General features: G+C 41.2%; 18 protein-coding genes across 27 annotated transcripts; 7 read left to right on the forward strand and 11 right to left on the reverse strand.

The window, feature by feature from the left end:
- Positions 1-647: 647 nt before the first annotated feature.
- On the reverse strand, positions 648-4,884 carry LOC102714830 (E3 ubiquitin-protein ligase SIS3). 2 transcript variants are annotated; one of them, XM_040524728.1, is made up of 10 exons: positions 4,483-4,884; positions 4,340-4,378; positions 4,067-4,133; positions 3,919-3,992; positions 3,080-3,218; positions 2,900-2,992; positions 2,251-2,316; positions 1,854-1,970; positions 1,281-1,394; positions 648-1,185 (listed from the first exon to the last, which is right to left on the reverse strand). In XM_040524728.1, exons 1-10 carry the CDS (start codon positions 4,509-4,511, stop codon positions 787-789), a joined length of 1,137 nt encoding a protein of 378 aa, XP_040380662.1. In that variant the 5' UTR covers positions 4,512-4,884; the 3' UTR covers positions 648-786. The 2 variants fall into 2 exon arrangements, with proteins under 2 accessions (XP_040380662.1, XP_040380661.1); XM_040524727.1 differs by lacking the exons at positions 4,340-4,378; positions 4,483-4,884 and having other exon boundaries at positions 4,067-4,330.
- A 2,856-nt stretch (positions 4,885-7,740) lies between these two features.
- On the reverse strand, positions 7,741-10,534 carry LOC121054407. The gene is made up of 2 exons (XM_040523900.1): positions 10,465-10,534; positions 7,741-8,236 (listed from the first exon to the last, which is right to left on the reverse strand). Exons 1-2 carry the CDS (start codon positions 10,532-10,534, stop codon positions 7,788-7,790), a joined length of 519 nt encoding a protein of 172 aa, XP_040379834.1. The 3' UTR covers positions 7,741-7,787.
- Positions 10,535-13,437: 2,903 nt separating this feature from the next.
- LOC102712446 (CRM-domain containing factor CFM9, mitochondrial) lies at positions 13,438-16,625 on the forward strand. 2 transcript variants are annotated; one of them, XM_040524654.1, is made up of 5 exons: positions 13,438-13,505; positions 13,614-13,848; positions 14,383-14,784; positions 15,076-15,499; positions 15,551-16,625. In XM_040524654.1, the coding sequence occupies exons 1-5, from the start codon at positions 13,441-13,443 to the stop codon at positions 16,120-16,122; spliced, it is 1,698 nt and encodes a 565-aa protein (XP_040380588.1). In that variant the 5' UTR covers positions 13,438-13,440; the 3' UTR covers positions 16,123-16,625. The 2 variants fall into 2 exon arrangements, with proteins under 2 accessions (XP_040380588.1, XP_040380587.1); XM_040524653.1 differs by having other exon boundaries at positions 15,076-16,624.
- A 3,154-nt stretch (positions 16,626-19,779) lies between these two features.
- On the reverse strand, positions 19,780-24,142 carry LOC102715111 (VIN3-like protein 1). Of its 2 annotated transcripts, none has more exons than XM_015837840.2 (4): positions 23,877-24,142; positions 22,374-22,994; positions 21,410-21,711; positions 19,780-21,306 (listed from the first exon to the last, which is right to left on the reverse strand). In XM_015837840.2, the coding sequence occupies exons 2-4, from the start codon at positions 22,814-22,816 to the stop codon at positions 20,189-20,191; spliced, it is 1,863 nt and encodes a 620-aa protein (XP_015693326.1). In that variant the 5' UTR covers positions 22,817-22,994; positions 23,877-24,142; the 3' UTR covers positions 19,780-20,188. The 2 variants fall into 2 exon arrangements, with proteins under 2 accessions (XP_015693326.1, XP_006654039.1); XM_006653976.3 differs by having other exon boundaries at positions 23,874-24,142.
- A 2,715-nt stretch (positions 24,143-26,857) lies between these two features.
- On the reverse strand, positions 26,858-32,473 carry LOC102712726 (pentatricopeptide repeat-containing protein At4g35850, mitochondrial). The gene is made up of 13 exons (XM_015837268.2): positions 32,341-32,473; positions 32,110-32,266; positions 31,093-31,255; positions 30,933-30,998; positions 30,747-30,844; positions 29,730-29,847; positions 29,435-29,644; positions 29,166-29,242; positions 28,656-28,746; positions 27,969-28,034; positions 27,812-27,889; positions 27,584-27,685; positions 26,858-27,261 (listed from the first exon to the last, which is right to left on the reverse strand). Exons 1-13 carry the CDS (start codon positions 32,372-32,374, stop codon positions 27,154-27,156), a joined length of 1,368 nt encoding a protein of 455 aa, XP_015692754.1. The 5' UTR covers positions 32,375-32,473; the 3' UTR covers positions 26,858-27,153.
- A 1,834-nt stretch (positions 32,474-34,307) lies between these two features.
- Positions 34,308-40,818, reverse strand: LOC107304164. Its single transcript, XM_040524457.1, has 8 exons — positions 40,603-40,818; positions 39,766-40,512; positions 36,224-38,487; positions 35,853-36,122; positions 35,691-35,771; positions 35,150-35,255; positions 34,986-35,052; positions 34,308-34,742 (listed from the first exon to the last, which is right to left on the reverse strand). Exons 1-8 carry the CDS (start codon positions 40,661-40,663, stop codon positions 34,643-34,645), a joined length of 3,696 nt encoding a protein of 1,231 aa, XP_040380391.1. The 5' UTR covers positions 40,664-40,818; the 3' UTR covers positions 34,308-34,642.
- A 274-nt stretch (positions 40,819-41,092) lies between these two features.
- On the forward strand, positions 41,093-45,456 carry LOC102715389 (nucleolar MIF4G domain-containing protein 1). The gene is made up of 14 exons (XM_006653977.3): positions 41,093-41,180; positions 41,342-41,402; positions 41,523-41,614; positions 41,706-42,309; positions 42,411-42,478; positions 42,605-42,687; positions 42,792-42,891; positions 43,046-43,131; positions 43,204-43,286; positions 43,440-43,582; positions 43,678-43,779; positions 43,891-44,184; positions 44,270-44,392; positions 44,738-45,456. The coding sequence occupies exons 2-14, from the start codon at positions 41,396-41,398 to the stop codon at positions 45,122-45,124; spliced, it is 2,172 nt and encodes a 723-aa protein (XP_006654040.2). The 5' UTR covers positions 41,093-41,180; positions 41,342-41,395; the 3' UTR covers positions 45,125-45,456.
- Positions 45,363-47,662, reverse strand: LOC102715661 (probable calcium-binding protein CML22). 2 transcript variants are annotated; one of them, XM_006653978.3, is made up of 5 exons: positions 47,571-47,662; positions 47,242-47,454; positions 46,329-46,528; positions 45,841-46,015; positions 45,363-45,718 (listed from the first exon to the last, which is right to left on the reverse strand). In XM_006653978.3, exons 2-5 carry the CDS (start codon positions 47,441-47,443, stop codon positions 45,606-45,608), a joined length of 690 nt encoding a protein of 229 aa, XP_006654041.1. In that variant the 5' UTR covers positions 47,444-47,454; positions 47,571-47,662; the 3' UTR covers positions 45,363-45,605. The 2 variants fall into 2 exon arrangements, with proteins under 2 accessions (XP_006654041.1, XP_015693323.1); XM_015837837.2 differs by having other exon boundaries at positions 47,242-47,445; positions 47,571-47,654.
- A 573-nt stretch (positions 47,663-48,235) lies between these two features.
- Positions 48,236-53,077, reverse strand: LOC102715939 (T-complex protein 1 subunit zeta 1). The gene is made up of 15 exons (XM_006653979.3): positions 52,820-53,077; positions 52,344-52,407; positions 52,110-52,245; positions 51,554-51,705; positions 51,406-51,453; positions 51,215-51,307; positions 50,879-50,985; positions 50,455-50,569; positions 50,289-50,375; positions 49,902-50,106; positions 49,726-49,820; positions 49,101-49,169; positions 48,911-49,018; positions 48,708-48,826; positions 48,236-48,641 (listed from the first exon to the last, which is right to left on the reverse strand). Exons 1-15 carry the CDS (start codon positions 52,951-52,953, stop codon positions 48,566-48,568), a joined length of 1,608 nt encoding a protein of 535 aa, XP_006654042.1. The 5' UTR covers positions 52,954-53,077; the 3' UTR covers positions 48,236-48,565.
- Positions 53,078-56,067: 2,990 nt separating this feature from the next.
- Positions 56,068-66,199, forward strand: LOC102716214 (protease Do-like 2, chloroplastic). Its single transcript, XM_040523851.1, has 21 exons — positions 56,068-56,317; positions 56,407-56,523; positions 57,064-57,117; positions 57,329-57,402; positions 57,808-57,871; positions 58,591-58,635; positions 59,168-59,275; positions 59,464-59,541; positions 60,290-60,356; positions 60,543-60,601; positions 61,571-61,670; positions 62,253-62,332; positions 62,453-62,509; positions 63,450-63,553; positions 64,654-64,741; positions 64,827-64,912; positions 65,002-65,026; positions 65,109-65,180; positions 65,270-65,320; positions 65,390-65,450; positions 65,568-66,199. Exons 1-21 carry the CDS (start codon positions 56,177-56,179, stop codon positions 65,810-65,812), a joined length of 1,776 nt encoding a protein of 591 aa, XP_040379785.1. The 5' UTR covers positions 56,068-56,176; the 3' UTR covers positions 65,813-66,199.
- On the forward strand, positions 66,196-71,955 carry LOC102713274 (pentatricopeptide repeat-containing protein At3g05340). Of its 3 annotated transcripts, none has more exons than XM_040523849.1 (2): positions 66,196-68,273; positions 71,791-71,955. In XM_040523849.1, exon 1 carries the CDS (start codon positions 66,424-66,426, stop codon positions 68,263-68,265), a length of 1,842 nt encoding a protein of 613 aa, XP_040379783.1. In that variant the 5' UTR covers positions 66,196-66,423; the 3' UTR covers positions 68,266-68,273; positions 71,791-71,955. The 3 variants fall into 3 exon arrangements, with proteins under 3 accessions (XP_040379783.1, XP_015692479.2, XP_040379784.1); XM_015836993.2 differs by lacking the exon at positions 71,791-71,955 and adding an exon at positions 68,895-68,979; XM_040523850.1 differs by lacking the exon at positions 71,791-71,955 and adding an exon at positions 68,907-68,949.
- On the reverse strand, positions 69,396-71,026 carry LOC121054401. 2 transcript variants are annotated; one of them, XM_040523852.1, is made up of 2 exons: positions 69,745-71,026; positions 69,396-69,569 (listed from the first exon to the last, which is right to left on the reverse strand). In XM_040523852.1, the coding sequence occupies exon 1, from the start codon at positions 70,925-70,927 to the stop codon at positions 69,752-69,754; it is 1,176 nt and encodes a 391-aa protein (XP_040379786.1). In that variant the 5' UTR covers positions 70,928-71,026; the 3' UTR covers positions 69,396-69,569; positions 69,745-69,751. The 2 variants fall into 2 exon arrangements, with proteins under 2 accessions (XP_040379786.1, XP_040379787.1); XM_040523853.1 differs by having other exon boundaries at positions 69,396-69,574.
- Positions 71,956-72,195: 240 nt separating the features above from the next.
- Positions 72,196-74,093, forward strand: LOC102716498. Its single transcript, XM_006653981.3, has 2 exons — positions 72,196-72,498; positions 73,776-74,093. The coding sequence occupies exons 1-2, from the start codon at positions 72,275-72,277 to the stop codon at positions 73,864-73,866; spliced, it is 315 nt and encodes a 104-aa protein (XP_006654044.1). The 5' UTR covers positions 72,196-72,274; the 3' UTR covers positions 73,867-74,093.
- A 2,857-nt stretch (positions 74,094-76,950) lies between these two features.
- Positions 76,951-84,327, reverse strand: LOC102713547 (coiled-coil domain-containing protein SCD2-like). 2 transcript variants are annotated; one of them, XM_015836949.2, is made up of 17 exons: positions 83,809-84,307; positions 83,406-83,575; positions 82,290-82,353; positions 81,991-82,032; positions 81,861-81,914; positions 81,195-81,244; positions 81,077-81,104; positions 80,816-80,893; positions 80,616-80,726; positions 80,468-80,528; positions 79,905-80,018; positions 79,197-79,324; positions 78,618-78,675; positions 77,794-77,835; positions 77,662-77,702; positions 77,410-77,536; positions 76,951-77,215 (listed from the first exon to the last, which is right to left on the reverse strand). In XM_015836949.2, the coding sequence occupies exons 1-17, from the start codon at positions 84,223-84,225 to the stop codon at positions 77,094-77,096; spliced, it is 1,707 nt and encodes a 568-aa protein (XP_015692435.2). In that variant the 5' UTR covers positions 84,226-84,307; the 3' UTR covers positions 76,951-77,093. The 2 variants fall into 2 exon arrangements, 1 of the variants encoding a protein (XP_015692435.2); XR_005811764.1 differs by lacking the exon at positions 76,951-77,215 and having other exon boundaries at positions 77,486-77,536; positions 78,602-78,675; positions 83,809-84,327.
- A 2,187-nt stretch (positions 84,328-86,514) lies between these two features.
- LOC102716780 (sodium/hydrogen exchanger 2-like) lies at positions 86,515-92,821 on the reverse strand. Its single transcript, XM_006653982.3, has 15 exons — positions 92,689-92,821; positions 92,119-92,345; positions 91,902-92,020; positions 90,949-91,046; positions 89,988-90,047; positions 89,814-89,860; positions 89,537-89,731; positions 89,367-89,413; positions 89,207-89,273; positions 88,911-89,011; positions 88,706-88,807; positions 87,876-88,014; positions 87,717-87,779; positions 87,493-87,576; positions 86,515-87,122 (listed from the first exon to the last, which is right to left on the reverse strand). Exons 2-15 carry the CDS (start codon positions 92,290-92,292, stop codon positions 86,781-86,783), a joined length of 1,638 nt encoding a protein of 545 aa, XP_006654045.1. The 5' UTR covers positions 92,293-92,345; positions 92,689-92,821; the 3' UTR covers positions 86,515-86,780.
- A 3,478-nt stretch (positions 92,822-96,299) lies between these two features.
- On the forward strand, positions 96,300-102,008 carry LOC102717064 (senescence-associated protein OSA15, chloroplastic). Of its 2 annotated transcripts, XM_006653983.3 has the most exons (13): positions 96,300-96,473; positions 97,508-97,926; positions 98,641-98,811; positions 98,920-98,993; positions 99,082-99,158; positions 99,271-99,342; positions 99,557-99,625; positions 100,088-100,134; positions 100,275-100,398; positions 100,472-100,540; positions 100,621-100,724; positions 101,219-101,294; positions 101,549-102,008. In XM_006653983.3, the coding sequence occupies exons 2-13, from the start codon at positions 97,610-97,612 to the stop codon at positions 101,720-101,722; spliced, it is 1,374 nt and encodes a 457-aa protein (XP_006654046.1). In that variant the 5' UTR covers positions 96,300-96,473; positions 97,508-97,609; the 3' UTR covers positions 101,723-102,008. The 2 variants fall into 2 exon arrangements, with proteins under 2 accessions (XP_006654046.1, XP_006654047.1); XM_006653984.2 differs by lacking the exon at positions 96,300-96,473 and having other exon boundaries at positions 96,978-97,926; positions 101,549-101,858.
- A 1,077-nt stretch (positions 102,009-103,085) lies between these two features.
- LOC102713824 (pectinesterase inhibitor 8-like) lies at positions 103,086-104,299 on the forward strand. The gene has a single exon (XM_040524529.1). The coding sequence runs from the start codon at positions 103,129-103,131 to the stop codon at positions 103,678-103,680; it is 552 nt and encodes a 183-aa protein (XP_040380463.1). The 5' UTR covers positions 103,086-103,128; the 3' UTR covers positions 103,681-104,299.
- Positions 104,300-110,590: 6,291 nt separating this feature from the next.
- LOC121054453 (protein SRC2-like) lies at positions 110,591-112,172 on the reverse strand. Its single transcript, XM_040524230.1, has one exon. The coding sequence runs from the start codon at positions 112,047-112,049 to the stop codon at positions 111,156-111,158; it is 894 nt and encodes a 297-aa protein (XP_040380164.1). The 5' UTR covers positions 112,050-112,172; the 3' UTR covers positions 110,591-111,155.
- Between the last annotated feature and the right edge of the window lie 218 nt (positions 112,173-112,390).

Genomic DNA, 112,390 nt, shown 5'->3' on the forward strand with positions numbered 1-112,390 from the left:
GGCTCATCACGTTTGCGTGATTGTGGTGTAACGTGCAAGTGTGCAACCCATACAATGTTAGGCCGCACTTGAGAATTGAGATATGGTGTACCTACGGCCCATCTTATTTGGTCTGGAATCGGATAGCAGCTGACTTTTGGGTCTGTTTGGAGAAGTTTTAGATTTTGAAAAACAATTGCTAGATAGCTAGCTTCTAAGAATCTGAAAAAGCTCATAAACCCAGCTTCTCCAGATTCTAAATTCTTAGTTCATTTTAATCTGTAACTACAGATTCTCAGAAGCTGTGAACCGTTTAAGACAGCTTCTGAGAAAAGCAAACTCCCCAAACAGGCCCTTTATGTCCGTTGCTCTGTAGGCTGGACCGCAATTTCCTTTCCTTTTTGTTCTTTTGACCCATACGTATCTTTATATTTTAAACATATACCGCATTAAACTTTTTCTTAAGAAACATGCATGTACATTAAAGTGAGTCGTTAAACCCGACGACATCCACACGCCACTCGTAGAAGGACAGACGGATGGAGTTCTCATCGAAGAACCACACCAGAGAGCACAGCAGGCCAATTTACAGATGAACCACACCAGAGAGCACAGCAGGCCAATTTACAGATGAAGCAGCGAGCAACAAGCCGACAACACAAGAAAAGGAAAACAAAAGCTTATATATTTATATACTCTGCACAGGAGAAAAGATCAATCAGAAAAGAAAAAAACAAGCTCTGCATAGCTTCGATCCACCCTAACCCCCACGTATCAGTCTATCACGCCGGCCGCTGCCACTTCACTTCAGCGATCCGGCAGCTGATGGCCATCGTCAACCACTATGCTAGGCAGCTCGCTCTCCACGCTCGCGCTGGTCGCCGGCGCCGGAGCCACATGAGAAGCGCCGTTCTCGGCGCTCGCCATGTCGTCGCCACCACCGTGCCGAATCACCGGCCGCAGCAACAGGCCCTGCAGCCGCAGCAGGTAGCTCTGCCCCACCGGCTGCGACCGCACGTACCGCGTCGCCGTCACCTCGCTGGCCGACGGCCGGTCAGGCTCGGAGGTCGGCCGGAGGTTGTTGAGAGCGCTCAGGTCGAGGTTTGGGAACACGGAGCACCGGCATCGCGGGCACTTGACGTTCAACCGCAGCCATTGGTCGATGCACTCCACATGGAAATTGTGTGCGCACGGAAGCCCACGGACCTGCATGGGGGATTGGGAAAAAGAAACATCTATATTAGCCCCTTAACGCCGGTGCACAGTTCAATCAAGGTCTCTAATTGGTGCCCATAATTTACCTCGTTGCCGACATGGAATTCCTCAAGGCAGATTGGGCACTCGCTGCAGTCTGTGGGAACGGCTTTCAGTCTGAACTTCGGGAGTTCTTGAATCAGCGCCTCAACTGCCTCTCTCTGCACGAAATGTGCCAATTTAAAAACAATCTGCTCAATGACGCTATGTGGATTCTAGTGTTACGGCACTGCTCAACAATGGTCCCAAATTTATCCATTTGAGCAAAATATTGGAAAGAAAGGAATGTGTATGCCTTTGATAAAGAAACATCAACTCTCAGTCAGATCATCATAAAGATCTGCCAATGCTTGGCAACAAGCTGGGGCAAAAAAATTGCTGTTGCTAATTAGCAGTCTCTGTTTTTCTTTTTTTTTTTCAATTTTAACAGCAGCTTAGGCTGCGTATATTCCTTGTATTTGCAAATAAGTCACTGAAAACTTCTGTATTTGTATTAAGGAGAGAGTATGACTCCTTGAATGTACAGCTAAATGCCTAAATATAAGCAGATAACAGAATCAATCAAGACACTTTAGTGATATGTTGAAAGGCGATTCATCAAATTATGCAAAGCAACTCACTTGAGCAGCTGTTAAATAAAGACCAGGATGATATGCAGTATCTTGGCCCATTCCTCTCATTTCCAAGCCAACAGCTTCGAATGCCCAGTCAGGTACACGAATCATGTCAACCAAAACCTGCAGATTATGACATGAATGCATATTAAGAATATACCCATCTGCTAGAAATAGCTGTAGGGAACTTCGCTCAAACAAAACATGAAGTCCTTCCCTACTTAAACATAGAGCTAGTAGTTGAGAGTTTGAGACAAGTAAAGCTTCAATTATGAATTGTGCCAAATTGAAGGGGGCAAGCATGGCCAAAGATTGTGCAATGATATAGTTTCATATTTTTCAAACTTCTGCTACTGACAGTTCACTGGATAAAATTGGCGATGAAAACAAGCAAAAATCTTACCCCATATTCAGAGACTGGTATTCCCTGTTGTGCCCTCTGCTGGAGAGCATGCCTTCGGTTTAGCCACTGCAACAGAATTAAAACATGGAGACACATCCTCTGTGAATTTAAATATATTTGAAAAACTAGAGGTCTAAAACCAGTACAATCATGAGGATGAGAGGTTCATTACAGTTCTGCAATAGTGCAATCAGTATGACTTCTGCACTAATAGTCTAATATTAAGAAAGGCAAACAAAACCCTTCATGCCTTAGTTAATTGGATATGATTCTAGCTGATGCAAAGATATGAACTTATGAATACACCAACATCAATGCTGAATAACAATTCTCTATGACTAAAACCCTAATATAATCAGTCTAAATGACTTCTAGATATGTTATGTATGACTGATGATATGATGGCCAAGTCAACTGCATTTAGCTAATACTAACACAAGATAGCAAGACTAGATAAAGTAATAGGAAGTGCATATGCTATATTACTAGACTTTGATTGGCTTTCACCTTCATAAAGTGAACTGAAGTTAACATATGTTGAATAAAAGAACAATTTTGCATGGTAATTATTGATGAGCTAATGAATAACATGTGGATCCAAGGCAAATTTGCAGCTTGTACTGAGTAGTGACGAATCTTATAGCAGTACCTTTCCAACAGCCACACATGCAATACAGGCGAGACCACAATAGCTGAAAAGCAGCCATATCAGGAAGCCCCATTTTTGTCCTTCCTCGGGCAACTACAGATAGTGTGAGTGTACAGTAAGTAGAAATTATATATATTCTTAGACACAAAAAATACTTTTGTCCAGAATAAGACAACTTACACAGCCTCTTGCAGTGCTAAACCACAATGTTCCTATTACAGTCCAAACCCAGAGAAAGGGGTAGAGAAGAAGCACAAGAACTGACAGGAGAAAAATTCTCCCACAAAAACGAGCATATCTCTGCTGCCATCCAAGATCCCTATAATTGCCATCCACAAAAAAGACAAAGTCATTGATGTATTTTGCAAAAGTATAGAATGTAAGCACTTAAATAAGAAAGGTGGACATTGGCAAATTAGCAACTCTTTTTTGTGGGTGATAATCTAGAATCTTACAACTGTAAAGGAAATTATAATGTGTTATCATATTACATATTGTTGCTTTAATCATAGAAACACCGATCTTGTTTCTGAATTTCTTGTCTGTGCTCCTTTGAAATAAGGTAGTGTGGTGGCAGCCTAGCAGGGAGTCTGCCACCACTATACTTCTTACTAGTGGTTCCCTTCATTTCTGAATATTACACTGCAGGCCTTTCATGTACTATTTTTTCATACTTGCCTTTCTAACTTTGCAATTTTACATGGAAAGGCTGAAGATGACCAAATTACTGTGTATGTATCTAGCCTATGAGTTGCTTTTTACAAATAGCATGAATGGACAGGCTCAACGCAAAAAGAATCACATTTATATGTTCCAAACAATATTAATTTAATTAATTTTTGTGCTAGCTTTTCTCGATTTTGGGTTAACACCAAAGTGTCATGTATACAAATTTCAGTATGATTGCCCATAATTGACCAGAACTATACCCAGTGGTAGTTCTGAGGTCCATCATAGGTATAGTTTGAATCTGACAGGAAATGGGGTTGAAAATTGAAATAGATGGAGATAGTAGTTACAATCCCATGCCGGCAGCAAGGCCATTATCGACGAACATGAGGAGCCGGAAGATGAAGACGGTGGTGTAGTCGACCTGTGAAAAGGCAAGAGTGTGAGATAGAGGAATAGCGGTTTGATTTGCGATAAATGTTGGACCGAGGAACTGACCACGATCCATATGTGCAGCGGATGGGCGCAGAGGCGATATCTCTTCCAGTTGATAGAGACAATGATTCTGGAGAACAGCCGCGCAGCAGTAGTTGAGGAGGAACAACAGCGATCGAGGTCAGTAAATTGCACTTTGCGACGAAGGGTGCATTGGTTCATGTTCCACCAGGCTTAGTACAAAGTTTCACATTGCAGAGTGAAACATAGCTCAATCTACCTAGTGCAAAATGTAATCTACTCTAACAAAAACTGAAAGAGATGATGGAAGGATACAGGCTGGTTGCGAGCATGGAGAGGAAGAATCCATCGTACCTGAAACCAACCAAGCAAAGCAACAGATGAACAGAATTCCCCAAAAACACACAGCACAGCCATACCATCGGGGGGAGGAAATGGTGGGGAATGGATGTCAGTACCACTTGAAATCCACCCCGCGCATCGCCATGGCCTTCTAGATCTGGCCGGATGACCACTGCACCATCCACGCCCGCACCCCCGACTCCCCAGCTCCACTTCAGCTAGGGTTCTGGAACCAACCCCAACTAGGGTTTCTCCCGCGGCGTCGGTCGGGGCGGGGCGGGGAGGGAGCTGCGGTGCCCCGCCCGGAGACGCGGAGGGGAGGTGGGAGCGGCGGCGGCGCCGGGGGAGGATCGCGAGGGAGGCGGCGGCGAGGCTAGAGGCTTGCGGCGGCGGCGGCGGCGAGTTCGTCAGCGGCGGAGGGGGGAGGAAGGCAAGTGGGTGCGTGGTTTTTCACGCCGTCTTTGATCTGGACGGTTCATCTCTGATCCGACGGCTGATGCGACATAGGGAAGAAGGTGAACTACTGCATCTACCATTTGGAAGACGGCGTTGTACCAGAAAGCAAGCAGATGAAATGAAAGCAACAGAAAAAATAAATTTCTCAAAGCAACTTATTTGTTCAATTGTTTGTCTGTGAAGAATACAAAATCCATGTATATATGTAGGGTATATTATATCTCTTTCATATGTAATGAACTAGAAATAAAATTAAAATCTTTTGTTTTTAGCTCTTTGGCTAAGCTTACCACTGACGGAAAAAATAATAGGTCATCAGTACATAATTAAATAAATATTAATTATTATAAACTTAAAAATAAATAAAATTAATTTTTTAAAAAGTTTCTGTATATAAAGTTTTTTTTAAAAAAAATTACATGGTTTAACGATTAAGAAAACGTGATCGCATTAGTCGAGGGAGTAACTCAGTTTAAGAAATCGAACTATACCTGGAAGTGTAACCTTATACTTTTCACTTCAAGTAACATCGCTTATCTAGTTTATCAGTTAAGATTACACGATGTGAGCGAGTTTTACAACTGTCAATTATTTAAGTATAACCAAAGCATTGGTTAATGGTTATGCAAAATATGGGCTAGGTTTGTTTAATGCGAATTAGGGGTGAAACTTATAGTAGTCTAAAGAGATTTAAATGGGTAACAAACTGGGTGTTGGTAGTGCCAGCGTTACGTTTGCCTTTAGATCAAAATCATCACATTTCTACGCAAACTACAAAAAAGACACATTTTGACATCAATCCAAAACACCTCTTATTTATTTCTATTTTCAAAATGGATTTCAGCAAAATTATTTTGCACGATGCAATGTAGGTATTTATTGCTAATATGGTGTGCTTTGTCAACATGAACCCATAATTAAAAACACCTTGTTTCTGAAAGGTTTTTTTTTTCTACCATCCTAAATGATGGAGAAAAAACAAACCGTAGTGTTGTCCATTAATGTTTCCTCCCATACAGTAGCTGTGGTTTGTGCTACGATCTCTTATGGTTACTTAATTTGTAACAAGTATATAGAGGTGTTTTTTTTAGAATTGGAGATCCATCATTTTTTTTCTTTGTGATAAGAACAGGGAATAATTAGGATTCTTAATTTTCCTATATCGTTCCATTAGTCGCAATTTTGGAGATTTCTCGAGCCAAAATTCTCCTACATTGCTACGAAGCATCCAAACAAATTTCAACATTTCCCACACTTAATAGTTTGCAAGGATTCTGACTGTTTCCTATAAAGTATTCAGACAACGTATTTCGATATTGCTCACGCTTTATAATTTGTTAGGATTAATTATATTCGACTAGACGATACCCATGCTTTGATACGTGGTATATGCATAAATATATATCAAATGGTTATATGTTGAAATTGGTAAAAATAATGTTGTGTGATGATTTAACACGCTTATACATATGTTGAGCTCTACAATTATAAATAATGTTACATGCTTACATGTGCTTAATAATTGCTCATGGCTAGTAGATGATGTCGTGGCATATTTATACGTTAAGCTTTCGAATCATTTAACTGCCGGTGGGCATGACTTGTAGAAAGTACATGTACGTTTTCTCTATAGGTGTCTTTTTTATTTCTGAATTCCAAAGAAGCCAAAAATACATTGTGAAGCTATGCATGAATATATAATTAAATATAGTAAATTTTAGAAAAAAAACTACTGGTACTTCGATCAAATTATCACATAACTACATATTTTAGTTTGTGTATTGCAGACATACAAATTTAACAACAAATTTATAAAAAAAACTACATACTAAGGTCTTATATCATAGAACTACAATTTAGTGCTGAAACTATCAAAGAGCTACAGAACTTAGAGTTCCACTATTATTTTTTTAACTTACAAAAGTTGTAGTTAACGATGAAATTGATATTAAATCTATAGCAAAACCTTAAATCTATAGTTTTGTCATAGTTTAATCAAACTACATGTACAATTTTATCAAGAGTGAAGTGCACCAGCGGTTTCTAAACTTGTGTGCATGTGTCATCTAGGTCTCTTAACTCTCAAAATATATTTTTGGGTCACCGAACTTGTCTGGGGTGTCATATAGTCCAAACGGGCTCTAACCCGCTGCATCCACTGACGGTGGTGTCCACGTGTTGGTGGGACGACGTGAGTCCCACATGTCAGTATCTCTCTCCTTATTCTTGTCTCTCACTTCTCGATTCCTCCACTGACACATGGGACCCACACAGCCCCACCAACACGTAGGCGCCACCGTGGCATATCACGTCAGTGGATGGAGCAGGTCAGAGCCCGTTTGGACCTATATGACACCCAGACAAGTTCGGGGATCCAAAAATACATTTTGAGAGTTATGTGACCTAGATGACACATACACAAGTTTAGGGACCGCTGGTGTACTTTACACTTTTATCAAATTTACTTAATTAAATATAACTTAGAAAATGGTATATAGATACATCTGTTAATATCTAGCATTAGCCTTATCATTCATACATTGCTATAAATTACAAAGGATTTGCTCATATATATGCTGGATTTTAAAGATGATCTTGACCTGTATAGCATATCTTGCATCACTTTGGCCACATTCTGAAATGTAGCTTATTTTTATGTTTTTACTCGTCTTTTGCATGCATGCTTTTCGAACAATTAAACGATGCATTTTTTTAAAAAAATTGATATACATATTCATCATCCCACCATTTAAAAAAGATTTTTAAATTTTATCGTTCATACCATTAAATACTAAAAAAAATTAGATTTTTTATCTCTTATCTGAAAAGAGAGATGAAAAAAAACCCAGACTCATGGTCTTGGTTAACTGGAAAACAAAATCCCAAGCTGCTATTTACATGGACCAATTGTTGGTTCTCATTAACTCAGATGATCAAATCAGCATGCAAAGGTAATAGTAGCTAGTTAGTAGCCATGGGCAATGCAAGCCTCCCAGAAGAGCCTGTTGCTCTCGGCCGTGTGGCCGCCGGCGTCAACCGCCGCCGCCGCCGCCAGCGCCGGCGCACGACGAGCGTCTTCGGCGTCCGTGGCCTCCGCCGCTTTCCCCGCCGCCCAGGACCACCATGGCACCGGCACCATGACGGTCTCCTCCTCGTCGTCGACGGCGCTCTCCACGTCCTCCTCGCCGCCGCCGACGTCTTGGCCATCGTTGCTGTTCTTCCTCCCGTACTCGCCACCATTTCCTACGCCGTCGCCGCCGCCGCCGCCGCCGCTGCAAGACTCCGCGTCGTCGTCGTCTTCGTCGTTCGCCAGCGAGGAGCCGTCGGCGGCGGTGGTGAGCGACGACACGGACTCGGAATCGCCGGTGTCTTCTTCCCCATGATGCGCCGCCGCCAAAGGCGCCGGCGCGGCGTCTTGCGGCGGGGGAACGGGACGGCGCCGGCGTGCACCGCCGCGGGCGCCGTCGCCGTCGTCCATGGAGATGGAGGAGGGACAAGCCGTGAGGCGATCCATTTCGTCGAATCGTCGTCAAGCTCAAACGAAACAATGAGCTGCACGAAAATATTTTCGGCTGCACGTACGCAATATATAAAGGCGACGGCTGTACACTGAGCGATCGTTTGGTGTTTTTAATAAAAAAATTAAACTATATATTTATAAATAAAAAATAGTTTATAAACAAAACATTTATATACGTATTTTGAGCTATTTAATAATCAGATTGAAAAATAAACTTTGATAAAAAAATCCTAAAAATTAACTATGTATTTAATTTTAAAATACAAATTTTAGTTTTGAATAATCAAAATGGACGGCGGTGTCGTAGAGATCGAGACGATGGCATGGACTCTGGTTGGATTAATTAGCCGATCGACATCTCGTCAACGACCTGACGCACTCAACGCCAACGCCATAAAGTACTCACTTTATTAGAATTAGGAAGATATTGACATTAATTATTTCTTTCCACATAAGAGACTAATCATATCTTATAATAAAGTAATTTTATAGTTCTTGAGTAGGTTGAAAGATGTATTCATCTCTCGGCACCTACTACCTATTACCTAGGTATCAAGAGGTGTCAAAATTTTACACTAAAATTTTAATACCTCCTAATATCTTCTCAAAAACCGTAAAATTGCTCTACATAGAAGGACCATCTTTTTTTTAACTAATTAAAGTGCCAAACACATCATTTACTTTTTTAAAAGTACATATTTTCCGAGAGAAAATTCCAACAATCCAGCTAATGACAACACATGCATACGAGCATCTCTCCTTCCTACCCAACCAAGAAATCCAAGACAGCAGTAGAAACAAAATGCGAAACGATAAGCTATGCAGGTAAGGGATGAAGTCATGATGTGACTGTACGTAGTCCGCAGGTTGATGACTCGACATGCACCTATGGCATGCACGCAATCTGTGTGCTTGGTGTGACACACATTGGCATTGGCGGGTAGCCAGCGAGATTAGAAGGGTCTGAATAACTAGATAGAGTTTTAGCCTCTATTTTTTTTGCCATAAAATTTTAGGGGATCTCCGTGAAGATTCCAATAGCTTTAACGGGGATAGCGGGGGCTTGAGCCCCTGCCGCCCCCATGACAAATCTGCCCCTGGTGACACACGTACGTGCACGAGAAAATCGCTATATATTTTGTTATGGTTAAAGCGTGGTTTCGTTGGAATAATACTTCTATTTTTAGCTTCGTTATAAAATAATATTTTCAGTTATTTAATGCAAATGAAAATGTTCTTCCTCTTTATTCTCTGATTAGTATACCAGATTACCCCGAGAGTATAGACAATAAGCTAATTCAGTAGATCAAATAGTGTGACAATTAGAGAAATATTTTTTAAAAAAATAATAAAGTATATAATATCAAATTACATGGTGAGTCAAGTCATATATTATTACAAACCAAAATACATATAAAAGTAAAACAAAATTATATATGCATCAATATAGCACTTAATCATAATTCTAAGGGCTCTAATAATATTTGAGTAGTGAACTTAATTAACATTTTACCCCCATAATCGTAAAGTTTACGTGAGGATTTTGGATTTCCTCCACGCTTAAATTTGCAAGATGAATAAGTCTTTTTTAAGTCAATGAGCTAGGGGCGTAACTATCATTCCACCGTAAAAAACTAGCACGGAATTGATTTTTTGAGGAAAAAATAAGACAAATGATATTTAAGTGTGTTGCATCAGTTTAAGAATAGTATTTTAGTGAAATAAAACTAAGAGTATTATTGTAGCGTGTAGCGGAACCGCTGTTTGAGAACAGTAGAATAACAATTTTCTCTGCACGCACATCCACATGACACGGTGAATTTTCTTTCTTTTTAATAAGAGAATAAAAATCATCTCCTCATCAACATGCACGCATTGCGGGCAATCCTTTTTAGAAAAAAAAGTAAAATCATTAGTAAAAATAATTTTTTTAGATAGGCGTACAGTGATTTAAAAAATAAATACTACAAAATAAATTATTGCAATGAAAAGATCAGAAAACTTATTTTGACTTTGAAATTTGATTTATATAAGCAATCGCAGGAACAAAAATATTGGAGCGACATACAGAGAGCACCACTACCACGCACATATATTGCGGCTTTGGCAACTCGGCACATACCAGCGTAGGCATGCTCCGAGACGAGGCGGCACGGCACGGCACGCAGGGTGTAGAAAGGGAGGAGACGCATGCGGGCGGTGGGGCCCAGGTTCTAGAAGCTTTCTTCTATTATCCGTCAAGCTAGCTAGCTGGAGCAGTATACTGGGCGTTCTAGAAGCTAGGTAGGTTTAGATTGCGGGCGCTTTGCGAGCTGTGTGCGCTCGCGCTCGCGCGCGGTTTCCGGCGATCGACCGAGCTTATCTCGCTCGGCGCGCGTCGACGGGGAATTCGACGGCGCCGCGTTCGCGTACGTGCGTCAGCTCTTGCGTTGCGGACGTGTGCCTAGCAGGGTTTCACTTATCGTTCACACCACCCAAAACCATGCGTGCGTGTACATATTTGATCACTTATCTTATTTAAAAATTTAGTACACATATAATAAATAATAAGTTATGTTTAAAGTTCTAGTATAAATATATTAAATTTTTAAATAAGACAAATGATCAAATGTTGCGACCAATAAAGTTAAATATATTACATTATTAAACGGAGGAGGGAGTATCATATAATAATATATCATGTTTTCCCTATGTATTCATGCTCTTCAACTACTCACATGCTAGATATTGCTCTAAATGACCCGAGTAGTTAAGGCTGACATATGATTTTTACAGTGCTAAGTATATATTGAGCTACCGGATACTGCTCAAAGGCTTAAATAATGCCTGACAAGATTATTCGAGTATTTTAGAAAGAATAAGTAAAATAAGTAATTTCCCAGCTGAGATTTCGTACATACATTTGGACAGATAAAGTTCTGAGCTCTGATCAAATTTCATAACCAGTTATATGAACAGTTGCTCACATAGAAGAATCAATGAAATTGGACATGAAGTATCGGTATAGCATCCACTGCATTTATTTTCTATGATAAGTCGATCACTGGGACAATTTGATTAGCTAATGTATTCGTTTAAGTAAATTATAGATATATAATACCTCATGTGTATGTATATACTTGGTGGCGTGCCACGTACCACATTCTATATATAAATAAAACCCTATGTGAATGTATAGTGTCTCGAGTAGATAAATAGATGTCCCAAGAAGAAAAGAGATATAAAATCCTACAAAGGCCCAACTAGAAATACTCATTTTGTATCCATACATACCTCCCTAGTGCTACTTGGATAAGGGGCATCCTAAGGTATAAATACAAGACCCAAGAAAGAAAGAAGACAAGCATATACAAGCCACATATCTAATCTAATTGAGCTGATATGGGAGGAGCCCAATAACGACTAGCCATCATCGATCACAATGCTTGGCTTTGCACTAATGTTATGGCAAACTAGACTAAGATTTATTCCCCATGCTTTGTACTCATGAGATTGATACAGTAAAAAAACACCGACCACCCGACTAAACTAAAATAGGGTTATTAACCACTCTGTGGTGTCTTAACCAGTATAAATATGAGTCACAAGTTCTTTCTAGTTGCATCTTTATGACTACCCTATGTACCAGACGATCATATGCACCGTGAATGTCGTAGTCGGGATCGTAGTACTCGACAACATCTACTAGTAAACACCAAAATGAAAAGAGCTCCTACTAAACATGTGCACATGGTGAGAGTAAGTCATGAGTAGCGCCTTCCAAATATGTGATTTCGATGTTGTATATCATTTTCTTATATAGATGTCCTTTTCCATTTTGTGTTTCTGAGTCCATGGAGCAAAAGGTCCAACCCATTTGGCGTCTCTTGTCCCATTGAACAAAAAATCTAACCTATCATAAGTGGGTTCACAAAAAATTAAGTTTGAGTTGTTTTCAAATTTGGAGTTGAAATTTTTGAAATATGAGTTAAAAACTTTGAAATTTAAGGTAAAAGTTTCAAATCTAGAGTTGGAAGTTTTAAATTTAAGTTGATTTCTTTAATTTATGTAGAATATTTACTCAAATTTTCTAAATTTGATTTAAAACTTTCCTTTTGAAGAAATTCATGTAAATCAAACCATATAGTTGAAAAATATACTCATGTGACAAGATATATATACACATTATTAAGCGCAAGTGATAGCTATACAATATAAGAATCCGTCAAATCCACGCTGACTCATAAATCAACTATGCATCCACGTCTTCAGCGCACTCAATTAGATAGCGCTATTCATATCTAATATATGAGTTTTTTTGGTTCATCACACTGCTAAATTGTTGGCAATGCCAAAACATATATAAGTTTGGTAGGGACAACTTTGTTGACAACATATGTGTTTATTGGTACATTTTAGTAGTACTAACAAAAGTACTATAATAAGAGCGCCAAAATTTTGTAGCACATATTTTGGCTTCAATCAAAATGGTACTAGGTTTTGTGTTGACATCAACATGACATGAATAGGTAAACTATTTACACCCCTAACGATGTGTCATTGTGGATTTTACTTGAATGCTTGTGCTTTGCTACAAATAAAATACAATATATTATATATTCCTAGAATAAATAAAATATATATTCTATAAAATATGTTATACATCTTGTTTCTACAAGTAATATTCAACTTATTTTGATTTTTTTATATAGGGCCCATTTGGTAAGTCTCGTCCTTCTAATTCTACCTCTAGAAGCGGAATTTAAAATGGTCACTTAGGATTGCTCGGCTGTCATTTTCTTTAGACCTAAAACCATTTGGTTGAGCTCTAGCTCTAGAACCCAAAGTCAGAGTCGTGTCAAACGGTATCCATTCAGATTTAATCGTTTTTTTGATATTAAAAAATTATAGGGGCAATTTGTAAAATTTAAAGTAGTTGGAGTCGGACGGCCCATCTGAAGCGAAGCACAACCAATCCAACGGCCATCGATCACCCTTCCACCACGCTCCAGGGTTTATCCCGCGCCGCCTCCTAAACCCGCCTTCTTCCCACCGCGCCGCCGCCGCCGCCGCCGCCGCCGCCGCTTCTTCCCGAACCTTCGGCGGCGACTGGCCGGGCATGTGGGCTCTGCGTAGCCTCCGACGGAGCCTCCTGCGTGCTGCCTCGTCGCCGCTCCACCTCAGGTGCCTTCTCCTTCCCCCCACCAACACACACTCACTCTCTTCAGCCGCACCACGAGCGGTGAGCCTGTGATCCCCTGACGCGTGCGTGCGTTTCTGCGGTCGATTCAGCTCCGGGAGCTTCGCGGCGGGATGCGGGAGCGAGGCCCCGGCCGCGGTGCTGCCGCCGGGTGGCGGGTTGTGGCGGCGGCTGATGTCGACGACCAAGGGGAGGAGCATGAGGAGCAAGGTGGAGAAGCGGATGGCGAGGGAGACCGGCCGCACGCAGCGGGAGCTGCGCCGCGCCGTCAAGCTCAGGAAGAAGCTCATGACCGACGACGAGAGGCTCATCTACAACCTGCGGAGGGTAAGGCCGCCATTTTTGCTTCCTCTCGCACCGAAGACAAAGTCCTCCTGTTGAAAATTGGTGTATCCTGTGGCAATCTGCTTCCGTTTGTGTTGCTAGATTGCATCGCATTCCACCTGTGTTTTCCCTGCTGATGTGTTGAATTATTCCAGGGCATAATTTCTGTGCATAGTCGACGAGCTAGAGATGTGTTGCCATGGTTAATTGCACAGAAACAAAATTAAGTGTAAAATCATTTATGTTGGTTAACTGATTACCCAACCAAAATATATTGGGTTGTGTTAGATAGATGGTTTTGCTTTGCTGAATGAAAGGAATTGATCATTATTAGTGTCAAATTCAACTTCTATTCCTGCAGATTAGAAGTTATACTTTAAATAATCAAGGTTACGGTCATTAAAAACCTTTCAGCCAACTCTCCCTTGAAAAGTCAAATGTTTGTTTTGCCCCTATCTTTGTTCCTATTTTTATCTATAAATGCATTTGAACATAGTGAACTAATGGATTTACTATACTCTGGTTACTTTTATTCAGGCCAAGAAAAAAGTTGCTTTGCTTCTGCAAAAGCTCAAGAAGTATGAGCTACCAGACTTGCCAGCTCCTCGACATGATCCCGAGCTGTTGACGGCTGAGCAACTACAGGCGTACAAGAAGATTGGATTCAGAAATAGAAACTACGTGCCTGTAGGAGTTCGTGGAGTTTTTGGAGGTGTTGTTCAAAACATGCATATGCATTGGAAATTCCATGAAACTGTGCAAGTTTGCTGTGACAACTTTCCAAAGGAAAAAATCAAGGAAATGGCAGCGATGCTGACAAGATTGAGTGGTGGCATAGTGATTAACATTCATGATACCAAGACGATTATAATGTTTCGAGGAAGAAACTATCGTCAACCAAAGAACCTCATACCTTTTAACACACTAACCAAAAGGAAGGTCAGTCTCTTGCAGTTTAGGTGTTTGTGGTTCTTATCAGTTGGAGTTATCTTGCTACATCCATTCATGTGCCGTTATGCTTTGGATTATGCAATGTGTACAACATTTGCCACCTCCTATTTTACTTGTTTCCATGCTTTTTTCATCTTTGATCCATCTAAACTGAATCATGGTCTTTTAAATGTGTTGTGTTAATGCCTAATTGCATGGACTTTTATCTATTGAATAACTTGATTGCATTATTGACCCTGTGCATAGATAATTGAGCTCGCTAAATTTATCCTTATGCAGGCTTTATTCAAGGCTAGATTTGAACAGGCTCTAGAGTCACAGAAACTAAACATCAAGAAGATAGAAACACAACTCCGTCGTAAGGGTATCAATCCAGAGGATCCAGTTGCCATGGCCAGCATACAACGAGTTGCATCAACATTCTTCCGAGCCATAGATGAGCAGCAAGGTACACCCTACGTCTTCCGTGGTGATACACAACCAGCTGCTGGGATCACTGAAATAAAGGAACCGAATGATCAGCAATCTGAGGATAGCGACCAGGAAGAGCTTGATCGCTTTATAGCAGAAATAGAGAGTGCAGCTGAACAACAATGGGTGGAAGAAGAGGCAGCGGAGAAAGAAGAATCTTCTAGATTGCGATACTGGGACAGAGAAGAGGGGAGTGAGAGGAAGGGTTTCAATAGGAGCTATGACAACCCAGGCAATGACTTTAGAGACCAGGGAAGATACATGAGAGATAACAACAGCCCAGGCAATGACTTTAGAGACCAGGGAAGATACATGAGAGATAACAACAGCCCAGGCAATGACTTTAGAGACCAGGGAAGATGCATGAGAGATAACAACCGAAGGACAGCAGATTCAAGGAGGTGGGATGAAGATAGTGAGATAGATGTGTCAGGCGAGGAATGGGATTCTGATGATGGTAGGGGTAATGCAGTTGGGTCTGACAATGACATGGATGCTCCAGATGAACACCCTCGACGGTTTGAAAGCACGAGGCGCGAGAAGAGCAGGACCAACCGCACTCATAATTATATTTCTAGAGGTTCCAGAAGTTCCAATGAGATTCCAAGGAATACTGCTACTGCTTCTGGTAGGAGTGCGTTCAGGGAAAGTGAGGATGATGAGCTAGACACTGAAGATGATGAGGTGTGGGGATCAAATTTGAAGGAAGATAGAAACTTGAGAGTTCCTATGGTGAATTTCTCTAACTACCATAGCGGCAGCAGCAGCGAGGATGAGGAAATTGACCACAACTGGAAGCAAGATGCCTGTACTGGCAATACGAAGAATACTGATGAGAGCTGGGACAGTGACTAATATATGGAAGATTTCAATACCCAGATATTTCATGGCTGCTACAGCTTGCATTCTCGCCTAAGAATGAACTGGAGGGAAGCTAATACAATCACTTGGTTGTGATGAGGCCAACTGTTCTTCAACATTTCACACTGCAACCTTCAGAGTTCAGACTCTGCTTTGATCCCAACTGACATCACTACATCAGGAATGCGCTTAAATTGCCTGCATTGAATCTTAGATTACAATGGCACTGCTATCACATCCTCAAATCAGAACAGGTTTTCATGTGGGGAGCTTCATACATCAAAGGAGGGGCTGCATGTTTCTAGACATGTGAATTCCTCGAGCTGTTAAACAAAAAGACATGCACATATACAATTCTTAATAGCACCGTCTGCCATTCCCGATCGAAATATACAATGTATTAATTGAATGCTTGATAAGCTTAAGAAAGCTATCTATCTACGGTCACGATATAATTGAGCATCGCCTTCGTTATGTCTGCTCACATTACATAGCGCATCTCTCGTTCATGTCGTCGGTATGCCTAGACTGCACAAACCATGGTCAGAATTTTTTTTTAAAAGATAATAGAAGCTTATTTGATCTCAGTCAATTACATCGAGGATAACATTCGCACGACCAAAACACACACATACAAAAAAATTAAGGACCGGCTATTCGAAGACTAGCACTAGTCTGCCACCCACACGCCTAGGTAAAAAAGTTCATGGTTGCAACATTTTAAGATACATAAAGAAGATACCCTGGAAGACCACTTGAAAATCGAAGTGCCTGGAAGATTTTTTTTTTTTCTGTTGATGGTAAAATTTGGTGTAAAATTGGATTTGCTGAGCTCTAGCGTATGGCCCGTTTGTACCCAAGCCAACATCCTTGTTAATGGTCCTGAACTCACTGTTGTCCCCGATTTGGGCCAACATCTTTGCCAGCCCAGTGGAAAAAGGAAAAGAAGATGGGTGACGTGGCAACATCAAGTTCGTTTGGAAGGAGCGGCCACACAGTGGAGTTGGGGCTAACTAGAGGTGAGTCGAAAAGACCGAACCGAAAACATCAACATCGGACTGAATTTAGTTTGATCAATTCGGTAGTAAGCTCGATTAACCAAAAAGATTGAACTAAAGTTTCATCAATTCAGTCCAATAAAAATAACATTACAAGCTTACTATATGGCAAAACCCTAGAGCGTGTGATGTTACCCCCCACTTGCCACTTCCTATCCACCGCACCAAGCAATGCCCCCTGTCTCACCTCATCATCGCCTCTATCTCTTGATTACTGCCTACGCCACCCCTTCCTCCTCCATTCTCTAGCCGCCACCCACTCCAACGCAACACTGCATCCCCCTTTGCCCTCTGGCCCACCATGTTCGACTCCTCTCGACCCTACTGCATTGATTTCTAGATCCAGCAACAACTAGCTCCTGGCGAGCAATGACCATCAGTCCTAACGTGGCGGTTCCCCTTCGGATGCTCCAATGGTGGAGCCTTGAGTGTTTCCCCTCGGTCTCAAGGCCTCTTTGGATGCTTGCGTGATTTTATGATTTTTGTTATCTCTTTTCATCTATGAAATTTGGATGAATTTTGTGACTTTTTTGTATTTCTATAATTTTGGTCCTGACCGAGACTGAGATTAAAAAGACCGAGATTGAGATTAAAAAGACCGAGACTGAATTAGTCGGACTTTAATTTTGTCCATAACCGATCAGCCTTTCAATTTTTTATGACCAAAATGTCACCAAAGACCGAAGATCGAGACTAAATTTTTCGATGGGACCAAATGCCTTTCTTTAGGCTAATTGTCTCTAAGAGGATCTGTTCCCAAAGAAAATTTAGCACCTTTCCATGCGCATTGAGCCTCTCTTATCTTGTATTTACGGCTTGATAAAATGTATGAATTTTAATGGGTTTTACAAGATTTAGTTTAACTAGTAAATCATCCATACATTATAAAGACCGAGACTGAGATTAAAAAGACCGAGACTAAATTAGTCGGTCTTTAATTTTGTCCATGACCGATCAGCCTTTCATTTTTTTATGACCAAAGTCACGAAAGACCGAAGACCGAGACTGAATTTCTGGATGGGACCAAATGCCTTTCTTTAGGCTAACTATCTCTAAGAGGTTCTGTTCCCAAAGAAAATTTAGCACCTTTCCATGCACAGTGAGCCTCTCTTATCTTGTATTTACGGCTTGATAAAATATATGAATTTTACTGGGTTTTACAAGATTTAGTTTAACTAGTAAATCATCCATACATTATAATAGTAAAATGTCTGTACATGGTAACAGGTGGAGGTAACAGATAGAGGCGATCTTAGGCTGCGTTTATTTTGAGCAGATGAAGATGAAGATTTTCTGATTTTTATGATAGCTATTTAATGGTATAAATAATAAAATAAACTAGTACTATAAAGTTAAAAATCTACTTAAAAAAATAAGATAATGAATTTTTATATAGAAACCTTTTTTCTAAGAAAGTACACCATTTAGCAGATTAAAAAATATACATGCAAAAGCTTAAAAAAAAGGCTAAGAAAAATCTAAAGGAACAAGGCGGTCCATGGTTACAGATAGATATGCAACCTGCTATCCTTATTCCATGGTTTCATCCTCTAGTACGAAGCTTGCAATCTGCTAATACCTTTTAGCTTTGCTTGCGAGGTGGAAATCGCCGGTAGCTAATGTTACAGAACAACCACACGGCCAGGTGCGAATACGACACATGAAAACTCAAGCGCCATTGGACGTATACTTGTGCAGTGTCTCCATCTCGTTCACCTCAACTGCCATGCGATCAACCACAATGCAGAGGCAATTTTTGATTGTCACGTATGAAAGCCGGTGGAACTGTAGAAGCAGGTGACGGTCGAGAAATTCTCACCCATTTCCATTACTATATTTTCTGTTCGGAAACGAAAACGGATTGGCACAGCCAGTAATCGAAATGATATCGTTATTATCGGAATTTCGGAAACAAAGCCACTGAAACGAAAATATATCGATTAATAACATACTAAGTATAGAGAATTAATATAAGGATAAGTGTACGACAATACCGCTTCGTACTCATATCATATCAATTAATACCATACTCGGTAGACAAAAATATATGTTAAAACGCATTACATATATAAACGTACGACAATACCACTTCATACTCATATCATATCAATTAATAACATACTAAATATAGAGAACATGAAAGAAAGAGTTATTTATGGAGTTATTTATGGTTTGTGAGTTAGATGAGTTGCGCCAATGTGACTTGGGCAAGCTAGGGTTTTTGGGACTTCTGGAAATTTTCTTGAACTTTTAAAAAAAATTTGGCCCAATAAAAAATTCCAACAAAACAGTAAAAAAATGCCTTATTGTTTTCGAATAATTTTACTGTTTCCATTTTCATTTCTGGAAATTTCCATTACATGCTAAAACGGTCGGAAGAAAATGAAATTTCCGTTACTGACTAAAACAGTCCGGAGAAAGCGGATATGCGGTACACTCAAGATTTTTCATACCGTTTTCAACCCTAGCTGCATGTCTACAGAACAAATCTCATGTGAGCACTAGGCATAGCACCAGATTCACATCAATTAATTAAGCATGATATATATATAAATTCAGATTGCGACCACTATTAACTCAAATGAGGAAGGAGTGCTCAACGGGAAGCATTTAAAATATTTATACTAATAACCAAATAAGTAACATATACATGAATATAAGCCCTGTCTAGCCAATATCTAATGCCAAAGAAAAAATTATTCGTAAGTTTAATCAGCAGAGGTAGCAAGAGATACAACACCACGAGACTTTCCCAACCAGATTTCGACAGAAACTAGAAACTACAGAACCAATAAAAAATCATTTCCACTAATTCTTGGTGGAAAAAGAATTCAATTCTTTCGGTGCAGCCTATTTGGTGCCTAAAAATTTGTCACCTTCATCAATGTCCTCCCCCCTCTTTTGCTGTTGGATCCTAAATGTAGTGGTCAATCGAAACAGATTTCACTGCGTTTGATCATAATAAGAACTGTAGGGTATCAATGAGTTAGCAAAATCTTGAACTATTGTCCTTTGTCACCATGCCAAAGCTCATTGCAGAAACCATTTCTTTGTCTCTTGCAGTTTATGGCTTCCCCAAAGGAATCAATAAGCTGCTCAGCCAGACCACTTGGTTCATTAACTAGTGTTTTGATGAATGTGGTCACAACTCTACGGTCATTCTCTGTTGACCTTAGACTAAACCAGGTCAAGAACTTCATCCTAAAATCATTCTCTATGTGTCCCTTGCATTCCAGCATTCGTATCATCTGCACACAGAACTCAAAGTCCTCATCCAACTCCATCAGCCTTGCGAGCTCCTTTTCCCGGCAAATGGCGGAAGCACCATCTTGTTCACAGCTTTCAGCACCGTGGAGTCGTTTAGCCCTGCCCTCTGGCCGAGATTCAACAGCAGGTGGTCCAGCTTCAGCACTCCGGCCGACTGCACAGGTCTCTGAGTCACCACTATCATTGGACCTTGCCTGTGCAATCTTTGAATTATAACACTTGTCAGGGGAGATGTCCATGGGGATGGGTGCCTCAACATTTAGGTCAGGGACAGAAAATGTGCTGAACTGAAGTTTGCGGCAAGCACCTGACAACAGTTGGCTCTCTTCCCTGTTCTCTGGCTGCTCCACGTCTGTGACACTTCTATCACATGATACTTCATGCATATCTTCACAAAACCCTTCAAAACAGCCTTCCCCAGTCCAAGCTTGTCGTAATATCTTCCCAACCTCTCGGATCTTGAATCCAGTTGACTTAAAAGTTTGTATCTTCTCTCTTGTATGTGTCCGTGAGTCCCCTTCTGCTACATTCGGTGTGGTACGTTTAAAGGATACCTCATTGCTCCCAGTATAACACTTAGATTCAGAATGACCTAGGATCCCATCACCTGTGAATGATATAATTCTGAAGGAATACTGTGTGCATGGGGCAAGGTTAAAAACAAGTACTTTTCTTTGATCTTTGGACAAAACTACAGGCTCTTCCATGCTTGGTTCCTCTCTGCTCTTCCAGTACCATAGCTTATAACCTCTGATATTGTCAGACGATGGCAACGGCGTTTCTTTTAGAATAATAACAACGGATGAAGATGTTATGTCTACAAATCTGAATTTACAGGCGGCAGGTAAGGAATCTGCATGATAAGAACTGCATTAGCTTCTTTTGCACTATCACCACCACAATTATATTATAGATACCAGTATGGAACAACAAAGGAATGAAGGGAAGATGACTACCTCGAAGATGCAGGTCTGGAGAACTCAATAAATCATCAGCTCTTTGAATTGCTAGAGAGCAAAGTTTCTGCAAATAACTACCAGCAGACAACCTGCTTACAATACCACGTGCCATTTTTGCTGACATTCCATCCAGTGGACCAACTTCACTTTCCAATTTTGCTTTTGCATCTTCAATAATACCATGCAATTCTTTAAAGCAGCTAGTTCCCCCCAGTAAACGGTAACTCAAATAGATACGGTGGCAGAGCATATCTACTCGGCGTGCATCTTTTGCAATAACCAACTGCCTTTTCCAATAACTGCCAGAGATTCATGTGAATCACACAAATTAAGTATATTGGTTAAAAGGTTTCCAAATAACTACCTGTGAATTGAAGCTAGAAATTCAACATGGGACAATGATATCAACAATGCAAAATTAGTAATATTTGAGGTGAGGCTATCTGGCACCATGCACACGTGTGGGTTCAAGGTATGGAAAGTAACACTGAAAGAGTAACAATAAGAAAGAAAATCGAGATAGTTTGTTGTACACACTGTTTCTTGGATTAGTTTACAAAAGAAGAAAAGGTCCAGGTAATTTCTCTAGCATGTGCTTTAGGAAAAATGATGGGATGTTCTAGATTCCTAGTTGAATTGAATGATGACTATGCAGTGTAAATACTGTCTAATTGTGCTTTTACTGATTGCCACTGAGATGCGACCTATCAACCAAAAAGGAAATATGTGACCTATCAACCAAAAAGGAAATTTTGAAAAGCTGGATTTGGAGTTAATGTGTATTAATGTTATTGCAGCGGCAAAACACTAACTGTGGCATTGTTTTCTATTAGAGAATTAGAACTACATTGTGCCATATTTTGACAATTTAATGAAAGCGATAATATAACAGTGACTAGTGACATATCAAAAGAATAAAGAAAAGAATAAGATTTACATAGTTACTACAATGTGCGCTTACCCTAGTATTCCAGAAACCTTTCCACATGAAGCGCAAGAATAACTCCCATCAAGTTGAATAAGTTTCCCAAGATTAAAGCATCCGACCCTCTTGTGTTGGAGTGCACACTCAATATGGCAAGAAGATCCACAGCAGTTCTTGTCATCGTTTTCAGATGCACAAACCAACCATAGACTAGGATCCTTATTGTCATCAAACTGATGGCAAATACAACATGAGCATCTCTTGCAGAAGGAATCTTCAGATGTTACAACAGCTTTACAGGCCAAATTTTTACAGATCCAAGTGCTAATGCATTTCACATCACGGACAGGTTCAACAGGACACTCACCATTGACCACTTCCTTCTTAAAAACATGGCCATTTGTTACTATTAAGTTAGTTGGAGACTGTTTCTGAAATTCAACGTTCTTGTTTGCTTTAATAGGAGTAGCTTTGGTCATTTCTTCACTTTGGTTAAGCAAACTACCTCCCCTTTTTTCTTTTCCGTTCACGTACTAGCATGGGTAATAATCTTCTAGGGCCTCCACACCCTCTTTGCACATCTTGCAGAACCTTCCAAAACACTGACCCACTTTATTGCAAGGCCATCATCCACCAAAGATAATTAATGTCCAATAACTGAAATACAATACCATATCTTTGATAAGCAAGAATGGTTATTCTTGAGTTCTAAATTGATCAGTATATGGTATCTAATCAACACAAGGGAGGTCCACACCGCAAAAAATCATAAAAAATGTAAAAGAAAAACAACACCGTAATACTCCAGTTAACTGCTGACATCATGAGACAATATTTAGAATGAATAACACTATCTGACTTTTCTTTCATTTATTAATGTAATGAATAACACTATCTGACTTTTCTTTCATTTATTAATGTAGCATCTTGTTTCAATGCATGCCTGAAACAAACTGATATGTATAACAGAACCCATGAATAAGCGCATTAATCATGTTACGGTAATTTAATAACTGTAATAACTTCCAAAACTACCGAGATATATTTATTGAAGTAACATATGCTCTGTTCTAGTCTCATCATTAGAGCAATCAAAGCACGGAATTTTTTTAAAACGGGGCCTTTTGTGCTAGAGTTTTCTCATCAGTATAAACGCTGCAGGGAGAGACAAGAAGGAACAGGTTACTATTTAACCTATCGTTGATTAATCGAGAAGCTATTTGGTCACTTCTGCTAATCCATCAAAGATATTACACAAAAAGGAATGATAGCCCAAAGAAGTAGAACAGAACAACTCCAAGGCGTCGAATTTCAATCTGAATGAACCTAAAACCATCGTCAACTTTGAGCTGTTCACACAATCAACCAGCGAATCAACCAATCTCCCGCCCAATCGAATCATCAGCGTACAAACAAACGAAACGCCCTACAGCGAAACACGCAACACCACAGCAGCTAACACACGCCACCGAACACGTAACTCGCGAGCTGAAATCAACGAGGGCACGCACGAGGACGTGGGGGAGGGGAGCATACCACCTTCCGCACCGCCGCTCGATCCCCCACCCCCGTACCACTCCTACCTCCGCCTCCCCCCACCACCACGCCGACGGCGGCTAGGGTTTGTGGCAGCGGCTAAGGTCAATCGGGTGCACGAGGGGAGGGGGGGCACGGGCGCGAGGAGGGAGATCCCCAATGTGCGACGCGGCGCCCGCGTGGAGGAGGGCTCCGCGCGCGAGTGCTACCACCACGAGGAGGAGGAGGCGGCGGGACTCCGGTGAGATCCCCTCCTCCTCGTCGTCGTCGTCGCCGCCGTCGTCGCGCGGGTCAAGGGGAGGAGGAGGCGGCGGCGGGTGGGAGAGGAGCGAAACAACGGTGGGAATTGAAGGCAAGAGGAGGCAAGTCAAGTCGGCGACGTTGGAACGGAACGGAACGGAACGGAACGGCGCGGTAACGGCGCGGCGTCGTGCTCCGTGACTCCGTCTGTGAGCTGGTGGTACCTGGGCTGGGCTTGGCTGGACGCTTCTAGGGTGGTAGCGGGCTGGTGGGCCGGATTGATTCGGCGTTCTGGCCCGTTGACATGTCTGGGCCAGAGAGTTTCTGGGTCGAATAAGTCCACTTGAGGTCCTTAAGTCTGTTTTTCGTCCTTGACCGCAAAACCTGATATAATTAGTCCTGAACTATCAAAACCGGCACAAAAGATGTCCCTCGGCGGCTTTGGCTGACTTGGCACCTACATGGCTTGTTCAACTGTCAGCTGCACACAAAAAATGATGTAAAAATAGCAAGCCCAGGTGGACCCACTGTTTTTCTTATATATAATTGTCATGTAAGCGTCATATCAATGCCACATGCGACGAAGATCTAGTTAAACTAGCCATGTAGATACCAAGTCAATCAAAACTGCCTTCAAAACCGCCGAGGGACCTCTTTTGCGTCAGTTTTGATAGTTCAGGGACCGGTTGTATTCGGTTTTACGGTCCAAGGATGAAAAACAGATTAAACGATAAGTTGAGTGATCTCAAGTGGATTTATTCTTTCTGGGTCTTATAAGCTAAAATTTAAATTTTAGTACTTAAATTTAAATTGATTTTGGAGTAAGACAATCTTAGCTTATTTTACTGTCTATGTTTTAAATCGCTAAGAATATGTATAAAATCTAGCGAGCGGTGTGTCGTGCGTGCGTGCCTACACGGTATGCACTAGGCGTGTGTGCAACACATCCTCTCTTAGACACATGCTTCTTCCTCGAAGGTAATTGTGTCTACCCGGCTAGGCTATGGACTCTAGCTGGCTTGGCCCAGTGCTCCCATACAAAAATTGAGACTCGTCACATGCTTGGCTCATGTGTGTTTTTCTTAAACAGAAATGCTAGAATACGATGTTCTTGCTTGTGCTGACAAAACAAATTTTCAGTACCAGCAACCTCTCAATCGGGTTAGATTTTTTTCATTTATTATTTCTATTAAAATTGATATATTTTAAATCATCATTTATATTTTAGAATATCATTATTGGTAAATCATTATACCAATGAGTAATGTTAGCACCATCTTGATATCAACCGATATCATCATAGTATTAATTGATACAAGTGCAATATTAAATTTGATGTCGTTGGATATCATGTTTGGTACTCGTAGGATTCATTTCATTCTTTAATGAGATACCGTACAACAGTAGTCCCATGAAAATTTTATCCATGTTATTTTTTAACCGTTAATAAGTTATTTCGCTTATGGTTCATTTAAAAAAATGATGCTGCAAAATTGCGTGCCGTGCTTGCCAATTTTGTTAATTTATAGTAATGAATAAGGCTTGAATTAAATAGTTAACCTTTAAGAATGATTTAACGTGTTTTTATTTGAATTTTATTCTTAGCAATAGTGAAAAGAGAGTTGGGCAACGGAATTGATGAACAAACCTCTAAAATAAGTCAGTCCGACCGATAATTAGATTCTAAAATTCAATGCCTGTTTGAAGTTATAGGGGGTGAAAGCGGAACTGACATATTTGCAAATAAAAATAACTTGTGAATAAAATTTATATATATATATATATATATATATATATTCTTAGCGATCTAAAACCAAGGATAAAGCCAAGGGTGAGAAATAAAATTCAGTGAAAAAACTCAAAATTAACTCCAAATTAAAGGTCAAAAATTTAAATTTTGGTTTATAAGCATAATAGAAGCGAAAAGATGTGGGTATATAATCCAAAGACTTGCCGAGAATTATAATCAAGAATTGACAACAAGGTACGAAGTGTGGGGCTAGGCTCTACCCATCATTAGAACGATGATATTTTGGCAGTGGTAATTAAAAGAAACGGTGTTTTCATAATTGTCGCATTTTCTTTTCTTCCGTTGTTAGGAAGCAAACCGTTTTCAAGTTATACTGTTCTTTTGAATGGAGTTCTTCCCAATATTCTTACAAGTTCCTCGTTCGGCAAATGTGTCTAACCAGACAAACACAAGATCACTGGGTTAATTGTTTGTTTTTTTAGTAAAAAGTTAAACAACATATTTACCAAACAAAAATTATGAATAAAATTTATATATATATTTATTAGAGATCTAAAAGTAAAGGCATAACATTTAAGGTTAAAAGTTTAAATTTTGACTTATAAACCTAAGCTATAAACATAAGTCGTAGCGAAAAGATAATGATGCACAATAATTATTCGCCAAATGGAGAAACGGCCCTTCGGATGTGCTTTCAGCTCAACAGAGTGCACACTTAGGTAGTGTTTGGGACCAGGGTCCCGTATGTTTGGACATTTATTATAAATAATAAACGTATACTATTAATAAAACCTATCTATAATCTTGGACTAATTCGCAAGACGAATTTATTGAACCTAATTAATCCATAATTAGCCTATGTAGTACTACTGTAAACATTTACTAATTATAAATTAATTAGGCTTAAAAAATTGTCTCATGGATTAACTCTCATTTATTTATTCAAATTAGTGTCCAAACATCCGATGTGACATGGGAAAATAACCCCTTAGTATTGAACGAACAACTCTCTAAATAGCAAAGTTTGATAAATAACATTCCGACGACAGTAAGTTTACAAAGGAATGCAACAAAAATAAAAAAAAATGAGAATCAGATTTTAAGAAATGGCGGATGAAAATCCTCCAGGTTGTGTTCCCTATTCCTTCTCATTCCTCTAGCTCTGATGGTACATTTTTGCTTCGCGCCATCCTAGCATAGTTCGTTGATCCTCTAGAGTTTAAACATGTGATGTATCCAGCAGCCTTATTAACACAAAATCTAACTTGCATTGGATTAGTGACGGCAGCATTATGCCTGTGCGTTAGTATTCCTCCTTGGTCCAAAGCGGATGTTCAGATTGTCCAAAACACGGCTAACATTCAGAAGCCGTGGATCATCAGAAGGAATTTCACGTTCCTGAATTTAAAAAGAAGGGGCCATGAGTTGTAATTATAATTAAAAAAAAGAAGAGAAAACTGGAATAATACTCTCTATAACAGCATACTGTGATGATATAAACCCAAGCCTTGTTTATAGTGACAACAAATTATCCAATGATTAAACAAAAAATCAGAACTGCATGCAACTAATGAATTAACTCAATGTAATATACTCCCTCCATCCCAAAATATAGCTATCTTTCTAGTTCAAATTTGAAGTAGAAATATTTTGACAATATCATGAAGATTCCAGGGTGAATTAAATATACTAACCACAGTATTTCAAAATCAGAGCTTACCTTCAAACCCTTGTAGTATGCTTCCACAGCAGGAAGTGATGGAGCAATTTTGCGGTTTTGCATGAGATCCCAGACATAATTTGCAGTTGTATATCCACCAGTCTGGAAAAAAAAACACAGAATTTCAACCATAAATAATTTAGGAAGCAATTTGCATTCATTTCAAGAATGACATAAATAAAATAATTTGTGTATTCTTCAAATAGATGCATCAGCATTTGTACTTACCTTTTCACCTGAAGCTGCAAGTAGAAGATCAGTTCCCATCCTGGGGTTCAAGAAGAAATTTCTTGAAGTCATCTTCTCCTGAAAAATATGCTAAGATGTAAAATTTTGAATTTCTTAGTTGCACAAACTAGAAAACCAAAACAGAAGGAAAAATTACTATGGTTTCTTGAGCAAGTTGCATTCCTCTTGGAGTATGCCCAATCATAGCTCCTTCAGCAAGTGTCTGCAAATGATTTATGCATAGAATACACACAGAAATATGTGAGGATACAGAGTTCAAAATAAGAGATAGATTGTCAATTAGAAATGGGCTAATTGTATCTACTCAACGAGCTCACCATGGTAAAATTATTTCCTTATTTAGAATAGTTATAGAAGACAGCACTACTGTGACTAATAAGCAGATAATATAAATTCTACGGTGACTTAAAAGTAACAGATGGTAAGAGTATCTTAATTAGCGTTTTAGTACAAAAGTTTAGAAAAGGCACAAAGCCAGAGTAGGTTCATCAGTATTAAATAGTTTGTAAATTATGTAGAGGAATCCAAACCTATGTTGCTTGTGAACAAAAAGAAGTAACAATATGAATTTTGACAAGACACCAACCAAAGTGATTTTTAAATTTTGTGCAGGCAATGGAGACTGATGCAGCAAACACAAGCTAAGCTAATCATGTGACTAGACTGGCTTGCAAGTTCATAGCCAGTAAACATATTTTTTATACTTTCAGAATATAGTGAGCACTTATGGTTAATGAATGTTTCAGTACTAAACATTTTTTCCCACAAAAAGATGATCACTCCCTCAACAAAAAAAGTCTGTTGCTACTAAGGTTTTACTCACCACATACAACTCTGCGGGTGGAGATTTTGAGCTTGCGTACTCTTCAAAAATCTTAACGGCAGAATCAATATCTCCACATCGAAGATAACACCTTTTTCAATTTAAGAGTAACAAAATAGCAACTAGAATAAGAAAGTAGTGGGTAGTATATAAAAAAGGACAAATACAGGGGGTAGCAAAAAAAAGGACAGACATGCCAAGCAGTATACCATTGCTAAAAGAAACCCATTAACAAATAAAAGTAATGATCTGTTGATATGAACAGTTATCAAAAAAATGTTGGCAATAACTTTTGAGCAAATACAGTACTCATTCTAGAGCAAAGCAACATCAGCTAATATTTTAAGATGGCAGTTCTTTCATAGTTTAACAAAAATGAGGCCTCACTGAGACATACTTCTATACTGTACATCTCTGGAGCCACTAATAATGCAATGCAGATCACCACATCATATTGTTCAATGCGCTTAAACTTATATCATTATGGTAAACATGGATAGAACAGATTACCTCATAGCTTGCATCACAATGAAGGCATCATAAGTATAATTATCTTTAGTAAGCATGTCAAGAAGTACTTCAAGTGTCTGCAGGATAGCAAAGTAAATTGAACTTCATAAGAACTAGGTCATATAGCTCGATGTTGAAGACTTTGGGCAACAGTAGGGAGTAGGGACGCAAAACAATACATTTATGGTCATGTCATGTCAACTATAAAGCTAATGAACAGTAATCAAGTATTAGTTAATGCAAAAGGTAAGGCAAAAGCAAAATAGCACCTCTTTGTTCTTCAGGTCTGCACAAGCATGGATAGCAACATGATAAATTGTCATCTGTTTAAAAATAAATGCTCGTCTGTGTACATATTCTGCTGTTGGCAGATTGTAAAGTTCTTCCTCTGACACATTCATCATTATATTTTCAGAGCTATCTTTTGATATCCTTTCAACATTTTTCCAACCTTTTGACTGCTGGACAAACTCGAGAATCTGCTAGGAAAAAAATATAGTTCAAAAAATGTTTGTACATATTAAATATGTCCCTCTAATAGTTGTCCATATCTGCAAAACATACTTTTGTCATAGTGTCCTCACTGGTTGGTTCCTTGTTCTTGAATGCGGTTATTAGTCCAGCATAGCAAAACTTGTTTAATCCAAGTCCAGCAGCAGTCATATCACGAATTATAGCATAACTGTTAAAACAAATATTCATAAGAAGTTTATCACCAAAAGGATAAGTAAGTAAACTGGAAAGTTCAGGACATTAAGTAACATTTTGATTACGTCATGGAAGTAAAAACAAGTTAGAACATGTATTGACCCTCTCCATCAGTTACATTGGTACTAACAATACCCATATTCTTAAATCAAAAACATAAATTATGTGCTTTTACACTTTGTAAGATCTCCCTACACTTTTTCCTCATATGTTCAATTGGGCAGATCCATGCAGGTTCAATACAGTGATTAGCAGTTTCGATGAAGGTTTAAAAAAGAAACAACAAACAGCAAGTAGTAAGTAGTGCTATTTACTGTAGATGGTGGTCAGTACTTCATGAAATCATGTTATGCATAGTCAACCACAATGTGTAGCGTAGACCAAGTGGTTTTGGTTTGATACCAAAATGTGCACTACCATAAAAATTGGTAGCTTGAATAGTAAATATGCATGTTTGGATTAGAGCCCAATCTTTGGCTATGCCCAAGCTCAAGTTGGCAGCAATCACAAACCTTTGTTTATACTCTAATTAGATTTGGAAACTAATCGGTATCTACTCAAATCAATTAAAAACACTACCTTAACAAATAATTGCTAGTGCCAAAACTAACCTAGGTTTTGGCATTACCAAATAATTGGTAGGTAGAGATCCAAAATAAACCTTGATATTTCAGTTCCAGTTGTTGCAGTGCTCTACTATTTGAGCAAAAGAAAAAAAGGGGGTAGCTAGTTTTGGCACTAGCAATTATTTGGTAGGTAGAGATCCAAAATAAACCTTGATATTTCAGTTCCAGTTGTTGCAGTGCTCTACTATTTGAGCAAAAGAAAAAAAAAGGGGGGGGGGGGGGGGGGGGGGGTAGAAGGATCCCTTACACTTGATCTGTACGCCCTGTTGCTGCAAGTGAATTCAAAAGACAAATGTATGTTTCACCTTTCAACTTAATGCCATGTGCCCTCATTTCTTCTAAAAGCTTTTTACAGGTAGCAAGAATGAAAACATTAGCAAGTATATGCAAGAAAACACTTCAAATATGAGAAAAAACTCAGTTATTGTCCAACCATGATCGCTGCATCTGAGTTCTTGCATTTCCCGCAAGCGGAGATCAAGAAGTTGTAAAGGTTAACCTACAATATATTATGCATTTAGTGCAATCCATCTCACAAAACCCTAAACCCTGAAAAATAGATGAAATTAATTCAAAGAAAACAGTGGACAAACATCAGGCTGCAAACCCATTTCTTTCATCTGATCACGGAAGTAGAATGCATCTTGTAACCGGCTGCCTTTCATGGAACCGACTATGAGATTGTGGAATGTGTCCCGCACAGGCTGCACCCCGTCAAGTATCATGTCATCGTAAGCATCACGCAACAGGTAGTGCCTAAAAGCAATGCAAATATTCTGTTCAGACTTGACAATAGAATAGCAGCCTAAGAAAACAGGAGTTACTAGACAAAAACTCACAATGGCACAACCATGCAGACAAAACAAATGAACATAGGGCATACAATGGTTGGTAGTCCCAGCTACATAATAAATGAAATTCTCAATAGTGATTACCAACCAAAAGAGATATTCTAATGTGGCGAAAAAGTGTTTGCAAAATATACCAACTGCACATATGTATTGGTAAATATTGACAGCGACATTTTGCTGAACAGACCTCTCAGAACATCAAGATGAAAGTAAGCATTATGAAGTACAAGTGCATATTTTAATCAAGAAAGTTACAAATTTAACAAACCAAACACGTAGTAACTTCTGAACTTATGTGGTTTACAAGTAATTCAGGTTAAACTGAAGAACTCTACCTGTCCAGGCTCAGTGATAACCAACTCAGGTTAAACTATGGCACAAGAGCTGGCCAGGCCCATTGGCGTATTGTATTGGGATAAGACTGGAGGAACTACAGGTGAGTGAATCAACCTACATTTCGGCACAGAAATGGCCACACCAGAAACGAGCGAATTTCCTGTACAGCACTAAAATAGCTTACGTGCCAAACAGTAAAATGGTCTACAGCTGACACCGTGTACCGTTGTGCAAGGAATTCAACTGGCCGGTCGCATACCAGGTTGCAGAACGGGGACAACAATGTCAGCATTCGCGTGCTCGTGGACACATTAAATCATCGATCCAGCAGACAAGAACTAAATTAAACCATCTTAAACCAAAAATGGCAGCGCCTCGGCATTGCGTCGAACAGTTGGCATGCAAGAAAACCGAGAGACGTGCCTGCGCTGCGCGGTGAGGGCCCCGAAGACGGTGTTGTACTCGGAGATGTTGTTGGCGTAGTTCCGGCGCAAGTACTCGTCCGTCGCAGTCGCCACCCCGCGCCGCCCCACCGCCGCCTCCGCCGCCGCTGCAGCCACCGCCGCGTGGCGCAACCGACCTGCACCGCCAGATCCGTAAGGTTATGGGAGATCCTGGAGCACGGACGGAGAATCGTAGGGGGGTGGGAAGGACCTTGGAGCTGGAGGGAGTTGTTGAGGAGGCCCATGGCGACGGCGGCGAGAGCGCGAGGGGAGGAGGTGGTGGTGGTGGCGCTGCGGGGAGGACGACGACGACGACGCGACGAGAGGGAGAGGGAGAGGGAGAGGGTTTAACGCAACGAACCATTCCGGCGCTCCACCGTCCGATCGAGCAACGGACGGCCGCGATCGATGTGGGCCGAGGCCGCCGATCTCGTTCACATACCACTTGACGGCCCAGTCCAGCCGTGCAAGGATCGGTTTATTTCGGGGGAATTGCAAATTTGCTATCGGTTAAATTACTGTCGCAAAATAACTGATAGAAAGTTTAAAAAATTGAGTTACCTTTATTTTAAAATCATAAGATATTTTGGTTCTTACCAAAGTTATATAGATGCTAATAAATCTGAACACAAATATGAAATATATTTATCGATCTATAAATTATCTCAAAATAAATATGAAACAATAATGTGTAACATGAAAAGTAATAAAATTATTATTCGAATTGTATCCTAGCCAAATAGAAATAATCAATGGTGAAAATCTGACTGCCAATTTTTTGTCTTTTCTATAACGATTTATATTGGTGGTCTAGAGGAAAAACAAGCGCCATATGTTAAGTATGAAGAGGCTTGCTCTTTTGCTTTTTCTGGTAACCTAAAATTTGAATTTTTACCTTTAATTTGGAGTTGATTTTGAAGAGTTTTCATTGTAGATTATTTTCTAACCTTTGTTTCTATATCGCTAAAAATGCATAGGAGATGGTGCTTATGCGCAAATTATTGCACAGATTATTATAGAGTCGGGGACACTAGGAATTGGGTGTGCGTGTCGGCTGAACTGTTTTGTTCAAGGCTTTTATACCACTAATCTTTGTGTATTCGGTGATCTGCACTGCCTTTTTTTTTCTAGGGGCGTTAACAAATCGGATAATATCCGATCCGATCCGATCCGAATCCGCTTAAACTGAAGATGTGGTAGGGGTTTGTAACTATCCGGTGGATAGGAAGCAGGATTCGAATAGTGAGTTGCGGATTCGGATACGGATATAGTATCATTAATATTCAGTGGATGCGGATTATCCGACTTTTTTACCGGATTATCCGATAGTTATTTTAGCGGATAATCCGAGTATGTTAACCTAAAAAGCACTCAATCAAAAGTTCATCAATAGCCTAAGTATTTTTCATCCAATATTAAATGACAATATAGGATAACATGTATATATCACATCCGGTCATAATAATTTGTTTCCGAGCCGACTCCACACCAACTCCGCACCATTTCAGACATCCGCAATAGTCCGCATCCGCATCCGAAAACATCTGTATCCGCTTAAAAATTATGGTTTAGGATATGGTATGGTCATTATCCGTCCAAATCCGCTCCGTTAACCTCCCTACTTTTTTCAAAATTTAAATTTTTAATATTAAATTTAAAATTGATTTTAAGATTTGTTTTTATTATAGTATATTTTTAGTACGTGCTTTTAGATTACCATAAACACATGTATAAAAGCTTTATTCATAAACCCGTAGTTCCTTTTATTAAGACTTCTTTAGCACTAACCTCCTTGCATTATGAGGGTGAAAAAAGAGTTTTTTTAACATTCAAAAGTATCTCAAGATACCATTATTTCGCACTAAAAATTTTTAGTACCTTAAGGTACTTTTCAAGAATGGTAAAAAAAGCCCATGAAAAAAATCAAACAACATATTACAAATAGAAAATAATTTATAAATAAAACTTTTATATACATATTTTTAGTGAACTAAAAGTCAAGGCTAAAAAATAAACTACGGTAAAAGATTCACTAAATTTAAGGTTAAAATTTAAATTTTAGCCCGTAAGTATAAGAATTACCAGAAAAAGTGGAAAGATGGAAAGTATGCAATCGATAGTGAAATCTCCAGCATTTTCACATCTCACAGGCAACCCGCTACAGGGTAAGTGGGTAACCTCATTAAAACGATGATCTAAAATCTTTCTTTTATTTTCATTTTTTGCCTCACGGCAAGTCACATAGACTTGCATAGAAATCTGAGACTACAACCGGCGAAGCATGGGGCCAAACAGAGGATCACAAGGGGGAAACTTAGCATATACTACTCCGTATTAAACACCCCACAAGTTACAAATTTACATGTGAGCTTGGGCTGAACCAAAGGAAAGATAAAAAAGATTCAAATTCATTTACACTGACTGGTCTATGCATGCATGGTTGGAGAGGCAGTGGGAAGAACGAACTGGAGCAGTTTTCAGCAACGGTATCTGCAGCTCTGCACCACAGTTTGCTATGTACACTTGGATACAGGTACAAACCGGCCATGAGCCGTGTCTTTCAGCCACCTCGTCGAGCGGGTCTGCTTAACGCGATCCGAGAAAAGGCGATGCCTGAACACAAAAACCAAAAGGAAAATGCATTGGTCTATATGAAGAATTCTTCTCTTGAATTGTGAACAAGTACTCCCTCCGTTTCATGTTATAAAACTTTCTAAGATTGCCTCGATTCATCCATGTATTAATGTATATGTTTTGTATGTGTCTAGATTCATTAACACACAAATAAATCTAAACAAGACCAAAAAGTCTTATAACGAGGAACGGAGGGAATAGATTCCATGTAGTTACAAGAACCTCTCGTAGTCCAGCTTCTGGATGACTATGCCGTTTAGTAGAAGCTCTGATTCGAAAACACTGGCGCCTGTGTTGAATTCATGATCATTAGCTGGGCTGGCTGGCCAGATTCTTTGATGAAAATAATATGCATACTGAGATGTGAGATTACATCTCATTCTGACCTCTCTTTAGAAGCGGCGAACAGGTTTCATAGTCCTCTTCACATGAGATAACCAGTAGGTCATCCGGTACTTCCTTCGTTATGGACCTTCCTATCCTTTCTAATGGCTGCACAAATTAAACAGAACATTAAATACAAATGGTTTTGTGAAAGAAGTGTGTGGAATACTAACTTGCTAAGTTGTGATGAGTGTAGTAAATCATCAAGCGAAATATGCAGGTCGCTCAAAAGTACATCCAGGCAAGATTTGTACACTATAAGTACAGGATGATTGCATTTCTTCACAAAATAATTGAAAGGGAATTAATGTGTCCACTTCATTCAGGTAACTATTTCCATATTGTTTGACCTTGACTTCTTGTATCATGGAGAATGGTACTTCAACAGTTCAATGCAAAGAAGAGAAAAAAAGTGGGAAGAAAAAGGTAACTGAAGAAGGCTTCTCTACTGTCTAATAAACCTACATACATAAATACATATAAAATAGAATAGAAGTACACACCAGACAAGAAGATATCTAAAATGTTAAACATAGAAATAACCTGCCCAGAAGATGCTAACACCAAGCAAATCACGACATCTCGACTTGGCTTCACATTGGGTGTTACAAACACTCGTTTTCCCTGAGTTTTTAAAATAAATTATAATAAATCTGTCTACGATGGAGTTAGAAAAATAAAATAAAATTTCAGAATTCATTTTACCAGCAGCAGAGGATGCTTGCAAGCTGAGGCAAGTGATTTAGGCATGCTGAAACCTATCTCCCTTTCCTTTTTGGCATCTCTCAGAATATACTTCTTTTCATCAATGAAACAGCCTGCTTGATCACAATTTTCAAGCCACATCGACGTAACTACCAGCTTTCCGAGAGCTATTGCTTCCAGCATATTCTTTGTGCGGAAAAAACTATCTGCCACAAAGTGTGTTGCATCTGGAATGGAAAGTGCTTCACACAATCCTAAGCGTGCCAAGAACTACAGCATAGACAATTACCATGAGTATACCTAGTTTAAAATAACTAATGATTAAAATTTTAATATTTTAAATGTGCCGACAGTAACAGAAATATCATTACCTTCTTCTGACGCTTTATCACATCTCCATGCAAATGGTGGCTGAATAAAATACTAAAACTGGTCGGTTTTTTCTTTCTTCTAGAATCTTTATGCTGACAATTTGATGGATTCTTTTCAGGATCTAACGTCAGCAGTTCTCTGGCAACAGAGAGTTTTGACAAGCTCCTACTTGAAGATTTCACTGGATTTAGAGGACTGAAAGTAGGTGACAATTCATTTGACAATTTTGAAGGTGTTTTCAGGGCACTGCTGTGAAAGTCAGAGTTGCTTCTTGGTGATTTGCTTGCATCCTCTACTTGGGATGGACCATTATGTGTATTTTCAGAGCTATTAAAACCAGAAGTTTTGCTGTCCGCACTTACAGAAGAATACAGTGCAGGAGAAGCAGTTGATGACTTTTTGATAATAGTAGACAGCAGAGAAGTTGATCTTCCATTGGAAGATTCTCTCTTTGCATACTTTAAATAGTCAGAGACACTCCTGATGAAAACCCGCCTTTTCTTAGATGGCCTGGCCTCATCTTGAGGTGTTTCATGATTGATAGCATTTTGGGTAACTGCAGGATCTTTTGGTTTTACAAATTTTGTTGGTGTTCTTCTCTGTTTGGGATGGTGAGATGAGTATTCTATGCATGTGACTTCAATTGTTGGTTTGTTTCTACATGGTTCAAGGCCCTGTGCAGTACTGTCACTAGTGTGCTGTGAGCTTCCATCCCTACGCAGCTGAAGATGCTGAGCATCAGTTGCACTGGTATGCTCTGTGCTTTCTTTTTCAACATAGATTGAAGCAGACTTTGTAGTTCTTTCACTGATCATTGGTTGCTCGAATTCATTTGCAATATGATTATTCTGAACTTCTCCAACCATGGAGATGCCACCAGTCGAATTTATCACTCTCTTCGAGTGCTTATTAGAACATATCTCAGTACGTTCATCAAGGTTGTTTCTACTAAAGTGTCTCGTCCGGTGAGAAACAGGTGCATCACACTTATTTCCATCACTAGATATCTTCAAAACTTTACTCTTAGTTGGCACCAACTTTGCCTGTTTATCTTTTGCCTTTGCTTTAAGATCTCCAGAATTTTTGCGCCTTCTTGACCCTTTATGCATTTCTTTCTCAGGTTCTGGGGTCAGCTCAGTTAGTTTTATTCTTTTAGAACGCGTGGTGACACCTCCCTGGATGCTGCCAGTTCTCTTCTGACAAGGGTCGTTCTTTGATTCACTTTTAGCCTTTTTAGACTTTCGATTGCCCAATGGAGATTCATCTTTAGCTGATAAAATTTTAGCAGGAGAACATTGTGCCAGAGCCTCCATAGCTTCCAGAGCAATTTGAGTGTCTGGGCCAACATCATGCAAAGCTACACTTACTTTTTCCTGAGTTTCTTCCAAATTTTTGCCATTTGATAGATCATCTAAGTCTAAGTCTTTCAAAAGGTTTTTCTTTGTCCTGTTTCCAGAAGCTCGCTTACTCTTCAGATCACTGTTGAAAATTCTTGAATCTGACAAAGGTAAAGCATCAGACTTCCCAGATAGTTTGGAATTTTTCCCTTTTTTACACTCCCCAATTTTGTCTCCACCAGCCTCAACTTTTGTAGAGCACTTCTTTTCTCTGGGAAAATGACTCTTTGATTTCCCTCTACCAGCTGATTTATGCAGTAAAATGTCCTTATTTTTACTGAAAAACTCACCTCCCCCATCATCCTCACGGCTATCCACCCATGCAAATATCTCTGCTTTTCCATTAGAATTTCTATTACAGTCAACCTTCTCAGCCAACATTAAAGTCCCTCTCTTATATGATACATGTGGTGGCTTTGCTGAATCCAATTTCTGTGGCGTTGGTTCTTGAGACGATATGCCAGCATTGATTGATATCAACCTGTCCACAACTTCCAAAGCATTTGCCTGAGACAGATCACCAGGCTCCTGTGATTCAACATAGCTCAATCCATCAAAACATCTGCCATTGTTTTTACCCTCTTCAACCATTGTGTCAGCAAAAAGTTTCTTTGCTGTTGAGCACCTGCTCCTGCTTTTAGTTCCATCTTTATCATGGTTCTGTACATAACCATGGGAGTCACTGTCAATCCCGCAATCTCGGTGATCACCTACAGACCTGCTACACGAGGTAGAATTTTCCACAGTTTTCCTCAGAAGATTTGCTCCTTTTATTGAAGCCTGTTGGTTTCCTTGTTGCAAACTGTTTGCAGTAAACGCTTGACAAGCAGCAGCAAGTTCACGCGTTTGTTCTGATGACACACGAGCTGGAGCAAACAAACATATGTAAACATTATAAAACAAAACAAATAGCCTCAATACAGGCCAAATTTAGGTTGACAGAATAAGGTTATATAAAATAAGCAGAAGATTTTTTTTCTCCATGTTCTAATTCAGGAATATATTTGATAACCAAGGACTGTGCGACAAATATAGCATAACCGCAGAAAAAATGGACAAAATGGTAAGATAGAAAACTGAACCATATGGATGTTCATAAATAAACCTTTCAAGATGTAGAGTACAGTAATCATGATAAAAATACAGCAATTCCTTATCAGTGAAATATTACATGTCAACAAAAAGTTGAAAATATAATGAAGAATGTGGATCCAAAATGTGTGGGGCAAAATATATAGCATGTGTATCACAAAGATATAGTACCTAGCTGAAAAACTTCGATAACGGAGTATTTTATTGAAATGAAGCACAGAAGGAAGCGGGAGGAAAAAATAAAGTAAAATGTCAATACCTCACACACATTTTTCAATATGGCAATTTCCTGATAAAAATCTAGACTCTAAAAGGATATCATACTTAAATAAAACTATGACAAGTCTAATCACCACAAATTTCATGTTCCCCCCAAAGCACAGCCTTGCTAGTGTAGAGTTGGCGAGAATAACTGCCTCTGCTTGAGTTGTCACAATATTAGCTAGAATTATAACATACAAACCCTTCTGTAAGAAATAAGTGCAAGGTTAAGTCACTAGAAGTGTAAAAATTCTAGAACATATGTATAAATTGACAGCATTGTTTTCTCCTATAACCCTTTTTTGTGAGGGGAGTTTTCTTTTACTACATTACTTGGAGTGAAAGAAGAACATGGGCAATAATCACACAAGACCACCAAAACAAAGATGAAGTAAATATTAATCACCTCTTTGCTAGGAAAAAAACAAGAATGAAACAAAAATGGAACAGAAATAAGGTATAATTAAAAGAGTACAATCTCTAATTGTCCAACATGCAACTAAAATGTATTTCTATTTTCTGAAATAATTAAAATATATGAAGCACATAAGTTTATACATCAATAAAAGAAAAGGCGATCTCTATAAATGCAGGATTAGTTGTAATTTGTGTCTCTCTTCATGTAAAACCAATAGAAACTGGCTGTCACATACTGAGTTTGAGACTCAGAGATACCACAGTGTAAACTTTCTAGAATGGTTTTCAGCAAATTTTGACATCTGAAAGAAACACCGTTGTCCTATGGGACTACGAAAACTGGAAAAGACCATACTTAGCAAGCATTAACTAACCTGTGCCACCCTCTTCATCTGTTGAAGCATCTGAATCTACAAAATTGTTGGTATCAACATGACCCTCCAATACACTATTTACCTTGGCATTGCTTCCATTCATGCAAAACTTCACCTCTCCCTCATCATTTGATAGGTCCTCATCATCACTTAACACTTGGGTGCCCACGCTCAACTCATCGTCGCCGTCATCATCTCTCTCTTCATCTGAGTCTTCGACCAACTGGGTCTTCCCCCAATCACCAGCATCCTCATCGCTGCTATCATTAACCATCTCCTCTCCCGGACACTCCTCGACGAATTGGGTCTCCAACCCATCACCACCATCATCATTCCCACCATCCTCTTCTTCCTTGTGTTCCTCAACTAATTGTGTCCCAACCAAATCGCCGGCATTATTGTCACACCCTGCCACCACACGCTTCGCCTGATCACAGGCACCACCACCCTCCTCCTCCTCCTCCTCCTCCTCCTCCTCATCTTCGCTATCGTCCACCAACTGCGTGTCATCCTCATTGTCGACGGCACCGGCACGCTCCTCCTCGCTGTCCTCCACCAACTGCGTCTCTCCCCAATCAACAGCCACCCCTTCCTCCTCCTCCTCCTCCTCCTCCTCCTCCTCCCCCAATCCATCATCAACCATCTGAGTCTCGGCGTCATCCAGCGCCTGCGTCTCGCCGTACAGCACGCCGTCCTCCTCCCCCTCACTCGCCGTCGCGTCGCCATCACCGCCACTAACCGGAGACCCTACAAACCCAAAGAAGAAGAACAAAAAAAAAAGTCGGCACCTTTACACCAAAACCCAAGAACTCAATCACCACACACCAAGAAACTCACCCAACGGAGCCGTTCCTCCCTCCAATGCCTTCCCGTCCCCTTCTCCTCCACCCCCAGCCATCACAACTCAACCTGCAACCAACCTCCCCACACCCAAAAGCACAAATCACAGAACCCACAACCGCCGGAAACCGTGAACTCCGCGAAGATCAAAATGCGAGCTCTTCTCGGGGAGGGATTCGGGGGAGGCGGATTGGGAGGGGAGCGGAGCGGAGGGTTTAGGTTTTCGTTTTGGGAGGGAAAGCGAAGCCGCGGCGGAGATGGCGCCGAAACGGCGAGCACGGGGAGGGAGGAGGAGCGGAAGGGAACCGCTGCGGTCGCGCTGCGCCGTCCGATGGAGAACCGACGGCCCGATCGAGATTAGGGGCGTGGGTGCAATTAGAGAGGGACTTGAGGGGGCTTCCTGTAATTGTGTCACCCTTCCAAACCACCGGAGGGGGAGAAAAACCCTTGCTTTCTTTTCTTTTTGGTTGTTTGTTTCTTCCCTCCGCCGCCGCCGCCGTTGCCCCGGCCGCCGCGGGCTTCGCGGGCACTCTCTTTGCTGAGGATTTCTCCTCCGGCAACTGGAATACGGCGAGGTAATAGCGCATGTCCGCTCTCTCTCTCTCTCTCTCTCTCTCTCTCTCTCTCTCTCTCTCTCTCTCTCTCTCTGAGTGGATGATGTTGCTTTCCTGTATCTAGATGATTAATTCGGTAGGGGATTCTGCTAATAATTATTTTTTTTTGTTAATTTTATCAGCTTTAACTTGTAAATTTCCGGGAGAGGAGGATTGCAACATAGTGTGGAGGAGCCATGGCCGGTAAGGTTCTTCTCTGTCTAAAGATGGCTCTGGCGTGCGAAGCAGTGAGCGTTGTTTCCCCTCTTGTGAATGCTGATACCATTGCAATGCTATTTTTTTTCCTGTTGGTGTTTGTTATAGGGAAAGAGGAGAAGAAGTCGCGCAAGGAGAAGCGAAAAGAAGCGAGATCAGAGAAGCAAAAATTGCGCTTTCTTTCATGGGTTCAGCATCAGGTGAGCACACCAAATCATATGTGCAAACAAAAATGGCATGCTTTGCTAGTCTGGGGGTTCTAATTTAGGTTTACAAAATTGCATGCGTTAGGGTGGCAAAAATAAGAAGCCGGTAGTGACATCTGTAGTATCAAGTCCAACTCCAGTAGAGGAAAAGAAACCAGAGAAAGAACCTAGCATCGTGAAGAAGAGGAGGAGGAGGGATCCAGAGTCTAAGCCCAAATCCAAGTCCAAATTCCAGGAATATCTTGAGATGGAGAGAGGCGGAGCTGTGAGCAGAGAGGAGGATTTGGAGACAGAGAGGAGGCTAGCGAAGAAACTCAAGGTGAAGAAAGGAAAGTTGGGTGGTCCAGATGATGGTATGGACAGCCTTTTTGCAGACCTTGGATTTGAGGGTGACTTTGGTTCAGATGATGAAGCAAAAGAGTTTGAGTGGAATACGGTAGATCATACTAAAGTAGACAAGAAAAAAGAGAAGAAGAAAAAGAAGAAAGTGACGAATGATTCTATTGAGGAACTACATGATGAGGGTGTGGGTGAAGAGAATGATGAAGCAGTTCAGGAATCTGAGAATGAAGAACCTAATGTGGTTGAACTACCTACGGCGTCAAAGGAGAAGTATGTACCTCCAAGTCTGCGTGCTACTTCCAATTTGGAATCAGAAGAGATCTCTCAGATGCGCCGGAGAGTGAGAGGTGTGACTTCAAATTCCATCTTTATTTCTGTGTGACAGGCTTCTTGTCCATTTTGTTTGGTGTGTATTGTTATGTATGACCTATTGCTTTGTATGTGTCAGGATTACTGAACAGACTCTCAGAGTCAAATGTGGAGTCCATTACTCAGGAAATCGCTGCGATATTTCGTGTATGATCCAGTATCATTGTTTTTCTTTTGACTTTGGATATTGTGCTACCAAATTTCTACATATGTTTTATTTTAGATTGATTAATCACAATTTTCCTGGTTTTGTTTCCACTTTTCTGTTCACAGTCAATTCCAAGAAATACTGGGTGCCAAGTAATCGGTGATGAAGTTTTGGCAAGTTGTTCACGAGGACCTCGTGGAAATGAACAGTTAAGGATCTTCCACAATACTCACATATATGAATGTCTATGTTTCCTTATGGATGTTTATTATTAAAAACAAACTAATGAAATTGCTCTTTTGATCTGTGCAGGTATGCTGCTGTATTTGCATCATTTGTTGCAGGTATGGCATGCCTGGTTGGCAATGACTTCAGTGCCAAGATCATTGCCTCTCTTGCAAAGTCATTTGAGGTATGACTATTTATGCTATACAAAGATTAATTGCAATCTTTCCTTTTTTTTCATCTCTTTTGTGTACTTGATTATTCCCTAAGTGACTTTTCCTGTTTTTTTTATTTTTATTTTTACATAAGTTAATATGTTTTCTTGTTTCCAATTGTGACAGGACGAGTACTCAAAAGAAGATGGTCTATCTCTGAGAAATCTTACCTTGCTGCTCTGCTATTTGTGCATATTTGATGTCATTTCAAGGTCTGCATTGGAACATTATACTACCCTTTTTTTTGAACAGATAAATTCTGATAATCCTATCTAATATTGCAGTGATCTTATATATGATCTGCTATCAGTGCTGAGCAAACGCCTGACAGAGCTGGATGTCTCGACTGTATTGACCATTCTACAGTGTATGACATTGATAGTTCTTTTGAATAATAATAATGCACAACTCACGTTCCAGACCATTGTAACCGTTCCATTGATTGGAGATTTAGAATAGTGTAGCATGTTTTATACTTCAGTTCAGCTGAGGATTTTTTTTCCCCCATCTGGATGGACAGGCTGTGGAATGAAGCTCCGGGGAGATGACCCAGGTGCAATGAAAGATTTTGTTCTCAGTATTCAGAACTCTGTAAACCAGTTGAAACAGAAAGCACGCCCAACTGGTCAAGATATTGGACAAGCAGAGATGCATAGCAAAAGAGTAAGCTGCTTGTTTTATGGCTATTTAAGAAACATGACATGTAAGCAATAGTTTTTCAATTTGGTACCTGTTACATCTTACTGGTTACAATGCAGATGGAATTTATGCTTGAGACAATATGTGACATTAAGAACAACAAAAAAAGGCCCAAAGAGGATCCTTCGCACCACACTCGTATAAAAAAGTGGCTTCAAAAGGTTTGCACAAGAACTTATTTCCCAATATCTGGACTTGTTATTGTGAATTCAGAAATGCAGACTTTTCTGTTTATTTAACTAACATGTAGTTTCTTTTCTACATGCCTGCAGATGAAGGCAGAAGATGTCCTCTTGCGTGGGCTTAAGTGGAATAAGCTTTTGGATCCTGATAAGAAAGGGCAGTGGTGGTTGTCTGGGGATGTTTCATCCACTGTAGGCAATATTGAAGAAGTTGCAGCAGCTATAAGCAAGCAGGTTGTTGAAGCACAAAAACTGGTTCAGCTTGCAGCTGCTCAGCGGATGAACACTGACATACGAAGAGCAATTTTCTGCATTATAATGAGTGCTGAGGACTATGTGGATGCTTTTGAGAAGCTCTTGAGGTTAGACCTTTCTGGGAAACAGGTGTGCACTCATCTTCTATAAGTTCTGTTGTGTTGTCTGTCTCTCTCTCAGTATTACTTATGACAATTCTTTTATTGGTATGAAGGATCGAGAAATCATAAGGGTCATTGTTGACTGTTGTCTGCAAGAAAAGGTGTTCAATAAGTATTACACGGTCCTTGCCTCGAAGCTATGCAGCCATGATAAAAATCACAAGTTCAGTTTACAGGTATACATTGTAGTTGTCTTTGTATCTACTCAACATCTGTTCTATCTTACGAATTAGCGGATTGCTGCGCTGACAATGCTGGTGGGTTTATTTTTATCAGTAGACTTATTTGGATAAACTGATGGCCTGCTAGTTTTTGTGCTTTGACTTTGATTAATGTTAACTTGCATTTTTCTACTACGGTATTCTGTTTGTGATACTATTATCTTTAGTGATAATGGTTGTAATATTCTGGCCATTTATGTACTGCTTGTTCATTACTCTCTGCAAATAGGCAATGAAGAAGTTCACATCATTTTTTTTAATTTAACTATGTTTCTCTGGTTTATTCTGCTGTTATTGCAGTACTGCCTCTGGGATCATTTTAAGGAGTTAGATACGATGGAGTTGAATCGATCCATGAATCTTGCAAAACTAGTTGCAGAGATGTTGGCAAATTTTTCACTCTCGCTTGCAACCCTGAAGGTTGTCAAAAACCTGGCGGTGGAGGTGATACCAAAAAGGATCATGCATTTCCGAATGCTGTTTGAGACCTTACTACAAAAGGATGATGCACTGGTGTGGAACGTCTTTACCCGCATCGCTGGAATTCCAGAGCTCGAAATTTTGAGAGACGGCATTGTGCTGTTCATCAAACAGCATGTTATTGCTAAGGACACTGGTAAGGACTTGACTAGCAAATTCAAGATTGCAAAGAAAGCACTTGATAATACTGCTGGAGTTTTGATGTAATTTTTATGTTTTCAAGGTGTTACCTTCCTCTACCCATTTGGCTGGCCCGGTCTGGGCCTTCCCAGCAAAAATTTTTTTTTCTTTGCCCCTCCAGTTATGTGATACAGCTCTAGGTTGTAGGTTCATTAACACTTTGAAAATAAAGGAATATTTTCAGTGTTGTTACCCACATGAGGAATTTGAGAGAATCTTCTCTGTGACACTGATGCTTTCGCAATTAGAAAGCTTGTCCTTCTTAGAGACCTTAATGGGTCTTGAATGTTAAATCACAAGTACTGGGAGAATGAACACATGCAAATTTAAAGTACAATTTCTTAGATAATACCTTTTACATCTTGTTTGTGTACATTAAGTTCCATGCAATCTGAACATTGAGTTTAGTTGCAAATACTTAGCCACAAGAGCAAATACAGAAGTTTATTCTGAACTTGCAATCTGATTATCAGCTGTACATTTGACAAGTTATGAGAATAAAAGAAGACTAGGGAGATGTCTCATTTCTTTCTTCATCTGACTCAACTCCTGCCCATCTGATAATGGAGAAGAGGAATTCTTTAAGGTTCACATTGCCATTCCTGTTCAGGTCCATCTCTTCTGCAAGAAACAATAAATAAATACATAAATAAAAATTGCTCACATCTGGACACTAACAAAGTAACATTGGCATGAACACCAAGTTAATTGTGTGATAGGAAAAGGAGGGGCAGGATGAGTACTGAATAGTTGTGTTGTTATGTGACTGGGGGTCCTCTCCTGATGAGTTGCCTCATTCATCCTCTCGGTGACATCTTTCCTGTTCATCTTGCCATTTCCATCCTTGTCGAAGAACAGGTAAGCATCGATGAGCTCATCGAAAACGTAGTTGAGCCTCGCGGATTCGAACTCTGAAATCTGACTCCAAACATCCAATGATCAAAATTCTTTCATCTTGAAAAAAATTGAAACAAATTCTATGAGCTGGTTTTTGTGGCAGAGCAGATGAACGTTTATCCAAACAAGAGCTCAACTTTTATATATTTTACGACATATATGTAATGAAAAATAATTTATGAATAAAATTTTTGTATATTTTTTAATGATCTAAAAGCCAATGCTAGGAAATAAACTTCGGTAAAAAAATTTCGAAACTAACCCTAAATTTAAAGTTAAAAATTTAAATTTTAGCATATAAACATAAGCGAACAGATGGGGTGAAAATGCTTACACGGCGTGTAACATCTGAACCGAAAAGAAGGTACATGAGGCAGAGGAAGACGGCGAACTCCTGGAACTGAATCCCCTTCCTGTTGTCGATATCGCAGTAGCGATGAATATTGTCGACCTCCTCCTCCGACAACTGGACGTGGAGCTCGTTCAGGCAATTCCTCAGCTCATCATTGTCAATCGTCCCATTTGAGTCCTCGTCTGCAGTTTCAGTCACTGCAAAGGTGAACCCGAAAGCGCAATAGCGAAACAGAACAAACAGTCTTAAGTCCGCAGTGTTCTTTTGTACTTACTCCCTCAAGTTCCATAATTTTATATTTTTATATAAAATCACGATCAAAGATTAATTTAAAAGATCATGTTTTTTATCCGAACAGCAAGAATTATTAAATTGAAGGGAGTCTTTTGTTCAAAACAACAAGAATTATTAAATGGGAGGGAATATTAGAGATAGTTACTTTCTGGTTTACTGTAAACATGTTTTTCAAAATGTTGAATATGATGTTGATTTTTTTGCAAAAAAAACTTTTTTATATAAATTTCTTAAAAAGTCAAGTAGATCTATTTTTTAAATGTACAATAGCTAAGACTTAATTAATCATGTGCCAATGGTGTTTCTTATTTTGCTTGTGCCTTATAAGCTAAGCCCACAAGCCAAAAGGAACACTGCCTAACTGTTGAGCTATCACACAAGTCATCACTTTGCTTGTACTTATTATAACCGAACGGTTTATTAGCAATTAAAAATATTTTTTATATATGTGTACTTGGCGGTCTAAAAGAAAACGTAAAATAAACTATTATGAAAACTAAAATCAACTTCAAATTTTAATTTCAAATTTCAGCTTATGATTATTATAAGCTAAAGGCAAAAACGATGGTGCTCAAGGTCGGTCTTGACCCAAACACGTTACCATACTGGTCGAAGACGTCCCTTATGTTGTTGAGACCTTCCTTGAAGCGAGGGAGGCCCATGGTGATGCTGTTCACTGACCTGAAGGTCTTCTTCTTCGCCTTGGTCCTCTCCTTGAGCGCCTCAGCCACTTTCTTGTCAAGATCCTTCTGAATTCGCCTGTACTTGATGGGAGCAACCAGCTTGGATTCTACACATCCCATCTCTGCAAACTCTGCAAGGTTAGAGTAAACTTGGCTCTTGAAATGGACATGGAAACATAACCCTAAAAGGAAAAGAAAGAACAAAATTGGAGCAATGTTTGCAACACTGCACTACTCTTACTGTTACCTGAAGCTGCTGCTGGTAGATGGGCAGCTTGTGCAGCTCGGAAGGGGAATTAATGTGACGCTTTCTGATGCACTAACAAGTGAGAGGAATCTGTCTGATTTGAGCAATCTCTGTCAGGCTAAGACGATAGGTGAGGAAGAATCCGATGCAAAGGCGCACACAGCCTGGAGCTGCAGCCGATCGGGTAATCTCCTCCTGCGCTTGGATATACTCTTTGCAATTGGCACCCATAAATAATTCAACCGTCTGGTTACAATTAAGCTACTTCGTGATTAACATTAACATGTTATGATAGTGGCTGTGTTCATCAGCCGTTGCATCTCTTTTGCTGCATGCATCATCAAGCACTAAGCAAAGGAAAAAATTGCAAAAATATCATTATAATCTGTGAAATCGTAGATATGACATCCTGGCTCACGTATCATTGACTCATACGAATTCTACATATCATTAAGATACCGGTGACTTATCTCTAACTTTGAAAGATCATAATGGCACGGATACAAATTTCCAAACCTAACTCGCCGAACAAAAATAGGCGCGTTCTGTTTAATTCAACATTTGCAATTTGGTACCCATAAACAATGCAACTGACTGGTTACAATTAAGCTACTTCATGATTAACATTAACATGTTATGATAGTGTCTGTTCATCAGCCATTGCATCTCTTTTGCTGCATGCATCATCAAGCATTAAGCCAAAGGGACAATCAACTCGCCAACAAAAATAGGCGCGTTCTGTTTAATTCAACTTGAAAAAAAATTGACATGACAGCACAGCAAACAGTGATTCCCAAATCATCAGGACGGCATAAATGACGGTGACAGATTACATGTAATCTGTTACAGTCGAAGAGGGACAAACTAACAGAAGCCCCCATACATTTCACCCACCTCGCTACTAAGCACAAACTAATGATAGAAGGGCAAAATAACCAAACAAAATGCGTAACATCTCCCACAAAACAAAGACTCAGCGGCAGGGAGGGAAAGTATTAGGTTGGTTTCCTCATGTTGCGCCCAGCCCTGATCACTTCATCCACAAGTAACAACTGTGACGCGATGATGGGCCTGCACGATTAAAAAGGGAAGAGTTAGTAAGTTGTTGGACAATCAGGAAAGAACTGAATTACGTACCCCGAATTAATGATCTGGCGTTTCACGGAGTAATTGTCGAAGATGCCCTCCATTTGGGGGTCAATTGGTTCACCGGAGTGATGGTTCAATCCCACGACCAATCCACGATCATGCTCGTTCTTCAGAAAGCACAGAAACAGTTTACTTTCCGACCTTCAGTTTCAGGATGAAGTGTGGTGCAATGACAACAGAAAATGTCATACCTGGAGAGAGACAATAACATCTTGGGTATCCAGACCTGAATTTTCTGCTAGTGTTTTGGGTATGACAAGAAGAGCTTCAGCAAATGCTTCCACCCCAAGTTGTGCTCGCTGTTGCCATTATTCGGAAGTTAGCAGCGTATTAATGCTTTGTTACATTGAAGTAAGCATATTGACATTGCAGTACACTTACTCCTTTAACAGTTTTCTTCACGTTGTCAATAAGGTGTTTCTTTGCAGCAACCTCAAATGCTCCTGCTCCCTGCAGTTCACAGATAAGATGGTAAGAACATAGTTAACAAGTATGGTCTGAAGGTAACAAACATGATTCCGTTTCTCCAAAAAACATACTCCCTCCGTCCCACAATAAGTGCAATTTTGGAATTCAAATGCTGTTCCATAAAAAGTGTGTTTCTAGAGTAAACTTTTTTCCCTACAACCATCCCCAATTCAAATTTCTCCCCATCTTACCCCTCAACAACCCTCCCACTCCCCCACCACATCTTATTTAATAAGTAAACTTAGGTCATTTCTCATTCTTATAATCTGTTCTCTCCATCATAGAAATGCACTTATTATGGGACCGAGGTAATAATAAGAACGACTTAAGCAACCATGGAATGCACATACATCTAATAGCAACTAAAGTATACAGTATAAATAAAAGATGTGATATGAATCATAGGCAGTATGGCTGTTTGGCCTATGCATTATAAGCTAGTAAAGTATACTAGAAAAAACAGTCTAAAATAACCCAGAGACGTAACCAAACATAATGCGCACAAGGTGGATCATGAAGCTCTCCATCTCTAGCTTACCAGCACGACTGCTTCATCCTCAACTGTATTCTTAACAGATCTTAGACCATCACGAACAGCATCCTTAATTTGCGCAATGGTGTGGTCATTAGGCCCTGGAGAAGTTGACTTTACATTAAGTTCACCGCCCAACCAGCATATTAGAAAAAGATCATATTATATGGTTCAAGTGTAACCTTTAATCAATATAGTGCAAGAGCGAGGATTTTTCACATTCTCAACAAAGGTGTACTTTTCTTCACCGAGAGTATGCTCATAGACAAGCCCGGCCCAGCCAAGACAATCTTCCGTCAAATCATCAACAGAATTGACAGCTTCACCCCCGCATGCTAGCACAAGCCTCTCCATGTTTCTCCTCTTAGCTCTTCGGAGAGCAATAATCTAGCATTAAGAAAAGACATTTTGAATAACGATCTCCAAATAATAAAAGTTCAATAAAAGAAGACCTTACAACAAAAATTAGCTGCTTATGATGCTTCCATTCAGAAACATTCTAATCTAACGAGGAATCTAAATGGTTGAAGCTAGAAGGTATGTAGTTTAGATCCATCAAAGAACATTACCCCTGCTCTAGCTAGGAGATCCAGGGATGGAGGGTCAATGCCCTTCTGATTGATCACCACGAAATTTTTATCACTTCCAGCACAAACCTGCATTTCATAAAACCATGTGAAGCACTTTCTGACTAGTGTAGAGAACAAGGAACTGAAGGTGAACTAAGTGAACTACCTTATTTTTCAATTCAATAATCCTCTTCACACGCTCATCAACTTGGCGCCTTTCTGCAGCAACCATCTTTTCTCTTTGTTCTGCATTCGAGTAGAAAAAACCTGCATTTATTTCACTGAGAAAAGTATATGTCAGTTAACTATCCCCTCAATGATGCATGGCAAATCCATAAATAATTTAAAGTAAAGGAGCTAAGATAGGTAAGGATTTTAAAAGTGTCTGCAACTGGTCTTAACGGCAAACAAGGTAGCATATATGAAGAGCAAATATATCTTGCTTTAAGTACATTACTTTAACAGTACAGTCCGAAAATAGGTAGGTATATAAAGAACATAGGGGTATCAGCAGATACAATCCATGCAAAAGGGCCAACAACAATTAGTTAACCAACAAGGTAAAGTACATATTTGTAAAAGGTGTGCACCTTTTCTCATATTCCAGTGAGACATTGCAGGTCAAGATATAACAGTTCTCTGCCCTGCGTTTCATATCAGGGTGACGAGAACCATGGTCCAAGACCAGACCCTCCACCTAGAACAATACCAAAGCAGCAGGGTAAGTATTGTCGCATTACACTCCAACACTGATGTTGTATAGCACGTAAATATTTAGTCTGATTAATCCAACACAGAATAGTATTAGCTTAGAGAAAGAATAGGCAAGTTGCTCAGTTCAAAAGCTAAGGTGGGTAAACAACTTATTCTTCTAATGGGAATATGAAATTCAGAATAATGCTATCTTGAGAAATAAAAAAACATACCAGACGTGTGTCGACATCAAATTTGTGGCGCATATGCATTATTTCAACCATAAAAAGATCAATTGGTTCATCAGGCTTGCGGATGCATAGAACCTGCAACAAAGATTGCATGAAAATTCAAATATGTTGATATGTTCAGACAAGGAGTAAGCTTGAACCTAAAAAACAATTTAGCAAAAAGAAGATATTACCGCATTCACAACAATATCAGTCAGCTGATCAGCCAATCCTTCGTACAGCTGCAAAATAGTCAGATCATGTGAAATTGAAAGAATATATAGTCTATATGTTACATGTCTAGTTAAGAAAACGTGAAAGCCCAAAATAAATTGCAACTACCTTTGTCCTTAGAGTAGTTCTCGCTATCATTTTCAAGATCTCTCTGTCAGGTTCATCGCCCATGACAACTGGTGTCTTGAATTTCTCGAGAAATTCAAGAGTTGCTCTCTTTGCAACATCAAAGCCATCAACCAAAAAGCGTGGATGAGTGCCTACAAGAATGACAATCAGTTACTATAAATTTATAGTAAATGGCAAGTTATCATATAACGATAATGTTTTACCGACTAACAATTACAACTTCAAGATAATTTCACGCTGTGACCTTAGCGCAGAAGGTCTGAATGTACTTGTTTTTCAAGATTAAATTTGTGGAGTGAAGATCCAAATTAGCCTAGAAGTGCATGCCAAGATCCGCATTATGCAAGTTTAACAGAAGGGATGGCATAGCACATAATCAAAAAGTCTAGTTTTACTCTTAACTCCACTTTCCTATGTATAAGCACGCTTTTACACTTCTCCTAGATGCGTAAGTGACATTTCAGATATATCGATAAATTTGAAAAAAAAATTGATCTATCAAAAGAACAGAGGGCATGGGTTCCAATAAACAGACCTTCATCAATACACCGCTCAGATTGCTTCATTAGCTCCCCAATAAAAAGCACAGTGGAGGTTGTGCCATCACCGCTTGTATCGTCCTGTGCAACCGCGGTCCTTGCAATCATGATTGCTGTTGGGTTCTGGATTTGCTGCAAATCGTGGTACAGGAAGCCACAAACCACACCATCAGAGCATGTCGAACACACTAAAACGCCATCATAAACACTAATGCCAAGCGTAACTATACCATTTCCTTCAAGAGGGTGTTCCCATCCTTGGTCAGCTTGATGTCACCAGCACCACCGACAAGCCTGTGCAGCACATAACAAAGGCATTCAGATAGGGCAAATATAGCTGGATCATAGCCATTACAGGACACCGCAGCGCTGCCATTGCAAAAGTTAGCACCTCACTGACTACCAAATCCTTCCAAACATCACCATTCCAAATCTACGAGCTAGATCAAACCATGTGCAGCATCTCGTCTGGCAAATCTAGAAATATACATCTACATACTGCAAGCACGGAATCGCACCCACATCCCATCACTAAAAAAATGGATAAAAAAATCGGAAAAGAATGAAACCTACACCCAGCGAATCCACCACAGCTAGGTGCGCGCGCGTGGATCCAGCGGATGCATCAGCATCATCCCACCGCATCGGAGCATCCAATCAGAGTCAAACCTAGCGAGAGCGGAAGGGAGGGGAGGAGGGTTTGTACATCTTGATGGTGCCCTTGGGGCCGAGGTTGGTCTTGAGCACGTCCTGGAGGCCCTTAGCGGCGTTGATGTTCATGTGCAGCGCCGCCGACTTGTTGAGCACCTCCGCGTTCGGGTTCAGCACGCGGAGCGACATGGCTGGCCGGTCACCGGGGCAACGCCCGCGATCCTCGCCGGAAGAGTCACAGGGGAGCGGCGCGGCGGAGCGGCGGCGATGGGAAGCGGGAGGGGAGGGGGGGGGGGGGGAATGGCGGTGGTAGGGTTTTTGTGTTGGTGGTGGTGAAGTGAAGTTCGGGAGAGGTCTCGACGAGAGAGCAGATGGGCTTTTTGGGCGGATTTAGGCCTCGTTTATTTGGGCCTTGGTATGCTGGGCTGGGCCGGGCTGCGTATACCTGGTCAAATGGGCCGTGCTGGAGTGGGTCGGCCCGAGCACGCCCATACGGCACAGCCCAAGCACGAGCACGACCTAGCCAGCCCACCTATTTGTCTCCATATTCTTTATGTTATACATTTTTCAACCATTTTCCCATATATTTACCTGTTTTTTAAAGTTTTCCTTTTGATTTAAACTTTTCTGTTTTATTTTTATTTTTTATGCATATTTTTGAATGTATTGGATATTTATACTGGTTCGTAATTAGCCCGTGGGCCTCTACTATGTCGGGCCACCCCAGCACGACCCATCTCCTCGATGGGTCGCAGCTCTGTCACATCATTTATGTTATTGCAATTAAATTTTTTAATAAATATATTTTAATTATAACTCATTTTAGTGTGTTCGTATAAATTTTATGAATAAGACAAATTGTCGAACATGTGCCAGAAAATCAATAGTGCATCTATACATGCAATTTATACCAGTCTAATCTTTTTCGCTTATGTTTATGCTTATAAGCCAGAAATTAAACTTAAAACTTAAATTTGGAGATAACTTCGATGTTTTTCATCGTTTTTTCTTGTCTTTGCTTTTAGATCATTAAGAACACGTATATAAAAGTTTTACTCAAAGATTATTTTTTTAATCGCCAATAAGTTTTTTCTCTTGTGCTTGATACAAGCCAAAATATGTTGTTGTATGTTAACATTGGTAATAATACTAAAGAAACTTACACCGGCTAGCAGCCAAAATATGTATCCAAAGTGTGGCTAGCAGCCAAACAACACATAACTGATTTTTTTCAGGTCTATGTAATGTAATGCAGCTGATATTTTAGAGCGTTTGTACTGTATGTATGTATATATACATAAAAGTTCAAATACACACAATATTGTCCCCTTCTTCTTCCTTTGCCCTCTTCTATCCGCCTCCCGAGATGGCAGTGCTAGTTGACGGCAGTAAGCGGCCCTCTAGTTTCCACGCCTTCCACCCACTCACGTGACTCTAGCACCGCCATTGTCATTTACTACTACTAAAACCACCGCACATTATTGTAGCGTCACCACTGTCCATGCCCATGATGTAGCTGCGAGTGAGGAAGAGGTAGAGCAAGAGTGGAATAACATACCAAGCGATATTGGGTGAGACGGAGAAGAGCAACGTCCTCCCTCCAATGACCATGTTAGCCATGTTCGCGCGCCTACTCATGCAGCGGCACCCTAGGAGAGGTGGAGAGAATGCCACTAGCCACAAACATATTTAGGTTATTCTCAGCGCAAGATTTTATTATGTGGTTTTCGATAGTGTCATATCATCAAAACATATTTGAGTGGATGAATAAAACATGTGTTTCCAATATAAAGTTTTACTTTATGGTTTCATAGGCTAACACATTACTTAAACGTTATATCCAAGTAACCAATGTAAGTTGATTAGTTGCGTGGAGATGAAACAGATTACTCTGAATGTAGATTTCAATCCAGTTTCATGGTCCAGTTAAACGTGTACACCAAGTATCATCCTCATCAAAATCAAATCATTTATCTCATCATAAATTATATGACACACCACTAATTTTTGCTATATGATATGTCATTTAATAAGATTGAAACCTTTATGAAGTTCCTATTGAGATTGGCTTTAGAGAGATGTGAGGAAGATCAGTGGAGAGATAAGAGGATCGAGGAAGACGAGGGGGTAATTTGGTCCATTTTTTATTTTCAACATATTGAATGGGTAAATAATGACATATTTCAAATATATGTAAAATAGTAATTTCATGACTGTTATTATAAGTGAATGATAATGATATATTTTAAAAATATGAAAAATATAATGGTATGGATCTAAACCATTGAATCTAATTGTCCGGTAGTGATGAAAAAAACAAGATGCACTCAGAAATCACAAGAAGTCACTTATGTATTTTTTTCCAGAAGTTGTTAAGATAATCTATACCCGATAATTATGCTCATTGTATTTTAACTTCATAGATTTAAAATATAATTTATTTTTGCGATTAAAATTAAAAAATTCCAATTAAAGAAGAACACGTGGAGTACTACGATATACTTTAATTTTAAAATTCCATGCAACCACCTACACACCCCAATTATTATAGCTTTTGTTAAATTGAGAGACAATTTTGTTTTTTAAGAAAGAATTTAATTCATTTATTTGTTTCAAAATCCTCCGAACCGAATAACTAAATATTCCTATTATGAAGAGATATTTGAGAAAAAATGGCACTAAAGTGTTTCTAGTGTGCAAACTAAGGACATGCATGATGACGATTATTAGCTGACTCTTTTCATTATCACGTGAGCAAATACGATGACACCGAGGAAAGATAAGCGAGAAAACAAATGGTTGTTATGCATAACAATGACTCATAGTTAGCTCTTAATATTTATTTAAGTAAATTTTGTTGCACGAGTAGATTGGAAGGAAAGAAAAGTAATAAAATATTATTTTATTGTATTAACAAAAAACCACACAGGGCTCTACGTCCGTACGTACGTTTATAAAATGAGTTTGTATTATTGATGTAGATGAGAAAAGAGTTAACCGTTGCTATCCTTTTAAACATTATTCCCTCCGTTTCATAATATAAGTTATTTGATTTTTTTTAATATTTGTAATTCGTCTTATTCAGAAAATTATGAAAATATCATTTATTTTGCTTGTGACTTGCTTTATTATCAAAATAATTTTAAGCATGTATTATTATTTTTTATATTTGTACTAAATTTTTGAATAAGATAAATAGTTAAATATTAAAAAAAGTCAAAAATATATTATGAAACTACCTAATAATGATATTATCACACGCGGCCTGCACGTGCTCGGCTGCTTGCCGTGCTCACTCTCTCCCAAGTCCCCTCTTCTTACCCGCAATCAAGAAGAGGATAAGGAGCTGCGCCGCGGGGGAGGGAAACCCAAATCAAACCCCGCGCGCCGCGAAGCAGCAGCAGCAGCAGCAATGGCGGGCGTCGCCGCCCTCTTCGCCTCCCCGGCCTTCCCCTTCCCGTCCACCTCATGCTCCTGCCGCTTCCGCCCCGCCGTCGCCCGCGCGCCTCGCCACCCGCCGCCCGGCCCCCGCGTGACCCGGCGCTTCGACGAGGTGCGCGCGTGCGTGCGCGTTGTCCCTCTGCAAGCGTGTGTCCGGCAATGGCCCGAGGAGGAGCGGCGCTGACCTGTTGGTTTTTTCAGGTGGAGGGGGTGTCGAAGAAGCGGCGGGGCATTGGCGGCGGCGGCGGAGGGGGCTCGCAGGCGTCGTCGTCGTCGCGTAAGGACAGAGGGCTCGCCGTTGATTTCAAGGAGTCGCAGGTGCGAGGATGCCGAGCTGTTTTGCTCGCGAATTGCGTTGCTCGGCTTTGCAATTTGTGTGCTGCATGTTTAGCCAGTGAGAGTTATAATTAGGACGATGACTATACAAAGTTTGGTGCCCTACATTGTCATTAGGAGTATCCCAAGTAATATGTTCTCGGGGCATATTGCAATTCTCACTCTATGTGTCTCCGTTAGATGTGGTTGCAGACTATATTTACTTTCCGTTCCTATGGAAATTCACCACCTCAGCAATAGTTTATGCTCATACTTCAATCTGAATTTCCCAGTTATCCTTTTACGCTTTTGCAGCTTTGATAAATAATTGCATGTTGACATCTCCATACTCCATAGTGGCGTCTCATCATCTACCACATGTGCATATTTACTGTGATAACTATTCACCATGCTTGTGTCTTCCTAGCCATGTATGTTCTGTTTGTCTGAGAGACAACTGCAATTTATGAACAAATTTGATTCAGTGTTGTGACCAAACCAGAAAAGTCACATGATCTTCATCTAATTATGTTATTGTATCAGGTCGCTGATTTTGAGGACCTTGAAGAGGACAAATTCCTTAATGCTGTTGTTAAGGTGTGTTTGATGGGTACACCTATCTTGTTTTGATTACCGATGCTTATTTTGGCCTAGCATAGTTTATCAAGAAAACTTTCTGTGTGCGCCCTAGATACTGTTTTTGCATTTCAAATCTTTCTTTAGTTCTTGACCTTTTGTTGTGCTGTATTTTTGAAATTAGTCTTGTCCTATTGTCTTCTTTGTGGTTAACTGCCTTCTGTATTATTAGGTCTATTGCACTCATATTGCACCAGATTATGGGCTTCCTTGGCAGAAGCAAAGGCAACATGCAAGCACAGGGAGGCAAGTATTGATCTAATGCGCATATCTGAATAAGTTTTCTATTGGACTCTGTGTTTACTTATGCCATACAGCACTAAGCCAGTGACTTCTGTCTTCCTTTGTGTTTGGTGAGTGAGAAACAGTGGGCATAGAATGGGATAATCATACTTCTGTTAGTAATTTTGTGATGTTGAAAAGGAGTTTACTGACCTTTTTTCTGAAGTTATGTTTTTCACTGATTGAACAACTCAGCTATGCCAAAAATAAACTCGTAAACAAATACTGTGTTTATTCTAAAAGGTTTCTGTATTATTGTGACCTCTAAACTCATCTCTTAGATCGGACTGTTTAACTCAACATAATATGAGCTGCATTTTCTAAATCAGAACCCCTGAGCTTATCTCTTACTTGACATTTATTTTGCAGTGCTTTTATGATTGGTGATGGCAAACTATTAACAAATGCACATTGTGTTGAGCACGACACCCAGGTGCCTACTTATGTCTATCTATTTCAGGTTTCTATTTTGCAATGGTATTTCAGATCCTCATTCTAGATGTGCTTCCATATGAATAAGCATTGTGCTTCCTAATATCAATTTTAGGCGGAACCATCAATTACAGTTAACTTGTAAATTGTCCAGACTCTGGAAACCAGTCTATAGGTTCTTGTATTCTTTGCTGGGAGTAATACTCAGATAATCACCATGGGTGTAAACAGAATCTTTAATACCAACAAGCTTCTAGATTATAGAGGAATTGTACCTTGTTATGCCTTGAAGTTGCACGGTTCTTATTGAATCACCTGTTGGTTTACTCCCACTGTCCCACAAAAAACCCACCCCTAACTTCCCAAGAAAGAATTATTGAGGTGACCAAATGACCAGATACCCATTATTAATAGCAAAATAGTGTTGGTGGGTTACTGGGTGGGTAGGTGAGGGGTATTGAAGGGATAAAATTTCTTGATCTGTGAACCAAGGGTAGGTAACAGTGGAGAAGTTGATTTATTTTGGGACAAAGTTGAAACTCTAGGAGTTGATTTATTTTGGGATGGAAGGAGTTGGTTCAGAGTTTTAAATCATTATTCACTAGTTCTGGATATCAGATGGAGCACCTCAAAATTTCTGGCAATATTGCTGTATCACTGAATTTACGGTAACAGTTTACTTATACCATTGACGCAAACTAAGGATGTTTTGCCACACAGGTTAAAGTAAAAAGAAGGGGAGATGACAAAAAATATATTGCCAAGGTGCCTTTCTCTCTCGCTGTACTGCTTTAAAGTGTTTTTAGAAACATGCATTAATATAACAACCCATGTTTGCCTAGACTCAAATCAGGCAACTATTCATTTTATTCTTCTTCCACAATTACTTGGATTAGCTGAACATGAAGTTGCGATCTGGAATTCTTATATAAGATCCTTCCATTAGCAAACCAATGTACATTTCATATCAATTTAGCTAGCAAATATTACTGATTTGCTGCATTTCACTATATTGATGAGATTAGTGTCTCCACGACGAGAAATTATTCTGTCATTGCTTTATCTAACAATGTTGTGGTAACATTTAATGTGAAAAAAGGCTAACAGAAATAAGATTTTCTGACATATTGTTCAGTGTCCATACCCCTTGATAAGAAATGTTAGTGGTTAGTTAATAGCCTTGGGAAATTAGATTCTGCCTGTTAACTATGACTTTGCTTCACTTATGCAAAATCTGCCTGGGTTGGATTACTTGGATAATGGATACTAGGATGATGTCTGATAAAATGATCCACAGGTTCTAGCTAGGGGCATTGAGTGTGATCTTGCATTGCTCTCTGTTGAGAATGAGGAGTTTTGGCGAGGAACAGAGCCACTTCAACTGGGTCGCTTGCCATGCCTTCAGGTAATTGTCCCCATTTCTTGAATGAGCAAGTAACACGTGCTAACCAGGAACATGCCAATGGCCTAAATGTAAAGAAATCACTCACTTGACTGTCTGTATCTGTGTATGCATACATTCTTGATAGATGTTTGATTGCGTATAATTTTTGTTGTTGTTTGCTTGATATTTGACATGTTCGTTTTTCTCAGGATTCAGTAACTGTTGTGGGATATCCTCTTGGTGGAGACACGATATCTGTAACAAAAGGCGTTGTGTCACGCATTGAGGTTCTATTTCTTCACTCATTCAGTTTCCTATAAATAATTCTTCCTGGATGGGTTTGTTCCCCATAATTAAGAGACAGACGATAGTATTTCATACATTCAATGATTGTCCTTTTTCCTGAAAATAAATGATAGTCTTTGTCAGAATTCATCTTTTATTTTTCTAGAGTCCCATTTTCCCAAGATATTGAAACAAATTAAACTGTTGCTTCCTGTGATAGATCCTGAACAAACATTCAATGCTTGCTGTTGTTACCACCCCTGTTATGTTAAGACATTGCTATCTTCTGATAATGGTTTAGGGTTTAGGTTCTGCGTCCCTTGGTCTGTGTGGTTTGTCCACAGTAGCCATGTCAGGGTTTTTGCCAGTTTTCCTTTAATTAACCATGCCGTTATTAGGTTTGATGTCCAGTCTTCCTTATAAACCAGATCGACTCCATTCGTCTATAGTGAATTGAAGGAACTCCCTGCCCTTTTCTAAATTTCTTTGAAAAAAATATCATCTGTCCTTCATTGATCTTGTTAATGAAAAAATTGTACCACCTTGATGAAATTGAGTGAGTTCAATAAAACTTCCATTATCTAAAAAATGATCTTGTTAATGGAAAAATTATAGTATACTAGTACATTGAGCATTGTTTTTCAGCCATAAATTTATGATGCTCAATTTTGTAAATGTTTATATGCCAGTAAACTCTTATGATTCAATTAGATGATTAAACTTACACTATTTTGCTTTGGAATAGCCCAGGTCACTCCATATGCACATGGAACTTCAGATCTTCTTGGCATTCAAATTGATGCAGCAATAAATCCTGGTTAGTATTTTCCTTGAACTTATGCCTTCTCTTGAGAAAATGACTTCCCTTGCTCCCTCTCCCTCTCTCCCTCTCTCTCTCTCTCTCTCTCCATTATATATAATCATCATCATCATCACATTGAGATAAGTAATCTACTTTTCTCTGGCCATAACTAAGTGGATACATTGTTTCTCTTCCTTTCAGGAAACAGTGGTGGGCCAGCCTTTAACGACCAGGGGGAATGCATTGGTGTGGCATTTCAGGTACTTCTACTCACTTATTTTACTAGTTGGGTACCTCATGTGCATATTTAGATTATGTCTGATCTACCAGAACATATCTAATAGGTTCCATTATTTCCAGTTTCAAAATGCATAGTATATGGTAGTTAGAGATATATTAGGATATGATTGATTTTTATGGACTACTTCCTTATATCTCTATGGTTAATTGTATTCGATTCTATGAAACTCAGGAGGTCGATATATGGAGAGTTACATGGAGAGGAGATAAGGAAGGATCTAGATATAAGGAATGAGTCCATACAATCCTAATAAATCTCTAACTACCATATACTAACACAAAAGAAGGTTCTGCGTTCAGAAACTGCTGTGTGCAAGGATCATATTCTACATGTGCATTACACATTTCATAAGTGCATAAGCCATAATGCCATAATTGCTTTGCATTTTACACTGAGCTTAACAGGTTACCTTTTTGAATCTTGCATTCGAAGTCCTGGTGGAGTATAATTTTAACTTTTGATGTATTTGGTGGCTCCAGTGAACTAATGTATCTCTTGGAATTAAGCCTTATTTTTCAAGGCAGTTGCTTTTAGAGCAGTTTACACGAACTTAATAGCAGCTCACTAGATTTCACAGGACAACAATGTCACAATCACCTTACTACCCATATTAGGATAGAAATAATAAAAAAGAAGAGAGGAGTGGAGGGTGGGTCTATTTGTGAGTTCTAATACAAATTTACACATGTATTATGCTTATTTGGAGGTTGTAATATCAATCCACTGAATTTCCTAGTTGGGTATCCTAATCCAAATAATGAAGTCCAAACTAATGGGAACCGAAAAATCTAGTCTAGTTATGTGTTTGTGTAAATAATAACCATCTAACAATTGATTTTACTGTAGGCAATGACAAAGTGGAATATGTGAATAATTTTTTATCTTGTCATTATAGTGTCTTGTTTTTCTCATTATGCACTTTGTTTAGGTATTCAGGTCAGATGAAGCTGAAAATATTGGATATGTAATTCCAACTACAGTTGTATCCCATTTCTTGAATGACTATCAGAAGAATGGAAAATACACAGGTATTTTTTTTCTTTTTAAAACTAAGTCTTAATACTTTTCGAGGAACAAGCAAATGAAAGCCATCAACCCCATCTTTTCGCTTATACTTATAAGCCAAAATTTGAATTTTTAACTTTAAATTTGGATTAGATTTTGGGTTTTTTTTCATCATAGTTTATTTTCCAGCCTTAGCTTTTGGATCTCTAAGAACACATATATAAAAGTTTTATTTACAAATTATTTTTTATTTGCAAATATGTTGTTTGGCTTATTCCATGAATAAGCCAAATGATCACCCCTTAGGTACTTCACTATTCAGTAATTATTGACCTATTAATTATTACAATGTGTGCACAAATTGGTTTCTAGGGTGAGGTAGACATTTTGACCTCACGTTATCTCTGCACTATTCAAGTTAGTGACTCAATTCCTTAATACCTTTGAATTCCTTAAGTTCGTTTATAGACATTTCACAGTTGTATGGATATCAAGCACACACTAGTTAGTGTAACTACATTTTTAATGTGCATGCTGGTTTCTGTGAAATGGCATAACTGTTGCCTGTTGAAATTATTGTGCTAATAATTTCAAACATCATGTAGGATTCCCTTGCCTGGGTGTTCTACTTCAAAAATTGGAAAACCCAGCATTGCGGGAAAGCTTAAAAGTACCTTCAAGCGAGGTATATTCATCCATACATGATGAACTTCAGCGTTTGAATACTGAAGTTTATTTGAGATTTGATATATTCTGAAATAGTTCTCATATCTGTCCTCCTCATTTTTATCTTCCTTTCTTGAAGGGTGTTCTTGTCCGCCGGGTTGAGCCTACTGCTCCTGCAAGCAAAGTTCTGCGGAAGGTAAATTACACCACTTTGATGCAGTTCATAGGTTGAATGGCTGTTGGTTTTCTCCCTGCAAATGAATCTTTCTAATAGTTGCTCCCTCTTTCCCAAAATATAAGCATTTCTATGATTGAATCTTGTACCACACTATAATCATTTCTAGCATTATTTAGACTACTATTTGTCCCATGAATCACTTCTCATTCAAAATTCTTCCCATTTTATCCCTACCTACCCACCCACTCTCACCCATTCCTCATTTATTGAGGGGCAACATAGTCTTTTCTTCTAAACATTAATCTATGCTAAACAAGCTAGAAATGACTATACTCACTCTGTCCTAAAAAAAACCAATTCTCCGGTTTCCGTGTCCAACGTTTGACTATCCGTCTTATTTGAAAAATTTTCAGGAAATTAGAAAAAAATTAGTCACACGTAAAGTACTATTCATGATTTATCATCCAATAAAAACAAAAATATCAATCGCAGAAAAAATTTAAATAAGACGAAGAGTCAAAAATTGTAGGTAAAAAGTGAAAAATTGGTTTATTTTGGGACGGAGGGAGTATTTTGGAACAGAGCTAGTAGCATATTTGCCTGCACGTTGCAACAGGATTTTAATTAAAGAAAATTATAATTAACCTATTATTACCACCACTTTATGCATATATTATCTCTTAGCTTTTACATATATTTATTACTAACATATGGGCCATTTGGCTCCACACTGTCATTTTTCCTTCCCACAAAACATACAAGTTGGTGGCGCGATGGTTGACATTTTGGTGCCCTTTGACCCCACCCTGACAGTTTTTCCTTCTTGTAAAACGTAGTGAGTTGGTGGTGGTGGTGGTGGCAGATTCACCGCTCACCACCACCATTGGCCTCTTTCAAAGTAGTATAGATTAATGGTTACACAAAACTGCAATTTGTTCCCTGGTCGTCATTTTTCCAGGGAGATGTGATAACAAGTTTTGATGGTGTCAATGTTGGATGTGAGGGAACCGTGCCATTCCGCTCCACAGAGCGAATTGCTTTCCGCTACCTCACAAGTCAAAAGTAAGTCCTTGGAAAATTTATCCTTCGAGTGCCTTTTCCTAAATTTGTTAATTCTTTTCCAGATATTTTCTGTAAGTTTTTTGAAACTTAATTTACAGATATATGTATGGACGTATCCAACAGTAGCATGTTAGTTATGACTTAAGATGGAAACTTTCTCTGGATATGCATAACACATACAACCTTGATTCATCTAAACCTAAGGCGCCCTTCTTTTGTCCTGTTGATATGTATGCATATCTAATAAGCTATGAGCTGCGCCACCTGGTCATCCTCCTGGTGGTATTTTTCTTTAGATAATGGAAGCTTCAGTTACATTACAATTGTTTGAGAACACAAACCCCCAGCCTCTGCACCACAGTGGTGCACACAGCCAAACACACTCACACAAGCACTAAAAATCCAACTAAACAAAACCAAATTGATATCATGGACCAGCTATGTGGGGTCTACAACCCCACCCAAATGCTGGGGTAAAAAACTCCAAGGCCACCTGGTCCAAATGTCGACAAGCCATGGTAATAACATCTGTAGGATGGGTTTCTGGAGTATAACCCAAGACCGGAGCCAGTGTGTAATCAAGAGAATAACCTGCAAAGGTGAGGAAGAAAACTTTCTTTCAAAAAGCACATCATTTCTACAAAGCCAAATAGACCAACAAGTTGTGGCTGCTCCCAACAGGACTAAAGGCCTGAAACATTGGTTTTGTCTTAAAATAATGTCCAAACATGTGTGACACATTCCTTGGTGGACCAATATTAGAGACAAATTGGAATCAAGACCAAACCCATCGAGCAAGACGGCATTCAAAAAACAAATGCTTTATATTCTCTTGCTTATGGCAAAAACAAGTCATCCTCCCTTTCCAATTCCGCTTAGCTAGATTATTGTTTGTCAACACAACACCCTGCCTTAAGTACCAGAGGAAAATCTTCACTTTGAGGGGCAATTTCAATTTCCAAATTCTTTTGTTAAGGTTAGTATTGACCTCTATTATGAACCCTAGGCCAGAACACAATCCTTGAAATCTGAAGAAGCTATTATAGTCCTGCATGACTGAATAAGTTATAATGAACAATTATTTTTTCTTCTTCAATCAGGTATGCAGGTGATGTTGCCCAACTAGGTATCATTCGGGCAGGCAACATCATGAAAGTACAGACTGTTTTGCAGCCAAGAAAACATTTAGTAAGTTACTATAAACTCTTTATCGTAGTCATTTAGAATTTCACCATTTCACACAATTTACAAGGATTTTCTTCCTTAAAACAAGGTGCCATTCCATGTTGAAGGGGGACAGCCTTCTTATCTGATAGTTGCTGGTCTTGTCTTCACACCTTTGACAGAACCCTTTATAGAGTAAGTAACCAATGGCTTTCCCTTTCAAACCATGCTTGGTATTGGGAAGCTTGTAGTTGTTAACGCATATAACTTCTGTTGATTTGCAGGGAGGAGTGTGAAGAAACTCTAGGGGTAAGATCACCATCTTTGCAGCTTATTTTTTTCGAAGCTCTGAATTTTCTTTTCTTTATTGACACCTTATATTCATTTACAGTTGAAATTGCTGGCCAAGGCACGGTACTCTTTAGCAACATTTGAGGGGGAACAAATTGTTATTGTATCGCAGGTATGCCGCATTTTGTGGCTGTATCATTGACTAGTCTTCATGCTTCATTATTGCTATCAAGTCATCTTTAATTCACCAATGATATATAGGTTTTGGCACATGAAGTTAACATCGGCTATGAACACATGGGCAACCAACAGGTAAAACTCTTCTGCCTTTATCTATACCTTTATGAGTGCGTGTTAAATCTTATGCGTTCTAATTATCAGGTCATTAAGCTAAATGGAACTGCGGTAAAGAATATTCACCATCTTGCCCATCTTGTTGACAGTAAGTACTGCCTCATGCTGAATAACGTTTTTTTTTAAAGGATGATGCTAAACACTAACAATTTAACACCTTAAAATTCTGGCTAAACTTACCATGACCAAATTTATGTCTGTGCAGACTGTAAAGACAAGTTTTTGACGTTCGAGTTCGAAGACGACTTCCTGGTTGTTTTGGATCGGGAAGAAGCGACCACTGCATCATCAGATATCCTCAAGGAACATGCAATTCCCGCTATAAGGTCATCCGATCTATCAGAACCGTATGTCGAAGCAGAGCAAGAGATCAAAAAACCAAACGACGATTTCGGTGACAGCCCAGTCACAAATTATGAAATGGGAGTTGACTGTCTCCTCTGGGCATGAACAACCAAACGATGGAATTTGAATTTGAGCTAAAACAGTGACAATGCCGGTATGCACCTGCACGGCGGCAAACAGCATTTCCCAACTATGTGGAAATCCGCTCCATTCCATGTCTCCATAGCGGCGAAGCCGAGTCATGTTGTATGTTAGGGTAGGAAGTTTTAGACTTGTATTTTACCTTAGAAAAAAACCACAGAGATGTTTGATTCATGATCATTTTTTTAGGGGATTGGGAATTTGGGAAGGTCTGGAGTGTAGAATTTGGCAGGGTGTAATCCTGTAAATTTTCGGGCATGCAATAAATCGTCCAGAAATTTTGTTGCTTTGTTTTCTCCTAAATTTGTAAAAGAATAACAAAAAAAAAAATGATATTTCTTGTGTTCATCATGACCGTTGATTTTCTCATCTGACGCTTCATAACTATTCTTGTGCATAATTTTTGCACCAATCTTTGCAGCGCCGCCTTCTCTCTTAACTGCAGGCGACCCCTTTCGCGCGCGACCCATCGCCGCCGCCTCTGCTCCTCCCGACGGCGTCGTTTCCCGCCGGAGCGCTACTCTAGGGGCGCGGCAAGGCTGGTTCTGAGTCCCTTCGTGTAGTTCCGGCAGGGCATGAGAGATGCGTCCTCCCGGCTCCTCAACTACGCGCACCTCAGCGGCCTCCTCTCCCGCTGCGGCCGCGCGGGAGACCTCCGCCTCGGCGCCGCCCTCCACGCCACCGTCGTCAAGAACCCCGCCCACTTTCGCCTCTGCGAGAGCCGCCCGTGGCTCCGCCACGTCCTCGTCGCCTGGAACGCGCTGGTCGCCATGTACGCCAGGTGCGGCCGCCGCGAGGACGCCGCCGGGGTGTTCGACGAAATGCGCGTCCGGGACGCCGTCTCCTGGAACTCGCTCCTCTCCGCCGCCCGCGGCGCCGACGACGCGCTCGCGCAGTTCAGGCGGATGCTGCGCTCGAGCGCGGCGGCGCGCGCCTGCGACCGCGCCACGTTCACGACGGTCCTGTCGGCCTGCGGGCGGGCGGGCGCGGCGTCGCTCCCCGCGTGCGGCATGGTGCACGGGCTGGTGGTCTTGTGCGGGTTCCAGGCGGAGGTGCCCGTTGGGAATGCGCTGGTGACGGCCTACTTCGATTGCGGGTCTCCAGGCTCAGCAGAGAGGGTGTTCCATGGAATGGCAGAGAAGAACGTAGTCACGTGGACGGCGATGATCTCCGGGATGGCCCGTGCAGAGCTGTACAAGGAGAGCTTCACGTTGTTTCAGCAGATGATCCGCACAGTGGATGCCAACAACGCGTCGTACTCATGCGCCCTGCTAGCTTGTGCTGGATCTTTGGCAGCAAGGGAAGGCCAGCAGGTTCATGGGCTAGTTGTGAAAGCTGGACTCGAGACTGACCTTCCTGTTGAAAGCGGGCTCATGGATGTCTATTCCAAGTGCGGGTTGATGGAGGATGCCCTGACCGTCTTTCGCTCTTGTCGAGAACCTGATGAAGTTTTCCTGACAGTGATCCTGGTTGGATTTGCTCAAAATGGGCTGGAGGAGAAGTCATTTGAATTGTTCGCTGAGATGGTGGGTGCTGGAAACGACATCGATGAAAACACAGTTTCTGCAGTTCTGGGGGCATTTGGTGCTTCTGCACCATTTGCTCTTGGGAAGCAAATCCATGCACTGGTCATCAAGAAGTGCTTTGGATGGAATATCTACGTCTGCAATGGTTTGGTCAATATGTATTCAAAATGTGGCGAATTGAGAGAGTCTGTCCAGGTGTTCGATGAAATGCCCAGTAAAAACTCAGTTTCATGGAACTCCATCATTTCGGCCTTCGCCAGACATGGAAATGGTTCCGAAGTCTTTCAGCTTTTTGAATCCATGATAGCTGATGGTGCCAAGCCCACATATGTCACATTCTTGTCACTACTTCATGCTTGTAGCCATATTGGATCACCTAAAAAGGGTTTGGAGATCTTGAATTCTATGTCATCACAATATGGAGTCCTTCCAAGGATGGAGCATTATGCATGTGTGGTTGACATGCTTGGCCGAGCCGGTTTGTTAGATGAAGCAAAATCATTTATTGAAGATGGACCTTTCACGGACAGCGCTCTTCTTTGGCAGGCTTTAATGGGAGCTTGTAGCTTCCATGGGAACTCCGAGGTTGGGAAACATGCAGCAGAGAAGCTGCTCCTACTGGACCCTAATTGCACTGCTGCTTATGTCCTGCTGTCGAACATCTACTCATCCGAGGGAAGATGGGATGATCGAGCCAAGGTAATGAAGAGGATGCGTGAAATGGGTTTGAAGAAGGACACTGGCAAGAGCTGGATTGAACTTGAGAAGGAGGTTCACTCTTTCGTCGTCAGATCAACATCCCATCCTGATTCAGCCGCAGTTGATGATGTGCTACATCATCTGTCTACAGTTGCCAGCGATCAAGACCTGATGGAAAGCACTTCCTTGTGAGATTTCAGGTCTGTATCTTTCGTTGAGCTACAATACTGTACTCTCTGGTAAACATATTCCACTCAAATTTATTTACAAACTAGTTACATATCCTTGCTTTGCGTCAGGATTGAGGTTTTCCCTACTATTCCAATTTTTCACAGTGGATTGGGTTTTTGTGGCTTTTTTAGTGGTTTTTTTTGGTGGAAGGGGATGCAGCAGTTTAAAGTAGTTAAGAAAACAAATTCAATATTCCTTGTGTTGTACTGAAAAAAGTATGCACCCTCAAAGCCGTGATGTATAGTCGGGCCACTCAATTCAAAACCCTGATCCTAGTTCCTTTGACTCGCTTGCCATGGAATACAATATAGTAGAGTTAGATTCTAATTCTTTTGACTCGCTTGACATGTATTCCCTTTATATTTTAATTTAATAGATAATACCATTGATTTTTTTTATACATATTTGATTATTCATCTTATTAAACAAAGTGTAAATATGCAAAAATATAAGTTATAATTAAAATTATTTAGTAATAGTCACAACAAAATTACGTATTTTTTTGTTAAAAAAACGAACGGTCAAATATACGCAAAAAATATCAATAACATTATCTATTAAAATACGGAGACTATTACAATTTGTTGTAGTACAAATGGAAGGACCAGGCGGAGACTGCTCTGCAAATCGCCAAAACGCCTCTCTGTGGTGTCACGGTGAGGAGGAAGATTACGCTCTTTGGCGTCACGGCAAGGAGGGAGATTATGGCTCAACGCGGCGGCCCTATGTCCAGAAACGCAGACGAAGGTTATTTCTGTACCCAACAGCACTTTCATAGACCCGCAGAAGGCTTAATCAAAATACAGCCAGTCCTTCAGCTCGCACATTTATGTAATTGCATCAGAGGAAACTCCAGTCCAGTGAGAATTGTGTCAACAATATATCAATGTACAAGTCTCATTGTGCCAAGAGTGAAGAAAAAGAGACCAGTATTTCAGCACAAATATAATTATTGGAGGAATATGAAGCTCCTTCTGAACATCAAAATATATACATGCTACATTATCCAAATTATGGTTAACCACAAACAGAGAACATATGATCTCGCAAAAAGGATTTACTATCAGACATCACTATTCGCTAATAGGTTCAAACACCAAAGAAAAACTAGCAAGGCAAGCACTTGGATCATTCCTCCAAACCTTCATATGGATTATGGATAACTGAATTTCTTCCTTTTCCATCATAACCTTTGGTACCACTAACATAATTACATAACTGATCCTCATAAGCTCGAGCTTCAGCAGAACGTCCCAGCCACATTCCTGCACTAAACTTGATAAAAATTAGAACATTCTTGTTGGTAATCAGAAAATTTCACCTATGAAAACAACAGTGTCAATGCTGACTAGTATAAATACAGCATTTTCTACTGCAAAACTTGGCAAACATAACTGTGATCAAAGGATTTCCATGAAGAATCCAGAATTGACAGATTACCATTTCATCAAGCACCATGTGCAGTAGGATTCAAGAACGATGGCGGCCAAGGCATCGCGTACGGATAGATCAGCGCCGACGAGCAATCTTCATCGGACAGCCTCCTCAGCTTCATGGTCTCCAGATCAATGGAGAGCAGGCAATTCCACTGACGCAAGAACAGAACGCCGGCAACCACCCCGATGACATCCAATCCATGGTGGTACAGCTCCACCGAGTCATGCATCATCGCCATCGCCTTGTGAAACCTCACCGACTTCTCCACCGGCGTCCACGCCATCGCGCCGGCGCCGTCCTCCGCGCCGGCCCACACCTCGACGCAGAAGCCGCGCATGGTGAGCAGGTAGAGCGGCCCGTTGCCGTCATCCTCCCCCTTCTCGACGACGTCGAAGGGGAGCTGCCTCAATGGACGCGGGAGGTCGAGGACGGAGAACTCCATCGTCGCCGTGCTGAGCGCCACCATGCTCGCGCCGCCCTCGAGTGTCCAGTACAGCGACCCGTTCGCCTGCATCGCCCGGGAGCCGGCGAGATTGGGGCGGCGGGGGAGAACGGCGACGTCGGCCCAGGAAAGTTCGCCGGATGAGATGACCAAGGCTCGCGTCCCGGAGACGCCGCCGCCGGCGTCGCCGTCTTGTGAAATGCAGAACACCCGGAACGAGGATGAGTCGCCGTCGTCGGCGACGAGGCCGTACCCTACGGGGCGCTCGGCGGGGGGCGGGGGGAGGGAGACGCAGCTCCGGGCCAACGGGTCGGCGACGGCGAGCTCCTGCGATCCCCGATTCCTGAGCAGTACGCGGCCGTTGCGGCAGTCCAAGAACTGCCACGCCGCGCCGCCGCCGCCCAACCAACCGCCGTCGGGGAGGAACGAGAGGGAGAAGTCGGCATCTCGGACACCACCAGCCCTGGCACCGGCGGTCGATGAGGAGGAGTAGGGAACCAACAGCGGCGCCGGCTGGTCGGGGTGGCGGGGGTGGTGGACGAGGCAGCCGAGGAGGATCGGGCAGGACGAGGCGCCGTGGAGGCGGCGGAAGCGGCGGAGGAAGGCGGCGTTGCGGACGGCGCGGAGGAAGGGCCTGCAGGCGAGGGAGGCGCGGGCGAGGTCGGCGGGGGTGGGGAGGAGCAGGAAGACCTCCCGGAGGAGGTCGTCGCTCAGCGCCGCGACGGCGACGGCGGCCGGGGCCATGTGGCGATCGCGATGGAATGGCGGTGGTGGTGGCGGAGGTGGACCAAGTCTAACACTCCAACTGCTCTCGGGTGATTCGGGCGAGTGGCCACCTGGCTCGGAACGGAATATGGGCCGCCGATTCGAGCTGGACGGCCCATATAGGCCCAAATTTGGCAGCCTAAGAGCATATCTAAGATCAACTAAAATTGATCCACAAAACTGAATTTTGGGAATTGAGTTAGGAAATATATCTCCAATAGATTACCAAATGCATTTCTAATGTTTACACATACCTAAAATTAGCTCACTTGTATCCTAAATTAGAGGCAAAAATATGGGTTTATAATGCAAGTTTTCTATTTTTATATTTCTGTTGAGAAGTGTGTACTACCTCTGTTCCGTTATTTTTCAGTTTTTAGATATAATGATTTGACTCTTCATCTTATTTAAAATTTTTTGCGATTAATATTTTTATTGTTACTAGATGATAAAATATGAATAGTACTTTATGTGTGACTAATTTTTTAAGTTTTTTTATAAATTTTTCAAATAAGATGAATGGTCAAAACATTGAGCATAGAAATCAAAAAATGACGTTATTATGGGACGGAGGTTGTAATTTTTATGTCCAACATTTTATCTAGATACCCCTGCTGTTCTTTGATTGCAATTATGCCAAATTTATATGGAGATGTGTTTTTATATCTTTGGGGTTGAGACCACCATATAGTTTTGATGATTGAGGAGGGAGTTGGTTGTATGGAAAGAGGGTGCAGGTTAAAAATCTGATATTAATAGGAGCATCTGCAATTTATTGGGCTCTTTGGCTAAGTATGAATGAGGTGGTTTTTAACAAATCTCATCCAAAATCATATTTGTAGGTTCTTTTCAGAGTGACATATTGACCACGGTCTTGAGCGATCCTACAAAAGCGTGATGAGAACAAGGAAACCATCTCTATTGTCTGTCAGAAGCGGGAGATTTGACTATACAAGTGTTTGAGCACTTTGGTTCGAGATTTAGCAATAGAATTGAATAATGTCTGTTGTTTCTCTATGAGTTTTATGGCTTTATGGATATACCAATTTCGTTTGTTCTGTAACTATAAACTTTATAATAAATGGTTGTAGCTTCTTTAAAAGTGAAGACTGGATATTGATCTATTATCTAAAATTTTTTTTAACCAGATGAACCCGATACTAGTTTTTGGAAACAAAAATAGATGCTCTAAAGTTGGCCCAAAATTGGCAGCCCAAATTTGGCCCGTTGCCAATGGTGTCGGTGCAAAATCTGGCCCAAAAGTAGGATTGCTAATCCCCCAAACCCCAGCGATCCGGCGCCAGATCGCGAGCGGCGGCGGCGGCGATGAGCACGGGGGTGGGCGGGTTGCGGCAGCTGCTGGCGGCGGCGGTGACGACGGGGGTGGCCGAGGCGCGGGCGGCGATCTTCGGGCACGCGCTGAACCCGACGGGGAAGCGCGCGGCGACGAAGCTGCTGCGGAAGAAGATGGTCGGCGAGCAGGTCGCGCAGTGGTACCCCTACGACATCAAGCGCGACGACCCGCTCGTCATGGCGCGCGAGGAGAAGGGGTAAGTGTTTTCCCCTTCCTCCCCAAGCCTCATACTGAGCTGTTCTCGCTCTCGCTCGCGCGTGGCTGGTTGTGCTGTGCCCGGCAGGTGTTCGTTGTTATGCCTTGGTGGCCTATGGGTGTAACCAGGATCGCTGCTCTGATAGGGATAGTCTCTGTGTGTTATGTGCTCGCAAACTGTTTGTTGATATGCCTGTGGGAACTCGGTGGCTTTCGTTGGTTTCATGGTTTGTGCCCGGGAGGTGTTTGTCGTTGTGCCTCAGCAACGTGATTGGTATGGATTGGGTTAGTAACGTGGCCTTTACCAATTACCACTAGCTAGTGTAATTTTTTGGTCAGAAGTTGTGGTGGTGGTATGATAAGTAGGTGAGTTTGTGGATCCATTGGGTTTGAAATAAGTAGCATTGTTACCGAATTTTGTTAAGATTAGGGAGTTTCATTCTTATTCTTGAGGGGACAATTTTAAGGCCTGAAGTAGTGAAGTATATTGCAGGACAAAGCAAGATCATTCATCTCTTTATGCTTGCTTCTTCTTACAATGGATTCGTTAGCTACAAAGCATAATGAGTTGAACACTTAAACTTCCACATGCAAAGGTTAAATTCAGCTTGCCCAACTTTGAACTAAAGTTCTCTTAAATAGTGTATCCTTATAAATAACAAGTTAATATAATCTTTATCAGTCAAGTTTTGTTGTAATGCCTGTATATTGGATGTTGTGTCTATGATTTTAAGTTTTCAATGGCTTACATTAGTTGATCATTTTATTTGGCAAACTCTTTTAAACCCTCGAGGGGATATCACCTCATTTCTTGCAGGTCATCTAAATGGTTATGAAAAACATTAACAAGATAAATTGATGTATGATGTATCACTAGACCAACATGCAAGATCAAGTTTGACTTTATAAGTTACAACAAAAGATGAAACAAATATGACTCTAAATATGCATATAGTAATCAAAGTCTTAGTTTGTCTTTTTTTTTTCCCCTACAACTTATAGAGATCGAATTTGGTACATGCATTGTTTGTGGAGTGATTATTTGGATGATATGCAAAACGAGGGAACATCCCTTTGAGGGATTAGAATCCATATCCATTGTATTTACTGTTTTAAATTAGTATAGGACTAAACCATACAAGGGTGTTCTTTCTGTTCATGTCAATTTGATTTTATTGTCATTCCCCCTTTGGTTCCTTAGCCCTTACGCATGTCAGCCACAATTGTGTAGCATGAAATGTTTTAGTTGACTAACAATATCGTATCTCTCTTCTATAGGCGTTTGTCAAAACTGGAAATGCTTAAGCGTCGTGGGAAGGGTCCTCCAAAGAAGGGCCAGGGAAGGCGTGCTGTCAAGAGAAGCAAATAGTTGGTTTAATTCTGCATACATATGTTCCTGGCGTTCATCTTGTTTGGGCGCTAAGATATTTGTCTGTTTCAGCAATGTAACCTTTCTAGTAGGTCAGTCAAGATCCATTTCACTACTGATATGGCAATGAATTTGATTTCCTCTTCATAAAACTGATGAGTACAAGACATTTTGATTTGTCAGCTTTGATGACATCCATCTTTTATCCTTTGCTTATGCTTATAAGCCAAAGTTGGTTTTGGGTTTTTTTTCCTCGTAGTTTATTTTCTAACACAGGTTTTTAAAACACGTATATAAAAGTTTTATTCATAAATTATTTTTTATCTATAAATATGCCGGTTGGCCTTTTCACTTAAAAAGCCAAGCAATCACCCATAATTTAGCTTTGGCTCAAAAGATTGGGATTTTGGTACTGAAATCCTACCGTGCGTGCAAATTTTGTCTTGCATGCAAGGCTCAATTTTGGCAGTACAATGAAAGTACGAACATGAATGATTCATGGAGAAATTTCATAAATCTGCTATTCTGACCTGATCAACAAATTGTTTTTTTTTTGTTGCATTTGCACTCTTGCATCCTAAATTAATCCTATCATCACATTGATGAAAAGACTCACATCCTGAATCAATTTAATCTTATCATTACATTCACAAGAGACGCAAGTTAAGCTCCTCAGCCGCTGGCGGCCTTGTCGGACTGCGGCGACCCGGCCGTCACCGCCGGCGGTGACGGTGGCGGCGGCGCGACGAACGACGGCCTGACCCTCCTCCGCGTGGCGAGCACGGTGGTGCCGCCGTCGAGGCGGACCATGTAGGTGCGGTCGTTGCGGATGGTGACGGTGCCGCCGCCCACCCACGCGCCGTTGCGGAGCACCTCCACCGCCGTCCCCGGCGGCAGCAGCGGCGGGAGCGGCTTCTCCTTCCTCTTCCTCGTCGCCGTCGTCGTCTTCTCCTTCTTCTTCTTCTCCCCCGCTGCTCCGCCGTTCTGCGACCCCGCAGCCTTCGTCTTCCACGGCGGCGGGCTGCTCTTCCTCGCCGCCATTGCCACCGTTCTCGCGTGCGAATGTGCGATCGCTCGCTCTGATCAAATGGAAACCAACCAACGCGGCGTTCTTCGCAGCTGCACGTCGATCCAGGAGAAGAGGGCTCGTCGCCTCGTAGGTTTATAGGCATCCGCGGGATTTTGCTCGCTCTTGCCAACGTCCGACTCGGAATCTCGGGTTGGGCAGCACGTCACGTCACGTAACGCTGCGCGCGACGCCGGTGAGTTATGTAACACCCTCGTCTTCAAGCTTACGTGTATAAATAAAATTTATAACCCATATGGTATGCGGCAAAATTTAAAATAGATCAAATTTAAATAAAATATATATGCTAGTTAATGCATGCATGCACGCCTTATGTTACATGTTACAGAACATAAAAAATATAGTTATATTTTATATTATCGCATTGGGGAGTATTAAATTTGAAGTTTATTTTAGGATTTTTTCATTGTAATTTATCTTTTAGTCTTGACTTTTAGATCGCTAGAAAATTTTTATTTATAAATTGTATTTTGTTTGCAAATAGCACCTCGTCTTTTCGCTTCTGTTTATACGTATAAGCCAAAATTTGAATTTCTCAACCTTAAATTTGGAGTCGTTTTTATGTTTTTTTCACCAACGTTTATTTTCCAATCTTGAATTTTTATATCGTTAAAATATGTATATAAAAATTTTATCTTTTTTTTTTTGCAAATATCCTGACTTTTTATGTGACAAACAATCACCCCCATGTTGTTTGATTTTTTTTTCCCACACGCTTGGACCGCTACCGACTCGATGATGTACGCGACGGGCTAATGGTGTTAGCCGTGCACCGCAAGCCCGCAAGCAAAGCTGCCGTTGCCGTACATCAGTACATGGATGCATGACATTCCATCCATGAACCACAGGACCTTGAACTCCCACGCTCTTGCAAGCTCGAGTTTTGCCACTGCTGTGCTGCCGTGTGTACAACGCACGGAAATTACATTACATCCACCACGGTGGCTCAGAACAGATGCGAGAAGCAAAGAAGAGAAGAGAAGAAAAGGAAAAAATGGGAGAGGATGCCACGAAGTCCTAGCAATTAGGAGGCTAGATCTCGCCGGGCACGGCGTCGACGCACCGGCCGCCGGCGAACGCCGCCGAGGCGCTCCCGTTGCGCGCCACCGAGGCGGCCGGGAAGGTGAGCACGCACGCGAAGTCGCTCTCGGCGCCGTCCTGCACGGTGGCGACGCCCAACCTGACGGCGTACCACCCCTCGGCCCTGTCCCGCGCGAGCGCGGCCGCCACGGCGCGGGCGCGGCGGCCGGCCGGCACGCGCTGCGTCCCCGCCCACGCCGCCGCGCGCGCGTCGCCGGCGCCGGCGCCGCGCCGCGTGATCCCCGGGAGCGCCGCGGCGCCGCCGAGCCGCTGCCCGGCGTACGACGGCGCCGCCCGGAGCGACGTGCACCGCCACGCGTAGAGGCCGCCCGGGGCGCCGTCGAACCGGAGCGTCGCCGAGAGGTTGTACGCCACGGTGGACGCCGCGGCGTCGAAGGCGAGGAGGCGGAGCTCGGCGGAGGCGACGTAGGGGACGACGTGGTGCGGCCGGAGGAGGAGCCGCGGCAGCAGCGACGGCGCGAGGACGAGCACCGCCAGGAGCACGGCCAGCGGCGCGAGGCACGCGGCGACCGCGGCAGCCGCCGCCGCGACGCACTGCCGTGTGCCGGCGCCGCCGCCGCACGGGCTCGCCGGCGGCGGGAGGGGTGGCCCAGTGGACATGGCGTGCAACAAGGCAAGTGTAGTGCAAAACTGCAAAGTTTTTGCAGTTTGTGATGTGCAATGCAGGATCAGAATGGTGACTTTGCTTTGCTCTCTCCTCTGCTCCTTGAAAGAATAGAAGCACCGTTGCAAAAGCAAAAGGATAGGAACCAAGCAGCCAGTGACTGCACACATCTTGTTGCAGCTGAGCAGACCATGCAATCGACAACGCAGCATACAGAGGATTCCATGATTAATCCATCCCTTTTGCTTTAACAGAATAGATTAAACATAACAGAAAATTTTAAAAGGAGGGATTCCAGGAGAGAATTAGTTCGTGTTCCGATCAAAACGTTTGCATGATATATAAACAAATTGCGCAAAAACAGGACACTACTGAGGCTCTAGGACCAGTGACAAAACAAAATTGGCACCAGGCCTCGTTGCATTATTGTGTCGGCTAAATTTCTGATCCGGTTGGGCTCCCGTGATTGCTAAAGTCATCGTCGAGAGATCTCCTGGTCGCTTCCCACAGCTGAGACTCGATTCCCAGCTTCTTCAGCTCATTAAGTCCTCTCTCAACTTGTTTACATAATTTTGCAGACAACAAAAGGTTGGGCCGTTAAAAGACTATTGGCTTTCATGGAATGTTTTTAGAGAAGCATCAGATAAAGAAAATGATATAACAAGTATAGTTAGTACAAGACAGTGCAAAGGATGACAGTAATGCGTGTTTGAAACTAAGGGTCTGATCAACTTTCAGAGAGGGAGGTTACCTTCTATGACATCGATTGTACCAACTGGATGGTTGCCTTGTTCTATCCAAAACTGTAGCCGCTCATCCGCTATATCTTCTTCTATGTCATGGTTTTTGGCTCGCCTCCAGAAGTAGGTTAACCATGCCTGCCATGTATTCGTAAGTTCTTGGAGACTTGGACAGTTCTGCCCGAAGGCTAATTTTGTGCAGCATCACATCGAATGAGAGATTTTGGTTTAAGCAAAATAAGGATGCTAGTTTGTTTTTTTACCTGCTTGAACCGTACATCATCCTGCTCTTCCTCGCTTAACTCTACGACCAGTTACAACACATAATTAGTAAAGTGAACTTATAGTGTTGATCACATGCCATGGATGTAAAAAGGAAAATTAGAGGAACTAACCCAAGGACTCTGTAGGGTTCTGACCTTCAGAAGAAGCTGGGCCTGTAGTGATTGGATGCTTAGTCATAATAAAACTAGACGTCATGCATAGCTGCAAGCCATTGATGTGTGTAATACAGTTGCGATATGTGGACCAGAAGTTGTAGATGTCATTGAGAAGTGCATAATCCAACAAAAAGAAGATACGGTGCACCAAAGCACCATCTAACGATGTGAAAAAAAAGGTGATTATATGGCATCACGTAGTGGCTTCCATATAGCAATAACTACACTAAGTGAGTTCCATCCATATAGCACATAGATAATGTTGGTCAATATAGCACCAAAATTCTTTGGGACTCTAGGTGACTTGTGCAGGGATGATTCTATGAAGCAGTTCTAATCACAATAAACTGCAATTCTTCAGCATATGAACAGAGATCATTGAACTAAACAGCTGAACTTAAAATAAAAATTTATCTAAAATTTTGTTGTGAAGTTATTTCATATGCTACATCTGCATTAAATGAGTTATCTTGTAATCAAGGTTTTTCATGGTGTCACAATCAGTCAGCATGTCACTTCTCATCATAAAGGGATCTGGTACAACCAAGCTTTCAAAATCACAAGTTATGTTATGCATTAAACATCAAGAACTGTTGGCACCCTCACAGTGAGGCTCACATATATTCCCTATGTACTGATTGTTGAGAAAAAGAACATATTTTATGAGTTCATCTTGATAGATATTGAAAAATATTGAGGTCAGAGGCCCGGGAAATGTCATACAACGTAAAGATTACAAGATAAAAGAATAAGAAATGAGTACATTTTGGAGAAGCCACCTGAGAGAGGTTTGATGCGTCGATGTTCTGCTAAAGCAAGCATGATGGCATCCTCTACCTTCAAAGGGGACATTAAACTATTAAGACTGCAACCCAAATGAGAAAGCAAATATAATTCTCTTCCATTTCGTGAGAATATTTAAAAGAAAATCCAGACATATATCGCATCTGATATATACTCCAAATGGCACATAGCTACTCAATCTAATGTTATATTAATACTCCGCACGGAGTAGTATAGTAGCATTTTGAAGTTTTATAAGTCCTTTTGCATTTCACTAATTACAAAAAAAGGGTGACACATTAATAATGAATTGTAGTTTCCGTACCACCTGATGCGACTGAGAAAGCAAACCAATATTTTGCAAAAACTTACTAGACCAACATGAGAATTGATTTTTTTTTTGAGAAAAATGAGAATTGACAGAAGATAACTTTCACATTCTAGAAAATTCTCAATGCAAATTTATGAACAGAAAGGTAATAAAAGATGAGAAAAAAGATCATGTGGTATCACATATCCTCCAAAAGAAAGATATATAGTAGATGGATACCAAAATAATAAATAGCAAGAGAAACCTTGAGTGAAGCTAATTCACGTAGTCCCCTCTCAACTAAAAGCATGTTCTCAATATTTCCATCTCCAGTCATATCATTCAAGTGACTTGCATCAGACATTTTACTTCTGGTCTCCATGTCAGCATTATCTGATAACATACGAACAATTTGTAGAGCAGATATGTTGTGATTAAAATGATGAATTTATGAGCTATGTGCACTTCAAAAGAATGATTCTTCATCTGGTGACGTCATTATGAAAATGAAGGGAATATATAAAATATCAACTCTCTTGATGAGAATTTTAGGGGACAGAAGTCCTTGGAATCATTCAGAAGTTGCATAGTGCAAAATTTAAAGTGGCAATCCTCCTCTGTTGCAACCACAAATTAAATATCAAAGAATAGACAGTCGACTTTGAACAACTCAAGTACATCCTGTAGATTTATTGAAACTATTACCAGCTATTTGACCTACTGAAGTTAAAGCATAGCTTTATTCTATTATAGATTTTGGCACTAAGTCTTGACATTTTATCTGAGAAAATCGTGCATAAGGTTTTTTTTCTCAATCTAAGCTATGAAGTGTCATGAACGGTGATAGTTTGGGCCTTATTTCAACGCCCATAAGATAGCAATTCGTTATAATCAAAGCACTTGCAAAGTAACCGAACATGAGAAACTTGAATCAACATCTTCACAAAAGATAGTCTTTGATAAGGAACCTGACCTGACAATGTTCCATCTCTAGCTTTTTGCCCAATTGACAGGACAACTTCAAGGGAAAGTGGTGCAAATGATGACCAGTAATCTTGTTTTTCTTCAGCAATATCTGAATGTATATCTAACAGAAAAGATAAACTCAGTTTAGCTAGCCAGAGAAAATGTAAACATCAAATTTATTTTGAAACAATTGACTGCCTGAAAAGGAAAACATACTGAAAGACAATAATTTCCAAATATACTTACTAAATTTAGTTATTTGACAAGGTGCATAGAACTAGCAAGCAGAATATTTTTCAAGGCAAACTATCCAAAGAATTATGCAATCTTTTGCATATCAATTTAAAAGAACAGAACAGGCAAGGGCAATAATGCATATATTTGATTCTTTCAGTCTTACAGTTTAACTCTATTTAAAATTTTACAAATTTTCTTACTCCCTTTTTATTTTTGTATTGTACTGATAGAATCTCTACATAGTACAAACATTTCAGAATTAGTTTAAATATACAGCAGAAGAAATACACCAACTTTATAAACAAGTGTTAGCAGCATGAAGTATCTCAATACCTAGTCTAACACATAGTTTCCAGTAGCGAGCGAGCCAACATCTCTTTAGAACCACCTCCTCCTAAAAAGGATTTTCATAAACAGTTTTAATGATATATCCATTGGCTAAGAAATGCCAAAGTATAAATAGGGAGGCAAACATACTCACCATCTCTTCTTGAGACAGGACCATTCTGTTGGTTGCTCCCTGGAGAGATCTTATGTCTGATCCAGTACTCTTTAGGCGCTGCGATGCAGATCTAGCTACAGAATTGGCAGCCTACCCAACAGCATAAATAAAGTTCAGTTTGCAAAATACAACTCTGGGAAGTTCATTCAGCAATAAGTAACCACATGGTGAAACTCCACCTTTGCTTCTGACCGAAGGGTTGTGATTTCATCACAGCTAGCACTGTTAGACCTTCTTGAAGCAATTCTCAATGCAGCCTAAGAGCACAACAGATCTTCGGAAAGAGTTAGTAAACAAAAATTTGCTCATCCGAAAGCACATGAACTCAACACTATTGGTGCAGAACAATTCATAAAAATGAAGCTCTAATAGGAAAAACAACTTTCATTTTAAATTGTTCCCTCAAATTTGAAAAGGTGAATCTTCATGCAAAAACCTACCTTTCTTTGTTCTAGCGCTGCATCCTTTCTGAGTCAAGACAGAAACATAGTTTAAAATGTGAAGCAATCCAAATATAAATATATAACAAGAAGATGTGTGTCTTGTTAAACTATACACCTGCTGATTAGATTGGCCTCTGGTTCTATGGCATCAGCAATAACAGCAGCCTGAAATGTGAACGTCAGAGATTGGTTGAAACAAAGTATGGACATCAAACAATGCAAGTGACATAAAAATGCAAGAAGATACTTCGATGCAAAAGGGCATATAAAACAGGAATTAGTCAATAAATTTTGCAGATTTAGACTAGAACTAATCTTCTGCTGCTGTACAGCTATCAGCTTGATAGGTCTGCTGAATGGCAACTGTTCCTCCCAGACAGTTGAAGCACCCAAGCTGCTGGTTGTTCTGGCCTCCTTCTGGGTCTTTTACTGTCAAGCCATTGATCGGAGTGCTAGAAGGGACATACAGAATGATTCTCTTGTTGAAGACAATAAATTAAGGTCAAATATGCAAACTTTGGATGTCCTTGCCCTCTTTGCTATTACAGTGTTGTTTCCCCAAAACCAATATTAGTAAACTTAAAAAGGAGTCAAAATTCCAATGCTGAAAATACGGAACAGATTAAGAGGGGCTAGCCAAAAAAATCACATAATCCAAATGGATTATGCTGCCACAGCTCTCGAAAGTTAAAAGCTAACAGAAAAATACGGTGATCAAATCAAGTTACTTCAGAAGGTATGTTAAATTTAGAATTTTATCACAAAAATAAGCATGTCTTACCATGTGCATGGACTTAACATCTCCATCCTCACTCCTTTCTTCTGCAAGGTTAAACTGAAAGATGCATGTTTGAGTGTTTCTAACAAATTAAAGTACAGAAATTAAATCCAAAATTGTGATTTCATCTCACTTTTTCATACATGCTGTCATTTTCCACTTGGAGGGTGTTAATCTGCAAAGGAAGCATAAAAATAATAACAGGAGCGTTTTATATAAGAAAGGTCGATCTTAAAGTAGAGGAAGACAGCTGTTTTGAGATTTTTGGCAGCTGTAGAATGAAGTCCATACAGCAGTCATATTACATTTGGGCATAAGGACTGAAGTGTAGAAGAGATCGAATTCATATTACAGGACAATCTCAAGTAGTATATAGGATGTTCTGCACTTTCTAGCATTAATATTCAAAATTTTGTTCATGGCAGAAATCACCTCATCATGAAGAGAAGAAGAGGTCCGCCGTGCTCTCAGAGAGCTTCCTAGATCAACTGATCTCCTAAGGATGATGTAGCCTATATTACTTATTAGTGATGCAAAAATAATATTCAAAAGGAAACAAATACTCAGGTACTTGCTGTTAATTAACAACACAAACGACTTCCGAAAGTTGAGGGAAAAAACACATTAATTGTTAGTAGCTGAACTACTTGGAGTAGCACATGCATGTATTTTGTAACAAGTTTCTGTTTCTACATTTCTACATTTGCCATTTAACTTGATACTATTCCAGCCTTGTTATATTTTATTTACTCCAAAGCAACAACTTGGATACACATCTATGAAGAAATTTACTCTTAAATTTATATAGATGACGATAGGTAGCAGCATTTAGGGTAACTTCCCAATGCAAAACATATTAATCAACATTTACAGATGTTATATCCATTCAAAAGATCATGATAATATAGCACTTACAACATAAAATTAGCAAAAGAACAAATTCATCAAATTTCCATTGAACAACAAAATGACAATACAATCTATTGCTTTGCTCTGCAGTTCAATTTCTGTGCTGATTAAATGAAGACATCTCACAAATATGTGGTATATAAGCTATAGTCTCAAACAAAAGGAGCAGGCAGTAGCACAGTACCATACATGGCATACGAATTTATTACATAGGACATGTTATTAGCATCCTTTTGAATGCATAGCCATACTCATTTGGAAGGAACTTAATACAAGAGTGTTTGATCAGAAAACAAGCACAGCAGTCCACCTGTTCGCGGATATCAAGGATGAAATTTCCATTTGGAAAGAAGCTGGGATGTTCAAAAACCTTATTGAGTAGTACCCTGTTCTAAGTCAGGAGCTTGCTCCTAGGCTCTCTCAGGTTTCGACAGCGTCCTGTCGATGCAATTTGTATCTTGTAACCCATTTTCCCCAATATAAATAGAATTGGTCGGCCCAGCCAAAAAAGAAAAAAAAAAGGAATGCATAGCCATACTGAACTGAGTAAAGGGAAGCTATATATCAAGCAATTCAAACAATGCAGTATGAAATTTGCCATGCGCAACACCTGAAACATGAGAGCACGGAAATCCTTACCTCTGCTCCCGCCGGTTTACCACGGGGGACTCCAACCCTGCACCGCTCGTCGCTGGCCGGGTCTGCTGCTTGATTGATGGTATCATTGGAACCGACTTCCCAGCCGTGTATCGGTTCGTCAGCGACGGCGGTCGGTTCACTTGTGTCTGATCCGCAAGGTAACGACCTATCTAAAATGCACACAATTACATGCCACCGCTTAGCACGCATAGCACCATTCCCCATTGGTAATCACAAGTAACAAACGACACCAAATCATCATCGGAAACACACGAATGCGTGGTGTAAAATCACAAATTAGCAGGCTGATTTGAATTATTAGGGGAAAAAAATTAGGTATGCAGGATTGGCGATTGAATGCCGCTGGGTGATGGAGTGAAATGGGGGAATGGGTTGCGGTTACCGAGGGGGAAGGGGAGCGGGTGGCGGTGCGCCGGGGGGTGGAGGAGAGCTCGATGGGCGGGCCCGAGAGCTCGTACTCGTCGTCGTCGCTGCCGCTGCCGCCGTCTCCCCCTCCGCCCCCGCCGCCTCCACCCCCCGCGCCGTCGGTGGACGCCATGACCCGCGCGAGCCTCTGCGCCGCGGCCCGCGCGGCGGTGTTGTGCGCGCGCGACCCCCTCCGCCCGACGGTCGACGCGGCCCCGGCGCCCCCGAGCGACCCCGCCCGCGCGTGGCGGTGGACGGGCGACGCCGTCGGCGACCCCCCGCCAGGCGGCGACGTCTGCGCCGAGCCGCCGCCGCCGTGGTGGTGCGCGTACGCCCCGCCGCCCCTCCTCGCGTACCCGCCCGCCGGGCTTGCCGGCCGCGACAGCCGATCCATCGCCGCGTGCGATCGGGAAGGCAGCCTCTCCCTGCCTGCGTCGCGATCCCCTCCTCCGATTCGTCGCGGGCGAGAGAGAGAGGGGGGAGAGGGAGAGGAAGTGGAGGTGGAGGAATGGGAGGTGGTGGTTTCCGTTGGAGGCGGAGGCGGGGAACGTAACGGTCTCGAGTTTCGAGGGGAGGAGGACACGGGAGCGGGACCGGGATCTTCTGTGGCCAAGAATCTGCGAGCTCGGATCTGCTTTCACTTTGGAAAAATTGCGAAAACCCCGTCCAAATCTTCACTTAAAAACATCACTCATTCAGTATCATGAGGTCATTAACTTTTTGTCACCATTCGTATTATTTAAAAAATTTACACAAATATATAAAATTTAAGTTATAAGCAAAATGTATTAGTAATAGGGCTATATCCGTTTCATATTGAAAGACTTTTTAGCCTTATTTAAATTCATCAATTGATGAATATATATAATTTATATATATGTTTATATTTATTGGCATCCATATGAATCATAGTCAAGATTAGAAAGTCTTGTATTGTGAAATAAAGGGAGTACTATTTTAGTGTTACGTGGAAATCTTTGCGAGTCCATAATTATCTACCTGCTCATATGTTGATCATTTGTGTTCTCAGTAAGAACTTTCTCCATAATATTTTCTAGCTGATTCTCACCACCATTATGTTCATCGGCAACATTAAGTGTTTGATTATTGGAAGGACCTTGTGATTCTTTTTCTTTATTTTTATGTTTTTCACAGCCAGATTTATATTTTATAGCATAAATTGTACTTTGGACCACCTTTTATTATTCAAGTTTTACTTTGAAGTGCCTTTAAACATATTCTTTTATTTTGAACCAGATAAATTTACCATTGTTGTAAAGTAGACCACTATCATATCTAACCTTCTTTCAGCAAATATTTGAATTGCACGAGTGTATCGAAGCCAATGTGTTTAAGGTAGTTGATATGTACTCCCTCCATGTTTAAATATTTGAACTAACCAACGTCATATAAAAAAATAAGAGGGAGTACTCAATAAAAAGTTTGGGGTGTTCCAAACAGTAATAATGATAAATTTACCCTATTCAAAACAAAAAAGATGATAAGTTTATGGGTGATCTTAAGTGAAACTTAGGCAACAAAATATATGAACCATAATTTACTCTGTTTTATGTAATCGAATTGCAGAAGACATGGCTTAGAAGTTAAAATATTATATAATCTAAACACATATAGATACAAAATAAAAAGAACAAAAATTAATGTTGCACTATTGCTACTTAAGCCTACTATTGTGTGTGCACGTAACATTTCGAGTTGGGGCATGTGCTGTCACATAGTCAATACTCTCTTAGGGCATTTATAATGCAGGTATCCCTATCGAATAGTCTCAATATGCTATGGAGTAACGTAGGCTTAAACCATTCATATAAAAATTAGATATCTTACAGTGCAATTATCTCAACTAGTACCTTCAAGTTTATATGTTAGTCCTTATCATTTTTCTATTTTAGTCATGATACTTCTGTCAGTTTATATAAAGGTCCAAAATTTTACACTAAATGACTCAAAATCCACAAACTAATATAAAACCACTCCTCTCCACCATACTTGTTCACCTGGACTATCCTCCCCTTTCCTCCGTTACTTCTCTTCAGCGATGAGTGGGTCTAGAATAACACCGAGTTCAACATCAGCCTGTCAAATTTAGGCTCAAGCTAACTAGATCTGGCCTATGCGAACAAGCTCGATGGCGTAGAGCCACATAGCGGGGAAATCCAATGAGCTCGTTAGATCCAGGGATGACAGCGAGGTCCACGGTGTAAATCTAGCGGAATAGCTCGGGTTAGATCCTAGTCGACAATGACCACCGCGCAGAGCAGCCTCGGCACGTGGTAGGGTGACGCATCCGCCCAATGCGTATCCCCGCCATGCCCCTACCCCCTGCCCTGCTCTAGACAACCGTGTCCTGCAAAAAATGTGTGTCCTAGTGAAGCTACTCATCCCACCCTTTCTCACCTCCACGGTGAACGCAACGTGGTGACTCACTACATCCCTGCACTCACTACGTCCCTACACTGTGAATGCTTTTAGAGACGAGCCTATGGACCAACATGTGTATCATTGTCAGCTTGCTCCACCGTGAACCTCTCACACTCAAGACTGATGTGTTATAAGTGACTACTCATTGCTACTCATGCAAGCAGATAGAAAAATTGGAAGTGCATCAAAGATTTAAACTCCAAGAACAAACTTGACCGTTCCTTAGAACTATGGCAACTTCATTTCGTAAAGAGGAAGTACTTTCTACAAATCCAATATAACCAATACAAAGCATGTGTTTATTCTCTATGGACAACATTTAAATTTACAGATGAATTATACACTTGGAACAATGGCTTCCAAAAAGAACCTATAACAGCTTAAATACGTCGTTCTACACAAACTATCTGCACCAGATATGACAGCAATACACAAATGGTATCCAGGAACAAAATTGAGTGGTCTGTGAAAATTTACAGAAATGTTTACACCTTCAGAACCTTAAGCTCAACTATGTTCAGCCTCAGTCACAGTACCCAGTTGAGATCCATGGGTGCTCCTCTCCACCGGTGAACCAGGAACAAATGGAACAAAGCCTCGGCCCCCGAACACCGGGCGCATAAATCTGTCATCAAACTTGCGCCACACGCGATGAACGGAGCGAGTTGGAATGGTGAGAAGAAGCTGAAGGTTGTTCTGAGGGGAGGCCTGACCTACATCAAAGTCAGCAGACCCCAGCAAGCTTCCAAGAAGTGGGTCTATGATTGACTGGCTTGAGAGATCAGCTGCCATGTCAGGCCTTGGTGGGATGAGGAGATTGAGCAGAGGCTTGGTAAGAAAACCAAAAACCTGAACCAAGTATTGATGATGTATACATTAGCAAAGTGATTAATTTGATTATTTTCTTTGTTCACGATGGAAACAAAATTGTATGACATCACTTCTTTTCTAGATCAAACAGGATCATATACATCGATAATCCTCATATGACTGCATTGTTCATGGATATTTCACTTAATCTGTAAGCATCATATAAAGAAATGAGCAATACTACATTAAGATTGCTAATTCTCATATAACCTATTGATTATTGGCTGAACAATATATAGCAAGCACGAACAAAACTGCACATATCTAACAACAGATCACTAGAAATACACCTGCTGAGCAGAAAATAACCATCCAAGAAAACAATGGAGAGAAGGCATATCATCCTTACCATTGTGCTGAACAGCACAACAATGACTGTGCTGGTGATCATGATAGCATTAATTCGCAATTCAGTATGACCAGATGCGGTGAACTGCAAAGGTTTATCAGAATGTTACACATTAGACCATGTAGATAATAAAAAGAAAGTTTGGACAAATATTGCTGTAGTGGTTACAAATCATTTTCAGAGAGGCAGGTTTTTAGTTCCTATGAGTAAGCATCAAGCATCACCTTGTGATATGCAAGTGCTATTGACACTGCTCCTCTCATGAGACCTGCCCACCATATGATTACCTAAATAATAATCCCATCATAGTTAGCTGCTTACCTCCTGTTTTCAGGAGGAAAACAAAGTGAAGTACATAGGCATAAAAAAAGGTCAATACTAACTTGCTGCTTGAAGGAGATCTTTGGGCGTGTCTCTTTTTTACTTAGATTGGATAAGAAAGACAAAGGGAATACAAATGCTGCTCTTCCAACCATAACCAAGCCCAATATAGTTGCACTTAAAGCAATTGGTTTCTTAGGACTGCATCATAAGGGAAACAGATTTAAATTAGTCACGTAACATAGTTATGTTCAGAGAAAAACATGGGCAAGACATGCAATGCAGATGCTGTTGTGAACCTGTATTCAACAGTATCCACCATGCCAAACAACAACTAATAGAAGCTTGAAAATGTTCTTTGCAGACTTCTCCAAACTGAAAAATAAAAGGTGTTGACTTTCTCTCATCAACAACAGAACCATCCACACATAGAATACTTAAGTCAGCTGACAGAACCATCAATCTAAGCAGAAACTGAGCAAATTACAGCATCCCTAGTGTGATGGAAAAGGTTCATGGAGGCAATTGTTCAAAGCATTACCGGTGGGGACTTGAATAAGGTTTTAGAATTCAGACAAAAAAAGCAAAGCGAATCTGTTGTTTGAACCAAAGCAAAAAACAAAGAAACTTCATCAAGCCTTTCAACAAATGGAAGGGGCAGCAGGTGAGGTCCTTGGCAGATAGGAGAGAATGGATCAGAGAACACAATCACTTGTTTTTATTCTGACTGTGGATCCCACCAATGAATAACACACTACACCAGATTATCCAAACCGAATCATCGGATTATGGGCCTCATCTTTTACTTATACATGAAGTTTGTTGCACATAGCTGGGAAAATAATGTACACACAGCAGAAACTTTATAAATTATTCATGGACAAAAACACACCTGCTGCTAGCTAATTTCCATTTTTCAATGTCCAGTGCATCCATCCCAACATAGAGAAATAGAAAAATTTCAGCAATGAAAGATAAAGTTGCAAAAGTGTGCCTACAAAACGAATGAAGTATATCAGGAAGCCATATAACAAAATATTTCATATAAAATAAACCACAATGGTTGCCAGTAACACTGATTATCAGACAGTACATACTTGGTAGTAATCCTAGAGCTTTCTGTCACATTATGCCAAGTGTAATGTGACATTACTATTCCGGAGAAGAAAACAGTGAGGATGCCACTCAGATCTAGCAGCTGGAATTATATGAAAGGATCAGGAAAATAGCAATATCATTCAGTTCGGAAAATGCTGGTGCAAAGTGAGAAAACATTGCCAAATTATTTACTCTTAGTATTATATGGATATGATGTGATAATTGATAAATCTCTGAAATAATTTGACATAGAAATTTGCTTATTTTGAAGTTCTTATAGTTTATAGGCACTCACCATCGACAGCATATATGAAAGGTACGCCATGAGTATCATGATAGCAACTTCTCTGTCCGTTGAGTGTCTGCATAACACCACAAGCTTTCCACAGATTTTCATATCTATGTAAAAAAAATAAAAATACTTTGTTGTGTGACAAAATCATATCAAAGCAGACCTGGCAAAACCTAGTTTCTTGATAATATAGGCACTAAGCAACCCAGCCTGCCAAAGTGAGTACCAGCAGTTAGTCCAAAAAGACATGGACAGATAAATCATCAGGAAATAAGGCTTAGCAAATGGAAAGAAGAAAGATCAGCAGAGCATGTCTAAAACAAAGAGACTTACAACTACTCCAAGAAGGGTACTGGTGAAGAATAGGTAGAGAAAATTTCCAATGAACGCTAGTAGAACAAGACTGTCGAAATTAGCAATGTCAATGTTTTCAATTGCATTAAAGAGCACAACAGATGTAGCATCATTGACAACCCCTTCACCGAAAACTAGACTGTAGAGTAGGGGCGTTTCGTCCTGGTTAAGCACCTGGAAGTAACAAATTTGTATATTTAATGGTGTGTTTTTTTCATTTTACAAGACAATAATGGCAGGTAACTAAATGGAAAACCTGTAAGGTGCAAACAGAATCTGTTGCTGAGAAGATCGCCCCAATTGCTGCATATATGGATTAAAGAAAAAGATAAATACCCAGCAGAATGACAATGTATACAATGGTACCCAAAGTCCAATTAGTTGCTTCATAATTTTGAAGTGCAGAAAGGTCAAGACTAAAGTATCTAACCAAGATAGTCCCCAAGCTGGAGTGGACCAACGTCAAGTTTTTTGAACAATGCCATAGCACCTGATATATCCATTGGAATAAAAGAAATCTTAGCGGCCAAATCAACATATCAAATTTGAAGGATGCAATGATACTTTGAGCAAATCATATTTTTAGATTGTTTCCTGTGTGCATATGAGTTCCATAAACTCATGAGTTCAAATGCAAGGTTTGATACTTTGAACAAATCATGTTTGACAGATTGTTTACTGTGTGCATATTTTTTGCCGGGACGGCCAAAGAAGTTTCCTGTGTGCACATGAGTTCCATAAATTCATCAGGCACCAGGAGTTTTTTGGTGGGCCCAGCAAAATCAATAGGTGCCTTTCATTTAGCGTGTGACACGTCCATTTTCTTATTTCACAAATTTTCAAATATCTAGACTAGGGCACACCCTAATCTGTTTGAAATTATAAATTTGGCTTCTGTTCTGAGTCACTACCATGTGAACCTGTAGGAGTCAGTAAGGACTGGAAATACTTATCAACTTTGATACAAACTATACACTTTTGTTAGTGTGAGTGACAAGATATTAGTATAAACTTATCCTCATATTCTTCTGATGCTCTACATTTTCAAACTAAAAGTCCATAAAGCTTACATGCTCCACCTGGTAGTTTAACCCCATGGTGGTACCATTGACTCATTGAGTAATGAATACAGTACCCCAAATAACCATGCATCTAAAATACATACTTTTTTTAAGTCCATCTACACAACTGAATAAAAAATTGCAGCTGCCTTATTCGTACTGCTTTGTAGAAGTTTCATGCATCATGTATCAGTGATTGGCTTAGACATGATGTTTAACTCTATTAACCCATGTTTAACTTATCTTTATTTGGTTTCAAATGTTAAACACCAAGATTTTTTGTATTTTGGTGTAAATGTTCATACAATTGGTTAGAATTCAGCAACTTACCTAGAGATATTATTACAAAGGATATCAATGTCCCAACAGCACCAAACAAAATAATTGTCATAAAATTGCGGAAGAATTGCTTCTTCTTTACTTGAAACCTGGAGAGTAGATGTATTTCAGTTAAAAGCTACACTTATATAAAAAGTAAGTTAAGACTATTACATCGATGATAGGATCAAATGTTTTAGCAAGTAAAATACACATGTTTCTGCATAAAAGATATAAATGCTGGACCCTTATAATGTTATTATAAATTTATTAACTAATCCAAAGAAATACACAGGAAATCCACATCAAGCAATTCAGTTACTGCAGGAATGCATGCGATTTCCTAGGTTCAAAACAGGGCAGAGTAAGGGTGCTGATTCTCTATGAAGTCTGTACTTGCATGGTCAAGCAAAATAATCCAAAATACTCACAAGCTTACTCGCATTCAGTAAGAAGTAGGGATGATTATACATACTTGGATCCACTCATCACCAAATCCTCTAATTGTAAAAGGGCTCCATGTACTACTGTGATACAATCCAAGCCCATAATTCAGGGGGAAAACAATTGTTTGGGACAGACATGATAGTTTAATTAATTTTTCAATATAATTTCACAGGAATGGATGGGCAGTTGACTATTTCATACATCCAGTTCAACAAGTGTACCTTCACGTTCAAAAATCACATGTGTTTGAGGAAATCCTAAAAACAAGGGTTTGATAAATTTTCAAAGAAATATGAATATCATTTATACAGAATGGAAAAAATATATCACCATGTGTATACTTCTGAAACATGTGAAATTCTCGATTGAATTCTATTGTGTGTATCTTGTTCTCAAGATTAAAGTTTAGCCAATGCTGAATTAAACAAAGACAAGACTTTACGTTTCCTTGTACAGAAAAACAAAAAAACAGTTCCATTTCGGTTGGGAGCTAGCTACATGAAACACAGAAAGCTCACCCAGCATTAAATATGATCGGTGGAAGCAAATAGATGAAGAAGAGGTCCTCACTGAACACAAGAATGTGTGAGTTCTTCCCACCACTGACGAGCAGAATCACACCTCCGGTGATCAGCCCCTGCAAGCGCCAACCCAACAGAGCAAAATTCAAACCACACCCATGCGAGGCAAAACCACAAACACCTGGTGTGCGCAGGCCAGAGAATTTCCCCCCACCATGACAAGCGCGGTGATGGATTCATTGACCCACCGGTTCCCCTCCAGCAGGTGCCCGATCACAATGCAGCTGCACAGCAGTGCCACGAAGATGTTGATCGCGACGATCGAGTCGTAGTCCGACACCGACAGCCCGCCGGATTTGAGAACGAGCGCTCCCAAATCCAGCCCCATCCCGACCGCCACCTCAGTAGATCCTCCTCAGCTCCCGCTCCGCTCCCAGCGACCTGCAAGCATCCAAACGAACAATTCTCAAATGCCCAGTGGACCATTTGCTCACTGCAAGCAAGCAGCAAGCAGCTCAAGTAGATCTCTCCATTATTGCCTCAGCACTGTAGCTTCCCACGAAGCACTAAGCTGCACAATCGCACAAAACAACCGCAGCTTATCCCGTCTTGCTCATGAACAAAAAGCAACAAGATACGAGCTGCACACAGTTCATACCCATCCCAACTTCTCGATTTCGATCAGGCACAGCATCAAGAAACCAAACCGATCCCGCGCCACCTCCTCTCAAGAAAAGGAGCCCCAAAAAAATAAAAAAAAACCAATCAAAATCTTCGCGCGCACCTGGGCGGACCGCGGACGCCGCGGATGCAGATTCAACGAGGCGGCCGGGCCACCCTGATCTGCAGAGAATCAGAAGAAGAAGAAGAAGAAGAAGAAGAAGAAGAAGAAGAAGAATCTGGAGGCGAGCTTGAGCTTCCCGTGGAGAGAGGGAGATTCAGAGAGAGACGTGAGGAGGAACGGTGGCGTCCATCTGGCCATGAGACCATCAGAAAATGGAGGGTGGAAATAAACAAAATCCAAACGGTCAAACGGGCCCCACGTCGCAGTGGGCCGGTGCACCGTAAGGATGACAAGTGGGGCCCCGAGGTAAGGGGCCCGCGTGTCAGTGGGCATGGCTGGGGGGTTCTGTTTCTTTTTTGTTTTGGTTGTTTAAGCCTGCGATGTGGGGAGAGACTGAGGCCGACGTGGCATGGGGCGTGTGGGGGTCATGCGAGCTGAGTTCATTTAAGACGAAAGATCTTTTTCATAATTACTATCTCCGATTCGTATGGTAAGATGTTTATTTTTTAACAATATTTGATCATTCATCTTATTTATAAATTTAGTATAAATATAAAAAATAATAAGTTATGTTTAAAGCTTTTTTATAATAAAGTAAGTCGCAAGCAAAATAAATAATATTTCATAATTTTTGAATAAGGTAAATGGTCAAATATTACAAGAAAAAATTAAACATTTTATCTTAGGGAGTATTTAATAACGTAAACGATAAAATTAATTGTTATGAATGATTTTTTTTATAAAAAATATTATAATAATTTTTTATATAAAATACATCCGTGAGAAACTCTAAAAATATGTGCTGAAAACGAGGAGAAAACTGAGAATAATCTCAACCAGCGAACACAAATGCGAGTAGTCTATGCTGCCCGTGAGAGCCCAAGATTGCGAATGGATGGATGATTGCGATCGGTTTGGATGACGATGACGATTCATGTCTGCCATGTGGAAGAGGCAAAATGAAAAGAGAAGGTATATGGCTCTTCTCTCTTGCTTATAACCAAAATTAGAGTTAATTTTAAGGTTTTTTTTATCAAATTTTATTTTTCACTTTTAAGTTCTAAATCACTACAAATACATACATAAAAGTTTGATTTATAAATTATAAAGTTTAGTTTATAAATTATTTTTATTTATAAATACGATCGTTTGATTTTTTTAGTGAAAAAATTGAACAATCACATCTCATTGTGTGTTCCTCGCCCACTGCTATTTACAGACAAAAGAAGAACATAGGGAGTAAGTTTTCAGTATGATTCGGCTTAAAAATAATGTCTTGAGCTGGAGTCTGTCGTCTCTTTTTTAATTTTAGGCTTAATTTTGGTCATGTTCTTTTTCTCTCGTACAATAGAATAACTTTTAACAACTTTTTAAAACTTTTGCTGTAGCTAATTTACCTGTTTGTATCCTTAAATATTGTCACAAAACCAAACAATATCTCATCCATTCGGAGTTTTCCTTTTTCCTTTTTATTGTTGTTATCGTCGTCATTATGATCATCTGATCTTGACTTAATATTTATATTGCTATGAATAGATCAATTTAAGTGTACAAGTCTTATTCTAAAATTATGATTTGACATCATTTGTTGTAAAATGGGTTCCTTCAATCATTTCAATGTATACTCAAGGCTTAGGGCTTATATAAAAGGACTGGACGGCTACAGCTAACCATATTTATTGGCTACTTGGCAATTTTTCACCTTTATGTGAGATCCCTTCGTTTTAGATGTATGACACTGTTGTTTTTTTACAATCAGTTTGACTATTTTCTTTAGAAATATATGTAAATAGATACTGTAGACATACAAGGCACACCTTTAGTTATTTCAATATTGATTAAATATTGTTGATCAAATTTTAAATTACAAACCCAAATATTCTTTGATTCATTGTTGGTTGAAGTTAAGAAACTTTTGCTGCAACTTATGGTATAAAAAAGCTTTTTTAAGGCATACATAAAGACTGGTGCAATGTTGATGGCAGTGATCCATCCACAACATTAACTTTGTAGTCAGGTACTCCGTAGAGGTTTTTTTTTATCAACTACTACTCGTTTGGACAAGGAATCCCACATCCATACATACAGGGAAACTGGAGGAAATCGAGGCCCGTTTAGTTCTAAAAACATCACATCAAATTTTTAGACACATAAATAAACTATTCAATATAGATAAAATCAAAAAATAATTACACAGTTATGAAAGAAATCGTGGGATGAATTTTTTTAGCCTAATTAGTGTATGATTAACCATAAGTACTACAGTAAACCATATGTGCTAATGGCAGATTAATTATATTTAAATGATTCATCTCGCGGTTTTCAGACGAGCCGTGAAATTCGTTTTTTCATTCGTGTCCGAAAGCTCTTTCCGACGTCCGGTCAAACGCTCGATGTGACTGCAAAATTTTTTGTTTTTGCAAACTAAACACACTCTAAACCTCAGGAATTCTGAGAAAAAGTGCATTCAGACCCATCATTGGAAAATATAGGAAATCTGTCATTTGAAACACTATATATTTTTATGTTTGCATCACCTAGCATCGCGTGCTCTTTTCGCGCCACGAAATTTTCTAAGAGATCTCACTGGATGCAAAAACTCCTGCGTTTCACACATACAACTGGTTGCAAAGGAAATTTTCCTCGAGTTTTTCCTATAGCTCAATCATGTAAACCGAATGATCCATGCAGGATTAATTCTCATGATTTGGAAAATCATGGGGTTTTACTGTGAAACGAATTGGCACTTATGTTTTTTTACGTCACGTTTACGGTTTACGTACTTTAATATTAATATTAGTAACGAAATTTTATTGAAAAAATCATTAGTTTTTATTAAAGTTGAGTTAATGAAAGTGATTTAATATATAAGTCTTAATTATTTTTTCTTTAAAAAATAATAGGAAGTTGATGGTAAGGTAGGTGATAGATTCTAACCACCGCTACATTTTGCAGGAATATAGATAATACTATAAATAATTCTTATCCGTATAATCTATCTTACTTTATTTCTAAAATACAAGTTTAGTATACAAATACATCCAATTTATTCCTTAAAATAGTAGCATACATATAATTTGTTTTGATATATCGTAAAGGCGTAAAGCACCGATATTTATCTAGTATACAGATTTTTTAAAAAAAAACTAACGAATTTCTCCAAACAACAATCAGCGTTCCGTCGGCAAAACGACTGCAGCAGATTCAAACATACATACGGCTACTATACTAAAGTTGAGAATTTTTTTTATATATTATCTTTTAAAACATTTAAGCAATTGGATTTTTAGGACTGCATCATAAAGAAAACAGATTTAAATTTGAATTAGCTACCAAACATAGTTATATACTTTTGCAAACATTTAAATAAAAAATATATAAATAAAATAACTCCAGAAGTTGATAGAGTGATGGAGGAGGGCCCACACGTCAGAGGCACCAAAGAGGATATCGCTGAAACCGAAAGGGAGGGGATGAAGTTCTTGGCTGTAGATGATCCTGTGGGCCCCACCAGGAGGCGAACCACCAGCGGATGTGCGCCACGTGTCCCCTCCAGGCGTGGGCAGCGAGCACCGGAGCCCCCAGAGAAGTGGACAGGAGAAGGCCGCATCCTCCATGGATTCATCTCCCTCCTTGAGATTCCCCGCACCTCTACTCTCTCCCTCTCTCTCTTCCTGGGCTACAGAAGAGGAGGAGGTAGCCGAGGGCAGGGCAGGCGAGCAGGCTCGAGTTCTTTCCCCCCTTCTGATTGATTGGCCCATCCAGTTCTAGGGTTGAATCCACTGGTGCGGTATTGTAGCGTGTTAGGAGTATTTTCGCAAAGTTGGTGTCTTTTCTGAAATAGATGTTGATGCCTCGTGTAGTCTTGTCACTCGAGGGTCGATAGCCTCTTCGTGTTGCAAAAAATACGGAATTTTTGGTGCTGCCAAGTTGCTGTCTTTTTTTTTTCCCTGAAATGGAGCTGCCGCGTTGTTGCCTTGTGTAATTTTAGACGTGGATAAGGGGTCAAATATTTTTTGTTGGTACTCGTTTTGAAATTGCTGAATCACTTGTGTACTGCATATGCTTGGTATGCATCAGCAGCTCATGCATAGATCACTTGCCATTTCTAATTTTCTATAGGTTGAATTCTCGTCTTGTTTTTACTTTGGAATTCTTCTTCTTCGGGGCTCCCATAGTTTCGCAATTACAACTGCTTATAAGCTAAAATTTAAATTTTAGAACTTAATTTTAGGCTTGATTTTGTGGTTTTTTATCGTGTTTTTTATAACTTTCACTTTTAAATCGTTATGTACACGTATATAAAATTTTATTTGCAAATTATTTTTCGTTTGCAAAAACGCGTTTTCGTAAAAAGCGAAGCGATGGGAGCCTAGAACTCCGAAGCAACTGTCACTTCAAGTATAGTCTCCATTTGTGTTTTGGTGTGTGGTTTTGGACTGTAAGTTGGTCTAGGATGGAGACTCAGCTATCAGGTTAAGAAATGAGGGTGTCTTTAGAGATTTATTAGGGGGAAACTGATGTTTCACCCTTTAGACAATCGATTGTGCATTCCCAATTGTAATAGCTGCGCTGCTGTCAAGTTAGCTTGAGATAACTGCTCAAGATTAGCTTAGAATTATATAAATTCATCCAGAAAGTAGCTGTAATCCTGACAATAGAATGCACAGCAAGCATTTAGAATTACTAGTAAACTTATGTTATGTCCTTGTTAGATCAGGAAATGCATTTTCATATACTTCCTTTGATACACTAATTAGCATCCTTTTTCAAGATTCACTTATCATTACAGGCAACTGATGTCCGTATTTCATATCAGGTACTGAAGATCAGATCCTCAAACTTGCTAGGAACTTAATGAAAGCATAATTGAGATTATTCTTATTGGCTCAACCCAAGTCAACATACAGCTTGTGCACATATGGCTACTCGTATCTCTGGAACTGTAGCAGCTAGTGGGGTATGCTATAATGATCAATATAGAATGCCATGTAAGCTGAAAGGAATTCATTGCATGGCATTGAACTGTATACCACAAAAGGTGAAGTTAAGGAAGTTCATGGACGGATATCAGTCTGCCTTCAGACATTGTGTAAACGAGAAAAATGGACAAACCACTGGGCTGTCCAATGGTTCCCTGATCCACCAAGGCCAGAATATCCGGTGTCATTCTTATGGTTCTCATAACAGCAGTGAAACTAAAGAGTGCAGTCTTGAAGACGGCATTGATCCATACAGGTAATTTTTTGTACTACGTTTAAAGGTTAATAAACGCACTTTCTCCCCAGATAATCAATCCTTCTTAAATTGTTTACCTGGAAATGCAAATTCATAATCCCTATGTTTCTGCTGTTGTTAAATATGGCTTGTAGTATGAATTTCTCTTCATTAAAGTTGTTGCAGTCTCCTGGATATCCTGTGTCCTTGAATACAATTATTCGAATTGTATGCATGTTTTGTCACTACCCAGCACATCATATAATATCCAGCCAGTTTCAGTAAGATCACTTCTCAAATCCAAAGAATAGTAATCAAGCAATTCTTCATTTTACCTTGTTCCTGTTGCAAGAGTCTTTTGAGTTTTTCTTTTAACCAGAATGTTTGCAACTTTATTTCTTCCATTTATACCAAAGTCATGCTATATATATGATCATAAAGCTTACTCATGCTCTCTGGATGTTTCAATTAATCTTTCCTTTTTTCTTAAAATACTTGATCCAGTTGGTTAAAGGTTTAGGAAAGAGTTTAGTGCTGAAGCCGTTTTCTCGTTCCACGTGGTAGTTTCTTTTCATACATATCTAGTTTTTTTCAACAATAACTGAACTGTCATATTATGATTCAACGAGCCTATGTACAAAGCTGAACATTGTCATTTTTAAGATGGACCTAACCCATTCAATTTTTTTTTTATGGTTGACATAATCTATTTGTATTTTAAATTTATTGTTGTAGGAAATTTGAAGAACCTTCAAGAGGAACTTCTCAATTTTCAGATAATCAAGTTGCATCAAAGAAAAAATCAGTCAAATCTAGTCAAGGGTTGGCTGAAGCTTGCAAATTTGTTTACAATGATGCAAAATTTGTGAATGAAAGGGCTCAAAATGATATTCTCTTGCTTTCACGGTACTCCTTTCATAATAATATAACAAAAATTATTTATTAAAAACGTTATATTTCTATATAACAAAAATGTATTGATATGCTTATCTATGATTTCCTTTCTAATCCTAGTGGCATCACAAGGCTGAACAAACGTGCGTGCCAGGATGTTGCTGTTCTAGGATCAGGATTTCTCAAGCTTGATGGTACATTATTTCCCTTTTAATTAACAAACTCTTAGTTTATTTGTATGATTAATTTATCCATCCATCTAAAACCATTATTTCCTGAAAGCTCGTGCAAGGAAAGACACTCAAAAGATTGACCACAGTGTGAAGGAAAGGGCGGCGCGGCTTACCCACTTTGCGAGAGTATGATTTAATGTGTTCTATAAATAATTGAATTATTGATGTGCTTTCCTTTAGTCTTGGTTCCTTCCTACCTCCATCTACTTTGGCCTGTGACCTCTATATCCATATTCAGATATTAAAGGAACAGGCTCAGTCAGACTTGAAGAAAGCAGCAGATCAGCATTGGAGTGATGGTGCTTTAGAAGTATGTGCTAGTTCTTTGTCCTTCTCTTCATTTTATTGGAACTAGTTGAAAATGCTAAGCAATATATAGCTGCCATTCTCACCAGAGAGAAAAAAAAGGAGCAATCTTTCAATGTTGTTGGAATACCAATGCTGTTTTACTACCCATGTTAGCCTTTTTTGTGTGTGTTACTATTGGATTTGCTTATATGATACACTATTTATTTGCAAAACAGGCAGATCTACGACGAGCTGACTTGGTTGTTAGACGACGTGCCATGGAAGATGCTTTCATGGCTTTAAAGGTAGCCCAACTTGTTGTTTTCCAGCTATAGTGTCTTCAATGCAGTAAGTAGGTTTAGTTTTCATCACAAGCTGATTTTAGGATAAACAAAAACATTATCAGTTATCTTCATTTATAGAAGCAAGATGTATAACTCAAACTCAAATCACTTTTTGAGTTCCAACAATTTTTATCTGTGTTATGAGCCTGTTGTAAGGACTGGTCTTTGGCTGTTATGCTCTATGTTTATAGCTAAGGGCAGTTTGATTAGCTTAGCAGAAAGTAAAGAATTCCTAATCATACTCTTATCTAAACCTTACCACATGGACATTTTTTTGGCATTTGTTTCTGCACAAAAGAAAAGCTTATGGATAATATACAAGATGTTTTGATCAATTTGAGCCTTTCTAATTCTCAATGTCTTATATAACATCTTGATTATTAAATATTACACCTGTATGTAATTATGTTATATTTAGTGCAGTTTGTTCGGGATATCCATGACATGATGGCAAACAGATTACAAGAACAGTAAGTTTATAATTTCAAATGCTCATTTATTAGACAAAATCAATTTTTAATTAAGGAGCACACAATTTTACTTTGCTGGTTCTTATTCATTGTTACAACAGTCTGATTTGAATTAAAATATATATATATATATACTTTAGGTTTGCAAAGGATGGTTCATCTTATCCTGCAAATTCAACAAGTTTCATCACCCTTGAGAAAAACGGGAATACGTTCGAGCTATTTCCTCGTGAAGTTTCAACGGACCAGATTACTGCCATAGAGGTTTAGCTGGATTAACTTATTTAGTACCAAACTCTCATTGTATGAGTAACCTTTTTTAATTTGTTATTCATAGGAAGCATACAGGAGTATGGCATCTGCCTTGTCTGAGGCTGACGGTATTGACTACACTGATCCTGAGGAGGTTAAATGTTTTTAACCCACCTTATCAAGATGAACCTTCCTATTTTTAATCTTCTAACTTTCTCTTTTCTGTTTCTGAAGCTTGAATTGTTAGTAGCAACTTTGATTGACCTGGATGCCATGGATGGGAAAAAGAGTGTTTCCTTGCTTGCTGAATGTTCCAGCTCTCCAGATGTTAATACCAGGTATATAGCAGCATTTAGCATTATTCCTCCTGATACATGGTTAATTTATTCCCTTTTAGATGCATTTATTTCCTGCAAACAAGCCAAGAGCAGAGACAGTAATTAAACTAATCATTCACCAGATTTTGTTTGTACTTTATGTTAATCTTATCATACATCACACACATGTTTCCACTATAAAACCATCACAGGCTTCCCGCGCAAGGGCCTTTCGTCATATTCTTTACAAGCATGGTGATATTATTTTTAGCGAAAACAAATATTTGGAGCTGATTTTGCAACTTGAATTCTGCATTATTAGCATTAGCCAGATCAAATCCATTTCAGTTACAGTTACCCTGAGGGGCTAACTGCGAGGAAAATATACAGAAAAATATAGAATATTAATATAAAGAATACAGATTTGCTATGTTTTGTCTCTATACATCATGGCTATGTTTTTTGTAAACTACATCGCATCCCTATTGACCATTATATATGTCTACCCCTTGTAGGAAAGCTTTAGCTAATGCATTGGCTGCAGCTCCATCCATGTGGATTCTTGGGAATGCTGGGATGGGGGCATTACAGGTGACTATAATAGATCTCTCCTACAGCTCCATCTATAGAGAAAAATATCATCAAGTTCCAAGCTGTACAAACTGAAGTTCATTTCTCCCTTGTGATCATTTATCTAAAAATGGTTACAGTCCATACAAATTGAAGCCCTTTCCTGCCTTATGAGCGCTTATTACTGACTGAAATTGCTACTTACTACATGCAATGGCTCCTTTGAAGTAATTTGGGAAATTGATGTTTCTTCAATCCCTTTCTTTCAATTGCAGAGATTGGCTCAAGATTCCAATTATGCTGTAGCCAGGGCTGCAGCAAGGGCCATCGATGAACTCACGAAGCAGTGGGAGCTTGAAGAAGGTGACAGCCTGAGGTTTGTACTGAATCAATATCTGGCTTCTGAGGAGACAGCTGATGACAGTCCAGCAGCAGATGATGCCAGGTGATCGAGTGTAAAAAATGATGGGAAAAAAAAAACTCAACTAGGATTAATGGAAACTTATACAAACGTCACAGGCGACGCATACGACCCTTTTATGATGGTATGCCTTGAAGATCTATCCCAGTCAAGTTTGCAGAGCATAATATGTTGCTTGGTGACAACTAGATCACCAGAATGGCACAATGCATGTAACTGACACATACTTTCAGTGCTAAAAGTTAGAAAATGGTGTAAAGATAAAGTGTTTTCCTTCAGACAGTCGATAGATGAAAAAAGTATGGTTGAAAAAATTGTGTTGTCTTGGTAAATGGATAATCGTACATCGTCCTCAGTATTTTTCAAAGAAAAAAAAATCTATCTTACAACTAAAATTTTCATTCGTTGCCAAAAAAAAAACTAAATTTTCACTTGAACATAATTGTTCAATCTTCAAGTTTAAGTGGATGTTTAGTTGATGCATAAGCCTGCCATAGCTAAACTTATGCAAGTTGTGACGTAAACCAAAAGTGTGGGTAGTCACAATTATGATACGGTTGGCTTTAAACTTGGAAGTATGAATATGGGTAGAAGACTATGAAACCATGGTATGACAAAATCATGGCAAGTTCAACAAAGCAAATGCGTAACAAAAACCTCTCCCGTCTATTGGTTTATGTTGATGCTTATAACTCAAAATTTAAATTTTAACCCTAAATTTAGAGTTGATTTTGAGGTTTTTTTACCGAGATTTATTTTCAATCTTTGGTTTTTAGATCACTATGAACATATATATAAAATTTTTATTTATAAATTATTTTTCGTTTATAAATATGCTGGACGGCCAAATTATTCAAATTAAGATAGGGGTGCCAATCTTAATAGTAGAGAGAGTAAGAATAACATGCCAAGAGTGGTTGCAAAATATTAATAAAATATGTATGGAGTATGTAATATATAATATGGATGTTATGTTAAAGTAATAACTGGTATAGAGAGGAAATATATTTTAGATGATAATCTAAATAACAATATAGATGACCAAATTTAGATAACTCGCTAATAATGCTCTAAGTGGCATACTTCATCACGTGCTAAGTATATCAACCTCAATATTTTAGTGGCGAATTTTTTTTTTCATTTCATTAAGGATATTTGCAGTATACTTAAGTAAATAAGCTAGGATTATATCCTAATTAATCACTGTATGCTATGGAAGAAATTAACAGGACTACACGTCCGAGGGAAGGGAGAGCTAGGCAGAAGCAGTCAAGCAGAAGTCGAACCGCTGCTTGCTGAACCGGACACTTGTTTGGACACTACTTGTTTCATGCAAAGACATGCATATATATATATATGTTATATTGCATTTTTATCTTATGAAATTCCATTTCCAAAAAAGTATAGCAAGCAAGCAAAACAAAAGCAACGGAGATGAAGGCTTCCTCTTCTGCGATCGCCGTCGCGGTGCTCGTCGTTGTCGCGGCGTGCTCCGGCTGCGCGAGGGTGGCTGAGGCGACGATCGAGAGCACGTGCGGGGCGGCGGCGAGGGGCGACCGGCGCGTGGACGTCCGGTTCTGCGCGTGGCAGTTCGCGGCGTACCACGGCGCGGCGGAGGCGGACGCGTGGGGGCTCGCCAAGATCGCCGCGCTCGTCGGCGTCAACCTCGGCGACGACGCCGTCTACGACATCGAGTCCGGCAAGATCCGGCCTCCCCGCGGCGGAGGCGCCAGGGGGAAGGCGGCCATGGACGCGTGCTCCAGGGCGTACGACGCCGTGGGCATGGCCTTCGCGGAGGCCTCCGACGAGCTGGGCGCGCGCCGGTACGCGGCGGCGAGGCAGCAGATGGCGCGCGTGGCGGCGCTCGCGCAGCGGTGCGACGGCGGCCTCGCCAAGGCCGGCGCGAAGGCGCCGCTGCCGAGGTACAGCGCCGACTGCCAGAAGATGGCCATCATCGGCATCGCCATTACCGGCCTCCTCAAGTGATCCGGCGCCGCGTCGAACACCTTTTGGTCGGTTCTTGCGCAGCCCGTGCTTCGCCACAAAACTATATTTAACACGAAAATAGAGAGATCAAATAGCAAATAAATTTTAAAATAATAAATAAAGTTATGACGTGGTAATTGTAATTTTTTGTTTTGGTATTTATTTTTCTTTTTTTCGTTGGGGAGTGCGTGCATTCTAGATTTCATTTTTTTTATGCGTGTGGGTTCAGCTTAGATATTTTTAGTTTTTTTCGCAGATAGACACGGCATGCGTACTTTTTGGGATTTTCTTTGCAGTTATGTTCTTATTATTTTGGGGGATTTTTTTTATTCTTTTCGTACTAAGCAGAAAGGAGAGGAAGAAGGACGACTCGCTTTTAAGTAGCATAGATATCTTACAAAGCCAATAAATAAACACAATTCAATTTCTCTTTGGTCTAGAATATTGCTCCATCGATTTGATTTTTTTTGTCATGTTAACTTTGTTTAGTAGTGGGATATACTTAGTAAATATTTTGTAACGTCGGATTCAAAATCATGTTCTTGCCCCCACCGCACAAAATACAACAGATGGAGTGTTACGATCTCAATATAAAAAAAGACATGCAAATCTTATGCACATTCCATCCATTATTTTGTAGGAAATTATTAAAAAGTAACTTTCTAAAAAATAATTTGAAAATAAGAAAAGGAATAATAGGATTTTGCGAGAAATTGAGCGAGAGGTAAGTCGATATTTGCTGCTAATGGACTCGAGGTTGACTCCTATGATGTCACGTCCAGAAATTCCTCACATGAGTTTCTGAACATGATTGTGTATTAAAATCCCTGTCCAGGACCAGCCAGAGTAAAAAAAGACAACGTTGATTACATAACCATCGTTCTTAGAAACAACTGAAAATAACACTTATTCTAACGAAAATGCAGCGGAAAGCTAGGGTAGACTAGCTCCAGCGGGTATGGCTCGTCGCGCCCTGAGTTTTACCTTAGCCAAAAATAAATTAAACAATACATTAAAAATAATTTATTTAATTAAAGTTCAGGAGAAACCCGTGTAATTTAATTTAATTAATTGAAAGCTTTTCCGAATGTTCTAAAATATCCCGAAAGCATTTAAAAATTATTAACAAGATTTAAATTTGAATTGCAGTCAATAAATTTGATCAAATAAACTTAGTAAAAATCAGCAAAATTAGAGACAATTTCTTTTTTTTCCCTCCTTCCTTTTTCCTTTCTTTTTCCCTTCTTCCCTTTTCTCTTTTTCCCTTTTCTTTCTCTCTTTTCTTTCTTTTTTTCCCCTCCCTGGTCGCACCTCCTCTCCCCTCCTCCCTGGACTGTGCGATCCAACTCCCACCTCCCCCTAGTGCCGCACTCCTCTCCCCCTCCCCAGCCCTAGCCGCATCTCCACCATATCTTGGCCGAACTCCCCTCTGCCTCTTCCCTATGTGCGATCCCATCTCCACCCCATCCTGGCCGAACTCCACGTCCACCTTCCCCTGCTGTACGATCTCCTCCATCCCTCCCCATGTCGTACTCCTCCTTTCCACCCCCTTCTGTGCGCGCATCCCTCCCTCTCCACAGCCATGCACGCCCCAGCTCTCTCCTCTCTCATGGTAAAATCAATTCCTAATCTATTAAGGCTCTATTTCTTATCCTTTTGTAATTTTATCTATTTTCTTTTTAATAGGAGATAGATTCCTGGATTAATATCTACCTTCTCTCCTATAAATAGATCTCCAAGCCCCACCGTTTTCCCTGTTTTTTCAGCAGCGCCGTCTCTCTGCCGAGCCGCCGCCGGTTCTGCCGAACAGCAAGCAGCCGCCAGCCGTCTCCCCTACGTCCCTGCTGCTCCCTGTTCGCAACACGTCGCTGGCTGGTCTCTCTCCACCAAATTTCAGGTTCGCATATATTTTATTCTTGCGAATCAATCTAAATTCATCTACCGTTTCATTGTTCAGGTTTTCTAGCCGAACAACGAGGAACAACAGCAATCCATCGTTGATCTCTCTACCAAATCTCAGGTTCGCATACATTTTACTCATGCGAATCAATCTATTTTTGATCTACCGTGTAATTGTTTAGATTTTCTAATCTATTAGCTAACGTGAGATTGATCTACAGTGCGGACTTTAATTTCGTACACGTAGATTGGTTTTACGTTAAAATCGTCTAGTTTCCAGTTTGGCGAGTCGCTAAATCTCGATTTAACGTGTCGTTAATCCTATCGTTGTTCCACTAACAGTTCACAGTTTCGCGTTTCACATCTAATTCGTCGTGCGAATCCATGATTCGTATACGTTTTGGTTCTGTTACGCGTATACGTTATCTATTCGCGATTTCCCAAGCCGCGACCCAACTCGTGCTCGAAGTCCCTATCGCCTCCCTCGGCCTACTCCTCCTTTCCCTCTCCTCCCGGCCAGCAGCCAGTCCTTCCCCCGGCCCAGCTTGCCCCTTCCTCTCTCCTTTTCCCACTGGACCGAACAGGCTGCAGCCTGAACGCCAGCTCGCCCCAGAGTCCACCTCACCTCCCCCTGTCCCGGCCACCGACAGGTGGGGCCCACCTATCGGAAGCGTCTCCCTCCTTTGTCCGCACCGTGCCCTCGCACCCACGCTTCGCCGTCACCACCACACACGCCTGCGCGTTTGCCACCGCGTCGGCCTCTCTGTGTGCGCTCGCGGTCATTGCATGCTCGCCTCGCCGCCGCTCGGTCGCGCCCGTGCCACCGCGCCGTGTCGCGGTACCGCCTCATCGTCGTGCTGCTTAGCGCTGCCGTGCTGCTGCTCACGCTCTCGCCTGTGCCTCGCCGTCATGCTGCCGCATCGCGCCGCCACCTCGCCACCGGTCGCCGCCTCGCCCGCGCTAGCGCCGCTGTGCCCACGCCTCGCCGTCGCGCTGAGCTGCGTTGCCCCTCGCCGCGCCGATTGTGCCTCGCCCGTGCCGTCAACGTCACGACGCCGCCGCCATCCCGTCCCCGTCGACGCCCACGCGGCCCCGTCGCTGTCGGACACCGTCATCGTCTTCCTGCCATCGCCGAGCCTCCATCGTCGCCGAGCCCTCCCACGCCGTGTGCCACCGCCAGCCATCACCACCGCCTCTTGCCGTCCCACCACCCCAGTGAGCATCTCCTCCCTCCTCTCTCCCTTCCTCTGTTTTCGCCGCGCGTCAACGAGGGCGTGCGTGCGCCGTGCATCACTGTCGCCGTCTGGCCGCGCCACCGCCACTCTCGATCTCGTCGTCGCTGAGCCCACACCATCACCCGAGCCGCTCGACCAACGCCATCGCCTCTTCCTCCTTCCCCGTCCTCTCTTCCTCTCGGCTCGTTCTCGTGCGTCAACGTCGTTGGTCCTCCTCGCCGCCGTGCGCCGCCAAGGGGGAAATTGAGCAAGGCTGAGTACAAACTACCGTACTCAACAAGCAGCATGGAAAAGAGGGTAAAAAAAATGATGCATAAAGATCATAAAGGACAGACTAGGATTAGTTGCAATAAAGCAGCATTTAAATAAATAACACAGATTAAATTGAAGAAAGGTAATTAAATAAATTAAAGAATAAGTAAATAACAGTTGTAAAATACCGCAATATTGTCGAACGTTACACCACGTTGCGACAGGCCCAACCACTGCTCAACGTTACACCACGTTGCAGTAGTCCCAAGTGAAAGCCAGTTTACCCAAGTCATTAAAGGTTCACTAATCACAGTGAAGCTGGGAGTCCGCCCGTAACCGTGGGCACGACTATTCAAATAGATTATACTCTGATCAGAGGTGTACTACTATACCCACAAGACACGACTCCACTACACTTGAACGTATGCCGACATACCACCATGGCATACTAGAAAGCAAACCGTGATAGGACCCATCACATAACCCTCCCTATTTAATCGCACCGTACTTCAGGTTTCATCCCCTACTTTACACTAAGTCGGGCAGTCCCCTCTTGTGCCTTGGTAGATCCAGAAGCAGCAGAGGCTTTTGTTACACCACGATTGCCCGTCCGTACTCATCACGCCTACCCTTGCCTTGATATGTCAAATAGTTTGAAGTCATGCTCCAAATCCTACCTTACCCATTTCGGCATGTGGTTAGCACTATATTACTTTTAGGGTTTCCCGTGAACCGGTCCTTAATTGTCATGGGTGCGACTCTCAAAACCATGCACCCACAGCCCACCATTATCAATATTTTAGTAGACATTAACCTGAACCGGGTGATGAATCATAATTAACAGCTATCCAGAACTAGTAATGATTAAGTGTGATCCTATGAGCTACTTGTTCTAAGGCTAAGTATTAACTTAGACCTAACTCTACTCAAGTTACCCCTGGTCTAACATGAATAAAGTTGGATGAACAACGTCATAACAATAAGGATTACCCGACAAATAAATACAGTAAATACTTTAATTAAAACGATACATATTTGAATAAATAAAGCGAGGAATTTGCAATAATAGGTTTAATATGATCAAAGATGAGTGCCACTTGCCTTGCTCTGGTCCTTAGGAAACTTCGGCAACGATCTCGAAGTAAACCGGCTCTTCGTCGGGGTCCGAATCTAAGCGACGAAGCACAAAAATAAATAAAATAGGTACAAACTCTACTAAAACAATAAAAGAAAGTATTTTTAATGGATTCTTGATAATTTTATGAATTTAATGAAATTTGAATGAACCTAAACGGAGACTAGATGAATTAGATATGAATTTTAGAAGTTTTCTGGGTTTTTTAACTAAACAGAAAAGTCCTAAATAAATTATTGTGCAATTAATAGGGCTGCTGACGTCAGCGGAGGGGTGAGGTGGCGGCTGACAGGTGGGGGCCACCTATCGGCGGGTGAGGGAGGGAAAGTGGGGATGGCAGGTAGGGTCCGGGGAGGAGAGAGAGGAAAGGGGGGTGGCGGCCGGCTGACGCGCGGGGCCCGCGTGACAGGGAGAGGGGGAAGAGGGATGAGAGGCTGACGGGTGGGGCCCGTCTGTAAGAAAGAGAGAACAGGGGAGCGGGGGGGGGGGATGCTCGGTCGGCGGTGCCGACCGGTGGGCGGCGACAGCGGCGGCGCACGGCGCGACGACGCGGCGACGACCGGCGACCGGTGACGGCGCACGACCGGCGGCGATGAACGCGGCGTACCGCGGCGGCGCGAGGAGGCCGCGACGGCGAAGAGGGCGAGGGGGCGGCGAGGGCGCCGGCGGCGACGACACGGCGACCGCGTGGCGGTGGAATGGCGTCCGGCCGGCGCGGCAGCGGCGACCGACGGCGCACGCGCGCGGCGACGGCGCACGGCGACGGTGGCGGCGACCGAAGGGGAAGGATGAGGAGGGAGAGGGGAGTGGGGTCGCTCACCGGTAGAGGCGAAAACGGCGGAGGGTCGGTGACGTCGAGGCGGCGGTGGTGACGCGGATGGGCGGCGACGAACGGCGTCCGACGACGGGATCGGATGCAGCGGCGAAGGGGATGAACGTGGCGGCGACGGGGATGGAGGGGCGGCAAAGGGCGCTAGGGTGCCTACCGGCGGTGGTGAAGGCCGGCGGAGGGTTGGCGACGTCGAGGCGGAGACGACGACGCGACTGGGCGGCGAAGAGCGAGATCGCACGTCGGCGGCGAGATGACGGGGCGTGGCGGCGACTCGGTGGCGGAGGGGAAAAAGGTGAGCGGCGACGCGAGGCGGCGGGGATTTTATGGGGGGAGGGGCGCCGGCTAGGGTGGAGGTGGTGGTTAGAGACTGTACCGGCCATGGCGCGGGAAAGGCGACGACGGATTCGGCCACAACGTGACGGCGCGACGAAGTTAGGGCGGAGGCAGACTGGGGCGCGGTCGGCGCGGCGGAGGTGCGGTCGCTGACAGGCGGGGCCCGCCTGTTAGTGGCGCGAGAGAGGAGGGGGCGGCGATGGACTTCGCGGCGCGCGGGCGGGGCAAGTTGGGCTGAGCGACGGCCTAGGAGGGAGAGAGGGTGCGCGCGGGAGGGGAGCCGACTCGGCTGGGGCCGGCCGAGCGGGGAGGTGGGTCGGCTCGGCTGGGCCGGCCCGGGAAGGAGGAGGGGAAAAAAGAAAAGAGGAGAAAGAAGGAAAAAAGAAGGGAGACAAATTGGACTTCGGCCCAACCTGGGAAAGAAGTGAAAAAGAAAGAAAAAAAAGGAAAAAAGGAAAGCCTCACTTTTACCGAATTTTAAATTAATTTGTTTGGTAGAATTTTATACATCTTCCATTTGAGTTTAAATCCAGTTAATCGATTTACGAACCACGATTTAATTAAATTAATTCCTTTAGAGAGTTTTTCCCGAGTTAATTAAACCAATTATTATTTACGAATTTCTTTTACGAATTCAGGCTTAGGATAAACTCCGGGTGTAACATCTGCTGTCACAGACAACGGCGTGGCCGGAGCCTCCTCTACCATGCGCTTGGTGCTCTTGCCATGTCACTCCCACCTTCCAGCGTCAGCGCTCCCACCGTGACTTCCTCTCCTACGTCGCATGTGGATGTGGTGCCTGCTCCCTCGATCTCGTCCACCACACTGCCGACTAATCTTGTGACCCTCCTCGCCTCGTTGTGCATCGCCACTTGCTAATACTCTCTAATTCCTACTGCTCTACTAGACTTCGCCTTCTACGGTGGCCACCCTCACCACTCTTCATGCCAACTTGTGAGTGTTCTCAATGCCAATTGCCAAAGGCGATGGTCTTGGTGACTCTCGACGTCGCCTCCGACAACTAGACGAAGTGGCGTGGCGTGGGCTCCTCCTTGTGGCCCTAAGAAAATACTTCACGATGAACCATGGTTGTGTTCTTTGGTCGAGATTTTTTCTCATCTTTTTAATAACGCTTTTTAAGCTGCTAAACCATGTTTTTTTTAAAAAAATACATATATATAAGTTCACCATCTTATATTTCTAAAGTAGAATTTCAACTTCGGTTAATTACATTATTTATATCATTAAATAGTAATCATAAAATTAGATAATATTTTATCTTTCATCTATAAAGAACACAACCCATGTCGTTCTCAGGCGGTTATAAGACACCATCTCTGATAACCTTTTGCAGGACGTTCTCTCACCCTCCATCGCCACCCTCCATCACCGCAAGACAGGTTTGGCGTTCGCTCGAACACCACTTTCTTGACAATTAGGAACACCATGCCCTTAACCTCCTAGTTGAGTTCTACTCCTTTCACCAAGGAGATCTCTCCATTGCCGACTATTGTCGCAAGCTCAAGGCCATGGTTGATGCTCTCGGCGACGACCTTACCGAGCTTGTTGATGACCGCATGTTTCTCCTTACTGTTATCAACGATCAAACTAATAAATACCATTTCGACGCAGATTTCGCTCCCGATCCGTATGTGCAAACTCCAAGCGGCAAAAACTTCCATGATCCATATGATCATATCCATGCCAATCAGTACATGGCAATATTGACACCGGTTGATCAGATCAGACTACATCAGGATTCGTGCAGCACGGACGGACGGACGGATCATCAGAAGCCCATGCCGGGGTCGAAGGGCGCGTCCATCTCCGCGTCGGCGAGCATGTCGCCGAGCACCATCCCGCCGACCGCGCCGCCGAGCAGCCCGACGCCGAAGCCTGCCCCCACCCCCATCCCCCCGCCGTGGCTCGCCGCCGCTGGAGCACCGTGCCCGTACGGCGCCGGGCTGTAGCCGTAGGACGGGCCGACGGCGCCGTACCCGTAATGGTGGTGGTGGTGATGGTGTCCGCGGCGGTACGGGGAGTCGTACTGCATGGCGCCGTGGTGGTACGCCGGAGAAGGCGAGTAGGCTGCGCCTCCGCTGCCGCCGCCGCCGCGCCCGGTCGCCGGGTACGCGGTGACCGCGTGGACGCTCTTCGCGCCGACATGCCGCGTTGAGGCGCCGTGCACGTACCGCGGGAACGCGCCGCCGCCGGCAGTGGGTGCCTGGTCGGCCGGGACCGGCACGTCGTCGGTGATCTGGAACGATATGTGGAGCACGCCGCACTTCCGGCCGCTGACGGGGCGGCGCACCTGGTAGCTGAGGTGCCTGTGCTCGCCGTTGTCGGGCGCCGCGGCGACGAGGTCCTGTACCGGGACGAACACCTCCCCGACGTCGGAGTCGCCGAAGGTCCGCTCGGCGCGGAGCAGCACGTGCAGCGCGAGGGCACGCGCGTCGGCGGCGCCGCCATCGTCATGGCCTGCGCCGGGGATGGGGAACCGGAGCTGCGCGTGCCACCTGGGGCTCCGGCCGCCCTCCCGGTCGGCCTGCGTCCGGTGCGTGGGCACCCGGGGGTCGCCGCCGGAGATGGACGCCACGGCGTACACCCGCATCTTGGAGAACACCGTCACCTTCTTGAGGTCCTTGGCCGAGACCAGCGTCACCTCCAGCACCCGGCACGCCATCGATCGCCGCCGCTCGCCGGAGCACGCGGCGGACGGCCGGTCAGTGACGGCGGCGTACAAATGAACGATTTTCTCGCAAGCGCCGTACGTACGTTTCTTCGATTAGTTAGGACAATGCATGCATTGCTGTTAATTACAACGAGGTTAATTGCGATTTGGGGTCTTAATTTACAATGTGTAATTAATTCGTGCGGCGAGCCGTTCATGTCGGTGGACGATGGCACAGCGACGGGTATTTTTGGCCGATGGGAACACAGGACGTTTATCTCTTAAGAATGCTTATAAGGCATAATTTAAATTTTTTATCTTAATTTTGGAGTTGATTTTGAGAGATTTTATCG

The sequence above is a fragment of the Oryza brachyantha genome, chromosome 5 (genome assembly GCF_000231095.2).
Source record: "Oryza brachyantha chromosome 5, ObraRS2, whole genome shotgun sequence".
NCBI classification, from domain to species: domain Eukaryota; kingdom Viridiplantae; phylum Streptophyta; class Magnoliopsida; order Poales; family Poaceae; genus Oryza; species Oryza brachyantha.

What these genes read in the sequence shown, in the direction of transcription:
- LOC102714830 (XM_040524727.1), bottom strand. Translation starts at nt 4,225, where the DNA reads ATGAACCAATGCACCCTTCGTCGCAAAGTGCAATTTACTGACCTCGAT. An exon ending in TTAGCACTGCAAGAGGCTGT is followed by an intron (nt 2,993 to 3,079) that starts GTAAGTTGTCTT and finishes CACTATCTGTAG; the next exon opens with TTGCCCGAGGAAGGACAAAA. An exon ending in TACCAGTCTCTGAATATGGG is followed by an intron (nt 1,971 to 2,250) that starts GTAAGATTTTTG and finishes CATAATCTGCAG; the next exon opens with GTTTTGGTTGACATGATTCG.
- LOC121054407 (XM_040523900.1), bottom strand. Translation starts at nt 10,534, where the DNA reads ATGCGTCTCCTCCCTTTCTACACCCTGCGTGCCGTGCCGTGCCGCCTC. An exon ending in CTCGGAGCATGCCTACGCTG is followed by an intron (nt 8,237 to 10,464) that starts GTATGTGCCGAG and finishes CCCCGCCGCAAG; the next exon opens with ACGCCGCGCCGGCGCCTTTG.
- LOC102712446 (XM_040524653.1), top strand. Translation starts at nt 13,441, where the DNA reads ATGTGGGCTCTGCGTAGCCTCCGACGGAGCCTCCTGCGTGCTGCCTCG. An exon ending in TCGTCGCCGCTCCACCTCAG is followed by an intron (nt 13,506 to 13,613) that starts GTGCCTTCTCCT and finishes CGGTCGATTCAG; the next exon opens with CTCCGGGAGCTTCGCGGCGG. An exon ending in ACACACTAACCAAAAGGAAG is followed by an intron (nt 14,785 to 15,075) that starts GTCAGTCTCTTG and finishes ATCCTTATGCAG; the next exon opens with GCTTTATTCAAGGCTAGATT.
- LOC102715111 (XM_015837840.2), bottom strand. Translation starts at nt 22,816, where the DNA reads ATGACCAAAGCTACTCCTATTAAAGCAAACAAGAACGTTGAATTTCAG. An exon ending in AAGGTTTCTGGAATACTAGG is followed by an intron (nt 21,712 to 22,373) that starts GTAAGCGCACAT and finishes AATCTCTGGCAG; the next exon opens with TTATTGGAAAAGGCAGTTGG. An exon ending in TCCAGACCTGCATCTTCGAG is followed by an intron (nt 21,307 to 21,409) that starts GTAGTCATCTTC and finishes CTTATCATGCAG; the next exon opens with ATTCCTTACCTGCCGCCTGT.
- LOC102712726 (XM_015837268.2), bottom strand. Translation starts at nt 32,374, where the DNA reads ATGGGCCTCCTCAACAACTCCCTCCAGCTCCAAG. An exon ending in ACAGGGCGTACAGATCAAGT is followed by an intron (nt 29,848 to 30,746) that starts GTAAGGGATCCT and finishes TTGTTTTAACAG; the next exon opens with TTATGCTATAATTCGTGATA. An exon ending in ATTGTGATGCAAGCTATGAG is followed by an intron (nt 28,747 to 29,165) that starts GTAATCTGTTCT and finishes AAATTGAAAAAG; the next exon opens with GTGTTATCTTCGATGTGGAG.
- LOC107304164 (XM_040524457.1), bottom strand. Translation starts at nt 40,663, where the DNA reads ATGGCTGGGGGTGGAGGAGAAGGGGACGGGAAGGCATTGGAGGGAGGA. An exon ending in AGATGAAGAGGGTGGCACAG is followed by an intron (nt 38,488 to 39,765) that starts GTTAGTTAATGC and finishes TGTTTGCTCCAG; the next exon opens with CTCGTGTGTCATCAGAACAA. An exon ending in TGATAAAGCGTCAGAAGAAG is followed by an intron (nt 36,123 to 36,223) that starts GTAATGATATTT and finishes TCTATGCTGTAG; the next exon opens with TTCTTGGCACGCTTAGGATT.
- LOC102715389 (XM_006653977.3), top strand. An exon ending in CAGAGATGCATAGCAAAAGA is followed by an intron (nt 43,583 to 43,677) that starts GTAAGCTGCTTG and finishes GTTACAATGCAG; the next exon opens with ATGGAATTTATGCTTGAGAC. An exon ending in ATCACAAGTTCAGTTTACAG is followed by an intron (nt 44,393 to 44,737) that starts GTATACATTGTA and finishes CTGTTATTGCAG; the next exon opens with TACTGCCTCTGGGATCATTT.
- LOC102715661 (XM_006653978.3), bottom strand. Translation starts at nt 47,443, where the DNA reads ATGGGATGTGTAGAATCCAAGCTGGTTGCTCCCATCAAGTACAGGCGA. An exon ending in GGACGTCTTCGACCAGTATG is followed by an intron (nt 46,529 to 47,241) that starts GTAACGTGTTTG and finishes CTGAAACTGCAG; the next exon opens with ACGAGGACTCAAATGGGACG. An exon ending in GTTCAGATGTTACACGCCGT is followed by an intron (nt 46,016 to 46,328) that starts GTAAGCATTTTC and finishes GTTTGGAGTCAG; the next exon opens with ATTTCAGAGTTCGAATCCGC.
- LOC102715939 (XM_006653979.3), bottom strand. Translation starts at nt 52,953, where the DNA reads ATGTCGCTCCGCGTGCTGAACCCGAACGCGGAGGTGCTCAACAAGTCG. An exon ending in GAACTACTCTAAGGACAAAG is followed by an intron (nt 51,454 to 51,553) that starts GTAGTTGCAATT and finishes ACTATTTTGCAG; the next exon opens with CTGTACGAAGGATTGGCTGA. An exon ending in ATGTTATTGTCTCTCTCCAG is followed by an intron (nt 48,827 to 48,910) that starts GTATGACATTTT and finishes TGCTTTCTGAAG; the next exon opens with AACGAGCATGATCGTGGATT.
- LOC102716214 (XM_040523851.1), top strand. Translation starts at nt 56,177, where the DNA reads ATGGCGGGCGTCGCCGCCCTCTTCGCCTCCCCGGCCTTCCCCTTCCCG. An exon ending in CAACATGCAAGCACAGGGAG is followed by an intron (nt 57,403 to 57,807) that starts GCAAGTATTGAT and finishes TTTATTTTGCAG; the next exon opens with TGCTTTTATGATTGGTGATG. An exon ending in AACACATGGGCAACCAACAG is followed by an intron (nt 65,321 to 65,389) that starts GTAAAACTCTTC and finishes TCTAATTATCAG; the next exon opens with GTCATTAAGCTAAATGGAAC.
- LOC102713274 (XM_040523849.1), top strand. Translation starts at nt 66,424, where the DNA reads ATGAGAGATGCGTCCTCCCGGCTCCTCAACTACGCGCACCTCAGCGGC.
- LOC121054401 (XM_040523852.1), bottom strand. Translation starts at nt 70,927, where the DNA reads ATGGCCCCGGCCGCCGTCGCCGTCGCGGCGCTGAGCGACGACCTCCTC.
- LOC102716498 (XM_006653981.3), top strand. Translation starts at nt 72,275, where the DNA reads ATGAGCACGGGGGTGGGCGGGTTGCGGCAGCTGCTGGCGGCGGCGGTG. An exon ending in ATGGCGCGCGAGGAGAAGGG is followed by an intron (nt 72,499 to 73,775) that starts GTAAGTGTTTTC and finishes TCTCTTCTATAG; the next exon opens with GCGTTTGTCAAAACTGGAAA.
- LOC102713547 (XM_015836949.2), bottom strand. Translation starts at nt 84,225, where the DNA reads ATGGATCGGCTGTCGCGGCCGGCAAGCCCGGCGGGCGGGTACGCGAGG. An exon ending in ATGACAGCATGTATGAAAAA is followed by an intron (nt 81,915 to 81,990) that starts GTGAGATGAAAT and finishes TGCATCTTTCAG; the next exon opens with TTTAACCTTGCAGAAGAAAG. An exon ending in GAGGCCAATCTAATCAGCAG is followed by an intron (nt 81,105 to 81,194) that starts GTGTATAGTTTA and finishes GTCTTGACTCAG; the next exon opens with AAAGGATGCAGCGCTAGAAC.
- LOC102716780 (XM_006653982.3), bottom strand. Translation starts at nt 92,292, where the DNA reads ATGGGGCTGGATTTGGGAGCGCTCGTTCTCAAATCCGGCGGGCTGTCG. An exon ending in CCGATCATATTTAATGCTGG is followed by an intron (nt 91,047 to 91,901) that starts GTGAGCTTTCTG and finishes TCTACTCTCCAG; the next exon opens with GTTTCAAGTAAAGAAGAAGC. An exon ending in CTTTGTAATAATATCTCTAG is followed by an intron (nt 90,048 to 90,948) that starts GTAAGTTGCTGA and finishes TGGATATATCAG; the next exon opens with GTGCTATGGCATTGTTCAAA.
- LOC102717064 (XM_006653983.3), top strand. Translation starts at nt 97,610, where the DNA reads ATGGCTACTCGTATCTCTGGAACTGTAGCAGCTAGTGGGGTATGCTAT. An exon ending in AGGATTTCTCAAGCTTGATG is followed by an intron (nt 98,994 to 99,081) that starts GTACATTATTTC and finishes ATTTCCTGAAAG; the next exon opens with CTCGTGCAAGGAAAGACACT. An exon ending in ACCAGATTACTGCCATAGAG is followed by an intron (nt 100,399 to 100,471) that starts GTTTAGCTGGAT and finishes TGTTATTCATAG; the next exon opens with GAAGCATACAGGAGTATGGC.
- LOC102713824 (XM_040524529.1), top strand. Translation starts at nt 103,129, where the DNA reads ATGAAGGCTTCCTCTTCTGCGATCGCCGTCGCGGTGCTCGTCGTTGTC.
- LOC121054453 (XM_040524230.1), bottom strand. Translation starts at nt 112,049, where the DNA reads ATGGCGTGCCGGGTGCTGGAGGTGACGCTGGTCTCGGCCAAGGACCTC.